Below are 121896 nucleotides of genomic sequence, written 5' to 3'. Positions count from 1 at the left end.
TGCTTCCCTAAACAATGAGAGAGGAAAATGTGACGTTCAGTCATTTTTACCCTGTGTGTTGTTTCAGTCTAAGACCTTTGCTTGATAATTTTTCCTCCAAAATACAAATAAATGTCACGCTGGTGAGAACATTGCCAAGCAGTAGTAGGAAATGATTTGGGGTTTAGCACAAAATATATTTTAATGGGAGTGTATCAAGCACCATTAAATTGCAGGAAGAAGCAGTCAAGAGCCATACAGACAACCTGAGCCTCCATACCGAGTTTTAAGGTGGGTAAAAAATTAGATTGCTCATATTCAATATGCAGTGTGTCAAACTAAATACATGCAAGAGCCGGTGACAGCGGCAGAAATGGTAGTTGATGGGATGCTGGGAGTGATTTCGTATCAAGTGCTAATCAGACTGTTTTTCCACTTAGCAGCGGTACCACTCAATAACTGACAACTTCTAGATTATCCTGAGAGTGCTTTCCAAGTGCCTCTGATGTTTGTGGGCTGCACAGAATCCAGAAAACTCCAGCAGCACCTTTCCACACAGCCTGCGCTGGCCACAACATTTCCATTTACCACAACAAGCAGCGGGTAGAATCCAGGTTTGGAGTACTGCAGCTTATTGTTTTTTTCTGAGTGGTGTAATGTATCATAAGCCTCGATGAAATGGTGAACAGTGAAAATGAATAGCAACCTTGTCTAAAACCAAAGTAATCTAATATCTAACGAGCTTCTTGGAAAGATGGAGGGAAAGTGCTTGCAGAGGTTAAAGAGGGGGCTCTTCTTTAAGTTTGGGATTGTTTTCTTGTTCCCTCTGTCATCCTTGACAGGTTGTCTGATCACTGCTACACTTCCTTATTTCTCCCTGAATGTGTGTGTTCCTTTTGCACTAACAATTATTAACATTTCACAAGTGTCTGGTGTTGGGGTGTGTTCGTAGCAAGGCTGATATTGATCCTGAAGGGAGGTTAATTACGAGTCATTAGTAAATCAATAAACTCCTTCAATCCTGATTTGGTTTAAACTACTGCAGGAACAGATCAGTTTTTCCCTGTGACATATCAAGAAGATAATACTTAAACAATAAGATAATACTTAAACAGATAATACTTAAACAAACTACTTTTCAGAAATTTAAATATTTTAGTATTACTATGGAGTCTCTGCCAAAAATGTGTTTTGAAAGTATACATTGGAAACCTGTTGGGGTTTTTTTGCAAATTCAAAATTTTTATTTTTGGATAGTTACAAAGCACTTGCAAGATCTTGTTAATACTCAGAAAAATTAGAAACTCTGAGATGTAAAAATATGACTTGCATCTTAAAAAAAAAAAATAAAGGAAAAAGCAATGTTAAAAAAGCTACCACATCAAAACATTCCAGCTGTCAAATTTCATAGTTCCACAACGAATCTTATATCTTGGCTTATTGTCTGGAGTTTGGAGTTTTTTAATGAGACTTTGAGATCTAAGAAGATGAAGATATGTTTTTCTTTTTTTTAACAGAAAATTGGTTTTCAGGCCATTAGCATATTTACATAAGTAATATTGAAAGCGACCCTTAGTTAAAAATTCACAGTAAATTAATTTTTGCCTTACTATAAATGATGTTTTAGAGCCACTTTAATTATCTATAACAGAACACAACATTAGTCTGAGAGAAACTCTCACGGGAAAAATACGATATGTTTGTATCAATAAATTTGGCTGTGTCGATTTGACTTGAAAGGAACACTTAAGCCTAGAATTCGGTTCATGAAAAGTTTGAGCATTAAACTCCCATCAGGGGGATGGCAAGATACTAAGAAAAGTAGAATATTTTTTCTCTGTATAGCTAGATTCTGAGAGTTTATAAATGTGTCCAATATCTCCATGGTTAGATACATAAAGTTTTATTTTTAATTAGGTAGGCTTATGTTACAATACATTAGGAAACCAAATACAGCCGATGTACATTTTTGTTCTGCGAGCACAGAGATATTCACTTGAAAAAAATAATTTATAAAATGCATTTCCACTCCAAGTGGCACATCATAATGTCAAAGAAATGAATACAAATGCTGACGTTTCCAAGAATTAAGTAGGATTTTGGCTTTAGCTCTCCATCTCTTTCCCCACTAACCAAAATGAATATGTAATGCTGCAAAGAAAGTACTTTCATATTGTAATCTTTGATACCAGCGTGATTAAGAAAAGCATTAAGAAAGGTTGATTGGTACATGGGGCTGAAAAATCAGTACTGCCTGCGAGAATGATAAATAATGGAAGCTGCTATTAAAATAGGAGTAATTACTGATATATCTATATACTTATAGTGCTGTTTTTCATTTGGCTTTTTTTCCTCTCATTGCACATTGTGGAGGCTTCATAAAAATTCCAGATGGAATTAGTATGAGGAAAATTTTAGAAGAGTAACCGTTAAAACCAATCGTAGCTGGACCTAACTCGGAAATATTTTTTGTATTATTAAAAAAACCTAAAATGATATGAGGTCAGTATAATTCAGAATTTGCTTTAGTGAGGCAAAACTCATCATTTCAAAGTTTTTTCTTAGTTAGCATGAATTAAACCATGATAAGCTGATCATCTTCTCTCCATCCCAGTGTCTGAAGGGAACATTGCACAGGTTGGATGGTTTATGGATCTTTAAATCCACTGCAAGCCCATGTGCAGGAGAAGATAGTGGCTCACTCAGACAGGACACAGAGATGCAAAACTGAGTTCGAGGCCTTATTTTACTTTCTGGCCACATCTGGGAAGAGAAAGCCCATTCCTTGAGGGCTTTGCACACTAAAAGGTGAGATTAAAAGGAGGGGAAAAATCAATGCACTCCTGCGGGACAAGGAGCAGAAGAGCCAGATGGGGTCTGTGTGTCCTCCTCCCTGGGACTCTGAACAGGAGGGATAACTTGAGTAGGAAAAAAGGAAAAAAAATCCCCTGGAATGGCCATCTCATATTGTGCCTGCTGACCTAGATTCTTGCTCTGATGGAGTTATGATGATGAAAAAAAGCCATTACATATTCCTTGGGCGTGTACTGGAGAAGGACCATAAGCTAGAAGCAGTCATTAGGTTTAGACGTGGATGTGGGTTGCTTAAAGACTTGGAGAGCTGTTTAATCTTGAAGTGGGACATGTTATAGATTGTGTTTCCATGTGTACTAATACAGGGATTAAAGCTGCTAAAGCCTCACAACCTAAAATGCTACTCGAGTCTCTATTAAGGTCCGGGCAGATCAACTTGTTTGGTCTCTGCAGGGAGAGGGGGGAACAACCAGAGCTGCTTGAGCTCAAGGTGACATAAAAACAATAACACTGTGGATGCATATAAATTTGTTGGCCTAGCTGTAAATAATTGCCTCTCTTTACAGGAAGATTTCATCCCTGCACATGTACCAAAAGAGGACAAGAAATGATTTTCCCAGGTAATAAATATTTTTGGGAAGTGTTAAAAGTTTCTTAGTTTGTCTAAGGAGGAAATGAAGCTTTTGTGAACTTTATCACCTAATAATTTGGGCATTGACTTACTTAAAGTTTGCTTCCTGGACCCTGACAGTTACCTTGCCCTGAGTAGGAATAAACAAATAACTGGAGGAGGGTAGGAAGAACTGGGTCAGCATTTGGGGTGAGAATTTTCTAAGTCACATTTCAATTTAAGAAAGCCTTTATGGAAAAGATTAAATTGAGAAATTATTTCGAACATGCTTCTGATAAAGGGATTGATAAAAGTACAAATGAAATAATAATAAAAGTTAAACATATTTGCTGCATGGTTTAAAATATTCACTAAATCACATAAGCCAAGTTTTTGCTTAACAAACTGAGATAAGATGGTAGTGCCACTGCACTGTTATCTGCACTGCACTGATACTTCTGCTTGTTTCAGAAATATGAAATTTGGGTTCAACTCCTCCATCAGCCTGAGGGCATTTGAGTCCTATCCAGGAACTTGCTCAAAACTTGATGAAGTATCTCATTTAAAAAATTTGTATTTTTCTATGAAATGTTCCTTATCAGCCTTTTTCTCATTGTGGAACACAGTGAAGGGAATCTGTAAGGTTTTTTTTCTGGTTCAAGGAGTATACTATCTTCATTTTCCAAGAGAACTCAGCATATTTTAATATTAAACAAAAATCTTGACTTAAATAATTTCCCCGTGTATTAAGCTCGTTAAGAAGTATCAGGCTCTCCAAGCCATTAATTTAATATGAGTAGTGTCGCCTGCAGTGATGCTGCTGAATTTATTGCCCAAAGATAACATTTAGATAAAGAGACCATTCCTTTCCAAATGACTTCTGAAAAAAACCCACTGCCCTTATAGAACCTAATTTAATTAATCTTCTAGATGAAGGCAGCAGTCAGTAGGAAGAATCTGATGTTGTTTAGCCCCACTCTTATGAATATTAATATTCAGGAAAATGATTCTTCTCTTCATGAATACTATAAATGTGCATTAGGGTTGGAGCTCTGAAAAGTAACCAGGAGTTATTTTTTGTTCCTCTCTTCTTGTAAGCAAAGAGTCTCGCATTCCTTCATCTGATTTATACAAAATTTTGACAATGGAACTGTGGTGGAACTCTTGTGTAAGGGAGAAAATGATTAATGGATGTGGACCATGCCTGCCCTGAGCTGCACTTGGAGAACCCTGTGTGTCTGTATGTATGATCTGGGAATTAACATTTACAGCACCTGACATTTTAAATTGTATAATTATGCTAGGATACATAAATAGAAGTACAGGGTTTGGGTCCCTGTGTGAACAGAATCTAATTTCACTATAAAAATCATGTAAGAAGCCTTTCTTTAAAAGACCAGAATGAACCAACCTTTCTCTTTTCATGCACAATGAAAAAATGCATTAAAAAAAAAAAAATCCATTAAAACAGTGTTAACCTGGGTACAACAGCCAGGCAGACAAGTTCAGCCTCGAAGTTGGACCTATCCTCTACCCACACAAACAACTTGCCATTTCTGTGCAAGACTTCCACCTTGGGGTCCAGCAAGAGCAATAGGAAATGTATTTCCCAACAATGTGGTGTTTGCACTCTCTTAAGATGAAGCAACGTTTTGAAAACTGAATTAATTCTCTTCAAATCACATTAATAAATATGAGAAGGAGATGGGGCATTCATGTGACCCTTTTATAGAGCAACATCCCTCAAGCAAAAGGTTCATTAGGTTTTTGAGACTTAATTCAGCGTTTCCTGGAAATGTAGAGAGTTGTAGGATTCATTGACCAGCATTTTCCTCCTTTCACTTGTAAAGTACTTTGCAAAAAATTAAATTAAACCAAGCCTTTTGCTTGAAAGTGCTCTCAAAAGGCATAAAGATGTTTAAAGCTGGATCTGAAATGGTTCTAGGAAAGAAAGGAAAAGGAAATAGCTGAGAGAGTTTGCGCTCAAATCTAAATGTTCTCTGCCATTTTATCTTCTTTGTACAGTTCTCAAACAGCAGCTTGCACTTCATAATTACATACTTGCCTCCAAGAGGGAGCAACTTTGTTGTGCTCTGGCTGTACAAGAGCTCTACAGGTAACTCAGCCCACTGTGGGCTGGATCTCTATCTCCTTCCACGTGCCATTGCATTTCAGGGCATTTGGCTGGGAATATTTCAGGGAATATTTTCATTTTCTGTAATCATTCAGATAAATCAGGTTTTAGACAAGTTTAGACCGTGTTGTTGCAGTGTGGGTGAACAAAGGGAATTCACTTGATCTCTTTGCTAATTGCATCCCAGCAAATTGGTTCCAAAGACTTTACAATCACTCCCTTAGTAACACCAATAAGCATACAGGGAGGAAATGTCAGTGGGGTAGTATGACAGATATAGCACTAAACCACTTTTCCTAAACCTCTGGAGATAATTACTTCAAGCTCAATAAAGAGTCCTTGGTACATATCCTCTTCACTTTGGTACCAGTATTTTAGATGATTTTTTGCTTTGTTATGGATTTAATGTTTTCCCTCAGAAATGCTGTATAATACTGCGTCTCTATATAGAATAGTGGAATATTCTTTTATTAAAATGTATGTTCATCTGCTTCATTTAAACATAATTGATTTTTGGAGGAGGAAATGCCATTTTTTGCGGTACCCTGTTTACATATAAGAATTCTCTGAAGCTTGGCAAGTTAATAATTTGTGCCAGCAGACCTGTAACTGAGCTCTAAAACTTCTAGGAGGATGTTAAGTTCAACTATTATCTTTTAAATATTATGTACCAAAATATATTAAATAGTATATATTAAAATATCCACTTGGATATGTTGGAAGATAAAACTGTTATGCTGCGAGCGTAGCAGGTACCTGTGTTTCTGTGTTGTTGATTAACACAAAATATGTTAAGTCTGACCTAGAACAATACTGCAGCTTAATTCTGTGTTTGTAGAGATTACAGTTTTTATGTCAAGACACTGTTCATGTGATGGGGATATTTTCCAAAAGGTAGGAAATAACGAAAAATTATTTTATTAATCCGTTACAACTGTGGCGAGCGGTGCAACAGCTGCTGATCTGCCATTCAGCGAGAGATGAACAAAACTGGTCTATTCACCTGCACAGCATAAATTAAAAATAACCAGGAAGTGCGAAGTTAAATAATGAATGAACATTCAAAGGTGAGAAGGTGAAAGATGAGCAGCAACACGTTCTGGTGTTACGAGTTAAGTTAGAAATTCTAATCAGTCATTAAAATAAAAGGTAAAGATGGGAGGGTTTGCTCAGAGCAGAGGGTTAGTAAAACTTGAGCAGTGACTTTAAATACTAATAGAGGAACTGCAAGCCTACACTTCCCAGGTATGTTGCTTGCAGACTCACTTCAGAGTATAGCTATTTGCAGATAAAAGCTTTTCTAAAATAACAGTATGGAAATATAGACTGTGAATTCATCTTTTAGAACAGAAGTCATACACATTTAGGCAGACAGAGATGGAATAAAGCACACACACTTGAAGCCAGACACAAAAGCAGGGATTCTGCTATTCACCTGGAATTTTCCAGAGCAAGGGGCTTCCACACAGACCCTGAGCTGGCTGGGGCAATTAGGCTAAAAACTTCCCACTCCAAACCAGAACCCAGGGCGCTGGTAAAACACACACTGAGGAAAAAAAGGATTATTTTCAAAAAGCATCAGTGTGCCCTTTTATCTCAGATGTGAACCTTAAAGAGCACTTGTGTTGCTGTTCACATGGGAGTTTTATATCTTGAACTGTAGCTGAGTTCTCCTACTCTGCAATGGGCTGTGCAGAGCCCAGACGGGTCAGCTGGGGCACTTCCCAGAGTCCCTGTTGAAGCCATTTCCTCTGCCACACAGCAAAGGCTGCCAGGGCAAATCTTGGCTGCCATTGTACCAAAAGACACCACAACTCCCCAAACTATTTTTACCCTACTTTTCCTAACACAAAAAAAAAAAAAAAAAAAAAAGAAGGACTGTAATACCCCATCTCGCGTGGCAAGGGAAGGTTGCTTGAGGCACTCTGGGCTGCGTGGAGGAGGTATGACAAAATTCTCAGGAGGTTCAACAAACTTTTACTTGCGGACTTTAAAACGTTGAGGTAGAATAAGGTACTTGGCAAATTTTAAAACAATGTCCCGACAAAGTAAGGCACTTCACAAACAGGCCATACAGTCGGCCAGCGCCATTCTGTGTCAGGCTAGGGGTCAGCCCGCCATTTTGAGACGGGCCATGGCGCCACTCTGCCATTTTGTGTGAGGCCATGAAATCGGTCCTCCATTTTGTGACAGGCCGCGGGGTCGCTCACCGCCATTTTGTGGCAGGCCATAGGATCACTCCGCCATTTTGGGGCAGGCCCTGGGCTCAGTCCACCATTTTGTGTCAGGCCGGACTCACTCCACCGTTTTATGGCAGGCCATGGGGTCAGTTGTCACAACCTGTGAGGAACAAAGTGACAAGTACTCCGGGTTCTTGGAGGAAGTGGGTCTCCCTTTATTTAACATGGCTCTCCTTACATATGAGAAGGATAGAATTCACCAGAACAAGGGACATTAACATTCCACTAAAGGACAGTAAAGGAGGGGACAATCTATATTAGGAAAAGTATAGGAGGGATTATAGAATATGTAAGGTAAAGAGGGGTGGAACACAACCGAATAAGGTAACTCTGCACTATGACAGCAACTGACGAATCAGAAATAGGGAATAAAACATGAGGGGAATCATGAGGTGAAATAACTGCAAGTAAAGAAGAACAACATAGGAAACATATATTATCGTTAAAACGTTAAAAATTCTGAGGTAACGGTAAGAGTCCAGTGAATTCACATCACACGAAGCTTTCTTCCATCCTGCTTTCATCTAAATTGTCTTCTACTTTCTTTCTCCAGCATTCAAACTTCTACTTCTCCTCGTCCCCAGCTCCCAGAGTCAGTCACGGCCATTTTGTGTCAAGCCATGTGCCAGTCTGCCATTTTGGAGCACGTGTGTTTTTCAAGAGTTCCATGTCTGCTTGTGTTTTCTCATGAGGTGAGTCAGTTATAGCTTCCCATGTGGATTATATAACAACAAAAGCAGCAATTTATCTACTTGTAAAAGTGAAAGACTTGTATTTCATGGACTTATTTTATTTATCTATGATTATGGTTTTATTTATTTATTTTCAATATTTTTATTTTTATTAATTTATTTATATTTATTTTTAAAATTATACTTAATTAATATAATTATAATTAATTAATATAAATATATACATTAATATTTAAATTTTTGTTTATTATATATTTTATCATTAGTAGGTGATTATTCATATTAGCATATAAAATACCATTCTTAAAAGGACCAGTATTTTGTGCCTTGACAACATTTTCGTCAGGCTAGAAAACTTTCCTATTACATTCACTTTGAAAAGAGAACTGCACAAAGACTGGATTTATTACTCAACAGATGCTCATCACATTGCTTAATGCTCTATTTCATGGTCCATATTCATCATCCTTTTTTGATTCTTAAATTTATACCCAATTCCTTTTGAACATCTGGTGTTCTTCCTCTTCTATGTTTGAGACAGAATAATTTGTTTGGACAAAGCATTTCTTCTTGTAATGCTCTAATCCTCATGGATGTTTGGAACATAGGCAGGAGAAGAGGACTTCTGCGATTAAATGTAAAGATGTTTGCAAGATTGTTTCATTTTCTGATAAATATAAATTTATTCCTCTAACAACTTCATCTGTTGGCAGCCTTTGACATAAATCTGCTGTTGCTGGGAACTGGGAAGAATGTCCTTGCAAAGGAAATTGTTCTGCGAACCATTGATCTGTGCACAGACTTCAAGGTAAATTAAAAAATAAACAAACTTAGATTTCTTTTTAAGAATAGGTATTAAACTTGGGAATATATTTTATTAGAAATTCAGAAATTGTTCAGTGTATTTTTACGTTTGTGCCAAAGCATATTGATTTGCTTTTTGGTAAGCACATGTTTCAGTGGGAACTGTGGACGTAATGTCACCTGAATAGCTAATGCACCAGCACTGTTGCATTCTTGACATCTTAGTAGAAGGCTTGAAACTCTTTTTTCTTATTTCAAGTCATGGATATTTCCTGAGAAAAGCAAAAACACGAATATGAAAATTTCAGTAGTTCACCATGGTGCCATACACCATGTCTGAAATCTCATTCTGGTCCTGTCAGCCGCTGCACGCTCCACTCATTTCCACGGAGCTGCTAATACATTCTAGCCAGTGACACGTGTGACATTTGAACAAAGGCTGAGAAACAGTTTTAATACATCAGAAAAATACTGTGACCCTTTGTTTAGTTGTTGCTTCTGCCTGTCAGCAGAACAACTTGGGCATCGGGGTTGTACCGGGGGATCTCTCTCTGTGCCCCTCTGCCCCTCATTCACATCACCAGCAGTTGTCTGGGAGCTTCATTTTGTGTAATACCATGAAGCATCACGAGGATCTTCTCTTAAAAACTGGCAAAGCATTTGATCTGCTGTGTTTAGCCTGCAGAACACGGAACCCGTGGCGCTGCAAGTCACACGTTGGCAGAGATCATGATGAAGGCCTTTCAGCTTGAAAGGAGGACTGAAAAGGTGCCAGCCTTTTTAGACCAGCCCTGATCTTGGGAAAACACCAACTGCAACTTTTATTAATATCAAACTTATCACATGGAAAGCCTGACTTTTTTTTCAAAAATAGATACTGTTGAATTATGTTAATTTTTAATTTTTTACTGTCATATTTGATGAAGCACCAGTGAAGTCTTCTTTACAATTTTTCATCTTGCCAGTGCCTTGTCAGCCTGAAATACATAGAGATTTACATATATTTTCCCAAGAGGTTGGCGTTTCTCAGACAAGTGTTGAAATAGTAGTTGACATCTTTAATAAGAAAATGGAGCCAGGGAACAGAATGAGTAAATTAAAACAGCCATTAATTTGATTCTAGATTTGATCTTAAGAAAAAAAAAAAAAGGGAAAAAATGTATATCTATGAATTAGTTTTGAAAGAAATGTCATAATTATAGAATTAATCCTTGTCTGGAATCAGATATATTAGAAATTACTTATGATCAGCCAGCACAAGTTCGGAGTTCCACAACTAAAAGTTGCCATAAATAATTGGAAATTGGGAAGCAAATAAAATAGCTGAATGGTAGACGCACTGGTTTATGAAACAATTTCAGGGTACAGTTGTTTTTTCCTCTGCAGAGACTGGCGAATCTTTTTTACATATAAAATAAGATTAGACTTTAAAGTATTTTTATTTTTTTTTCTGAGTTGATATTTTTATTTGCTTCTTAAGTGGGTTAAATTTAGTAATTGCTTATTGATTGTTCATATGCAGTGGCTCATATGCAATGCTCACATTCTTTGATTGTTGATATGCTCATGTTTTCTGCCTTGTTAGATCACTATGGATTTATTCAAAATCCTTTCCAATCTTGAGCTACCTGAAAAAATTTGGGTCATCTGTAAATTTTGTCAGGTCACTGCACTACTTCTATTTCAGAATAATTGAAAGAAATAGTAGGAACAGTATCTATTTGTGTGTCTTGACATAAAATTAACATTTAAAGTATCCATGTAGGCTTCATCACTTTGACATAGGACATCTTTTCCAAAAAAATCATGGTTTAAAATGAGAAAATGGTCATCTGTAATGATTCATCAGCTTACACTGAGAAATGGGAAAAGGTATTGACAATTTGTAAATATTTATGCATGCTTTTTGTGCCCCCAGTGCCTCTGGGTTGATCTGTGCCTAAAACAGGGATAATGATGCAGCTTTTCCTCACGATTGTAATAAAAAAAGCAAAGTATTTGGAGAAGGTGAATATGACAGACATTGTGCTTCTTCTCAATGTTGTTATGGGAAATCTAATCCTTGGGAATTCAGAGAAAGGTTTGGATGTGCCAGGACTGGTTTTGAAAGTTTGCAAAACAGGGAGAAATGCTGAGGTGTGAGTAACATGTGGGACAAGTGATGCCTAAATGATTATTTCAATGACAGTTGATGACTGTCATCCCATAATTTCTTGTACTTGGTGCTTCAGATAGAGTCTTTGTACAGTATTGCACAAGTTTCTAGCAAAAACCAGCCAGGGTTTTAGAACCACAGCTAGTGAATATTGTGGCTCATTGCACTTATTTTTTAAATGATGTAAATTAAGTAAGTGTATGACAGTGTTTCTGAATGACAAATGGAACCATAACCTGGCACCTTTCCAGAAGACCACTGAGGGGCAGCATGTATATCACTGAGCAACTTTAGTTAATTACAGGTTTTAGTTCTATTCAAGATTACTCTGCATTTTTAAACTTCTCATGTCCTTGCTCTGGTCTGATCCTTTCATTCTTAAATTATCCCCGAGCAGTACATTTTACTAATAACAATACAAACAATGGTATCATGACAGCACTGCTTTATGGGGTTTGCCACATGGAGTTTTCTTTTTTTGCCCTCTAATAAAAGCCTATGTGCTACTTCTGCTTGACCTGCTACACCTGTGTGACCACAGCAGCTGCAAAATATGATCTAGTTATGACTGAGAATCTGCCTGACCCTGCTGGGGTAGCTGACTTTTTCCGACTCTGCCCTCTCCAAGTTACTGTTCTTGGTGCAAAAGTCAAGAAAAAGAAGAAATCTGGAGGTCCCTGATGCTACCAGCACAGGTATAATTTTGAATTGAAATTGTAAGCCTTTTCACTGGTATGGCCTCTGTTCTGTCCCTTTGGGTACAGGTATCTTGGTTTTGTATAGCTGTTCTATATTCCACTGGATGTAAATGATTAAAACTTGTATAATTATGAGAATGCTAACTTTTTTCAGAACATCAGACTCTGCTTTTGCTTCCTTTTCTCCATTCTCTTTGGTGAAATCTGTAGGCAGACTGGGATATGGTATTCATTGTGGAATATTCATCGTGGAATATTGAGAAATGTCACATAATTTAAACCAAAGCATTTCCTTGAGCTAAAGGTACCTAAGCTAACCAAAATATGTAAGTGAGGAATCTGCTAGGATGCTTTGTATCAGATCCAGCTTGGCCCTGCTCCGAAACAATAACCATAAAGGTGAAAAGCAAGACCCATTAACCATCAGGAAATGAAATCTCACAGATTGCGGCTAAAATTTTTTAATGTTTACAAAAACATTGAAATTTATAAAATGCTCTGTCAGATGGCACAGCACAAAGATCCATTAGAAGCCATAATAAATTTTCTCTTCAATGAATTTCAAATTTTGGAGTCCTGTGTTAACACATCATTTATCCCTCCGTATAACATTGCAACCCAGAATGTCTTCCTGGTGAGACAGTTGTGAACTTTGTCCTTTTTTTGTCTGTCTAGTAAGCTCATGATACTAGAGTCTCATGGAATAGCTGTAAACTAATTCCTAATACAATTTGCCTAAATTATTCATTTGCTGTGTGATTGCAATGATTTCAGGGCAAAGGTGATAATGCTTAGCTGTATTTCTAGCAGTTCTTAAAAATAATTGGATTAGAAATCATGCACAGAGATGCTACTTATTATTCTTAACAGTTCAGGACTTATTTAAGTGTTTTAATCAAGCAGTAAATGATGTATATCTCAGACTACTTTCTTTCCTGGTTTTTGAGTCACAGTTTGTAAGCACTTGAGCACAAGCCTTTTCATCAGGCAAAACAAATTCTTGTAGCATTTTGCCTTTCTGGTTCCTTGCAGTAGGAAATAAACCCCAGCCAGTCATGTTAGAGGCAAAGCCACACTATACTGCCTAAATAAATACCCAGAATTAGCACGTCAGCGAACTAATGCCATCAGAATTAATCTAATACACCCGCAGAATGTCTTGCCCAAATCACTCTTAATTGCTTGCCATTGGTATTTGTCTGCATTGCTAATGGAAATCCAGTTTTTAGCGAGGCAAACAGTCTGCTGTGTGTTTTCATTAGACTTCCCGTGCCTGTATTGTGCTGCACCTGCCTGCTCCCAAAATGCTGCTTATGGCTGTCATATACTTTTATGAGGATGGGAGCAATGTTCTGGCAAGCTAACTTGACTCAAATTGTGTTGGGATATAAAACATGAAGGCCCACTTGTGATTGCAAAGGTAGTAAGTCTAATTTGATTAGGGCTCCGGTGACACGGCACATTATGGACCTCATTTGTCATTTCTCCTAAGTGCTCGTGAAAGGATCGTTTCTGAGAGGAGGAGGAACTGGAACCCAGGAACACATTCAGCACCTTTCGTGCTCAGGGGAAGAGCAGGGAAATGGCAGCAGAGCCTGATCAATATTGGCTTCAAAATAAAAAGAAATGGGAAAGGCAACAACCAGGAATTCCTGCCTTTTGGAACGAGGGAAAAGTTTTCAGTGGGAGAATGATTTTCTCTTTTAGGATTGGTGTTACTGACTCTCAGCCATTAAAAACCCCACAGTTTCAAGGCTTAAAACTCTGTTGTTAAACAACTGGGCCTTATTTTCTAAAAATGTTCTGAAAAACCCCTCCATGAGTTGCTAAGCAACTGGGTTTGGAGGAAAAGGCCAGATCCTCAGTTTATGTGAAGAAGATTTCTAGGTATATGTGTGAATATAATATTCCCTCCATTCTTCAAAGCTGTGGATCAGGCTAGGGGCTGTCAGGCAGATTTGGTTGTGTACAGAGAATGCAGCTGATTAAATGGTTTTACAGAGATGGCAAACATTAAACGTTTTGACAACATCAGTCCGATAACAAAAATATCTCCCATGGAAAATTGCGAAGGTTTAAAATTTTTCTATCTCTGTTTTCCAGAATCCTGCTGGAATATGTGTTTGAAATTGCTTGGTCTCTGCTTTTTAGTTTTTATGTGTCTTAGTATATAAATATTGCTGAAAGGAATCATTAGAAGGCTATGAATACTGGGAGGAAGGAGCAGAGCTGGACTTTGCAAAAGGGAATTGGACACCAAAACTATCTTTGAACTCCAAACTATCTTGAGGTTCACTACTGAAACAGTTGGAATATCTGCCACCAAACTTGTGTGAAAATATGAATTTTTCCAGGAAATCTGGGCTCTGATTCAGTTTCCAAATGGGATTTTCATAATAATTTAAAGTTATTTTAACTGTTACAAAAATATATCATGTATAAATACATTTTTCTTCATCATGGTAAAAATGGACACTGGTATTTAGATTTCTGTGTTTTGGCATAACCTAGTGATTTAAATATATACAGTGAGGTCATTGTATTCCTTTTTGTCTGAATATTTTCCAAGCATTTTTACCTAGAAAATGCTCTTGCACAAATAACTGGGCTGATAGATAAGTGTTTGGAAATGCCAAAAAGGGCTCCCTGGGCCTGGCAGCTCTAAACTGGGTGAAGAACTAATTCAAGGGAGGGAATGAGAAAAGGTCTCCAGTCATTTTCAGTGTAATAAATATTGCTTGGTGAATTCCTCCTACAGGCAATATATGTAAATATAATGCACAGTGCTGCTGAATTAGAGTTGCTTTGAGAAACAACTTGTAGGATACATGAATGGAAAAATAAAACTGTGGTATGTAGTGCTTGGGTAATAACATGGCATTTGGGCTATCTCCAGCAGCTTCGTGTTCCCTCACTAGGAGCTCTCCTCTGTCTGTTCAGTCCTTCTGTCCTGCTTCCAGTAGATCTCTTGCAAGGATCATGCTTAAAAGTTAAGGGAACAAGTAGACTTTGGTGAAGAAAAAGCAGAAGACAGTATTATCAGTATGAGGTAAGTGTTCAGTTCATCTTTCAGTAGCTGCTGATAGAAAAACAACCTTAATCCTTCAAAAGCTAATAGAGGTATATATTTTTTTTTAATAATTAGGTTATACTGGATATTTTCAGGAGACTATTACACTTTTTGAAGCCTTGTGACATGCATTTTAATTATCACCTACCATCTAGCGTGTTGAATGTTTTTAGGCTTGTTCAGTGCATTAAAGCAGCAACTGTGTTAATAAATTCTTGTCACTGATTGATATTAAATGACACGTAGCAAACAGTCCATCTGTCTCTGTTCTATCGTTCCACGCCTTCTTTCATGTTCCCATTACAAATTCTGTAATAAATAGTCTGATCATTTTGAGTGACATTTGGGATCTTTATTGGACAAGACATTTCAAGTACATCTGTCTTCTGGCTGGTTTATAGCTGACAGTTCTAACAACAGCTATTACCTTCCAAAAGGCTGCATTCAAAGGATTCTAAGTGATCTCCATATTCCCCTTCCTGATTTTCTTTCTGGTTTCAGGGTGCATATTGCTGACATTTCTACCCCGCGTACTTTTTAAATTCAGACACTTCTTTTCCTCTGTGGTGATGATGATTTTATCACTGTTATGCTGAGTCAGGCTGTATCTGTCTCTCACTGTGAATCTTCCTGCTGGTCTCTTTTGTCCGATCACGTTGCTGTCCTCTGTTAACCTTATCACTCGGCCCCTTTATGTCTTGGTGGGTGTAGGCTTTCTAAGTACTCCAGCTTTACAACTTCTATAATGTACAAAGTCCCTGGAAGCCCAGAGCAGAACAATTGAAACCACCAACTCAGCAAAAGAGTCTTTGACGTGTCTAATTCCCAAGTTATTACTGGGAGCCACATGGTGCTCTAGTTGCTCTTATCTCAAGTCGCTGTGAAATTTCTGTGGAATTATTGTCAAATCTGATGGCTAAACTACCAAGAGGTTGTTTTTTTCTTATCCTTTTAGATCTTATTACATAAGACATTCAAGGCAGAAACTTTTCTTCCTTTGGTTACTATCCCATTCTTCTTCACTATTTTTGATAAATCTTGTTTGGGTGGCCACAGCACTTGCCTTTGTCTTATCTTCTCATTCCCTGGTGCTGGGAGGTGGCAACTTTCAAGGAGTCGTACTGCTGAGATAAGTCTGACACATAAAACTATTTAACTTGACAGTAATCCTCTCTTATGTGCAAACCAAACCTTAATACTCTTGTGAGGATCCGCTGGATTAATTTGCTCTATCTGCATGAGCAGAGGCACCGGCCTGTGCACAGCAAAGCCGGAGAAACGCCTCCAGCTCCGATGCCTCTCACCAGAGCTCTGTGCCCTGTCACTCCTCCCTGGGCTTTTGCTACATATAAACCATGTAGAAACTCTTCAGTGAAGAGATAACGGGTTCAGGTGAGGAGGTATCTCTTGAAATCCTGTGAATTCCACATTAAATGCAACAGCACGTGAAGATCTTTCTACAGCATCCAGACCTCCTTTCTTGCTTACTTTATTTTAAAAGTTTCTTTGAGCTTGCTTTAAAGATGAACAGTAATCATTAAAAAACATAGACCAAGTTTGGCTAAAATTAATTTTATTTTGGATATGTGGAAGTAAAAATAAGAGTCCTTACCTGTTTCCCTACTGTACCTCAGCACGTTTGGTCCAAAAGTGCAGAATAGTAATTGTTAGTGACTCAACTGTAGCGTGATATATTATGTTCTGAGGTTGTACTTCTCTACTTTAAATATGAATATTTCATCATTACTACACTTTATTTTCAACTCTTCTGGAGAATGCAACATCATACATTTTTAATTGTTCAGCCAGACGCTTTCCACATACACACAAGTTTTAATGGCATGTCTTCTTGTTTCAGAGGCGTCCTGGGCTGGAGGATTGGGTTGTTTGATGGACCAGTCAGCAACTTGAGAACTTTTCACCTGAGCCCCCCATCCTGGTTCCACTGGAAGCTGTTGCTGCTGGCAGGCTGGAAGGAGCCAGGACTCCAGGTCTGTCCCTGGGAGGTCACAGGTGAAACCCTTTGGCAGCACTGAAACGTTCACAGCTCAGACTTTGGGTTGAACCAGTCTCGTACAAGCAAACATTTTATTTTCTGGTCTTTCTCCCCTCACACGTGGTCATTGTCATACACACGCTTTGGTGGGTATGAAGTGACTTGCAGGGGCACCATGGGATGTTGTTGTTGCTGCTGTTATTCTAAAATTTTAACTGTCTTTAGTCAAAACAACGGATTTGCTTAAAAATGCAGCCATGGGCCATTGAGTTCTCTCAGAGTGGCTCACTCTTTATGGGAATAAGCACGTCAGCAGCACAATTGTCAGACTCCTACTTTGAATAGCTTAAGTGTCTGCAGGCACCTCTGTGGAATTGGGAAAGCATTAAAAAAATCAGGCTGAAATGTCTGGGTCCCATCTCAAACTGATAACAGAAAGTGCTGAAAGTTTTCAGCTTCAATCACGATGTGACCCTTCCCTCAAAAGACAGGGGAAGTCATGTGTTTAGAAGTTAAAATATATGCTTTTGTAAATAATATATAAAATAGGGCTGAATTATGTTGCATTTTAAACCCAAGGAGCTCTAGTTCAGGGTCACATAGTTTACTTAGTTTTAACCATAAATCTCCAGATCAATAACAGAGGTTGAACCTGATAAGAAATATTTAACCTTTGACAAATGCCTTTATTTATTTTTTATAGAACTTGAAAACACAAAATCCCAGCTCTCTGTGTATGCAGTCACATATGCCTGCAGTTATTAACCATGGAAGAAACAGAAATTATGTTTATATTAGGCAAAACATAAAAGATGGAATGAACATATTTGCCAAAACATTATGTTATGCAAAATTCTCAGTTTATTTGTGTGTTCTTAAAACTTGCAGCTATGGTTAAAAGAAAAATAAAATTAAATACTATTTTTTTTTAAACAAAAAAGTATATACATACATTTTAAAGCATATGCAAAAAAAAAATTATTTATTGCTGTCCCTCCTAAATAAAGAACTTTAGGCCCAAAATGACTGGGTATGACCCTGGAAGGAGTGTTTAGAAGTGCACGAGGAGCTCTTTCAGGCATCATATCCTGAAATTTCAGCCCAGTAAAGGCAAATTCAGACAAGAGAAGGGTGGGCTGGAAAAAGCAAAGTAAAGTTTACAGAATAAGCATGTTTATCCCTTCCCAAAGCTTCCAGGAGAAGAGAAAGGAGAGCAACATTACACCATTGCAATAAAATTTTGTTTGGAATGAAAGTATGGAGAATTGCAAGAAAGTCCCCTGTAGACTAACCCAGAAAGGGTGTTGCCTTTCCATGCATGACTCCCACCTTTTCTATTTTTGAGAATCTGAATGTTAAGAATTCATTTTGGCATCTTTAGTGAGAGTATTTTCAGGCCAATAAAGCCTTACTGACTTCAACTTGAGAAAAACAGTCCTTATGATGAGAGGAGAAGCTACGTAGGATATCAGTGTCCCAAACATAAAAAGAAATAAAGATTCTGGCTCTCATCTATCATATCCAAGCAGGCAGGACTCATTTTGGACACAGATGCATATTTAATAGCTTTGGAAGTGTTATTAACACAGGTGCAAAGCAGGCAGGAGCGTGTAATTGCTTGTTACTGCAAAGCCCTGGCCCCACAATGTAAAATACATAGTTACCTGTATCTACCACTGATAAATCACATTTATGTGGGCAGCAGCAGCATCCAAAATAACCCCCCACACGTCCCATTAATTTTTAAAGTGTGAGGGCAATTAACTTATTCACTGGGAAAGCTAAAAACCATTTTCTGTGAGCAACTCGCGGCTTGTGCAACTTGTGCATTTTGGCTTTGGAAGAGGCAAAGAAATACGGTGGCATCTCCATCCCTGGGGAATGGGACTTATAGAAAGGTCTGCTTCTGTCTGCTCTGCTTATGTATGTATATATATGTCTAATGCTTAGCTTGAATCCTTTAACTTTTCCTAGTAACTTGGAGCAGCAAAGGTCATAAATGCATTCCTTAATCTGTCTTACTTTCATCCCTCAGCAGTTCAGGATCGTCAGGTTCTCTCACTCTTCTACCAAACATCACGGTGTGAACCACTGAGAGAGATCTGATGAACTGAAAAAGAAACAAAATAGAGAAAATTTTGATTCTTAGAACTGATTGGATGTCAAAAGAAACTCAATTTAGGCAATTCTTTGGAAAAAAAACCAAACCAAACCCCACTTCTAAATCAGTAAGGAATTAAGCTAAACTGTCTTTTGCTATGATCACACGAGTACCTGAAGGGAAAAAGCCAGAGCACATCAAATGCAATTTGCAACACATCCTGGGTACAGCTTGTTCTGCCATCCAGTGCAATCAATAACAACCTTTCACTGATGTTAATGGTTTGGGATTGAGGCCTCTGAGTGAACAGCTGTATCCTGGGAATGCAGTTGTGCACTCTTGCACCAAGATTGGCAGATATTTTGAGCCCAGACAGCAAGAGCTACCACACAACTGATTGGCGAAAGGGTAGAACAATAGAAATCAATCTGTGAAAAACTGTAACGTATTTTTAGGTTGGCTTTAAGTTGATCACGGAAGATCAGTTTAAAAATATGTATTCCTCAAGTCTAAAAACTGTGCTTGTGTTAAATATATTTTGCCAGGAGTAATGTATGACTCTGTGTAGGTGGATTAGAGTCAATACTTATGGAAATTCAGTGACATAAACCCATCTATTTGCCTAACAAAATTCTTGCAAAAATTGATGTTTGATCAAAGAAGCCCATTTTTTCTAACTAATGTTTAAGCTTTTGACCTAAGCATTTTGCTCAAACTCATAACTTTTTCAAAAAAATAATAATAAGAACAAAGTGAATACTTATGATTTCTCAAGAGGGCTATGGACATGCTTGTGAAATATTCTTTTTTTCCACTGTTTACTGGTTTTGAGTTCTTCTGTCACGTCCTGAGTGACAAATCTCGAGCACTCACAAAACTGACGTATCAGTTACAACTAAGCAAAGATTTTTTTGGAAATAGTGTTTCACATGGAGTTTTGTGACTGCCTCGAAAGATAAGAACGGCAAAATCTATTTTTAGCCTAAGGTGAAGTATGAGAAAGAAAACCACAACATCTGATGCTTTGATTTTTCCCCTCTAAGAAAACATTCAGGTCACTGAGTAACTGAACAACCAAGCACTGAGCTGGTGTCCAGTTTAGAGTCCAGTGGTTTGGATTGCCAAGGCTTCAGCACTACAAGGACTTGTGAATAAAGAAATATTCCTAGAGCTCCTATTAAATATGTCTTTTCACTGCTAAGCACCTGCTTTATGTAAACCTCATGAAAAATGTTAGTCATGGCTTGTCTGCAAGTCTGTTCGTTTCCATTCATTCGAGGTTTGCAGGAAGCAATCGCTGAGGAAAGAACTATCAATAATATTTATGAAAAATGGAGCCTAATGCTTGTCAGATGCCATTTCATAACACTTGCAGGTAGAAAATCACAGTGCACACTGTGCAGGCTCCTTGAAGAAGGTGCTTATTCTGATCCCAAATACTTGGTGTGATTGTGTAGCTCCCCAGATAAATCAAATCCAGCTCAGTGCATCTGTTGCTGGTTGCTCAGCACATTCTCTCCCTTGCTCTGAGTGCAGATTTGAGAGTTCTGTAGGAGAACAATTTGCTTTCTCACAATACAGCAACAATAACAACATCAAAACTTTATGGGAATTTTATATTCAAATGTCTAATTGCATTTTCCTCGGTTGTCTATTTAAATTGGGAACTTACTTTGACACTACCTCTACATTCAGTTACTCCTTACAAAGGGACAGGAGCAGGATGATATAACTTTTTAAATATTTGGAGGTTTTTTCTCTTTAAATGGTAGTCAGTAACTTTTGAAACAAAGGGTGTATTTATGTTTTCTTTCTTTTCACAGCAGTAAAAGTAGTAAGCACTAAAATAAAATTTATTTAGTGAGTAGTGAAAGTAAAGCAGCCTCACCCCCCTAATTGAATTATGGATTATAATGAACAATATTATATATTTTTAAAGATGCTTCCATTGCTATTTACTCATTTCAGGATAACTCAGGACTTCCTTTGCAGAAGCTCTGTCGTAAATATTGATAGTAAAATCTGTGTTAAAAATTGTATCAGTCAAAATCCTTAGATCATTTCCAAAAATTTTCCAGTGTTCGTGTCAGATTCTGTTTTGCAAAAAAAGTCACAGAACAAAACTTTAGTCCCAGTCTCCCAAAGACTGAAACCCATACAGAACTCTGAAGAGTAGTTTTATTTACTGTGTTTTCTTGTGTGTGTGAAGAATATTTGTACTGATCACTTTTGGGCAGTTATCATTTGTAAATGCTCATGGAATGTTTTAGATAGTTCTATGATTTCTGCTTTTGACCTGTTGTAGCAGTAGTTGTTTGCTTTAAGTGGCTGCTAATTTATGTGATGACATGCAAAAACTGGGAAACTGGTGACTTTCTTATACCTCTTATGAAAGACCGATTGTTTGCCCAAATGTTACCCCTTGGAAAAAATAATATTAATATTAGGTATAAAACACAGCTAAAACCAGTTTTTAACTAATTTAAAGCTTCTGTTGTAGAGCTACCAGCATGGTTCTCTCTTGTACTGTAATTGTAAAACACTGATATAATAAAAATCTAAAAATTGACAATATAAAACTCTAAACCATTGATATTTAGGTACATGTGTATTTAACTCACATATGTCTGTGCCCACAGTTTGCATTTAATGAAATCTCCGAATCACATGATATAAATGACAAAATAAATGTTAAATACAACCTGTAAAAATTATCTTGTTCATAAATTTGCCTGGTCTTGTGGAAATCTATAATAGTATAATGTATGCAGCACGATGCTGTAATCTGCTCCCAGTGATATCTCTTCAAAACATTGAGGAATGAATATTTTCATCACTGATGATAAATTTTTTCCATTGATTAGGGGAGATTTGATGTTACCATAAGTATCAAAATAACATCTTGATGGACTCTTATATACTTCTATATCTCAGAAATAGCAAATATTGACAAGATTGAGGATTAAAACATGAATAAACTCTTTTTCTTTTCATGTAGCTAAAGAGGAGCTGTAATACCTTTAGAATTCTTTGCTGCTCAATGCCTGCTCACAAATCCATGATGTGGTTGATACAGTTCTCGGTCAGAACTTTACACAGGAGAATTCTGTTTTTTATTCCTTATGTTTATATTAATCCTGGACAGTTTTGAAAGTGTTCATTTGCTTTCTACCATTCTAGTGTCTGAAGCCTTCCTAGAATGTTGTTATGCCTGTTTTGAGACATTATTTAGCAGAAAAATGCAAATGGACTTGCATGGAAGAGTTTGGCAGAGAACTTGCAATTGAATAGTAATATTGAAGATTTAAATGAAAAAGCCTTTTTTTTTTTTTGTTTTTAGCAAAGCTTTCTTGGTTTCTAGAATTTCTTACCAAAATACTTCTGGAGCCAGGATTTTGTCTGTCTCATAGAAGCAGGGAGGAGTTCCCAGGCATGGTCTGACTGTGCTGGAAGCTGGATTCCCCTCAGTGCAGGATGTACAGTTGTTTCAGAAAGAACCTGGTCTAAAGGTAAGACTGAAGTGATGTTTTCTATTAGCTCATGAACAACTTGAGAGACAAAAATGGTCCTTTTAAACCATACAAAGCATAGTATATATTAATATTTAGTGTGCAAAGGGAATCAGAGATAGAGTTCTAGTCACTTTCTGGTAAATCAATAAATGGGACTGTTTGCATGTTAGGTGGGCTTTGGCTTTTCTTAGTCACCATGCGTCATTTGGTGTGGTAATTGCAATACTTTAAAGCATAAACCCCACATGTCAAAAAAACCCTAGCCCTTTGACATGTTCCAGTGCTTTAAATCAAGTATCCATATAACCTGGATCTTGACATAACCCAAGTTTGGGGTCTTTGAGGGTTAATCCTCTGTATTTTGAGAAGAACAGCACACAGATGTGATCTGGAAACCTGTATGGTGATGGAGGTGCAAACCACAAAATATGCAGTTAGCTGGCCTCTTTGTAAAAAGAGTTTTAAGCTCTAACCTCTACAGAAAACTCATTTCCAGGGTTGATGTGTGTTAACACCCCTATAGTAGTTCAGCCTGTCACATCCGCAATTGAGTCTGTTCCAGTGTTTGTGATATATAAATTCAGCAAAAGTTCATGAACACCAGTCAGAACATTTAATAGACCGTTTAGAGTGAATCTTTATTAAGGAAGTTGAGGGCACTTGATTTCTATACAAATATCTTTCTTTACAGGCTACCACAGACCAACTCATTTGAAATATCAAAGTCCCTAAAAGATGACAGACATATGAGGAGTGTAAGCAGATTGATTTCTGAAGGTCTAACAACAAGGTTTGTTGGGGTTTTTTTGGTTGGTTTTGGCTTTTTAATCATATTTTAGTATTAGTAGGTTTGCAGAATACATGAGATGATGCTGCTGCTTTTTTTTTTCCCCTGAAAAGTGGAGAATGATGTGGTTGATTTTGTTTTGTTGATGCCATCTATTTACTTACTGACAGTCCCAGAGGCAACTGGACAAATTTTTTTGTGCCAGAGGATTCACATGTAAATTTACGTGATATTAAAAGGGTTTTTTTTAATTTTATTTTAAAAAAATATAATAAAACTTTACAATATGAGGATGAAAGCTCTCAGGTACCATTTGAGATACTAACATTGTCATTATATAACCCTGTTAGACTCTGCAAGATGGCAAAAACTGAAAATGGACCTGAGGGCGAGAACAAAAGAAAATGCAATATGGTGCATCCAAAAGCAACCATCAGGAGAGAATTATTGCAAACCTGGGCCCTTAATGGGAGCAAACTGCACAGAAGGCAGAAATGACTGAAATGACCTAGAGATGCCAGTGCCTGTAAAAATACGGTGAGTGCTAACGATGCAGGACAGAGGGGGAAATGCAAACACGCCACGTTATGGATCAACAAATGGACAGGCCCTGTTTATGGGGCACCACTGAGACCAGCTCAAAGTGCCTCGTTGGCAGATACCAGTGGGAAAGAGAAAGGTAATAGCATAGAGTGTTCAGAAGAGGGGAAAAAAAAACCAAAACACCACAACAGTAAAAAGATTAAAAATTTTAGAACAATTATTTTTGATTTGGTAGTAGTATTAAAATTCTTCCTGCTTGTAGAATGCACTGAATTACATGTCTTGGTAAATATTTTTATCCAAAAATTATGTGTTTAACTCAAGACGAATCTTTACATTCTCACATAAAGTATGTGTGTGTTACGTTATTTTTCATTTTAATTTAACATTTTTCCAATTGCTACATTACTGATGTGCTGTTAATCACAGTGCCTCAGGATGTGGCAATATTTGCCTATATATAAAATTAAATACCTAAATGGCACCTCAACAGGGCAACTCTGGTTCCCTCCAGCCACAGAGTATTCTGAGGCAAAAAAGAGCCTTATAATAGGTGTAATTGTAGGTTAAAAACCCACAAACAAACAAACAAACAAACTCGTCTTTCTTCAGAGCGTGTTTTTTAAAGTTTTCCATGTCACAAAGGTGCTGCAGTTTGGGACTGCATGCTCAGACATGAGAGGCACACACAAAAGCACTTCAGGCCCCTTGGGCACAGGTAAAATATTGAAGAAAAATGCAAAGGAGTTACATTTTCCTTTAAGGTTTAGTCTCTTCGTATAGTCTCACTGCAATCTTATTATTTACTTACCAAGATTCTCTATTCAGTTTTCATAGGGTTTCAAAAATCCACCCCTGCTGACTGGGCTGAAATTACGAAGAAAACTGCAGACAAAGAGATGGATTTTTCGTCAGTGATTGCTCACAATCTGGATATTGCAGCAATTTCAGAGTCACCTGGAGAAGTCTGAACCCATTCTGTCCACCTTTGGCAAGGAAAGATTGTGTCACAGACCTTGAACTAGAAGCTCTTCCAAAGGTACCAGTGTCAGTCATACAAATATTGGGGCAAATACTGGGATGCAGCTGAATGTCATTGAGAGGCAAGGTATTGTATGTTAGACCTACATAATGGATGCAAATTGTTTTTTTAGGATCCAAATGGGAAAGCATAAAAGGCTACAAAAGCCTTAATTTATGATTTGTTCATTTAGAGCTTCAGACCATTAAGTACCCATTAAATCACTATTTTATATGCTGCTAAGTGCATCTCTATCACCAGAATAAAAAGATTGTTTAAATCCACCCTGTATCAAATAAAACACTCTTAATTGAGAGCATTTGCGATAACAAATTGGCTGGAATCGAAAAGTAAATTAATGCTGAGCTTTGATGACAGGACATCTTTGTGATTTTGCTTTTAGTGCCTTGTAGGTGCACGAACAGTTACATTACACATATGTTTGTTTGTATTTAGATTTCAATCACAAACATCCTACCCCAAATAAAACTTTCATTGCACTGGCAGGATTCCTAGACTCATGTCTGTCATACTAACTTTTACCGTGGAGCTCAGATTATATCTTTTTAACCATCTGAACCTTTTAGCCTCCATTGTTTAGGCTGTGTCCTAAAATGGGGAGCAGACACCAGCAGATGAGAAAAAAATTGCACATTTTCCTCCCTTTGGATATTTCAATGTTTGCTTTTGTTTCCAGAGAAGGCAAAGTTGTAAGAACATTGTTCTGCCTTCAAAGAACATTGTTTTGGAAACATTGACATTTTTTGGGAGGTCATTTTTGATTGCACTAAAACACTGCATTCCTGCAACTGAATTGGTTCCTTTTCTTTTGGTCATGAGCTGATCAGCCTCTCTATTGCCATTATTGCCTGACCTCCAGTTTTCTCTGTGGGGCTGAGAACTGCTCCTCCCAGGATGAAATAATTGGAATATGTGTAGCTAGATAATGACATACACAACTCTGCAGCAAATTGAAGGTCTTGCTCACTTATGCTAAGGATGTCTGAATTCCCAGAAGGAAGTATTCTAAAAAAAATGCAGTTGACAATCATTGATTTTAGAGCAAAATGTGTTGTCCTGTTTAATACAATAAATTGCTTCAATTTGGTTAAAACAAACCCAATGCTCAATTTTCTGAAGAATATTTTGGCATTAAGGAAATATTTCCAGACATAGTTCTTAGGTAAAATGATGTGCTAATAGCTCAGAAATTGAATTCTCTGTCAATATATATGCATCTGGAAAGGTCACCCTCTGTCTCCCAGGAACTGCTGGATGGCTCCTGTAATGACTGTTTTCTCAATAATGGGGAGATTCTCAGTGTGGGAAGGAGGAGCAGAAGAGCAGAAGGGCTGAAGAGAAGATACCTGTGGCAATGTGCAGCCTGGAAAGACAAGTAAAGGGCGATCCTGCAGCTCCTGGCTCAGACATGCTCACCAGTTAAGCAATTATATTACCTTGGGCTTCTCTGAGTAGTGTTTTCTGCCAGCCCATCTGGCCTCCTCCTTAACTTCTCCTGCAAGTTTTCTATTTGCAGCTCTTCCACCTTCCCCAGAGTTGCTTCCCCATCACGTGTTCCTGCTTTCTGGCTCTGCCTTTCCCCCAGCTTCTTCCCTATTAGTGATCCAACCACAGCAATCACTGAGAGCTGCTAGACAAGATCATGCATTTTAGTGTCTGTTTTACGGGATTATTCGGGATGTTGTTAAAATCTGCCTTTAAAATATGTTTAGTTTTAATCTGGTTTTAGTGGCCCTCCTGCTTATCCATATGTGAGTAATTCCTCTAACAGTTTTCAAATTCAGTACCTTTTCAACCTAATTCAGAGTGGGAGGCAAATGTATGTACCTACTGGGAATTTAAAGAAGAATTATTGTTCATAGTGTGAAAGGGTAGTTTCAAGAAAACATTTGCTCATTCCATTTAGTTCCCATATTGTTCTTTTTCTGAGGATTCCATTAATCTGTATTTGTCATTTATACAGACAAGGAACAAAGAAAGTGAAGGCATTTTATCTGTTGCTGGAAAGTCACCTAGCACTATATTTCAGTTTACCTCAATTGTTTTATTGAAGTTGGAGATTTAGCTCAGACCTGGTTAATGAAACTACAAACATTGGAAAGCAGAGGGAGGGATATTGTTGTTGAAATGACAAATTGTGTTTTAATTCAATGTTAAGTTTATATTTTTTTTTCAATATCAAGTTAAAAAAAGGGATTTATTGATGAGTATTCTGTATTTTTTTTCTTTTAACAGCAGAGATGTGACCATCCCAGTCTGGTGATACCTGCAGTAAATGCCCTTTAAGAGGACTTGTGCATGTGGTTTTCAACAGCATCCCTCTGGCACTTTGTGGTGGTGTTCTCTTTTCTACCAGATCCTAATACTCAGTGACTGAAAAACAGATTTATGCATCCTTTTCAGGTATCATAGAAAAGACTTGACTCTAGTTGGGGTTTTTTTTGTGTGTGTGGCTTTTGGTTTATTTTTTTCCCCTTTAGCTGACCTTTTGTTTCTGCCCATGGAAAATCAATCTTATATAATGCATTGGGAAACTCTCTCTCTTAAGACTCCCTGCCTTTCACTTTGGGTTATCCTCTCAGCCAAATCCTGCAAGATTATAATTGATTTTAAAAGTCAGCAGCAAAAGTATGTGATCCTTAGGTGACAAACAGTCAGAGAGGAGCCCTCAGGATCAGTGTTAAATGTCAATGAAATGAGATTCATGCTAGGATAGGCAGGTTACAAAAATTTAAATCCTGCTGTAATAGTGACAGTAATAAATGGAAACTCAGCAAAATGAGGCTATTAGTCAACAATGTGTAATGTCATAAACTTGAACAAATGATTACAGAGCAGCTCAGGCCTGAATTAAAACCAAACAAGCTGAAACAAGCAATATCATTGAGATGGATAAATAAATTTATTGGAGTGGATATAATGACACCTACATTCGAATAAAAGCCAAAGTTTTCGCTGATCTGTTTAAGCAAATCTGGACATCATCACTCAAAATGAGCAACAGCACCTGCATGCACTGCTACTAAAATCAGAATTTTGAATGCTGAGCCCTGTTGTTGGTGGTTTTTTTTTCTTTTGTGGTGCTTAAAGAATCTCGACAGAAAACCATAGAGAGCTTCACAGTGTCCTCGTGAAAATATGCAACTCTTTAGCATGAAGAACACCTAAAACAATAGTGGCACACAGAGTGGCAAGGCAACCTTAGCAAAGAGCAAGGCTGAATTCAATTGACCTGGCGTTAAAGAGCACAATGCAGCCTGGAGGCACTTGGCCATAGGAAGGGTGTACAGGACAAAACAACCAGAAAACTGCTTCCAAGGAGGTGACCTTTCAGGGCACGTAATCTGCATCCTGAGCCATAAGAAACACAAATAATGAGAGAAAAAAATAAATGGTTTTGGGGGAAAAAAATAATAATTAAATGGTGCAGCACACTGTTATGCAGCACTCTTACATGCAGCTTGTTTTCAAACAATGCCAAATATTGCGTTGAGGGATTTTAACAATGACTCTATTGATGCTACAACAAGCTGCAATTTTTCTTGTAAGGTCAAGTGTTCCAAATTACACCTTTAACGTCTTCAGCAAATGCAGCAAAGGGTGCAATGATGATTTTTCAGCAGCAAGAAAATATTGTAATAGTCCAACTATAATATCCAAATAGAGTAAGAGATACTTGATGCTGAAATAACAAATCTTAAATTGTGCATACAAATTGATGCTACCACTGAAGTCATGCAAAGTTTCGCTATTTTTGCACATATGTTAGCAGAAAATATGCAATAATCATTTTCTTTCTTACAGGTTTCGACCAGCAGGTGACCTGTTGGCAGACCCAAGGTGCTTCTGGAAACAAAGCAGTGGTTCTGCATGACTCATCGTACCTTTTGGATCACCATGCTGTAGGTTGAAAACATTTGTAAAAACAGCCTGTATTATTTCTTTGTAATTTGTGAGCCGCTGAAAATCTGGCTTCTTCAAAATTCCTGGGTTTTAAGTGAAAAAATTGAGGTTTATTTCTCACCCAAAACCTACTTAATCGGGGTAGAGCAAATTTCAACCAATTTCATTAATTTTTTTTCCCTGGCAGTAGGAAACTGCATGCAGATCTTGCATATAGGTCCACTTCTTTTAGCAAGGTCTCCCAAAATATAAATACAGATATAAAACTCAATCCAACGTGTTCAGATGACAAGGGAAATAGAGGAGGACCAGCTGTGTAATACAGGAGTACAAAATCAAGTGTGGATTTCATTTGCATTCGAGGCTCAAATATTTAATCACCTCAGATGAAAAGTAGTGCACTCATGAGCCATGGATGCCCATGACCATTGACTTCTCAAAGATAATTCCCTGCTCTCTCAAGACTGGAAAAAAGACTGTTAGGGAAGGGCTTGGAATTGCACTGAAGCCGCTTTGTGGATAAAGGCTGAGCCCTTCAACACCCAGAGTGGAGATCAAGTACCTCACGGACACCCACTGAGTGAAGCACACGAGTGGACTAAATTGAGTGCACTATTTTTCATCTGAGGTGATTAAACACACTACAGCTCCAAGCTCACATTATTCACATTGGTGGAAAGCCTTCTACTGCCGCTCAGAATGAGATGATTTTTCAGTCTTTTATCAGCGCTCTGAAATCTCGACCTCCTCAGCCTTCTTTCTCCAAAGCCAGTGGAAGATGGTTTTTTGACTGGAGGAAAGCTGGCTGGAATCAATGGCTTGAATGTCTGTCCACCCTCACTCCTCCTTTCCTTCCTTCCAGTTTCCATTCGTGGCGTGGCTGTCCTATCTGTACCTCCAGGCAGCACAGGGAGGTAGGCACTCAACTCAGACACAAGCCAAAATAAACCAAACAATTCCCATCCTCTTATCTAACATTTTCAAGCTTGTGAGACGTTTTGGAGGGCACCTTGGTGACTTTGAGCCAGCTGGTGCCCTTGTAGCACTCTGTCTTGGCCGTGTTTTCAGTCTGTTTCCAAGGGCTTTCTGTTGTTTTTCCCCTGGCTGTGCTAAAACCTGCTTGTTGCCTGGACAAATATTTGTTTCTGTTTCTGTGTAAGTAAACATCTGACATAAAATTGTCTCAGGATTCTGTATGCAGATGACTGCTCTGCTACTGTTTACCAGAGTTCAAAACCTGGGCAAACAGCAATTTGTTTGGGCTGAATAAGTAATACTTTATTTTAGAGGGCACAAATAGCCATGTAATTATTTTGAATTAAGAAATTACCATATCATTTCAGGCTCATTACATGGGTATTTATTCTCAGCAGATTATATGCAGGCTGTTACAATAGTAACCACTGTAACTTTTGTTTTGAAAGAGAAATAGGGTGGTAATGAAAGGAGGAACGTGCCTCTGGTGAGCTTGCAATCCTTAAAATGGGAGTGCCACCACGAAAGTGTGGAGCTCCATTTTGAAGGGGAAAATAATTACTGTTCTTGCATAGCATTTTAGTGAAGAAGCAACTAGCAATAATGCACTTATTTATTTTTATTTATATATTTCACAGAAGGAAACCCAGGAGCTTTGGGAACCGTAACTCAGGCAGAGGCTCTGAGAACAACTTGCTGATTGCTGGCTCAGCTTGTTACTCATTCCTCCCTGGAAGTCAGGAATCTCAGCAGAGCCTCAGGGCTTGATTTTGGGGCTCAAGCTCAGAGAACCACTCCCTGAATTGTACAAATTGGTGTTTTTATGGAGTTAGTGTGAGCCACAAGATTTGGGAATGATATGCGTAGTTCCATCCATGGTTTCCACGTGAGGGATGGATTTTTTAGTGGTGGTGGGCCAGCTGTGCAGTCCAGGCATTGCCACAGAGCTTTTCAGGTGCCCGAGAAAGCAGCAGGAGGTGCTGACAAAAATGACAGCTCTGGACAACCCATGTTGCCAAAGTACTGCAATAGTGCAGGCAAAAAAAACTGGGTAATGATATGTATGACTCGTGTAATCCTAGCAGAGAATAGGTAGCTGTAATTCCCTGAGGACCAGTCCTGGCATGGGTTAGGATATCCACGTGTTTTAGCATCTCTAACAGAGCAGCAAGCTGGTTGTTAATGCGAATTCCCTCCCATTTTCTCAGTGTCCATCAAGCTTCTGTGCTGAGCTGCAGTGCCAGGGTGTTGCATGCAGCCACCCTTCTGCCACTAACCTCCCACCTTACATTCATCCCAGAGAGCCTGACCGTGGATAACGGGATCAACAACCTCTGAAGAGCCTGATCCAGTGGACACGAGGAGTCTTCAGGCCTCCATTACCTTCCAGCTTGGGCTGTAGGACACTCGGCTGGCCCGAGTCCTCCACTTCTCCAGTTCAGCTTCCCCTAACAAGAGTAAGATTGCTCTGGCTTTCCTTTCATGATTCTAAATGCTTCTTTAATCTCTCTAATCTTCTTAGCACCAGCTGAAAAGACTAGCACACAAAAACGTGAGAAATATTTGTTGTGAGGTAGAAATTCACCTAGTCATAAAATAATTGCTTCTCAACTGTTAGTCATTCATGGCATGATTCTAATTGCATTATGCTTAGGGGATCATAATGAAACAGACTTCCAAATTTACCCTGGAGCACTTTTTCTGCAGTATTGGATTGGAAAGCTGTAATTTGAATAAATGAAATGAGTAACTGAAGACAGAATTTCCCTCTCCCCAATATGTCTCATATAAAAAAAAAAAGAAGAAGAAAAAAAGAAGAAAACTGTCTTGTTTAAGTAATTAGCAAGATGCTGACAAAATGCAGGCAGTGTGCAGTGGATATTTTGTATCTCAGACGAGAACAAATTAATGAAGACGATTTCTGTATAGACAAGCTAAGCTTGTTTTCAGAAGAGACAAATTCTTATTTTTCTATGATCAACTAAAGACAAAAGAGGCAGTGAGAGAAGAAATGTTCAAGAAGGCCTGACAATAACCTTGTTGTTCATTTGGGAAAGGGAGGGCCATAACATTCAGAAAGCCCTTAGGTGTGTCGTACAGCTGTCAGACCTTGGGTCTGAGGCTGGAGGAGATAATGACTGTGTTTGCTGCTCAGCACAAGAGAAACCAATAGAAGGGTGGAGGGATGGCAGTTTTTTGCTGTGATATGCAATAACAAGAAATTGCTAGATTCTACCTCAGCCCCTTCCCTGTTTTCCCCTCCATTCCCATGAGGTCACTCTGCCTGAGCTGCTTTCCTCAGCCAGAGCTGCAGTTCCCTCAAGTTCACACTTTGCTCCCTATCACAGAGCCAGGGCTTTGCTGGAAGTCACAACTCACTTCTTCTTCCAATTCAGTGCACCTCCTTCTTTGGTCTGGATCCTTTGAAAAACTGGCTTGATTTCAGTTAATTAATTCAGGTCAGTGCATTCCTTCCACAGATGGTTGAAAACAGGCTCTTTTCCAAGGGTTTGGAGAATGAGCATGTCCAGTGAGACTGGGCTGATGTTAAAAAGCAGAATGTTGGCCGGCTCACCTTGATGTGAGCTAATGAGGATAACACAACTACAGATCTCAGATTGGTTTTTAGATAAAAGTCTTTTAGTGACAGGTCACCCCTATACATCTGAATACTGCCCTAGTGTTGGAAAATTTACCTCTGAAACAAAAACTGCTTATACGTTTACCTCACACTTACTCTGATATTTTCTTCCTTTCTCTAATGCCTCTTTTTCACTGCTGGGAAGGAGAACCATTCTTTCTGTGTCCTTTTCTCACCCCTGATAATTTACGTTATTCTTAGAAAAGGCACTGCAAAGATGAGCACTTCCAGAGTGACCCTTCACAATATATATCAATAGATGGCAGTAGCTGAATCTCATTGGAAAGAACACACCTGCAAAAATGTCATAATTGGCTTTTTCCATAAGACAAAAATGAATGCCCTCTTTATGGATTAAAAGGAATGCAAACTATTTCATAAATCAGGGTCAAAGCACAATTTCCCTTTTTCATTCTCGAAGGTACTGATAGCAAAAGTCGCTTTAAGCAGCACCAAGTTTGCTGGAAACCATAAATTGAAAGACTCCACAGGTTCAAAAACGGGATCAGAAACATGGATCTGTTCAGGTCCATGAATCTTTCCTTGGAACTGGGTTGGAGACTTGTTATTGATGATGTGGCCATGACATTCACTTACAAAACAGACTGTCAATACCTGCACCATAATTTGGAGCCAGAAAGTCCTGCATCCCAGGTGGTTTAGCTTGATTTTGAAATTTCCCCCAATGTTTTCCTAATGCCAATCCAAATATTCTATAGCACCCTTGTAAATACAATCTAATCTCATTAATTCATAGAATCCTGCATTTGAACACATCTATTTTAATATCTTCAGTTTACATGAAAGCAAAATTTCAAAGTAGTCTGTAATCACCATTGTTGTAATGGAGTAAGTCCAAAAAGCTAGTCTGTTAATCAGTAACTCAAGTATTTGCAACACATTTTCAAAATATTCACGTTTTTGATTTAATTTTCAAAAATTCGGAAGTCCCAGTCTCCTTCAGTGACAATTTATTCTTCCTCCTTTCATGTCTCCCACTTATTTTCCTGCAGTACAGAATTTACAATTCGTTATTGTATTGCTGGAAAAGTTTTGACAAAATCCAAATCTGTTTGCACATATGTATTATACATCTTAAGTGAAAACTCATTTTGAAGCATCACATTTTAGATTTTTAGATCACTTAGATTTTTCTCATCAGAAGCAAAATGTCACCGAAATTAGCATAAACCAGTAAATTAAAGCATATGGCTGCTGATGTATCAAAACTTCTTGAAGGGAAAAACAGAGCCCTCTGGCAGAACATTTCTGAGCACTGTATCATCTGAATTCCCGGGTCTGTGGAAATATTTTGTGCTTATTTGCAAGCACAGGTTTTTTTAAGTCTTGATCATGATTATTTAAATTCCTTTGTTTATAATTCAAAGTTTTCTTGCTTCTCCCTTTCTGCAAGTGTTTAAGTGATGCTCCAGTAAGAAACACTCCAAACAGATATATTTTTGTGACATTTATTCTGTGGGCAGTCAGGGGAAATGCACTGCCTGGTAATTGGCAAACCAATATTTTCGGATTTCTAGTTGAGTTCAGAGGATGGTAAAATGCTGGAAGCTTTTACCCTCAGTATTATCAAAGTTCTGTGAGCCTTGCATTAGCAAAACCATGTTGCAGTCTGAAAGAACCAATTTTTCCATGAAATGTAAAGTACATTTTCTCTGGATAGAAAATGTGTTAGGGTAATTATTTTTTGTGTGCTGTTATGAAACTGCTTACTTGTTGCTGTATTGGTTTAAAATGGTAACTTGATAATGATCAATCATTTTTATTTCAGGCTTTGACCACATGTCCTTGTCCACTCCAGTCTCCAGATAAGCCAGAATGCACCTGTATTTCGTATATATCTAATTACACAATGATTTTTGCACTTCTTATTCTGGTCCCTCTCTCTTTTACAAGCTAAAGCTACTAAGATAGATGGCTTCGTGCTTCTGCATGCAAGCTAAATAGATGTAATTTTAATCCAAACGTGAATTTTACCTGCACATCTACAAGATGACACGGTGCATTCAGTTTGAGCGAGATGCATTTTTGATGATGAAAGGGAACTTGGAATGGGTGAAGAATGTTATCCATCATTTTCCCCAAATCATCATACATGATTTCCCTCAAACATCTGTCAACCACGCAGCAGTTCATTTTCCTGAATCAAACGGTAGAGAAGCCGAGGAACAATAATGTTGCTCAAAGAAAATGGAGCACCCGCTGGGCAAATGACATTATTGTTCTCAGCAGCGTGGGAACCTAAATTCTCAACTGTTTTGAGTGGAACAGTGAACTGTTCCCAGAGGTGGGTGCCAGTGGCCCTTCCTCTGCTCACACAGTGGCACAGGCCACGGTTTGTATTCCCAGATAAAAGAGGCGTTGGAAGCGACAGGAGTGCTTTTCTCAGTTCTTTGAGAGTCCAAAGCTCAGATAGATAAGATCTTTCTCGAAGTCACATTCAACCTGTACTGAAGTCTAAGGGTGGAAATGAAGAGATTTTAGCTTAATAAGATTCATCTTTATCTGCTTGAGGTATCTGTCTCAAGCAGAGCCAGACCTGTAAGCTGCAGAGTCACTCGATGCGAGTTTGCCCTCAAAGATCTGCTGTGAAGAATTAAGCGGGATTTTTTTTTTCCCACAGACATTCCATGTAAGTAACAAAATCTATCTTTACTTAATATAAAGAGAAAGAATCCCCAAGCTGCTAGAGGAAAAGGCGGATTTCCAGGGATTAAAAAAACCCCAAACACACTTCATAATGGTGCTGAGCTTTAAAGAAAATTGCCTGATCCTTTTTTCCAAGATAACTGTTTTTATAGTCATGGGGTTTTAGAAACCTTTTCCTATAGTAAGAAATTCCCATCCACAGTCAGGACCTTTCTCAAAAGTGCATATTACATTATTCTGGTATGAATTTCTTCATTATTGCCAGTAAAAATAGGACTTCCTTTTCATCAGGTGAATAATATTAATTGTACTGGCTAAGACTGTGGGGTGTAATGCTGCATGCAGGTGTTTAAAAATGAAAACTATCATTTCATTCCAAAATGCATATTATTTCACATCATCAAGACTCAAAAAGATTGCTTCTTTAAAGGTAAATGTAAGTGTATGTAGTTCAAGGGTCAAGGTGCTGCTGTAAGAGACACAGACACAGTAATGTACATTTTATAAAAGTTTAAAGTTTAAACTGTAAAAAAAAACCAAACCCCAAAATAAATGTCAATCCGTTTCTCTCTTTTCATTGCTCACTTCACCCCTAGAAAATTAAATAGACAAAGACAAGGGGGTAAACTTATAATACTTATAATGAGTTATCTTTCCTTCATATCATCTATTTCCAATCCTGCTGTTCCTTTAGCTGTGGAGCTACAGATGGTGGTTGCATTGTGGGGCTCCTGAAAGCACCATGTAGGTTCAAGCACCAGACCATCAGAATCCCAGCTGCTAGCTAACAATCGAGTCTTAATTCAATTTAATCTAATTTTTTCCTCTTTCTAATTATTTTTCCTTCCACTAGAGTGGAGACAAGTTTAAAAAAAAAAAAAAAAGAGTATAAAAATACAGAAGAAATTATTATTACCAGGTTTATTACCAAAGTCTTTTTTATTCTCTTTGACCTTCTAGTCTGCTGAAGATTCACAGCTTCTATTTAGTGAGGATTATTGGGATGATGAATAAATGCTATGAAGTTTATTTTGCAGTCTTCAGGTCTTCTGTCATAGTCATTTGGATTTGCAAACTTTCACAGCACTTTGGCAGCACTCCTTGATGTTTTTCTCCAAGACAGATACCTTTCCACAGCAGCATTATTTCAGTCTTTCCTTACACTCACGAGGGGTCACAAGGACAAAAACCTCTGTAAGATCTATTGAGTTTGTCCTTATCCACTCAGTGCATTATTTGACTCATGAGAACAGAGGATGGAGACCAGCCATTCTTGTACTCTCATCCCTGTTAAAACACTTGACCAAATTTCTGATGACTCTAAGATTTTGAAGCAGTGGACCAGGTCCACACACACCTGCTCCTACTAGAAATCTCCACAGAGTAAATGCAATCTGAATTAGAAAGCTTGGAATAAATACGCCAGGATCCATGGGAGCACTGAGTTTATCTCCTCCTTTCTTTCTCAAAATGCAGGTGGTCCCTGAGAATTCTCCCTGATTTCTGTGGGTACTTCTGCACCATCCAGATCCAGAGGGCCCCTGAATCCAGAGATCCCAGGTGCAACCAGCTCTTTATTAAGGTGAGATGTCATTTCCTCTCACTTCCCAGTTGTCCTTGGATGGGTGACAACAGATCAAAGTCTGCTTCAAGCATTTTCCTGATGTGGGACAGGATCCTGGAGCACATGGAGGGGGTTTCTGCCACTGAAGTCCTGACACCTCTTTTATATTTCCTAGAATAAATTAGACCACTGGCTCAAAGATGACTTCTAGCAGTGCTTTAAACAATTTTAGCCAGACAGGTGATGTGAATATGTTTTATTTACTAACGTTTTTTTCCAGCTCAGTTTTTTGACCTCTCCCCAGATTGACCCACTGTCGTGCTTAATAACATCAATAAGCTTATTTTGCCTTCTGAAAATACGTTTTCTTCATAATGCAGATTCACAGAGATCCTGTTTTAGCACTGGGAGAGTTTTGCTATAGTGCTAGTTGTGTGCTGGGATACCCAGAGGCTGTGGAAGCAGTCTAACATTATTGTTTCAATCCAAACAAATAGGGTAAGGACAGAAAGAAACCTTGAAAACACATTCATGTACACGCTTTCTGCTCGAGCCATGAAATGGCAGCAAATCTAAAAAAAAATGTATCAGATGATGATTTTCTCTTGTGATTACTTCAAATATCAGAAGAAACCTGTGGCTTTTCAGCCCTCAATTAAACCATAGGTGCTTCTTTGTTTCTCCTTCCTACATATGTTTTGCTTTTAACAAGGGTGGAAAGCCTAAAATGGTGCAGGGTTGTGCTTTGTCTCAGAAATGCCTCTGACCTGGCACTCTGAGGATGATGTGGAGCCCGTGGTTTGCTGTGACTTAGCTTGGTGCACTTGCCAGGACTGGGAATCACGTACTGTAACTACGTTGATGGACCATTGCTGGGTTTCATTCCGTGAGGCTCAGGGAGCCTCCTGCAAAGGGCTTGCTTTTAGTGCCTTTTGGAGGACTTCAAAGAACACCAGGTTTGTGGGGGCCAAAAAACAGAGCAAAAGGACCCAACTCCTAATGCAAATGCATCGTTTGCTGTCAGCTTTGCTAAGCGGGCACAGCGTTGTCCAGCTCGTTGCTGAAGAGAAAAACTCAGCTTTTCAGCAATACCCCTTGTACTTTTTTTCCAGGCAGGGAAAGGATCTGTTTTCTGTTTCAGCTTTCAAAATATGATATGTAAGAGGGACTGCATTTCTTTTCTCAGGCTGCAAGAGTAAGTACTATATGTTACATCTAACTACTATTTATGAAGAGTCTAATGAATTTGCTGGATTCACCAGTATATTAAAAACGTAAAAATATTTATTTCTGAGATTAGTTTAAAAAAATAATAATAATAAAATTTTTTTAAAAAGCATCCTGGAAGAGTTTTTGAGGCATGAGGCTTCTCCCTTGCATTTCAGGTAGGGATGCTTCCTGGAGCTGTGAGCATAAGCTTGGCTCATTCCTTCAGATCCATGCTTGGATGGTAGCCCACATGGAGCAGAGTTTAGCTATCTCTGCCACACAGTCCTTCACACCAGGAGGCTTTTCTGAGGGATTTGAGAGGGTAGTGAAGTGAGCAACACCAGCAGAAGAGTTTGGCAGGCTGGGGAGAAACACACACTCCAGCTGGGAGGCCGTAAGCACAAATAGCTGATTCCTCAGCTTTTCTTTTTACCTCTGCTTCTAAAGAGCAGCACGTGGTGTTTCAGGAAGCCTGTGGTGCAGACCACTCTGGTGGACTCTGTAGTGTTTTATTCATCTTCAGGAAAACAACACCCAAATGCCAGACAGAGTCTTTTTGGGAGGGAATCCTATGTGGCATCGCAGGATGCACAGCTCAGGTCACAGGTGAAAAATCCACACTCTCCAAGTGTGTGGTTATCTCTCATTCTGTTCTCTCTTAAGTGGAACCTTCCAAGACTTACAGCTGATTTGTCCTTGGTTTTGTTCATTATTTTCCCTCTCAGTTACAAACTCATCTAGAGGCTAATCTAGAGTGTAACGCGATCGAGGATTTTGCTTATTCATAACAATTTATTAAGCTGTGCAAAGATAGTGCTATTTTAAAAGTGTTTAGATTGTATCTCTTCCTGAAGAGTAGAAAATGCAAATGGCTTAATACAATCAGCTGTATCTGCTTAGACTTGCTAAATCATGAGGAGTTGTGGTACAAAACAACACAGCTCTCTTCCAAACACTCTAAATTTATGGTACAATGATGCCAGATGACAATGGAATTGCAAAGGAAGTGCTTAGTACATCAAAAATTAATACCTAGAGAGTCCATTTTTTTATGGTGATGATTATAAGTATTCACTCTGTGTTTGAACATAATCCTCTCAGAACAGCAGTTTACTAAATGTACTGGAGATTATTGAACAAAATATGAGTTGAGGTCACGTTTGGGTTTTCATTGGGCAAATAACTATCATTTTAGTCTCAATCAAAAATAAAATTGCAGTGTTGCAGGAGGTACTCAGATTTGGTGGATGCAAATGGGAAGTTGATACCTGTGCACTGAGAAATTCAGAGCTCTGCAGAGGAAAACAAGCACGTCACACTTCTTAGTTATGAGAATTAGTGTATTATTTGACTTCAGGAGCTGTTACTTGAATATTAAAACACTGACCAAACACTCTAAGAGGTCTGAGTCCCACTCAGGGATGGACACCTGCCTTTGTGTAAATACTCACAGATGTACAGAGATGATAAACAGGAGGGAGGGAGGGAGGAATTCAGCCTCTCCCAAACCTTTCCACTGTTCACTTCAAGTAGAAGTTTCACAACCTGTGTTTTATGATCCGTTTGTTATATTATGTACCTGTTTTATTTGGAGTAACAAATTAGTTATAAACATTTATTTTTAGCACTGAATCACGCTTCTGGGCACACTTAAGCAGAGCTTGTGTATGGTCTGTCCAGTGCTCTTTGTACAGCTTTTTGCATCAGATGAAAAATGTACAGCTGAATCAGTTGTAACTGTAGCTATATACCAGGAGGGCTGTTTGATCCTAAATCTGAAGAAATCATCATGACTTTGTTTATTATTTCCAATTTCACGGTCTCGTGCAAAATGCAAGCGTTTATTTTAGCAGCAATCATAAAATTGAATAATTTGTTTCTAGACATACTCTTTGCTAATTCGTGATGCAGTAAATTTTTTTTTGCAGTCAATTTCGTGTCTTTTGCCACAGCTCCTCATATTTACATACAGACCAAGGGAAGCAGCTATTAGAACCGATAAAACAGTGGCAGAATTGTGGATGGCATATAGTGTACTTGGATTAATTAGGATGAAGTGCAATTTATTCCAAGTGCAAGGGAAGGATGGAGAGGGTCACTAGCTGCGTTTGTGCTAAACTATGAATTTCACTCCTCACATTTACCCCTTCTAAAGTGGAATTTCTCCTGCCCGTGTTACTCCGGAGGTGATGTCAATGCAGTGTAGGACATTAACGAGAATCTTAGCTTTGAGGTTTGACTTTTACCCCCCGCCCCCAGCCTCCTGTTAATGATGTGACAGTTTGTTGCTGCAGGACAGAGACAGAGCTGCATGTCTGGTAAGCAAAGGTCAGACACCCAGGGCTGCACAGGCTGCTGTGCTGACCAGAGCCGGGGAGAAAAGAGAGGAGTGATGGCTTCTCAGTGCTAAGAGTGGCCTCACAGAAGAAATGTATTTGAAATAACAATGGTTTGAAGCAGCATGTCACTAACCTCCAGTTCTTGATTTGAAAAAAAAAAAATCAAAAAATCAAAAAATCCCAAGCCCTTGAATATTTGATGATGTCTGAACAAACTTGGAGTGACCCGAGGAAGATGGAAAGTCACAGAAGTTAATGCTCCCAAAATACAGCAGAGCTCAGTAGTCCTTTAAAGCCATTAAAGAGCTTTTACCATCTGTTAAGTAATTACCCATCATCATCAGTTATTAGAAGTAGGAAATGATGTAAAGGGCACCAACACGACAGAAAAAGAACAGCCAGATTCTTGTGGGTTTCTTGAATGAGGTCATTAAAATGTGGTTATTAATACTGAGATAAAAATGAAAAACATTTATAGGCCATGTTGTAGCTGCTCTGTTCCAGAAAAGAAAGCATTGCATTTTTCCTGACGGTAAATATTTAGCTCAAGTCTTGCACTTGTTACTAGTCTGAGACAAAATGTATCATAATATTCGTCTCCAAAAAACAACGTAAGATGATGAAGATTTAAGGTTTCTGAATTCAATGCATTATAGCTCAGCTAAAACCAATTACAGAAAACTCAATTTGAGGATCATGACTTGGAACAGATTAAAACCAAGTAACCAAAAACCCCCAAAGCTGTGTATGCTTTTAAGCTGCATGATTCTACATGCAAACATATGCACACATTCTTACTTATGCACCAATATGGGCTCTGATTTCCCTAATTCTAATTTCTTTTTTTCACCCTTCTCAGTCAAAGTAGGTTCCCTAAAATGTGTTTCTTTCTAGGCATTAGCTGCATATCTTTGAGCATTCTGCAGGAATTTAAGTCTACAGGTCTGAGGTTGCACAGGGATCCTCGGGCACATGCTTTGCAATTTTTTGGTCTTATTTCCTTCAGCAAGTTGGTATAGCTCACTGCAAGTTCATAATATACATTAGAGTTATACAAATGCATAAAAACTTTGTTCTGGATGTTCTTTAAAATGTGCTCTCAGTTGTTTTTCCTAGAGCGGTTCAAAGTAACTTCCAAAAACGATGTGGTTTTCTAGTAAAGGAGGAGAATTCTGTGTCAGCCAAGAAAACTCAGGAGGGTGAAAGCTGGTTTTAATGTATTTAAATTTGAATTTTGATAATTGTACCTGTTTCTTCTCAGGTTCTTTGCTGGAGAAGTCCTTGCAGACACATTATTGGGCCTCCCATAAAACTAAAAATGGTTTCAGTGAGTGAAGTTGTTCTGGGGGCAGCTTGTGGGGGCTGAGTTGGCCTATACTGCAACAGAGTGAGTGTTGAGAAAATAACTTTTCCTTGGCCAAAGTGCTTGGCTGTTTGTGAGAAACCAAAAAAGCCCATAAGTGGCAGAGGATGAGCTGTGCCTGTGTCGAGGAACATAAAGGGCCTGTCCTGAATGTGTGCTTTGACACCTCAGTGTTGAAAAACTGCCGGTGTCCAAATCAAATCAACTAGTGCCCAAGAAAGTGGCCTACCCTGGTCATGTAGATGCACAAACAGAATAGAAATAAAAGAAACTGTTGAACCATCTAGGAATCAAAGAGAAAGTCATGTCCAGGCTGCCCAGGCTAACCCTGGTTTATGGCTGTAATAACAAGACAACTGTGTGAGAAATGGGCAAATCTCGTAAATTGAAAAATGGGGAGTTTGGAAATTGCTATGGTGGATGATCAAGAAAGAAGTACAGTAAATACCAAAAAAAGGGGAATTAGGAGAGCAAAACCAGGGCCACTGGGGTAAGAGACCACAGGGCAAGCTATGTAATGGGGGGATAAGGGGGATAAGGTAATAAAAGGAGTAAAAACTTGTGCTGCTCCAGGGCTCCTTTCAACAGCTCCATGCCTGATCAATGCAGTCATTCCTCCCATAACCCTGTCTGACTTTCTTTTCCATCCAGAAGGGAGGTGGTGCATCTTCCCTGGGATCCCCATGAGCTCATGCCAGCATCGAGCATGGATGGGAGCAACTCGGGGAGCAACAGCATCACCTGCCCTTCCCGACCCTCTGCTTGAGGCTGCTGGATCTGTGGCTGCAGATGCTGAAGGACTGCAGTGTCTCTCTGTGTATGTATGGCCTTCTTTCTTTCTAGGGGTCTATTGTGGAGTCTAGTGAATAATATTGAATTACCTTGCTTCTTGGAATAATTTTTCCCTGTGCAATTTCTTTTTAATATGTGAAGTATGCTATATATAAAACGCACCACATATTAAAAGGAAACAAAAACAAAAAACAATTTTAGTTTGGTTTTGGCAGCTGCAAGTCTAAACATTTAGGTAAAGAACAGAGGCATTAGGTTTGTGCTGCCAAAAACTTACTCATAAGGTACCCTATCCCATTATTTTTTCCATCTGTTTTGTCTCTTAGAGATTATTGCAGCAGCTTAAGAGTTTGATTTATTTCCACCAAGGCATAGGAAGAGAATGCGTGAAGAGTCAGAACTGCTTAAAACCACAGTCTTAACTGCTGAAATATTCTATTTATGAAAATACTTTCTGAATTTATGTTCAAAATCCTCTGCCTGGTTTGCTGAATGAGGAGGAAGAGAGAGCAGGGGATTTTTCTCTGTCAGGTCTCCACGAGCACGGCTGTGTTGAATATTTAAATACAGTGTTTGCTGGCGGTGCATATTGTTATACGCTTTTTCTGGGGAACAACAATCTGTGGAAGATTATGTTTGCCTTTTCATTAGAGCAAAAACAAAAATATCAAACAAGCACTGAATTGTGTTTTACTGTAAGCTGATGTTATGTTCTATCTTAATGAAAAACTGTTGTGAGTGTCTCTTCCCTTTGTTGCTTCAAACCCGAGCAGCAGTTTTGGTAGGGACATTGTGTTGTCTGGAGGGTGGTGGTGGTGGTAAAGAAACTTGGAACAAAGACAGTGCTTGCAAAAGTGAGCAAATCTGTATTCAGACACTTGACTAAGAGCTGGACCGCACAGTCCTTGAGTACCCAAGGCCCTCCTGTAGGAGCAGCTTCATCCTGCAGAATTGTTCTGTCTGTGTGGACAGCTTCATCTGCTCTCAGACTCCCCCTGCACCTCAAACCTGTCTCCAGTCCATAAATAACAGTGTCTTGCTGGCACCAAGCCTCAGTCCTGGAGGCTGATTTATGGACCTTCAGGAAGAGAGGGCCAGCCCTTGAGGCCAGAGACTCACCCCTCCATATTTTAATATCCAGGAGGATGTGAGAGTGGCAAAGCTGAAACACCGACCTTATCGTGCACTGCAATATACCATATATCAGGTACTGCAATCCTTGGGTTGATGCTGGGAAATCAGCTACCAGTAGAAGGTTTACTGTGAAATAAGCAGAAATTTAACATGCCTGAAAATGGAAAGGGAGCTCAAGAACTGTGTGTCACAGCCTTTGTTCGCTGTGATGTGAAAAAATGTGTAAAAATTATTTTGGTTTGGGGTTTTGTTTGGCTATTTTTTTTGCCCCCTAGAAGAATGAAGACAGGTTACCTGAGCAATGGTTAAAGAGAGGACTGCAACCAGGGCATCTCAATGGCATTTGAAGGTAATAACATATCTATGGGATGAGTGAATCTGTGTATTGGTACCAGCACCTAATCCCCTGATGCATTCTCAGTAAGTTAGAAGTTGCAGCATGTTGAGAGCTGTGACAAAGAAGGTGTGACAGTTAAAAAGCAAATATCAAAAATAAAGTAAAATAAATCTTTGAACAAACTGAACTCTAAATAATTAAAACTCGCAAAAAGTGTAAGAAGTGAAGCAGAAATAATTGTTGGTGCTAATATTTAAAAGCTATGAAATGCCTGCGTGTGTCCAGGCATCATTTTTTTTTTTCTAAGATGTCAGATTTCACATGACAGAAAGTTATCACCCCCAGACTGATATTTTTGGAGCTGCTCAGTGCCTAATCAGTTAGTGAGAGCAGTTGGCAATTGCAAGCCTGATGCCTGGAAATAAAATCAATGTGAGTGTTCCCACTGTCCGCTGAGTTGGACTGGGGGTGCGACCTTCAGTACCCAGCAGATGCCCACTTTACCCACTCCGATATGCTTTTAATCATAACTTGATTTCTGTCCCTACTAGCAAGGATTTGGGTGGGTCAGTGGGAACACAGAAACCCAAACAGTAAGTGGTACCCTGGATTTTAACCTAGAGGCATAACAGCCATTTCACTCTCTAAATCTATAAGCATTGCTACAAGCCTTTTGTTGTAACATTGCTGGAAAAGCTTTTATTTTCATATTGCAAAAAAATAGGAAGAAAGCGTTGGGTTAAGATCACGGTGTAGCCAACGGGAATGAGGGGGAGTAGAGGCGCTCTGTGACAGCAGAAATAAAAGCACGAGCAGGGAACCACTCTGCAAACCATACCCACCAGAAACAACTGAAAATCAGGAGCTGCCCCATGCAGACTGGAGAGCTGCCACCCGTGGAGAGAGAGAACCCTGGAGCTGCACAGGGCACAGCTGTGGAGGCCAAGCTGGGGAGTCACGCTGTGCTTGTGAGGGAAGGAGAGCTAGGGGAGCGGGGGATGAAGTTTCTAAGCATTGCAGTTTTGCTGTGATTTGTTCAGGGTGGGCTGCTCACCCCTGAAGCAGGAGGTAGCTGCTTTTTTCCTGCTTTTTATTGCTTTTCTTCCTTTTTTTTTTTTTTCTTTTCTATTGCTGCAGAGCTTTTGTCAAGTCAGGGAGTTGAAACATCCTCCAGCAGGGTCGGACAGGAGATGCAGGCAGCCCAAAAAGGGCTTCTCAGAGAGGCACATGGGAGAGGCATGAAGAGGGAACAGGGAATGGGAGAAGCTGCGAGTCTGGTGTGTCCCAGCTTGTGCCCCTTCCTCCTGAGCCTGGTGGTGCAGAGGCTGTGGGGGTGGTCTTGGAGCTGAGGCCTCCAGGTCCTGCTGTGGGTGTCGATGGCCTCAGAGCTGTCTAAGTTGGGAGCTTGGCAGGTCCACTTGGCATCCACAGCTCCCATCCCAAATAGGTGTGCTCGAACACTTCCCAGCCAACTGTTAAGAGAGGGCCGGTGGAGACACGGCGTGCAGTATTTACCATGATTGCAGTGACTGCTCTGCTAGCTGTGTATTCCTCTGCTTGTTAATCCCCACTGTCCTCACTGTTGATTTAAATACCTTTATGTGACATTTGCAGACTAATGGAGCACGGGGACCCGGAAGGAGGCTCTGAAAGGTTGTCTGATATGATCCGCATAAATCAGAGCCTATTCATTCTTGCACATGATCCCCCTGCCTGCTTAGACGTGGCTTCTGCAGCAAAAAAATTGAGATAAGTAGCAAAAGCTGCTCAAGGAGAAGCCTCATTGTATGTGTTACAACAGTCAGGAGAGGGATTAATCCTGGCAGTGTTCCCCTCATATTTTTCAAGGCGGGTGATGCACAGTGACAATGGCAGCTGCTCCTTTCCATAGCCCTGCTGAGGAAACCTTACCTGCATGTTCCTTCAGAGGTGCGTAATTGCATCATTCCTCGCTCACGGGGGTCAGCAAACCCACAGGTGACAAACGCTCCTGTGGCACCACACATCAACGTAGCACCTTGTTAGCTCACGTTTCCAAGAGCCTTCTCTGGAGGAGTGTAAAGGCTGTGAGTGTCGTGGTCCCTCTGAGAGCAGCACAGACACATCCCCTTCCACGTTCATGGATCAACAGCCTTTCCTGGAGTACCTAGCTAAACCCTTTCTCTATACTTTTGTTTTCATAATCTGCAGAGAAAGAGCAAGGCTTTTTTCCCGCCTCACTGAGTGTGTTGCTTTAGTGCTTGTGTGTAGCTTAGCTAAGGCAGAAGAGAGTTGTACCATTCAGAACAGCACTCGAGTCATTGGGCTGCTTGAGAAAAAAGTGTTTCTCAATCACTCCTTTTGAACCCACTGCATTTAACATAGAAGTGCTAAACATGAGTGGAACGAGTGGAAGAGAATAAAGAGCTTTGATTTCTCAGCGCTGGTGATGAACGATGGTGGCGATGGGAATTCTGGGCTAATTGTATCTATGCTGGGGATTTTTTTTTTCCCCTTCCTTTTTTTTTTTTTTCTTTCTTTCTTTCATCCCATAATTGAACAAGCTGCTAAAAGAACCTTAGGGTTAAATATTGAACAAAATGGTCCCTGAGTAACTGTTGCAGCTAACGCACCAGAGAGTTGTCCAAATTTTGCCTGTTCTTGTGGTGTTTAGGGAGTGGTCTTGGTAGGGATTTGACTCTCCTACCTGTAAACACACAGCTGTGAGCAACAGTTGGAAGGATGGAGTGGCACTTCACCTGCTAGTAACCCTTTCTGGATTGCACAGATCCCCTCTGGGAGCAGAGAGTGAAGCTGTTTAGTTCTCTCTGCAGAGGGGATTCCCAGGGAACAGGTAGTCCTACAGAATTCACTACCTAAAGCTGACTTACCATCAGCAAAGGCTAAGAGAGGAAAATATGCATAGTAAGTATCTAAAGAGACAGCCATGCTGTGATGGAAAAAGCCTTTAAAAGTAGTAACATAAAAAACATGAGCTTCTATGCAGAGTTAGGGTCCCTGAACGGAGCAATTAGAAAGGAGCATTCATTTGCTGTTAGGAATCTATCAGAAGTAAAATCAAAATGTAATCAGATTCAGTGTTTTAGATGAAAGCTTTTTTTCACTCCACAGAACAACTAAAAGAAGGTGAATAAGAAACACCACCAATTCCCCTCACCGTCATCAATATTGAAGTACTTTGCTGAAGCAAAAGGTTAAGAAGGAATTTGGAATGGACTTTTAAAGACTTGAAATTTACTGAATTTTCTCTCCAACTTGATTGTAAGTAACCATACCCTCATTAAGTGAAGCACATGAAGTGTCTGAGCAGCCCAAGGAGCGGGACAGCGCTTCAAACACAGGCTGTGCTGCTCCAGCTACTGCCAAGGGAAGGCGTTGGGCTTGTCATAGTAGTTTGTACGTAAACTAAGGGAGGTTATTTGTGTTCCAGTGTTACTTAGAAGTTAAACAGCCCTTTTAGAAGGAAATTTTAGTCAAATCAACACATGCATTCCACCCTCCTCCCAATGGGGAAGCAATTAGAAAAGCGAGGAGAGCATTCCCAAACAGCACTGCTTAACAAATGAGTCTGAAGTGTTTGCTTATTTTTAATCTAATAATGATACTGACTTGATGACTCTTTTGTCTTTGTGTTTCACTCCCTCATGGTTTAAGCATAGACAATCGCTTATGAATCTCCTGTTTTGTAACAGTTTATGATAGTTTTGCTATTGTTATTTTTTTTCCTGTTGCATAGTGGGAAAAGATGCAGAAGATAACTTCCTTGCCTGCTCATGTCTTACATATTCTCAAGAGCTCAATAAGAAATTAAAAGCTCCAGAAATACAAATGTAAAATTGGAGGCATTGCTTGGCAGGATCTTTCCTACCTAATTTTCTGAATATCCAATCTGATCACAACTTGCAAGGTGAGGGCTGTTATAGGTTCAGAAATGTTGGATTTTGTTAGTTCAGTCAGACCATGTTCTGTCTGGATACTGAAATGCCTGGTTGAATTTCTGTGAGTTATGTTATACAGGAAGGCAGGAGAGCAAATCTTAACCATTCCCTAAGCTCCTGAGATGCATTTTTGAGGATCTGTCAGTCAGATTGGGAGTCAGGCTCCCAGAGGATGAGAACACAAACAGTTGTCTTTTTTGATTTTTTTTTTCCTTGATGTGTAATTTAGCATCACGTGAGAGATCTGTTGCAGAGCATGAATCTCCAGGGCAGCTGTGATTGTCTCTCTTCAATTCCCTCCTCTATGCACTTTGGAACTCTTTTGTGTAAGAGGTGAGCTCTTCTAGATGTCAATGGTTCTTATGAGGGAAGATAACTTCTACCCAGGATTGATATTCCATTGAAACACTACCTATGATAAGAAAAGAAAGCTAAACTCCATAAGTCTAATGAAACTTATAAAAAAATTATGTCTGCTTTATTCTAAGGTATGGTTTGAAAAATCACTGTGTAAGTCAAATGAGTCACACCTGGAATTTCAGTTGAGGTTTTCAGGGGAATCCTTACTTAATGTTTTCATATGCTGTGAAGTTGTCATGTGGTAATAAGTGAATTTATCATCATATTAGCTACCATGGTTGTTACACTAACCATTACTTCCACCTTACCCTTTCTCTCCAGTTCCCAAAAGAAATGCCAATATCTAATGCCCTTTTTTCTCCAGCTAAGTTGGTGAAGTTCAACACCGAGTTCTGCAGGATTTGGCTTGGAAATGCTTCCTTTTGACTTTGATGCCTGGTTTCTTGGAGAGCCCATCAACAGCGTGGATTTCAGAGTCTGCCTTGGTAAGTACCTTTGGCTGTCACTGTTACTAAGATGCTCTAACTTGGATGATTTCGTTTGTGTCCCTTTGTAAAAACAGATTTGTTTTTCAGGCCTTTTGCCCCTTGAGACCTCAGTGATGTAAATGTGAGCAGTGCTCTGTGCATCAATGCATGCTCGTGTCCCCGAGCCTAGAAGCACAATTTCCCGTAAACATTTCCAAGTTTGGAACAAAAACAGGTTTTCACATTAAAAGCTCCTTTTTATGTTTGCAAGAAAGCTGTGTGTGAGCTGGATGTGCTCAGGCAAGTTCACTTCATTAGGTAATTCTGCTCTCAGCTGTGTGCTCATGAACCATTCCCCGTTTAACCTTAGAGAAGGATGTGCATGTGTGAAGTCAATGAGCTCTTGCAGTCCTAGGAGTAATCCTTTTGGAAGGTATTAACAACTGCAATAACAGAGATAATATTTTTAAAGCTGCTTCCTGGGGTTAACAGCTAAAGGCCATCTGAGATCCCTGCTCCACTTTCCATGATATCATATTTAAAAGAGTGGTGTGGTATCCAGCCCCCGTGGAGAGATGTGTGCCAGCCACAATAACCACAGCTGTGAAGGTTGTCAGGGAACTTTTTGTCAGGAATGAATATCAGGAAAGGCATCATGTGGGTACCCAGTACAGATGCTCAGTGTAGGTAAGTGTGTAGTCATAACAACACAATAATAAACCGATAGTAAATTGTTGTTCCTCCTCCTCTCTTCCACTCCCCACCCCTCAATAATTAAAACCCAAAACCAGTCCTCAACTTTTCTTAGGTTTTCTACTTTTTTCCTATTTTCAGTGTTGGCCTGTGCCATGACTTGAGTTCAGCAAGAACTACCTGCTTGTGCTACTTGTATTCAGGAAGGATTGGCTGGCTCAGTTATCCTGCTTTATGTGACTGCTTAAGAGAACACTACAACCAGTCTCATGTGCAAAAAGGAGCTCAAATCCTGGATTTATTCCAGCCCTGTATTGACTGCAGGTATGGCTTTGTTTGCAGCCTGGCACTTGGAAGTGGTGTTGCAGTTTCCTGGCTTCACATCATCAGTTTTAAGCTTTCATCCTGCCTGGAATAGAAATGTTATCTATATTTTAGCAGTAAATAACAGAAAGGAAAGACATCCTGGCTATCCCTTCCACTGTTTTTCAGACCAGTGTTCAGCACACCAAAGGCAGGGGTCATTGTGTGAGCTTCCCTCCAGCTCCGGTGTTTAGGCCAGGTAGGCTGGGCTAATGGTTTACAGCAAATAGCAGCACGTTTCTAGACTAAGGGAGCAAAACAACAGGTAGATTGTGTGTCATTGGAAATTGTGTCACTGCTGGAGGGTGGCCAGCCAGTCTGCTTTCATTTTTATATGCTCATGGTGCTGTAGACCAATTTACAATGCCAATGATTTGGCTTTTGTCTATTTAAAAGATGGATGAAATCTAAAGAACAACCAATTCCAGTGACCTTTTAAAACTGCAGGGTATCTTTAGGCTGCTGAAAATAAGTCCACTCTTTGAAAATCCAGAGCTATTGTCTTCACACAGAACAGAAAACATAAGGGCATAAAAAAATCCTACCCCATATTCCTCATCTTATTCTGTGGGAGTTATTCTTGAGCGTGCAAGACCCCACACATTATTCCTGTGGGTGCTTACATCTGACAGTCTCTTTTGTAATATGTCTGGTGTTCAAATTCTTCTCTTTTTAATAATGACCTGCTTTTATTCAGAAAAAGTTGAGCTACAGCAGCCCAGTCTATTTTAGATAACAAAGACTGCTTTTTGAAACTGAACTGCGTGAATGCTTTTTAAACCCCTCCTTTATAATGAGAAATCTGATATTCTTAAAAACTTTAGGTTGTACATTCACTGTAACAAACCCCTTGCTGCTACTGTGCTGGGGGTTTCTTGTTTTTTTAATAAATTGTTTTCCAAATAAATAGCAAAATTCCCCATGGACACTAGGGTAGTGCTAAACATCTGGCTTGTCTCTGTAGACTGCACCATGTGGAACCCGAAATATCTGGTTCAGTGCTGTGCCTGTCTCCCAGTTATATTAAAAACATCAGCTTTTCTTGGAGAACATTTGGTAAAAGCTTCCTTCATTGCTTTAAGCCAATTCCCATGTGGATATTACTCCTTCAGACCGATGTGAAATTATTCAGATTACAAAAAAGTTGTCAACATTTGTTTACAGAACAAAACACTACATTGCAATAACAAGTGTGGGACAAGGAAAATTCCAACAGCATGTAATACATTGTAGTTCTAATTTTCCCCCCACATTTCTAGCTTTAATAGAATATTCTCTGGTCTGGAAGACTAATTGTTTTTTAATAAGAAAAAGTTTTTATGTTACTGAATTCAATGAACAGTTCTCTCCTACCTAAGCAGACAAATGCCTGTCATGTAAGTACAAAACACAAGCCTATATGTAACTAAGATCTTGATTTTTGTCCACATTTCAACAGCTTTTTGCCAATAGGACTTGGTATAGAAAAGTGAGAGAACAGAGTTTGTGATGATAAGGTGGAGCTATGTGGTAGGGGAAGCCCAACTACTACCTTTTTTCTTATGTTTGCAATTTTTGTTGTTAATGTTAGAAGGTTAAAGTTTTTTCATGGCCACATTCCTCACACAATCTCCTTTGTGCCTTCGGGATGTTTTGACCCTACTCCAGAGCTAGAGACTCTTCCATGGACATCATTCCAACACCTACCAAAATCCAGCTGGATGTGCTTCTGGGGTGGGGAGGGTTTCTGAAATCAGCTGTACCATTGATCCAAGACACGATGCTTTTTTTTTTTTGCTCTATCAGATTAATTGCAATGGCACTAAATTGCCACTGACGCTGACCCGGTTAACAAGTGCCAGGGATGTCTCGTTTCATCTGTGGTTGAAAGGAAGCTCGTGTGTCATTTTATAGAAAACATGCATTCTGTAAATTACAAACCCAACAGAAAACATTATCTGCAGCAATAGGACCTTTCAAAACCTTCTGAAAGAGACTCACTGAATCACAAATTCTCTGCAGTTGCATTGTCTCTGGTTCAATCACACAGATTAATGTGATCCATTGCTCTTATCTGCACCAATTTTATTGCATTATATGTATGTCATGAACATGGTTTGTGGTTGAAAAGGGAATTGTACTGCCACAGTATGAGAGTGAAAAAGCATAATTAAGAGACAAGTCATGAACATCCTTTATTATGGTCTAACAGCCATGCTAATAGTCTCGCTTTACATTTATGTGTAAAAGGTACTTCAAGAGGCAATGCCTTATGAAATAAATTTAATTTTGACATTAGGATGCTGTTATAACTTACAGAGCCTGTAGATGACTTAAAAAGGTTGTCTGCCATATACTTCTACTTAGAGACACAAATAGAACCTTGACTGGTATCTTGACTGGGGTCTAACTTTTAGTACCTGGTGAAACAAAATTTTTCCATTAAAAGAGCTTTTCACCGTTGTTTGCAGTGGGGGTATTATCAGTATATAAATTGTGACAAGAGGATTTCACCCAGATTATTCATTTACAGAAAAACCCATACATTAAGCTAGAACATCCTTTTCCTGGAAATATGGCACAATAGAAGGGAGAGAACTGGTGTAGGTATGAGCCCCACACCTGCATTTTAGAAAGGCACATTCTACCTTTCCTTCCACCCATCTGTTCGTCACCCAAGGACTCCTGAGAGCTTTTTTTTTGCTCTGCTTCCTGTGCCTATGGAAACAGAAAAACAAAAGAAAAATGAATGACTTCTGCGTGAAATTTCCTTCCAGGGAACTAACTGCAAATTACAGTGGTTATTAATACTAGTAATTCAAGTCTAATCAGGGAAAAGTAAGTAAAAACATTTACTTTGCATCCTACAATCTATGTTGGGGCTGGAAAACAAGGACTCTTTTTCTTTTTTTGGCACTTGTTTTCATTTTCTTGACTTGTTGTTTGTTTAAGAAAATAATGGAAAAAGGGAAGCCATCTCAGGAAAGAGAAAAACTTTCTTGTCACCTGGGATGCAGAGAATCAAAGGTGAGGTCCAGGGTGAGAAAAGGACAGAGAAAGGTCTCCCATGTCTGAGATAGGTGCATCTACAGGGGATGTATGGGATGTGGGCAGTTGCTGGCTTAGGTTTTTAGCTGGGAGTTCCCCTTGTGGGCAGAGCTTTACTCCTGACCACTCGTGGTTCCTGATGTTCAGTGTCAAATTGGCCAGTGTACTCCATTTCCTATGCTATTGTAAGTCTTCTCTTTGCTTAAATCATGCCTTATGCCAGTGGGAGAAATTGAATGTACAGTTACAAAGTCATCCAAAATGGTTTTGGGCAACCAGGTTCAGTGCTTTCATTTAAGCAGCAATTTTATTTAACAGATGGAAAGTCAAATGAGGAAAGTACAATTTCCAGTAAGATTCTGGTGAACTTTGAACAGGAATGAAAGGACAAATGGTAATAATCTTATTCTTGCCAGAAGTTACCTTGCTCCACACCATAAGATGATACTATTTAGTGCAAGTAGAGCTTCGTGTTCTGATCCAGCACCGATTGACCTGTTCTGTTTGGAAGTCAGATTGAGAAAACTTATGTACTGATCCTACCAAGAAATACTTCATTACTTTCTACTAGGCAATATATTCACTCTGTTGTTTTCTGTAGAACAGATACATATTTTAAATAGCATTCACCCTCAGCTTGTATTTTGCTAATTTTGTGTCCTTCTATATTTTCTATACCTTTCTTGCTGACTGACCAAGATTAGCAGTGCAGATATTTAGCAAGCTTCCCTTCCAACAGTGTTTTATTTTTATTTAGGAGTTTTTACTTTGTATCCACTCAGTCTATGATTCTCATGAGCTGCGTCAAAGGCTCACCACGCCAGATCCTGTCTTCGTGACATTTTTGGAACTGGTGCACTCCAGAAATAATAGTGAGGAGTTAAAAATGCTATCCAAGAAGACTCTGTAACAGGCAGCTGCCTAGAGAGGCTGCAATCTTCATTAATACAAAAAGGAATAGCATTTCTTAAATATCAGAAAAACTAGGCGGTGACTATCCTTTGTATCCCATGCAAGCCATTACGTATATTATTTTGATGGAGCAGCTTTGACAAGCTCCTCAGATGGTTTAAACACAATCGTTATGCGCACATCTGACTCTGTTACTGTTAAGAGGCTCAGTTGATTTATTAGTGCAGTATTGCCTTACACTTGGTTTATTCTTTGGACATGTTTCCGGAGGGTTTAGTTTCACAGTCTCTTGGGCATGGCATTTTGTTGACTAGCCATCATCTAAACTTGGCCAAGAGCAATCAGATGAGCTTTCCGCCCAAGCTCTGTAAGCTACATCTGTTCTCAATAATTGACAACACAGTAATCCTCCCCCAAAGCTCCTCCTTGGGGCATGTTGTATCCTCACTTGCCCTGCAAATTCATCAGTTGCTTGGCTCTGCAGATCAGTCACCTGCCTTGTGCATTATTGCAGCAAAACTTCCAATGTTGTGGACGAGGAGATGTGGTTGGAGAGAGAGAGGTGGCATCATGAGCAGCAGGAAAGCAAGGCTGTGAATATCAGGGAGCATTTGGCAGTACTGAGAGGGTGCAGCTCAGACAGCACAGGCCCACAGCAGTTGCCCTGTTTTTCCCATTAAAGTGGAAGCATCTGGATTTCAGCTGGTCACATTTTCTGTACAGTTTTTGCACCATGGTAGAGTTCACGTCTCTCAAGAGGACATTAGAAGAAACTGCAGAGATTCAGTCATATTTTCTGGTTTTTACTGCCATGAGACTTAACCTAAGGAAGAAAAAAGAAGTGGGTCACAGGGGAGCAGAAAAGGCTGTGACTTTGCTGAGCACTGCTCAGCAATAATGAAAACATCCCCAAATTATCAGCACTGTTTCCAGCACAAATCCAAACCACAACCCCACAGCAGCTACTGGGAAAGAAACGAAGGACCCCAGCCCAAACTGAGGTGTTTGCATTGTCTCTTTCTACTTTTATTAATGGAATTTTATGTGACAGTGAGATGGCTGAAAAGCAACCTGATGCAGTGGCTACATAAATTTGGAAAACTCTTCTTGAAATCTCTGGTATAACCCGTGTACTATAGTGTGTCCAAATGGATTTAGTGTATCATAACGCTCCTAGAAAAACAAAGGGACAAAGAAGATGGGATTGCTAAGGGAGACATTAGATTTCATTTCACACTGGTAATAGTTTAGAGATGTGTGCTGAGCAAAATGTGATTCAATTCTGCGGCACTTTTCTTTTTTATTGCTGCTAAGTGATTTCAATATCCAGTCTAAAGTGATATTGAGAGTGTTCGATAGAAGGGGGATGAAATCAGGGAGCGCTGGAGGCTCAGAGGAGGCCACAAATCTTAGGTTGACTCGCCAAAGCCTTTCGGAGCCATCCCACCTGACCTTAACCCATCTTATTTAACCTGGAGGCTGCTGGTAAGTACCTTGCAATGTAAGATATGGTCTGGTGTTAAAGGGAACTATGTGGCTAGATTGCATTTTGGACGTCAATTGATGCTACGTAGTTATGGCTTTGGCCGTGAACTTACCGCTTTCAGAAACATTCATGGCTTAAAAGTTTATTGCCCAGCTGTTGCTGCCTGATGGACATATCATAACTAGGAAATGGTTTAAACCCTGTAACCTTTCAATTTATGGCAGCTGAAAGCAGATGAAGATTGCTACACAAACAGGGAGGAATACCTGTAGTCGGTGGTCACAAACATGGTACTTGGGCGCCGCTTCTCAAAGCTAAGGAGCTCCTCTCTGCTTCTGATGAACACGTGGCGAGAAAAGGTGAGTGTTGTTATTTGTTCTGCATATTTTACATTGCCCATGATTGGAGTGATTTCTCAGTTTCTTGAATTTTAAGTCAGCTGTTAAAAATGTGCTTTGTATAACAGTGTACAGTGTGGGATCCTAAATCAGGTGATAATGGTAGGAGCCTGAGGGGCACAGGAGGAACCATTGAGAATCTGTATTTTGGCTTCTGCAGTTTTTGGGCATAGAACTGAGGAAGTGTGAAATGAGGGCAATGCAGAAAAATACGTCAGGCAAAGGCAGTTGCTCAGTAGGTGCCCACATTAGTGAGAGTTTCACAAATCTTTTTGTTTTCAATGTAACAGGGTTACACAGAAAAACAAGTTTATTTTCTGCAAGAAAAGGACTCAGGAGCTACACTGCATTGTCCCCGCTATGCTTTTGGAATCCTTTATATTTCTAGGCGTCATCTCATTTTCTCTAACAAAATACTGAGTCGCTGATAAAGTGCCATGAAATTTAAAAAACAAAACAAAACAAAAGCAACCAACCTTTGAGAGGATTTTAAATTCATGTCTTGCGGTTAAAGAACCTTGGCTTTTTTTCTGGAATGGCTCCTGACTGATGTGTTAGCATAGAGTATTTTCTACAGTTTCTGTGGGGCTCTTTGAGAGCAAACTTCTGCTTTTGGTCTTTAGCTGCGTAAATATTTTGGTTTAAAACTGGTTAGAGTAAATAACGCCCAAAGCCAGCTGTGGTTTGGCAAAACCTTCCTAGGGCTTAATTTAGTCCATGTGCTGCGTTTCCATTTGAATGCGTAAATTGTGCTGCCACCTGACCGGATCTGCAAGGCCGTGCGAGAAGGAAAAGTGAGCTCTCAGCACTTCCTCCATTAAAAATGCCCTCAGCAGCACGGTGTCATTTTGGCTAGACAGCCACTCAGCTTCCAACAAGTCTGCTTTTCAGAACCTCGACAGAGGAGGCAGCCGTGCCCTGGTGTCCGTCGGTGGCGCTCCTGAAAGGCGTGTCGGGGGCTGGCAGGGGAGCAGGGCATCCCCTCTCATCCTGCCTTCCCCACCAAACAGCTCCTGGGCACCGAGGAGCGGGGGCCATCTCTCTTGGTTTCCCACTAGGCCTTTATGTAACCTGACAGCTCTGGCAGCAGACATGGCTTCTGCACAGTCATCAATGATTGCTTCTAAAGCTTCATTAAAAGTGCAGAGCACACCGACAGCGCTGTGCTCAGATTTGAAGTGGCACGCTTTCATTTTTTTATATGTGAGCAGCTACTCTGCCTAGCGCCGAGATACTTTGCATACAGCCTGTGCAATAATTTATTGGCTTCCATAGCATCCAGGGACCTTATTTTTCATGAAGCGGGATGCATTTGTAAAATGCGTGTTGCTAGTATTATTATTTTTAATTTTCTCTTGGCAACTGAATTTTCTGCTGCAGAGAATAATGAAACGAGATGCATTTGCTGGATTCTAGTTTACTTTAAAAAAATCACAATGGCAATTTACATATGTTTCACCCTCACATCCAGACTTTCACTATTTACCATAACTGGATTAGATTCTAGTTATGTGCAGAACTGACTGGAAAATAAACTGGCATCCTGATTTGCATTCATTCTGCACCAGTGGTTCCCCTGTCAAATTTGTTCAGTGTGGCAGATTTGGCCAAGAGCTGGGTTTGTGTATTACCTGTTACTGCAGGCAAAAGCCTCAAGTATGTGTTGGCCCAAATCCCTGACGTATATAAGGAACGACATGTTGTTACCCAGAGAATAGGAATATTGGAATTAAACTGCACTTAGTGCTCGGAGTAGAAGGAGGCTGGGGGGAAGGTTTGTGCCCAATAGCCAGGAGCCCTCATTTACAGAGTGTCAAAATGGCTGCTGAATGCAGGGTGACCTCAGCCTGTGATTTCCAGGTGGCTTCCTTATAACTATTCCTGCCCTCCAAGGCAGACAGGTCGGGTTTGGGGGATGCCAACTGCTTGTGCTTTGTCACTCCACTCCCACTTGACCAGGCAACAAAAGAGTGGGTGTGTTAAAATCTTCCCTTCCAATTGAAGGTGTGTGATTTCGGGGACAAACCTTTTAATTTATCTGTCTTTTCATGCTGTTTTCTCCTCATGGATTTTGTTCATAGGTGTAGCTTACTATGGACAACAGCACTCAGTGAAAGTTAAGAGACAACCGCTGGTACGTGCTTATAAAATATGCAGTAATGCTCAATGTTCTATGCAAGGAAAAGATTGTCTTTCTGGACTTATTTTCCACCCTTATTTTCCAGGTTTGATGCAAAACCTCTCCTCTCAGGCCTAATGCCAGACTCCCATTCTGGAGTGTCTTTTATTCTTTGCTGACTCCTAAGCAGAACCCAGTCCTGTTCAATACAGGACAGGAGTTTTCATCATGTACTGCAGAACGTACTGCTTGGACAACTTAACTCTTCAGGAGTTAAATATTTGTTTCACCAGCCCTTGCTGACCCTGATGTGGAGAAGTTTAACTCACCCTTTACTCTTCTATTCACTGTTGCATCCATGAGCTGTCACAATCAAACCCCATGCCTAGGCCAACACTATTATCTCATCAACAGATTGGTGTTGATATAATTGCAACTTATATTTATAATAATAATTATTCCTCTTTCCATCTAATAGAGATAGAAAAGGACTCAGAGGTCCATTTCTGAAAAATCTGGGTAGATTTCTGAAAAGCCAGAACTAATAAAATAGGATATAAAGCTGTGCTAACAAAAATATCAAGTTTTTGAGAAGTAAGGTAAATATAAAAGTGACCTGATCTGGGCTGACCTGAAGGGAGAGATACAGGAGGTTTTGCTTCCATGCAGATTTATACAGAAGATAACACAGCAATCAAAACAGTAGCAGCAGAGAAGAGAGGTAGAGGTTTAAATGGGATTTGAGTGTCCCTGGTGGCTTCAGAGGAAAGTGAAGCACTTCACTTGTGTTTCAAAATATAAATAAACTTGCTGAGTGTGTCGCTCCTCCAACTGCTCATTCTAAAGGCTGCAAGAGGCACGTGGGTGCTGTGCATCGCATCTGCTGGCTCAAGCAACAGCGGGGCTGGCGCATCCGTCTGTCCCTGTATCTGCCAAGCAGGGTTTCCCACAGGCTCTGTAATGCCTTTTGGAGGGCTGGAGCCTGTGGAAATTTATAAGTGCCTGAGGATAATAGTGCAGCTAGTGCCATGAGGTGTGCACAGCTCTGGGCTGTGATTCCCAGGGAAGCCTTCGATGGACTTACTAAAAAATCCCTTGACTTTTGCATTATTCTCTCACTAGAGGTGCTTAGTAAGTGACATTGGAGATTAAGATAAGAGGAAAAAAAAAGGCGTGAGAAGCTCCTAGTACTTACCTCACAAAGTTTGTACAAGATAGTATTGAGCTATGGCCCTCTAAGGGTCAAAAGCAGGAAAGTTATGAAGTAAACATTAGAAAATGTTTAGAAGAAAGAAGGCAGATGTGCAAAGAGGCTGTTTGGGATAACAGCACTCTATTCCATGAATTAACACTCAACTCTTTCTGTCCATCCCACACGGGCAGTCCAGCACCTCTACTCCTTTCCCCAGTGAAAGGTTTCCAAGGCCACACAGCAAGGCCCCAGCTCTCTCATGTGTCCATGGCTGGTAACGTGCAGCAGTAGATTGGTTTGTGCTCTTGTCACACTCCTCAAGGAAATGATGGCTTTGGTACACTCACTTATAGATTTAGTATAAACCTGCTTGTGTCATCCACTCAGGCTGCTCTGAGAGACAGGACACAACTCAGGGCTGATGCCAAATAATAACTGATGTCTGTCTCTACAGAGCTTTCACAGGCATTAGGGACAGAGGGGCACTCATTAAACTCCAGAGGATGCCCAGGTTTTCACCTGTTCAGATGCATCTATCTTGATGAAGGGTTGAAAAAATATTTAAATTAATCATTCAGAAAGATCTTTTATCAAGAGGCAAAATAGATCTAAATTTACTTTAAAAGTCAGCTTGTTATGTTTCAGTTCCTAGGAGCAGCAATTGTTTGCATACAGCCCCTGAGCAGTTGCACATCTTTTTAACACATTATTTAATTATCGTTTGTATAGGAGCTCCTGGCCAGCTCCAAGCAGATACAAAAATGGTATTAATTGTGTAGGTAGTGCACAGGCAGAGTATGATATAATTAGCAAAAAAATGAATATGTTGTATTCATAAACATCCAGAAGACTCAGGAGATGAACACATTAGTAAAAGCTAAAAAAGCCAACCTGATAAATGGTGTGGTAATGATGTTTTGATATTATCTCTTGGCCAAGTGACCGCTTTAAGAGAACCTGAAGATCTCCTGAGTTCCTAATTGACAGTGACAGATTGATGCTAATTAGATAATCATGATACCAGTGGAAAATGAATTGATGGGGACACACAAAACCGGTGACATGCAAAAGGACACCAGGATAGGCTTCCTTAAGCAGGAGGACGCTTCAGTGAGTTGAAAAAATACCTCTTATTGTTCTCATTTCTGCTCTCTGGGTTTTGGTTTTGTGGCTTCTTTTAAGTATATGGTAATTCTCTTATCCTTTTTATGTTTTATTTAATCTCACGGTCTCAGTGTTCCAGCAGGTTTAAACAGAGAACATTCCTGTGACCTGTGTCAGAGAGAAAGTGTTTTAAATTTTCTAAACCTTTCCTATTATAAAATTTCCCTTTAAATACCTGACATTATGCAGATAACCTGTACCCAGATTAGTCTCCTATCAGGGCTTTTTGTTGCTACTGCTTTTATGCAATAAGCTGTGCATGAGCAAAATTTTACTTAGCCATGAAGATCCTCTTAATGTTTCCAGCATAGCAGAATATTGCAAAGAAATAAAACTTCCAAATCGCTCATTTCGCTAGACTGTGCCTTCACTTGAGGCCAGCTACTAGAATATAACCTTCCTGGGGATGTGCCATGGCCAAGAGGTACCTGGTGTATGAATGTACCCAATAAAAGCTGTTGCTAAGGTGTTCCCATGGTCTAGAAGTTTGGCCTAATTTTCTCTGGATGCAGCACAATTTCGTGTTTCTTTAATTACGTTTCAGTCACATGTATAAAACCAGTCCTTCAGAGTTGAAATCACTGCTGCTTTTGATTCATCGCACAGGGGCACGTTTTAATTCTCCAGGAAGGTTAATAGCTTCATACATTCATTGTTTAAGTAATTCCTTAAATCCTCAATGCTTACATGAGCAACTTTACTGGCTTATACTTTCTTTTATTGAAATATATTAAAGGAAATACCTTCAAGCCTACTTCATTAAGTTTCCTTGTAAAATGCTGTATGCTTCAGAAAGAAAGAATACTAATCTGTAATACTTGTTTTTAAAGGGAGACCTCAACTCTTTGCTCAAAAAAATTGCAGTAAGTATCTCTCAACCTCACTAAAACCAGCAATAGGTGCTCCTGTTCTGATGCTGCTGAAGCCACTGAAAAAAAGACTTCCCTTCCTCAAAGATCAGTGTAAGACCAGGACTAGAATAAACTTAATAAAGAAAATGTTGATTCACCAGCCTTTTCCCCTCAAGTTACGATAATGTTACTCATTGCTTGGGAAAAACAACAATCCCCATAATTCCCAAGAATTAGATTTTTTTAATTATTATTGTTATTTTGAGTATACAGAGATGGAACTGCAGCCTGGTAGAGCTGAGATTGCAGTGGGACTCTCCCTGGAGCTGCAGAGCTGCTCGTGGAAAGCTGCATCGTTTGAAATGGTCCTGTGGGTTCCTAATGAATATAATTGCTTTCCGTGGTGGTGCTTGGGTTTGATTCTCTTGCTACAGCTGGTTTAGTAAAATTCATTCACTGATGATGCTGGGCAATCTACCTCAGTGAAAATGTATTGATTTCCTGTAAGGTCCGTTTTTGGAAATGTTCTTACACTGTGTTTTTACATACGTTTGCTCATAATTTAATTGCTGTACCTTTAAGCTACCACTCGTGCTGACACAGCTTAAAGTGCCATATAAAGCTGTGAAAAGGTCCTTCTGCAGAGAATTGGAGTAAAGATGGAATTAAGGCTTTTTAAAAGCTAAATTCTTTAGGATTTATGTCAGCTTGTTGCCTACACACTGTTGACATTTTATCTAAACGAAGTGTTGACTTCATATTTAAGGGTTTATGCCACTAAATTATTAGGCTCAGTAGGTCAAATGGTGCATATTCAGGAGTTTTAAAGGCATTTTCACAGCTGAAAAAAACACACAAGAAAGAGCAGCTTAATGTCTGTTTTAAAACTGTTAAACCTACAGAAATTCCTAAAGCATAAAGTGGCAAGCATTGCTGCTCGCTGTGCTTGGTCTGCACCGAGGGAAACGGTGTGATGGAACACTTCCGATGAGGAAGGGAGGGAAGACAGTCTGAGCAGAGGAGAACACAGCAGTGATGGTCACTGTATGAAAGATGATTAAAGCAATTACTAATGCACTCTGTGCTCAATGGATATCTGACTGTGACTGTCTCCCATTGATTCTCCCAGACAGTGGCAGTCAGAAGCAATGCCAAGCACCTCCTTTTCTGTGGAATTTATTTCAACCTCATTATTTATTTCACTTCGTGAAATATGCTTCATATTTTACTGCTTAGAGAAAATGAAGAGGGTAATAAAAAGCTGGGGGTGAACAGCAGTGGCTTCCTCTACTGAAGAAAGATCTGTTGGAAGTGGATATTGGACAAACCTCCTTAGCAATAAGGGCGGGTAGATCAATTTTTAGAAGGCTGGCAGTGAACACTCCATATCTCTAAATCTTGGAAGCTGGGTCTGGATACCTTAGCTGAATATATACTCTTCTGTAGCCTAAAACTCCTTAGATGTGATGTAAAAATCACTGCATGACATTTTCTGATCTCTGTTATATGGAAGATCAAATCTGTCGATCACACTGATCCCTTTGGGTCTTAAAATCTTCCAATTTATTGCAAGAAAATTTACTGCCGTTTAACTGCTATGCTTGGGGTACAGGTCCTGAGAGCTTCACACACCTCTATTGGTTTACCTTCAATTCCTGCAAGAAGTTGAGAATGATGTTTAGTTGCTTCCCAACTGTATGGCTTTCATTTAATTCATAGTTTTTCATTACAATTTCTGGGTCTGTAGTTTTTGTCCTAATTATTTGCTGTAAGACTTTATTTCAATTCTGTATCCTCTCACCTTAGAGGGTAGCAAACAAGGCCTGTGGACACTCATGCTCAACTCATTCCCAGGGATTAGGATAAAACCCACGTGAAGTTACTTTGTTTATTTGTATTTTTAATCCGCATTGGGTACTACCTTTAATGCTCAGGTTTGTTTATTTCCCTTGTGGGGTTTCTGCTTGTTTATTTGTTTGTTTTCTGGTGTCTTTAGTACACCACACGAGCCATTGTTGAACCCCTTCATAGTTCCTTAGTGCAGCACAGCTCCCTGCTGAATTGGGATGAGCTGGCTGAGTTAGCTGAGAGAAGGAAGAGAGAAGGAAGAGAGGAATCGCGTTTGGCAGCAGCACACACTTACTTTGGCTTAAGGTGAGAATGACCTAACGTTTGTCATCAGTTGTTTATTCTCTTGGCCTCTGCTGTGTGAGGAGATCGAGTTGTGGATGGCTCCACTGGAGCTTTTCTTGTTAGTGCCACTGTGTACTTATGGATTTGTTTGGCACTTGGTGGGGAAGGAGGAGAGGTTTATGCAATGATCCTGGGAGATTTTGTGTCTTCAGCGAGGAGGAGGTTTGCACAGGAGGAAGTGCCCAGGGAGTGCTCACTCTCTGGAGCAGCACAGACTCTTCTCACGGTCACGAGACCAAATGCAAGTCTCAGGACAAACATTACTTTGCTGCTTTACCAACCATACAATATGTACAGGTCATTACAGGCCAGTGAATTACATAAACAAGCACCTGGGTGGAACCTCTTTGTTTTGCAGGTATTTTGTGATAAACTGGTCAGTCTGCAATACCAAACTTGACGAGGAGTTGGGTCAGATCATAAGGTAAGAGAGAAACTTCTCTTGAAGAAGCAGCTGGAATCTTTTTTTGGTCGAAAGTACAAAACAAGATAAATACCATGTTACCTTTAGGGTCAACTGCCTGTGTGGACCCCTGTCAGGAGTGTTTGTAACATTTATGCATCCTGCACAATTTAGGATCAGAGGGTTTTTTTTTTGCTTCCCCCCCCCCCCCCCTTAATCTTGCTGTCAAAGATAAACTGTAGCAAAATTGGGCAGCATTTTGATTGCTGTAATCATACCTACCACACTTAAACGTTCTGAAGTGTTCTTCATCTCCTAATTTTCAACTATCAGTAGCGTTTAGGACCCACTTTGCTTCCTCTTGAAATCACAGCTTCTGAAACAAAGCACCACGAGAGGTTGTCAGCAGCCTTTTCAACTCTGAACTCCTGGTTTTCAGCACCTCAGTAATATTTTTTGTCTCTTCCTTTGGGGGAGAAGAGGACAGGAAGCTCTTTTGGATCATGATGACTCCTTGTTCTTCTCTGATTATGCTAAAATTTCAAGGATAACATTAAGAAAGATGCCCTAGAAAATTACTGTGCTGATTCCTTTTCTAGTTTAATGGGCACTAACTACTAATTGCCTTTGTAAAACCTAGCCTAAACTATTTTTCCCTCCACCTTTATTTTATCAACAGATTTAATTAAACTGACCACAAAAGAACCCAGAAATATGAGTACAAAAGATATTGGATTTTTTGACAGATATGAATTTGTTAATTAACCTTCAATTCAGCCACATTATAAAAATGGAGTCTTTAGTACACATCTCTATTGCTTTTTATTAAAACTAAGGAATTAGAAAAATACCAAGTGTCAAAGAATAGATAATAAAGCTTTCCGCATATTGAAACAATATTGGTAAATGTTACTGATATGCTGTTTATAAAAAAAAAGGAAATATAGGGCTGAAATTCTAATGAGAATCTGCACTGCTGAATCTCTTTCTGATTGTGGGAACAAAGCAATTTATACTCTTTTCTGGAGCTATTAAAATTGTTTCTTTTCTGTCGTATGGTTTTGCACTTAGGGTTTTTTCAAGTTCTGCTCCTGTGGGTCTGCTTTCTCCTTGTTTCTTATTGGAGTGATGAGGATCATTCGAGTCAAACCCATTAACTTTCACATGGTTTTCAATCAAGACCTTTGCAAAATGCCCAATTTCACAATGGCTTTAATGGAAAATATAGATTGCTTCATATTTGATTTAGACCTCACCCCTCTGCTTGTTTTCTGGTTTTTTTCCCCTCAGGCTATGCAGCTTTGCATGATTTTACTCAGTCTTTTCTTGGTATAAGCATGAATGTTGGACAATTGCTCTGCCTCTAATTATTTTAGCACTGCACTGAAAGTCATTAATGTTATTTCTAGTGATGCACTTGCAGTTGATATCCTGGAAATTAAAACATTCAGTGGGAAATCCTGGCTCTGCTGGAGTTAAGGAAAAATCTCCATTGAGTGAACATATTTTCCTATCTGTCTAGGCATGCAGGTCTAAATAGAATTAGATCCTGGTTTGTCTCCAGCTCATCTTTAGTAGAGATATTAACAATCTTTAATAGAAATAGTAACTGTAATTGTTATGGGTGACACATTACAAACTGTTAGTTTACTCTTACCAGGGAAATTCTCCTACAAGGGATTCTCTCCTGAGCCAGTCCAGTTGAAGTGGAAGTGACAGTCCTGCCTAGTGATCTTATTTAAGGAATTGGGCTGTCCTTTCTCACTGGTGTCAGAGCCAATTTCTGCCGAGGCAGTAATAGCACCTGCAGCCAGGAGAGTTTGATAGGGCCTGGCTTTCCTTAAAAGCATTTCCCAGGGTTATTACTGTCTTTTACTATTGAGTGCATTCTTCAAATACACTTTTCTGCAGGATCCAGACACTGCAGTATTTACCTAACTATTAAACCAAGAGTATACGATTCGTGAGCAAGTGACAGTGTGGTTCTGATGGATAAAGTGGGCTTTTACTGCAGAAGAGGTGATTTCTACTTGTGTCTCTTACAGGTGTTGTCGCTGCCTGAAAGGAAGAATAAACAGACAGGGAAGTGGCTCTATAGGTATGATTTTTCTTCTGAAGTGATTTTGTTGTTCTTTTGGGCTGCAGGTGGAAGAAAATGTTTGTTCTTTCCAAGTGACCTAAAAGCATCTGGAAAAGTGAAGATAATGGACTCCAGACAGTTTTTTCCAAAGGCTTATACTGAATGTGACAAATATTTATGATTGCATCACTCAGGCCTTATGAAAAAATGGAAACTCTATTTAATTTGTGTGATAGTTTTGCTCTCAGAGCTCTATTTCCAAGGAACCCTAACACAGTAATGGGCAGGGCTGGTGATGGGAGTGATTCCTCTCACCCATTGTGAGTTTTTGGAATGTAGTATTTGTGTGTAATTTATAAAAGTATGGTTTTCACTCACTAAAGATGTGTCTTCCAGCTTCAACAGGTCTAATACACAACTACACTTCTCAACCTGCCTACAACCAAACACAGAGTTTGTACATTGCAGAGATTCAAAAGAAGGGGAATAGGAATTATTGTCTAAATATAAGAGAAATAGATGAATTTAAAAAATAAAATAATTAAAAAAAAAAAAAAAAAAGAGAGAAAAAGAATCTAATATGGCCCAGTGATCCTTCTTAATTTACAGAAGGTTTCTTCCATGGGCTCTTTTTGTGATGCTTTTCCTTCATTTTGACCTTCTAAATTTTGGCCTGAGAGCATCCTCAGTGCACAGTTGATGAAGTCATGCTCAGAGGAATGGTAGCTGGAGGCAGCCTCAGTAGGAAAGCCCTTTTTCACTCACTTCCCAGTTTGTACTGGATGTTTTAAGAACATGATAGGCATTTCTTCCTTTTTTTTTTTTTTTTTTTTTTTTTCCCCAGTCATACCATGTTTCAAAAAGGCCAGCTTGGTTTCTTGGGTTTTCATAAATGTGGGTTGTTGGGTTTGTTGTCTTTCTTCATTTCCCCGGTGAAAATCTGATGTCACAAATGCATTCCGAGTGTACACAAACCCTGCGAGAAAAGAGCAGATTTGTTTATTGAAAATCATCACCGTGTTACTTTTTGTGGCAGGGAAGGTGTAAAGGCAGAAAATTATTCAAACCCCATGTGTCCTGACTGCAGAGTGAATTTGGAGGAATGCAGAGCATAATAAACCAATCCACTCGCTAGACAGTATTTTTAGTCTTTTGCTGGTTTATTTCATTATTTTCTTTTAATCCCATTTCCAAGTCTCTCCAGCCTCTCGAAGGGAGCATATGGGCAGTATCCAGATATCACAACGATGTCTTAATATCCAGCTGCTATTTGTGTGCAAATGGGGACTGGCTGCATGGCTGGCTGGAGTACCCTGAGCGAACCCGCTGCTTCCATAGAAATATTGCCGGATAATTTCAGTCAATCGCCTTTTAATTGGGATAGTTGCTGATCCTTAACATAGATAGCTGAGAAGTCAGGCTAGCAGAGAGAAAGCAGATTGAATTAATGGAAGTCTGGAAACTGTTTAGAGGGGAGGAAAGGGAGCTCACCCTTTCTTGTCTGCCTTTACAGATAGAGGATCGAGGTCACAAAAACTCTGTGTGGGTTTAGCATCCTTGAAAACGCCAGGAACGGAGTAATTGGATGACTGGTACAGGCTGTGGGTGCAGCTCTTTCATCACTGCCCTCAGTGAATGGAATTCTTTCCCTTCTACATTTAAATCTAATCCAGACCTTCAGATTTCACTGTGGATGGTTTCACCTCTGAGCTGAGCAGCAGCCCGAGAGGTAAGGTTTGGATAATTGGAGCAAATCATTCAAAACCCTTTTCAAAGCAGTGCATTATGCATGCACCGGTTTTAAAAATGGACAATTATAAAGACACATCTTTTTAAAAAAGTGCTTTTGTAGTGAGTAAAACAAAATGATTTCTTCACGCTCCTGTGCAAAATGGGTGGCTACAAAGCATGTGCATAGATTTCTGGAGATAGAATACAAAGGGGGTGATAATAATAACCTTTTTCTGTTGCCAGAGAGTCTGCACAAAGATTCCATCAGCATTTTGCACAGTGTGATAAAAAATGTGTTAAATCCTCAGCATCAATGGAGGTTCAAAGTGAAACAGAATCAAGCAGAATAAGGTGCCCATAAAGAAAAGAAATAGCTAAATGATATTAAGGAAGCCAAGATAACTGAAAAAATTAACAGCACAATAGCTTATAGAGTCTGCTTCTGCTAACAAAAGGCAATCTTTAGTGCCCAGTGTCTCCATTCAGTCTGAAAAAGACAGGTAGTTACATTCTGGAATGAACAAAATAGGAAAGGCAAGATACAGTCAGGGACTCCAAACTGCCTTGGGCATCATTCCACATCATGGTGTTGACAGAGACAGGGAGTCCCTCTTTTCACTAAGAAGTCAGAGTTCAAGTATCTTAACTTCAAACTTTAAATTATCAGTGTAAAACCATGCTTTTCCTATTTTGTTCATCTCTTGCTTCTCCATGGGAATCATATTTTGGAGACTTTTTCCCATGAAGTCTCCTGCTTTGTATTTGTGGTTAAAACCAGCTGAGACAAAAGTATTTTGGGGGTTGCTTTTTGTTATTTTGCTGTTTACAGCTACAAATTTGTCTTCAAAAGCAAAGGTCAGAGGGTTGTATTAATTAGAAATACTTCATAAACTGGTATCTCAGAGCTCCTCAAGAGCCAGAATAATAAAGAACAGACTTGCAGAAAAGAAGGTTAAGGGGAAGATGAGAAAAAACTTAATATACCTTTTTCAGACTTATTCTCTTATGTACAGAGAGGCTTTAAACCAAGCAAATTAAACCTTAACATGGTTCACCTTCGAGCGCAGGGCATAGGGAGAGACACCTCCTGAGGTCACTGCGCTACTGCAGCAGCCCAGTTAGAGCCAAAGTAATTTTGTTTAAATTCAAAACATGTGCCAGCAACACATGCCCATCTGCCAACCCTCTGGCTGAGAGTCAGGTCTGCAAAAGTAATATAAAGATGCAACTCCTTGCTTCTAGTCTGCTTCTTTTTTTGCCCCTTCAGGTACCTCTAAGAGCTTTTCAGCTGCCTGGATTAAGTTCTCCAACAACACGAGAAAATAGGTAATGAATGCAGGGGGACAGAGAGGCAGATTAAAAGAAAGAGGGAAAAAGGCAGCGGTTTGTTGTTGGAGAAGAGATGGAGATGGATGGAGGCTCTTGTGGAAAGGCCTGGGGAAGGAGGAGGATGTTACTGAGCTGGGGGCTGAAAGACACTAGTACTGATTATTTTATCAGTATAGAGTTAGACACAGTTAAATATCCTGATGGACCTTCAAATGTTTTTGGCAGTTCCGCAGCGTTTGCATCTGTCATGAAAATAACCACGCATTCCTAGGAACTGGTAAACGTGCCAAAAAAAGAGGCAGTCTCCTTCATTTCTCCTTGTTTTGGGGCTTGTTGTAACTCATGTTCCAAGATGATGAATTAATTGTGTCTTCCAATGCTACAGGTTGACTGCATCAGGTTGGATGAGTGTAAAATATCTCAGTGCGGTAATTACCATATGCTTCAAAGAGGCTTTTCTGCATATGATGTGATGTATATATGGCCATAAGTAAACAAGAAAAAGTACTAACACGTGACTTTTTTCAGGAGAAAAACTTGCATGGGAAGCAGAATTAACTGTTCTGATGGACAGGGAAAATATGGGACAAAAAATACGGAGTCAGAAGTGAGTGCTGGGAAGTGAGAGAGGCAGAGAGGACGTAGCAAAGGCCTTGCAGATGCTGACTAATGGATGGTGAAAATTGAACCAGGTGTATCTTCCAGGAGAAAGAAGCAAGTGTAGGTGTAAATATGCAATTTTCGAATTTTTGAAGCAATTAGAGTTTTAAGTTAAAACTGAATAAAATCGCTGTGGAACGTTTAGCAGGCATTGGTGCACATACAAGTTCAGCCTTGCATGGACAGAAATAGGTGGAATAAGGAATAAAGAAGACTTGTCTTTTTTAATCATTTGGGTTGCACTTAGTGGTGCTGGAGAATACAAATAAGGAAGGGATTTCAAAGAATCATTATGATTAAATGAATGAAAATAGTATGCTAGGATTCAGATTGGCAACTTAAATAATTTTAGAAATGAAACAAGAAGTGTGAAACTGTGAAGGCGGGGGAGGTTTTTTGTAGGGGTTTTTTGTTTGGTTTAGAAAGGATAACTTTTTTTCCACAGTTTGGGCTACAGATGGGTCTCATGGGATTTGCTTTCCAACATAAGGGAGATATTCAGGCTTTCAGATTTCATTACCACTTTCTTCATTATTGTGCCTTGAGGAGCTATAAATAACACATGGCTAATTTGTGAATATGGCACATTCCAGGGGATGTGTGTATTTTAATCAGGGCACCTTCTGACATTTGGTAATTGGTTTACAAATTTGTTATATAATTTCATGAGTATTAAGTTGCTAGGAGGGAAAAAAAAAATCTAAATTTATGTGGTCTAAAATCTACCCTCATTGGGCCCCCACAGCAGCTGTGCTCCTGCTGTGTCAACAAGTACATAAACTGGCATCCATTTCTTTATTTCTTATAGTTTTAGTAAAGTAATCGGTAGCTACATTCTTCATTACATCTTTTTTTTAATTAAAGCTTTTTTGTCTATGTGTGCATATATCGCTAAACTGCTTTTAAGATGCAGGTAAATTTTGTCTGGTGAGAAATTGGGTTTTGTGTTGGAAGGTGGATGTTTGTTATTGGAGTGTGTTTTTTAGGCCTGTTTGTAGGAACAAGTGTTCAAATTGTGAGTTTGGATGCTGCCAAAGTCAGTTCTGAGGCTGTTTTGTGTAATATTGTTCTCCTTCAGGTGGTGCATCCAGTCCCTGGAAATGGGCTGGGTTATGTCTGAAATAATAGAGATAAGACATGGATTAATACGGAATATTATCACCCATTTTTGGTATTATTGCAATCAAAGTACAGACAGACTGAAAAGTCATCTCATTTAAAATCTCAGTTGTTGACTCTTAGTTTTCTCTCTGACTGCATTTCCAAAGTGTCCTTACTTCTCTGGCTGTACTTATTGCCACACAGCATTTAGTGTGTTAATTAACTGCTAACGAACGGATATTTGAGCTATAGACTACAGTGCTGTGCTTGTTCATTTATATTATTACTCATCAGATAACGGCAATATGTGCCAAACAGCAGGATCCGATGGGAACATCTGCTAGTGAACAGCCACGGGCAGAAGAGCAGCTCACAGGAAGAAATTCATGCCAGTAATTCACTGAATTTTAATTTTAATTACTCGTTTTGGGGCAGGCCGTGGGTCATTCCACCATTTCGTGAAAGGCCATGGGGTCAGTCCGCCATTTTGGGTAAGGGTGTGGGGTCGGTCCGACATTTTGTGACAGTCCGTGGGGTCAGTCCACCATTTTGTGACAGGCCATGGGTCACTCCACCATTTTGTGACAGGCCATGGGGGCAGTCCGTCCCATTTTGTGACAGGCCATGGGGCCACTCCGCCATTTTGTGACAGGCCATGGGGTCACTCCGCCATTTTGTGACAGGCCATGGTGTTGATCGCTGCCATTCCAGTGTGGACCAGAGGCTGAGGAAGGCTCAAGGGAACGGGGGAGGAGCAGTGGCCGTCCCATCTATGCAGAGTTTGCCCGGTTCCCCTCTACTTCCCACCTCATTTTTTTGAGCCAGTCAAGCATTCCTCCAGTCTCCTACAGATGTGGTGCAGGAAGCTATTCATGGATAGGTAATTTAATCTGACTGACAGGGGACTCCATGTTCTATCTCCCCGTGTCCCACTACTTTAGGGCAGAACTGACTTAAACCATAGCTACAAAACACTGAGGTGTCTCATAAGAGTTAGAACATCCCAGAAATGCTTCTCTGGCTTCCTTTGTCACTGAAGCCATGTTTTTCTTCCAAAGTAATCAAAAACATTATTTACAAGTGTGTTGTACTACAGCCCCCTTAAGTCTTTGGACTTGAATCCTGTCTTATTAGCAGCAAATAATGTTTCCTAGAAGCTGAAATAAGGTCCACAAGTTCTTGGAAGCTGCCTAGGAATGCATGGGCACTGGGGATTTGTACCCTTCATATTGTGAGCTGTGGGTAACTGATAAGATCAGACAATTGAGGGGGAAAAGAAGATCAGCCCTGAACTGGAATTCTGAGGACTTCTATGCTCGTCCTACACATAACCAATGCAACATTAGCATTTTTAGACGGATGATGAGTAAAAAAAGTAGTGTAAGAGTCCACTAAAAACCTTTCTGATTTCTTCTCCCCAGTTTTACTCCATTTTTGTTGCAGCAAGGATCCCATCAGCTCAAGCTGCAGCAGCGGGTATGAAGGTGAAATCTGTCTGGCCGGCCAAGTATCCCTGCTGTCCAATGCACAGCTGCAGACAGGGCACTTGCTGCCCCATATGCCAAGGAGCACAGCCACCTGTGGCATGTTTTAACGTTAAAAATGCCAAGCACCTGCGACAGGTTTTGGCATCTGTCGCTGCAGCATGAATTGAGGCAGCTTGGGCTGTGTGAGGCTGGCTCAGACCAGGCAAGGTACCAAAAGTTTTGCCTTTCTGTTCCAGACATTCACCTCTGCTGGCGTGTGGAAAACCCTGCGAGGCTCCAGGTGCTGTGGAACCTGTGTTTGCCTTCTGCACAGTGCTTCTGGAATTTTAGGACGTTTAACATCAATGGATCCCTCTGCCACTGCACCAGGAGGAATGATGAGGGTGCCTGAAACACTCGTGTTGCTGCAGGGACAAGGATGCAGGAGGAGCACACTCAGAAGCCAGGATGAGAGTCACTGCAAGCAAGGTGAGTGACTGCAATACCATGCCATGTTGCCCAAGAAAAGTCACAATTCTTTTATGGTGCTTGGAGGAGATTCTTGAATGTGACTGGAGCCTGTGGCTTGGGAACAAATGGGAAAGGGGTATTTCTGCAGGGTCTGGTGGGTGACAGCTCCTGCGCTCCTGCTGAGCCACAGTCCTGGCTTCTCTTGTTGAATTCTGGAACCAGCCCCTACCCCTTTGAACTCAAGTGTGGTACAGCCTTGCCAGCAGCCCTGGTGGTGCTCTTTGTCAGGGATCTGGATGTGGTTTTCCTTATTTTTTAATTTTTTTGTTGTTGTGGTTTTTGTGCATCACAAGGCTGCTTAAACAGATTGCTTTTGAGGATTATAATCTTCCTTACAAGAATTGCTTCGCTGTAGTGTATTTTAGACAACTCATTTAAGAAACCATAGTAATTTCTTATTTGTAAGAAGCAGCGTGTCCTCTCTTTGTTAGCTGTGCTATTTATTAGCTTGAGTTCCATACAGACTCCCTTCCTTCAGTCTAGGGTTTTCTGGAGAAAAGGGCAATACTGATAATAGTGTTTTGCAAATAGGTTTTGTCAGTTTGTGGGATCTTTGAGGTTGCCCAGGCAGCCACTGGTGGGTTGTACTGGGCTGGATTCAGCTACACAATACTGTAATTCCAAAGATTGTGAGGGTTTGGTTTTTTTCTTATTATATATGGCCATAAAATGGAGACTTGGTCATAAAACAGAGACTTTCCCATAAAGTAGATTAAGGAAGATCTTTGATGCTTTCATTCAAAGAAAGCTCTTCCAGAATGTGATCATTAACAAGATGGTGGTGTCACGTTCTCATGACGAGGTTCTGACTGAGCAGATCATTAGAGAGGAAAGGATCAAAGCCACTTCCACGTGTTACATTTCGGGTGGGCGTGAGTGTGTCACTGGCAAAAAAGCTTGAGTAGCAACCTTCACAGGAGGGGAAGCTCACTCCTCCTGCCTTTCTCTCCTTTGCAATTTCCTTCCAGTGAGTCAAAAACTGGAATTTCAAAGGCCTTAATCCAACTGCAAGGGCTTAATTATGATAAGAGCCTTAGACATCAGAAAAGTTGTTGGCACTCCTTCATTACTAGTGGACAAGACCCAAATACCATGTTAAATCATAAAGTGTTTATTTCTTACTGTCTTTCCAGTAATCTCCTTGGTCTTAAAATGTTTCTTTTTTTTTTTTTTTTTTTTTTGTAAGGGTGACTTATCTAACAAAAAACTGAATAAATTTACTTAGCACAGAACAAAAATTTCTAGCCAGTGCAGTAAACCAGGAACTTATACTTTCTAAATTTTACTAAATTAGTTTTCTAATTAATTTAATTCTAATTTATTAATTTAATTCAAATGTTTAAAGCTAATTTATCATGTAAACCCACAGTCTTTCTCTGCCCTCTATCTACTGGTAGGACATTCAGTGCTTTCTTCCAGGGGTATGGAATATGTAACCTAGAGCCCAGTGGCCCAGAGAACTGGTAGATACTGATCTCAGGGTCTTCTGCAGGCAAGAAAGGCCCTTCCACTGCTTGATAAAGTCTGGTGAATGTGTTGGATTGCCGTTAATTGCGTTCATTTCTAAGTGGGGCCCAGCTCCTCGTGTATCTCCAGCAAAGCAAGAGCTGCACCGAAGTTGCATTGTACAACAGCATTGTAAGACGTGTGGCCAAAGTGCTTCTCAAACTTTTTACAGATACTCCAGCACATTTGGAGCATTTGACAGAAAAGAATAGGCAAGGGCAACAATGATTGATCCGTGTTTTTAAGAAAAAAATTGGAGCCATATTTCCACCGGGGGCTTCAGAGGGACATTGATATATTTATCGTGAAAGAGCTGACGAGCGCCAGCCTTTGCATCACTAAAATTGTAGCCTGCTGCAAGAATTTACAGCTGGAAGGGAAGATTCATAGCCCCTCTCTTTATTTATTGGAAAAATCTCTCGCAGCTGAGTAAAGACATAAATATAAAATTAAATCACAAAAACTACTTTGAAGTAGCGCTAAGGTTACTTCTTGAACCTACAGGGCCAGGACAACATAAAACTAATGCTGAAACACAATTGAGATCAACATTATTTGCTCGTTCATTATGACAAACACCACTTTAGAGCTAATATGTAAAATCACAGATTATTTGAGAGTATTCTTGTATGCAGTGCTTAACAGGAGGACTCAAGGACAGCACGTTAGATAAAGGTACATCCATGAATTTCTGTCCTTATGATTTATAGCTTTCATGTCACTGTAAAATTATTTTTATAGTTCATTTTACCAGTGCATGGTGCAAGAGAGCTTTATATGCTTTTGAAAAATAGCTTCATAAACAACAACAGTCTTTGATATAAGTTCTTTGAGTGCATAGATATGGGTGTGAATGCCTGGATTAGGTTAATATTATTTGTCCTTTTTAGGTCACTGCAGATATTTTAAGTGGCCTCAGCTCCATGGGCCGAGGAGCATTGGAGCCAGAGCAGGTTCCTCCCTTAAGCAGCCAGGAGAAAGGAGGCAAAAGACAACCCACCCCCAAGAACAATTAGTGTTAATGTGTTATTTTGGGTAACGACAATCCATAGTCTCTACGTAGTGAGTTTTCATCTCTACATCTTCCAGCTCTTTATCTCAATTTTGCAGGTTGCAAAACTGATTAATTATACTAGCAACATCAGTATAATTAGTGCTGATTATTCTCCGAGCTTTTTCTTCTTTAATCATCTGTTTAATTTGAACTAAATCCCTATTTATCAAATAGTGTAGGTTTTAGCATCGGAAGACAGTGGATTTTGCTTAAGTCTTTCCACCTTGAACTCAGGCATTGTTATGAAAGCTTTGGGAATACTTCTGTGGGATTATACCAATTCTAACTAGATCAGGATTTGGCATTTTTAAAGTACCTGGTCATTTGTCAAATGTTTTGATGGTATAGCTAGCACTTTGTTTAAAAATCTAGGAAAAAGAGATGAAGAATAACATCCTGGAGACTCTCCTAAATTCCCTGTCATATTTACCCCGTTACTCCAGAACAGAATCTATGTTAAACACTGAGGGAGAATAGTTTGTTGGCCAGCCCGGAGAAGTTGGAATTGTCTTTAATCGAGAATTGTCAGGATAAAAGAAAATCCGTGGAAGCAATATGTGGCTGTTTTTCAAAGCATAAGTGAAACAAAATCTGAAGAAATAAGGACTGTACAACACACGTAGATGATGTGCTCTTTGTATTATCAAAGCCAGGTTATGCTGACATATTGTACCGTGACAGGAGAAAAGAAAAAATAAGTAAAACTTACAGTGGGGGTGGAATGACTTAAGAGAGGGAAGCAATACTTGCTTCACCTCAAATATTTCAGTAGGTCTGGAGCTGATAGTTCTCCTCCTTCATGAACACCTCTCTGTTGAGACTTCTCTCTCCTTTCCTGCCCCTCCTAAACCACTGCAAAAATAGTTACTAATGATGATGAATAGGTTTTTTCTATTTTCAGTTTCCTCTATATGAAAATCTTTCTCTTTTATCATCCTCTAACTACTTGAAAAGTCAATGTCATTCTCTGTAATTCACAAGCTCGGGGCATTTTGCCCATTAGGATCTTTTTTCCTTCATCATTTTGGTAGCTGCAGCACCTCTTCTCAAAGTGAAAAGAAGCATAAGGGAAAAAGTCATCTCTTGGTCCAATCATAAACCCCTGCTTAGGTAAGAGACTTGCTGCACCTCTTCTGTAATGGTTTGTCATACTTAATTGGAACAGGAAATACTGGGGCTGTGCCAGGAATATTTCTGTTTGGTGAAGTTATTCCCATGATTCTACCACTAAAGATGTGCTTAATCTTCCCTCTGTTTAAAAAAGGAATAATTTTTACATGGTGACTCATTTCCTTGTTTTAGCATTACCATATGCTGTTTATTGCTTATTTAAATTACATTAATGTAAATGCTGAAGTTTGGGTTCAGTGACATTGTTGAGTGGGGGGTGGTGCATCAATTGTAATATGTGATGTTTAACTGCACTCACTGCAGATTTAGCATGTATTGATTTTTATCAGAGGAGAAATACTTGCCTGGTGAACAGGTTTATGGTGAGAAGGAAGTGCTCATTTTCCAGTCATGATCTTGTGCTCTTTTCTTTCTAATTTTCCATGACTCTAAAACTTCGTTCTTTCTTTGGTATAAGTGCAGACTCAAAACCCAAGCAGCTTCTCCTGTGACTCTTTCCCATTGCAGTCCCAGTTCTGAAGTTCAAGTTCAGTTTGCAGACTAATGATCTCTCATCAGGTCACTGCAGAGAAAACAGAAAACAATGAAAGAGGAAAATAAACAAGAGTTGTAGCTGGGTTTTTTCCTCTCTTGACCTTCCACATCTAAGATGTTTGGTGTATTTTAAAGGACAAGCTGCAGGAGGCACCTAAAATGACATCATATATTCTATTAGCCTTTAATGTAATTTTTCTAATATTTCTAACCTTTCCAATTGCAGTAAATCTACCTGGGTTTTGTTGTGTTTTGGTTGTTTTGTTTTTGTTTTTTTTTATTAAATTGTACATACAACCATATTAACCTCTTTGGTTGTATTTGTTCTTCCTACAAATGCCCTTTTTTGGTTGCCTGTTTTTACTTATTCCCCCAGCTGGTGGCTCATGAAACACAGGCAATGCCCTCTGTAGGGAGTCTTAAAACACAAATATACTGGTCTTTAATAGGGTGTGCTTCAGTATCAGCTGTGAAGTGGAAGCACAGGAGGAAGAAAAAACAGTGATATTAATCTATCAGCCTAGGAAAGGCAAAAATAAGAAAAGTATTGATTTTTTTAACATCATTAGGATCAGCAATGCATCACTTCCTTGTGAGAAATGACCCATCCTCCTCCTTTCCAATGCTGTTGCTTTTGTAATGAGTTTTTATTAGGTAACCTATTTTCTGTAAATTATAGCCCAGACTTCTCAACAGACATCAAGCCATCTTCTCAGTAAGAATACTTGTTACATTATTTATTTCTACTTGGGAAAAATGTACTTCCCAGCAAAGTAAGAGTTGTGAGGGAAGTCATGTGCAAAATAGAATTTTAGGTATAAAAACGTTAATTGCAATCCTTGGTTAGGTTTTCTTCCTTGTCGTACAAAGAGTTTAACTTAAACCTATTCTTAAATTTTTTCCCATTTGGGACTTAAAGCCAAAGTCCACTGGTGAGGTAGTAAAGCCATTTCACTGGGTTTAATTCTATCTTTGAAGATTTAATTGGAAGGGAATTCTTTTTCTGTTTGTATTGTCATCAAAAAATCTCATCAGTTCATATTAAATACAGATATATTTAAAGAGAATAAATCCTTTTAGTTAAATGCCTTAAACTGTAAAGAATATAGATTTGTTTAACTGGTCTGTGTTATACAGTAAGGAGACTTTATGCCCTTTTCCTGCCTAAAATAACTTGGACATTGGTGTTTACATTTAATATCTTTGGCTATTTTTGGTAAAAAAATATGGTCAAATATTTGACTAAACCTCCATTTTCTAGTCTTTTTGGATAGAGCAGCATGAACTATTCTGCTCAAAATATTAACGTTAACAATGTCCAAGGAAAGGACAGCTTCTGAAAGAAGGACATCAGATGGATTTATTCTCAGCCCAGAGCTTTGAAACCATTTTTACTGCTCTCCAAATAATTCTGACATTATATGTAAGAAGAACCACAAAGCATGCCGTGTTTTATCAAAGGTGTGGGATCTTTTTATTATATTAATGCACTGTTTAAGGAGAGAACACTGAAATAGGATCAGTCCCATTAATTTTTAAAGCTGTATTCCATACACTGTCAGGTTTTGAAGAGAAGTGAAAGAGGTTTGTAGCTCATCTTTTGCCCCTACACCAGATCCCTTTTTATGGTTAGTTCTGGTGTAAATGACAAAACATTTGGGGTCTTTTAGGGATCTGTTTCAATTGACTATTCTGTACACACTGATTACAAGGACTATTTGGAATGGCATGTAAACCTATCACCTTCTCTCAATGACTTATAACTTGGTATTTAATAATTTTAGTTGTTTTTATTATCTGTGCAAAGAGAATCGCACAAATGATGAGTTCAGCTTTGATCCACGTTTGCTATGGCATCACAGTCTCCTTCCCTCCAGCTACTGAAAATCTGTTTATTCTTTAGCAGAGTCGAGAAACCAAAACACTGAATAACAGGCACAGTTTTCTTTCTACCTCTGCCCTGGGCTCAGATCTTTTGCACTGTTTTAATGTTTTATGGTGGTTTAATGTTTTATGGTGTTGAAACAATTTCTTTATCTGATGGGATTCCTGTAGGATATCCTGAAGGATAATAATTAGGCTGGATATTTCATTCCCAATACTGGAAGGCTAAAGAAGAAGATAAAAGGATGCAATTACTGACTGAGTGTGTACAACCTGGGCAAGGTTTGTTGATGGTTCCAGTAGCGTGGTAGGATTCAAGGGCCCATAGAGGCAAAAAATGAAGCATGGCACTTAACCCTTATTCCAGGTTTCTATAGGAACTTGGCACAGCTTTAATGTTTTTATTGGACCGAGATCATAACTGTGACCTAGGGAATTGCTGCTGCTGAATGGTCATATCAGCCAGAGGGCTCAACAAAGGACATGGAAAAGATACAGTGTCCTTGGAGAATATGAGCTAAGATAGCACAAATTTATTAAATGAAGGACCTATAATATTTTATGTAACAAACACAGTTTTGTGCTATTAGAATGTCCCAGCCTCTGTGTCCCTGCTTGCTGACCCAAAAATTCTCAATATGAGAGAAATTGTTGGGTTTGTATATTTGGGCCCTACTCCTGTGATCTGTCATATCAGGCATAGGAACAGTCATGTAAACAAATTTTTTAGTCCTGTCCTGTCCTTTTCTCTCCTCTGTCCTGTCTTCTGCTGTACTTACTGGAGTAACTGTCACTTTAAAAGATGTCTCTGTGGATTTGATCCTAAGGATCATTCATGCCTGAGAGCCAGAGAGGGAAGGGTTCAAGACTTGAATGAAGTCATGAGTAAACGACTGTGCAGGAGAACACTCTGTCATGATTTTAAAAGAAAACAGGATTGTTGAACATGAACTTTACAGAATGGACATGGAGGATCAGATTAAGGGGAAGTAATCTCCAGCTACAAAGGGCAGTGCAGCCCAAAGGGTGACCCCTGCCCATGGCTGAGGGAGGGGTCAGACAAGAGCTTGGTAGCGAGTAAAGCGGGGAGAATGTGATGTCAGAAGATTAGAAAGGTCAAAATAATACATAACTTCAATTCATGGCTGTTTATGCTGAATGTACCGTGACCAGGGATATTCACAGTATGGATTTGTGTGCAGCCCTTGGGAGAAGTGGAGATTTACCAGCTTGTTCTGCCTCACCAGACAGTTGGTCCTCACTCAGCTTTCCGGGATGGCTCCAAGTTCACATCTAAGGGCTGGAGTATTGTCCACTGCAGTCTGACAGGAGAGGAATAGCAAAAAAATCACACCCTTTACCTCCTTGTGCTCAGTGCCCGTTGATCCCCCTAACAAACAAGGCAGGATGGGGCCTTGTCCACGCAGGCTGTAGTGCCAGCTCTGCCACTGGGAATTTTCCTGCAATATGTCACACTTCTTCACTTCAAAGTAAACATAATGCAGTGCATCTGCTTTGCTGCTCTGTAGTTTTGGCTTGCACCACGTATTTTTCTATCCCTTCCTACCATGGTAAAAAATGGTACGGATGCGCAGAGAAAATGACATGTGCGCTTTTAAATAGGAGTTGTTAAAACTGGAAACTATAAATAATCATAGTTGCTTCTACTCCACAGACATTTGTAACATCTATTTTCAGCGTGTTCCTTATTACATTTAGAAATTTTCTGGGTTTGTGTCTTTCTTTCCCCCACCCTCTCTATTTTGTATGCCACAAAGCAACAAACACTCCCTCTCTCACTTGCCATTTATCTTTTCCTCTTTCTTTTTCTTATGGGATAGAAGAGAAAATGGAGAAAAGAAATATGAAAAGCATAACATCCTTTGAACATCATGCATTCCATTAAACCCACTAGAACAAAACCAGGGAAAGAAATGTGAAAAATTGTCAGTTCTGAGCTATCACACAGTCTTCCTTTTTGAATTAAAAGACGTACATAGACCCACTATCTCTTCTTTTAGCAGAGCTAAATCTTAGCAGAGTGTGTTTGGAACCATTAAGTTTCAGGGAAATCTCCAGATTTCAAAGGCCTCATCTTTCAGGGCTTTGTGCCTGAACCCATTACACAGTTTGCTCTTATTTTTGCAAGAGCGCTACAGAAATTTTAAATTATAAGCTCAGTGATCTGGATCCTGATCTTTTTTATTCAAACAGCATCAATTGCTTCAAGTCTCTGAACCTGACAGAACAACGGAGTCATTTATTTCCAACCACAGATAGGGAAAAGCTGGTTCTTAACATTTCTATTTTCTTGTCCATAAGGCATGTAAAATCAACACATCTGTAGGAATGCAAATAACTTACGTGTGAGGACAAGCTGAAATTTAACTTTCTCGAGCAGATTACATTTATTCATCAGCATTCACATATTGTCTTATCAACACATGTAGGCACTTCTATTTTTGAAACGCTTCCTTTATCATTTGTTGAATATTTGAGGCTGAACTGTTTCTTCTCAAAAAAACTGTTTCTTAGATTGACAGATTCTTATGATAACAACAAAAAAAAAATCAACAAAAAACCCTCACCCGCCTTTCTGTGCCAGCTGTGCAAGGAGCCACATGTCTGAAAACAGGCCTAGAACCAGCAGAGGGGTATATTTCAAATATTCAATAGTATATATGGGTCATTAGATACTGAAGTTGCATATAAAGTATATTAGGAATTAATATTGAAAGCTTCTTGTTTAGAAAAGATTATATAGTCATTCAACTTACACGTTTGGTTCCCTGTTGGTTTTATAATTAGCTGGTTTGTTCCGGGGAATAATTCCCTCTCCTTTCTTTTCACGAGTTCGTATATCTTCTTTAATCAGCCAAAGCACACATTTGTCTTACAGACAAATGCATTATATGCTACATATTTCATCACTGAGTGGCTGCCAGAAATGGATTTCCATATCTAGTATTCATGAATCAGCAGAACACCTCTATAAATCTTCACTCCATATAAAGCTGTTTTTAATAGAGGTGTATCCTCATTCTGATATTCTATAATCAGCTTTGTCAGAGACACTGTGGGTCCTTTTTCTTTAAAATATTGGCTTGCTAAAAATTTAAACCACTATTTATAAGCAAGAGAGAGAGAATCCACATATTCTATCTAAAATCATTAAAAGATTGATGAGCATTCATACCTGGAAAATTCTGGCAGAAGAATAATTTCTTTGCAGCAACCTGTGTAATTAAGGAGAGAATGAATATTGGTAAAAACATTACTCCTTACCCTCCTTTTCCACTCACCAGAGATGGATCACACCTTGCAAAACTGTGTTTCCCTCTCCTGTATGGCACAGACAGGTGTATGGGGAATAGAGAAAACACCCCCAGATCTTGTCCCCACTCATTGAGAGAAAAGGTGACAAACCCCTGTAAGACTGAAAAGGAATGTCTAAGCTCAGTTCTACCCATGAGGTGGGCATTATTCATAGCCAGCTGAATCTGGCTAAGTTGCTGTGACTGATGAAGCACAAAGTGACCTTAAAACTCCTAATGTATGCTTTTTTATGCAAGAAAAGCAATTCTTGTTAGACCATGATAGAAACTACAGGCATAGTGTTTCTGTAATTCATTGTTGCACACACAAGCAATGGCCATTCCCTTCAGCAAAACAGCTAAACCAGTTTAAGTCGTCGTTAAAACAAGCCTTATTGTTGTTTTCAGCAAGAGATTATGGTATCTGCACAAAAGTAGACATGCCTTTAGGTTTCTTCTTTAAGTACAGTTACTGGCATATGGAATAATAAAAGAAACATTCGATGGCTTAGGGCAAGACCGGCATCCAAAATAGACTTTAAATGACAAACAAATTGGAGCAGGCACTTATATCCACATGAGCCAAATGGTACTTACCTTTGACAGTAAATGCACAAAATTACATCTGGCTGAGAAAACCCCTCTGGGCTGGAAGGAATTGGCAGGTGGAATAGTGCTCACAGGAGTACCATGGTCTGGTCTTACTTGTCCTTTGACATCTGCTTGTGCCTACTGCAGGAGAGAATACTGGGATCTGTGATCAGGTGCTGCCAGTTGTGTATTTTTAGGTTATATCCAAGGAATCGCATCACCTGTTACCTTCTGCCATTCTTCTCTTTGATTCACTTCAGTGGCTATTCTAGAATAACTGTAATGACAATTCTGGGTTAAATCAAGTAGAAATGCTTTAAGTGTCTGCATTTGCCATGCTCATTTTACCTCAGCATCCTCAACTTTCTGTGGCTCTTTTCCAAGCAGGCCCCACACTTGCCTAGCTCTGTTTAGTCTGGGAAAGGTACAAGAAAAATAGCTGGAGGTCATCTGGCTGCTCTCCATGCATAACTAATCGTTTATCGGAACAGATGTGAGTTGCAAAGAAAGTCAGTGTCTGAATTTCCAAAAGGTTTGATGGAAATCTGTCTGGAAACTGCCAGAGCTGAGTGAAATATCTCCAGTGAACCTTTGCTAACTTCACTGAGAACTGGTGAAAGCACCAGGTGTATATATAATATATATATATATAATTTCAGTGGCATTTGTCTATTCAGTAATGAATTTGTTATATGCTGCAAAAAGAAAAACACCGTACTGATGGGAACCAAACCAATGGAGCCTTCCAGTCTTTTCAGCTACTAAGAAAAGGATAAACATAGTTTTCATGGGTGGGATAGGCAGTGGTGACACTTCATTTTCTTTAGTAAGCCTGAAGAGAAGTCTGACAAGTTTAAACCTTCTAACTAATACAAACTGTATAATTTCTTTGTAGCTTCATGAAAGGCTTACACTAATTGTAGATGTTGGTTTTGGTGATGACTAAATACTGTGGTGATAGGTTCTCCAGAAGTGCTGAGAGACAGATAAAGTTGGGATAAACTGATGTATTTCATATTATGAGCAGCTGGATGAGCCCTGAACACCATACCCAAGTGATTAATTTCTGAATGGTGGTGAAAAGAGAGGGGGGTGCTCAAATAAATCAATGGTGATTTTAATAAACTGGGAGCTTCTAGGTACTAAATCTGTCTGCATCTTGATCTGAATTGCAATTACCTGTCAAAAATTCATCCATCACTGCAAGTTCCGGACAAACTTTCTGGCAGCAGATGTTTCAGGCAAGCTATTTCATGCGGGAAATATATTGTTGGGTGTACAGCATTCCCAGGAACAAAGAGCAAAGTAGAAAACATTTCACCAGTAACAGCAATAACTTCTCTGTCATAGCTAAGCCTGGTTTATTGGGGAATATAATTTGTAAATGTGAATTTCCAGCATAAATCAGTCCATGAAATCCGACTCGTAATTCAGCCGATCTCCAATAGGTGTAGTAATTCAATATTTGTGTACTTGTGAAAGCAATGGTATTTCTAATAACTTTAAATTCAGCATTATTAAGGCCTATCTCTCAGACTAGAACACTGGTGACTGCTTTGCCAAAATAAATAAATGGTGTGCCTCCAGCAGCCAGGCTGTGGGAAGAACAGCTCTCGTGATGACTGAGATAATAAATACGAAATAATGAAAAAAACCCACACCAAACAACCAAAAACCCAAAACTCAGAAGAAATTGGGGAGAGAAAAATATTTGCCTGCCACTTAATATGGGTTCATTGACTTCCTGTCATAAGAGAAAGGGCTGAAAGTGAACTGTATGAAGGATTTAGATTCAGAATACCTAAACTCCAGTTTTTCATTGACACCTGTTCCCCCGTTTGATACATGGCTGGTCCCTCCTGTGGCAAGAAGGCAACGTAATGAACATTTCTTTGCAGCCATCAGTGAAATTGTCATATAACACCTCTATTTCTCATCTGGAAATGTACCTTGAAAATGACCTCTGAAGACAGGCTGGACATATGATTAGAAGATTGCTATCCCAGCCAAATACGGCCCCAAAAGCTGTTCTACTGCCATTTCTATCAAAACCCTCCCTTCTGTTTGCCAATTATAATGGCAGAATCTATCACTCTTCTCAATTTTCGCTGGATCAGGAATTTACTTTGCACATTTTCTTCCCCTCTGTAGTGCTTTCAAATCATGTTTCATTAAAAGCTGTTTCTGGCATAATTGGGAGCAATTCCCTCATAAAATAACTACTGACAGATGGATCCGTTTATATCTTATACATGATGTGCTGGGCTCCTTATCTTGTCACCTGTGCCTGGGGTTGGAGGATCCATCTTTTGTATTAGTGGCTTGCAAAGCCTTAGTTTGGTACACTGTGCCAGGTATGTTCATTTGAGCTCTGCTTTCTCACCCCTGGAAAACTGGGGGAGAAAACATCTGGGTTTGTCTTTTCCTTTTGCAAAATGTCGATTTTTAGAACTTCCCACACTGAAAGCAGTACAGGGACTCCTCTTGGCCAACATGGGGTAACATTTCCTGTAGAAAGGTGCAATTCAGAAAATATTTATATATTACATGTCCACTACTCTCCTTTTTTTTTTTTCCCTGTTATTTATTTCCCTCTATTATTTAGCTTGGAAGGAGTGGGGGGTACTTTGTGCAAATCACTTCTCAGGCCTGTGACAAGAGATTGTGTCCAACCCAAGGGGTTTTACTGCCTCGGCACTGGCTCCTGTGTCCGTTGCTGTGTTCCCATCTGTCCAGTCCCCTGTGCCAAGGACACAGAGGAGAAGCAGAGGACAGGGAATAAATGCTCAGCTGCATCTCACAGGTACTCCATGGGTGCCTGAAAGCAGCACTGGGCACTAACCAGAGAAGAAAGTCCATGTCTGGGTGAGAGGTAATAAGAAGGGAGTGAATTATAACGAATCTTGAAAGTGAGGATAAATAACTTTTATCTAACACAGCGGAGAAGCTGGAGCTGGCAAGGGGAAAAGCAAAGAGGTGAATGGCACGGAAAATGATCCTGGCAGGAAGCTTCATAATGAGCAGAGGGAAAGATCATTTATATCAAGACCTGGGCACAGCAGGAACTGCAAGGGGAGGGTGTGAACCCAAACTAGACCCTCTCCTCTCTTTACGTTTATTTTAGGAATATCAAGAGGAAAATTAACTTTTAGCCTCAGAAGTGGCTGAAGGAGCAAGTGCTTCAGGCTGGAGATGTTCTGGGATGAACATAACTTTGTGCTAAGGGTAAGGGTGCAATTCTGTCCTGTTTAGCTGTCAATTGGACCTGTGTTTCTCCAGAACGTTTGATGAAGCGTTGGGAGACAACAGAGGATTCAGTTCTTTGGGAATTCCTTACCCTGGAGAGGGAAAGGTGCCAGCACCAGTCAAACAATGTCCAGCTTCTTCATTAGAAGCAAATCGTTTGAAGCTGGAATCTCTCCTGACTGGTGTTTTTCACTTAATTTTCCTGCGGAAAGATTATTGAAAAAGCTATTCCAAGTACTGTGATCCTGCATTCCTACAGCCCTAAAAATTAAACTTATTGCAAGTGCAGCCCACATGTGTTTGAGGCCTATATGCATAATGTATTTTAACATTGCTGAGGCATCTGTGACCTCACCTCAGAAACACCATGAGAGGGAATGGCAAAAGGCAGACAGAGGAAGGACAGGGGGTGTAAAGCTTAAACCAGCCTCATTAAAATGTATTTTTCTAAGTTTGAAAAAATAATGAGAACCACCCCTTGATCCCTTTTCCTGAAAGCAGTGATCAAATGTTTGAGAGGCCAGTTTCATCCTTATTAATAATTTTTTTATTAGGAGGGATGGAAAATATCTAATGTGATAACTATGAAGGTAGGTGGGTCCTTTTTATTATGAACATTTATTTGTGGGATAAAATTACCCTTAAGCAGCAAAGTCCCCTACTGTACACATATACACCTGGTCCTTTTAGCTAGTGCTTATCTCTTCTGTAATGAAATACCTACTTCAGGTGCATCAAATAAAACAGAATAGCTCAGACCCAGCACTGTGTGACCACATTTCTGTCCTTTTTCAGTGTAAACTGGGAGCTTTCTTTCATTAAAGAGAATGAACCTGCTACTTGAATCATTCCAAGGAATCACAGCCCTCCCACCTTCTTAAACTATCTATTGACATCTACAGAAAGCACTTTAATCCATCTCTTCTTCCCACCCCACACAATGAAAAGGCAGAAGTCTCAGCTTGCTTTATTTTAGCCTTCAGGTCTTCTTAAAGATAAATAATGTTCCCTGCAGGTTTGCATTAGGGATTAAGGATCTGGAAACAAATGAAATGAAAGGAGGGCCCAGCTCTTAGCTCTGTTTCTGGGCCTTCTTTTCAGACTATGATTTTTATGTAGCACTTTTATTTCATCTGTTTGAGGACAAAATGTAAAATGTTTTCAGAAAACATCTTCCCTTGCCCTTCCTCTTTCCTGTCTCTCGCTCTAGACACGAACTTTTGTTTTCAGCTATCTTAGAGTGCTGAGGCTGACAGATGATGTTGCACGTGAACTTGGCTGCCTTGTGGCACAACGTGGCTCACTACTAAGAAACTGTCTCTGATCTACAACTTCTCTCTGTCATTTCTGAATTTCAGATATTTCACTCCCAGTTGGTTTTGACATGTCTTCTTTTTTTTCCCCCCTTGGCTTTCCTTGGGTTTAGATGTTCTGTTGGAATTATCACTGTTTGGCTTCACAGTATGGCTTAGTAGACTTTTAATATTAGCACCTGAGCACAAAAAAATCCAAATTAAGAAACTGTTCCACTAGACTTAAAGCATTATGGCTCTTGAAAAATCAGGGATACCTCAGCTGTAGAAATCAGATGCCGATAATTGTCAATCCCATAGAAGATTTCAAAACTAATTGTGCTTCTTCTGAGTCAGGGCTGTGTAGTGTTTGGCTGCCTGTTTGATTGAGCTTGGGCTGCTCTTATGGCTATACAGAAAAGAGTAGAGTAGCTAAAAAAAAAAGTAAAAGAAATAAGAAATACTTTGTGTGATTTAGCAGCCTACTTGGAAACAGAAAAGAGAATACTGTTTAGTTTTATGGCAGAGGAATAGAGTTGGTTTCTTGGTCTTTGAAAATATATACAGCTCTGATTTAGTATTCAAGGGAATAACTAGCTCTGACTGTAGAAATGAATATTTGTGTGCTATCTTTTCCTGGCTTTTTAAAATTGAACCCGAGTCACTTCTACTGGAAGGTATTTCCTTATCTAGTCTGTAGCCCATCCTTTTGCTTTCACTATTTGAAGTCCAGAGGCAAAACCCAGCAATGCTGGCTCTGTCCCTGCTGGGAGGGACTGACCCAAGCAGAAAGGGGAAAGGCACCAGTCCCTGTTCCTTTGCCTCGTATGCAGCACTCAGTGCACAAGTCTGTTTTCCTGGGAGCTGCATGGCTTTGGTTTTCCTGTCTGCGCACGAAAATGACTGTTCTGTAAGCTCAGAGTGAGATATTCCCTTCTCCTCATACTTATCCCTTCAGATTTTACAGTGACAGCATGCTAAGAGGGAACAGAAGGACTGAATAATGCAGAAATCAGTTTGGCACATCTGGAAAAAATGCCTGTGTGTTTCTTTCTGTAAATGTTGTAAACAGGTGGGAGCTGCAGCTGTCTGAAAAACTTCATCTTATTCCCATGAAGAACTTTGATTATTTTTTTAATCATCCCCAAAGCGAGATTTTTCAGTTTTGAGGCGATTCTGATTTGCAACAAATGCTGTTTAAAAGCCAGAGAGTGACAGACACCATAAAAAAAAAAGAGTTAAAAAATATGTGAGAACAAAACTTTCTAAAAAAACCCAGAATTAAGATGGAAGGATCTTACCATACCCTGACAGAGAGAGCCTTCTAGCAATAATTTCCAAGATCTTCATAGGCTGATATGCCACAGGAACTAAAAGTCTTGACATCTAGTCAGATTTTACCCTTCATTTCAAGGTCACAGCAACTTCAATGCACATGATTTTAATGGGATCAAGAGGGGACTGTCACCTGTCACCCCGTGGGTGGTGGCCTGTCTTGGGGCTGGTGCTTGGTGAGGATCTCTGTTCTGTCCTCTTAACCACAAACTGTGCATTAATATTGAAATAACCCCTAAAGTTCCTACAGCACTGCACCTGTATGGAGACAGATGATTTTAAATGTACCTTTAAGCCACTGCAGAAATTTCTATGCTGAGAACTTATTCATATGAAAGCGTTATTCATATGGAATTGTGATGAAGCTCGGCACATGAACCGGAATTTGAAAACCGTGGCTTTTGGCTGCCTTTCAAGAAGGGCATTTTATTTTCACCCTGCTCTTGGTAATCCAAAATGAAAATCTAAGTGAGATGGAAGGGTAACTGCTGTGTGCCATGTTGCATTGATTGTGGAAGTTGCTTTACATAGTTCTGGGAATGCACAAGTTGCCACAATCTTTTCGTGCTTTCATTTATAAAAATCTTGCACAATAAGGTGGCTGTGGGCAGATATTAATACTAATGCATGAGGCAACTGCTTACCTTGTATGTGCAGGAAAACAAGCTGGACTGGCAGGGCTGTTTTGTGTAGATGGTTTCCTCACATGGGTTCACTACTCCCCCTCCAATTCTGTCTTCATTCCCTCTCCTTTTACTGCCTGACTTCATCAAGTCTTTACTTTCCTGCTTGTCCTTGCAAACCTACAGGGATAAATAAATAGGATTAATGATTAATGCTTAATCAGTTATCTTGTAGTTCTTGGCCTCAGTATTGACTCTGTTGGCTTGTGCACAAACCAGCCCTGCAGGTGTGGGGAAGCCTCCAGTGTGGTGTCCCACACGATGGGTGTAGAGCAGCAGCTCGTGAGGATGTTTGTGGTGAGTTGCAGATGCATTTTTATATAAAAATTTGTAAAAAACCAAGGATTCCTTAGTAATCAGTTAAAGCAGTTGGCACTTTTCACGAATGTACAGAAAAGAAGTCTAATTGTTTTAGACTTCATTTAATGAAGCTTATGGCCAATCTTATCCTTTTCATAAGGAAACCTTGCTGTAATCCCACCTCTGCCCTCCTAAATTCCATTCCTCAGTTCAAATGTGGAGATAGCAGTTAAAATTAAATTCTACTTCATGGAAACCACCAGTTTTCTTATTCCTCTGGTGGCAAGTGAGTTTTCAACCCTAACCTACTTGTGCTGATGATAAATGTCTGATTCCTTACCTTCCCTGTGCTTTTTCTCCAAACAACAACAAAACACGGCTCCGTTAAATTCCAGCTTAAATTAATGGAAGTCTGGGGGAGAAGGAACAGACAAACAAACAAGGAAGTGTTTTATATTTGGGTTTTTCGTTTTGTCTCGTGGCAGATGGGCTTGGTGTTTTTTACAGCCACCTTTTGAAATCAGTATGTTATTTTGTCATTTCTTTGCAGGAGAGTAACAGCTCTGAATCTTTATCATATTGATCGTTTCGCAGCCTTTCGTCTGGGGCCCAAGATAATACACAGCATTGTTATTGCGTTATTATTTTTCATTTGTATCCTATTGATTTGCTGCCAGTAACTTACGGGTCAATTTGCAAAAAGATGGGCTATGATTTATTTTTTTTCTGAAGGATTATGCCACGATGGGAATGCTTTTATAAGGCTGTCAGGTCTTTAGGTTTGTTTCTCCTTCTCTCGGGAGCGCGGCACGTTCCTAGATTAGTGGCACGGTTCCACCTGGATTTACACCCGCAGCATCCATGACTCTCCCATAATTCATATGGATAAGTGGCTATACACAAACCTACCCTTAAATTGGAATTTTACTCCCGGGGAATGGTTCTTTTCTCACTCAGAAATAACACGCAAAGTCAATATAGTCACACTGATGTAAAAGAGAGGGGAGAGGGGACTTTTTATGTCTGAACACAACAAGCTACCAAGGTTTAACACCCCCAAACGGCAGGTGCTAAAAACAGACATGAAAAATTATTTTTGGTACCATATTTTTTGTTTGCCAGAGTAACAACAGTTTACTACCACGTAGTAGTAGTCTAGTTACTAACGAGTTTGTACTTTGACAGCCCACTTTTGAAATGAAATAAGGACTCTCAACCAAATGTTTTCCTTATTTATATTTGATTTGCCATCCTTAGAATGAAGCTACTAGGGAAGTATGTAAAATTGTACAAGTACTTTCAATTCCTTCAGTATAAAACTCCTCTACATAATTTACACAGGGTGAGTTTTTTAATTACTCGGTGCAAAATGTGTAAAATGCAGTAGCTGATGTATACATCCACCGTGATTTGTACTATTATTTTTCCCTGGAACCCGTCCAGGTAAATCAAACCCACAGTGAGGGACTTCCAGTTCATGTTCTGTTTACACTGTATTGAATTTTCCTGGCATCCTTTCAGCAGGAGCAATTTGACCAGAGAATTTTTTTTTGTACCGCTGAATACCTTTTCCTGCCAGTGAGTATTCTCACTTTTGGAATTGGTGTGATGTTTTATACTGGTTTGTGGCACAGAATTGGGTGCTGATGTTAAACCATCCTCTTACCAGCACAGGTCACTTTGAATAACCTTCCCAGTGTGGGAAATTTTATTCTAAATTGTAGATCATTGATGGAGCTCAAAGTAAGACACAGTCCAGTTAAATTTCTGATTCATAACGTGTCCCATGACAAGAAAATTATCAAGTAGCTGAACTGATGCCCTTATATTGTAGGAATATTCCAAAGAATGGTTTCGTTTGTTTTCTTCTCTTACTTGCCCAGCTTTTGCTTCACATTTTGACACCATCGGGTGTCCAATACAACTGTACTAGACAGGAGTGAGGTCAGATGAGATTTCTGCTTAAAACGGAGGCGTGAAATCACAAAATGTGCTGTGAGTGGCTGTTAAATGCAGCACAACATTTTATATATATATATATATATATTCATATGTATGTGCATGTGCAGCTAAATATTTTAGTATACATTTATGTTAATATTTGAGAAACAAAAATGACCGTGTTCCAAGACTGCTGGAAGTTTTCTTAAACAGTATTGAATGATATAGTGATACCTATAGACAGAGAAAAAAAAAATCATTTTCCTTCTTGGTAATATTCATGACTGTTTTAGTTAAGCTGAGATTTTTTTTTTAATTTAAAAAAGAATTTCCTTTAAAAATGTATTTAATTTATTTCTAAGGGACCTCTGAGTTTTTACAGATTTTTACATGAAAATGTTTCTGAGTATTATATTCAGAACATCTAAGTTGTAGTTTTCAAAGTTTGTCCTCCTTTGTAAGAATGAAAGATGTTTCAAAATGGTCAAAATCTGTTTCAGTAGCTCTGTCAGCTCTGTGTTTGTTAACACGAGTCAGCTTCTGTTAACAAACACAAGGCGTTTAATGCTTTAAAGTTAAACATTGTTTTATAAATCAAAACAACTGTTTTCCACCAAGCCTGACCTGCTTTATTTCAGAGTCCTGCAAAAGTGTCTGCCTTGGATCTGTCATAATTTGTGAAAACAGAGATGGTGCTTTCCTCGGGTCAGTTGTACTTCCCAAGGAAGGGAGATTTAGCAAGAGGTTCGAAGTTACCCAAACACTTAGAAAAGACCCCAAGCACTTTTTTACAATGACGAATGAGGATATTTATTCCTCAACTCAGATTTAGTGATTGACTGAGACATTCTGACTGCTGCAGTGACAGTGACGTTGGGATATTTGTAATGAATCAATGAGCAGAACTCGGAAGTGAAGCTATTGCTGATGTACTACCTGATGTCTGCACAAACCCCAGCATTTCTGATTTCCTCTTTTAAATCTGCCAGCTAAACCATATCTGTAGTAAGCCTTGCTTCACTCTTTGATTGTGAACAAGTAAAGAAGCAATGAAATATTAGTTACCCAAATGTCTATCTCTAAAAATTCTCCTCGGGTGATAAATAATTAATTGCTTTATTTACTTTTTTTTTTTCCCCCAGCAACAACAACAGTGCCTGAGTTACGAGGTGACTGTTATCACAGATACCAAGCTCTTCTGGAAGTTCTCTGTTTCCTGCACTGTTTCTGGTTTGGTGCAGCCCTGGACAATGGCAGGTGGGTCAGCTCCTGTCAGGGGAGGTGCATTCTCCCCCAGCCAGCAGGTCGCTGAAGGGTTACTCATGCACCATCTGTTGTCTTGGCTACTGGAATGGGAATAATTTGTGGCAGGATCCCAAATTATGAATTAACACTCAAATTTTTGTCGGGGATAAACATATTTATAAAGCTGCAACACAATTACTTAATGCTATTACCAGATAATAAGGGAACTCTTCTGGAATTTTTTTGTCTGTGAAGACATCCTTACTCTTTGCTAACTTAGGAAAGTACATTACAGAGCTTTGGCAAAATCCCCACCTTTTATACAGTGCTATTCCAGAAAAACTTCCCAAGCAAATCAAGTTATCCCTCTGCACATCAGAGCCTTAATCATCTGAGTTTTGCCCTTACATGCAGAAGCAAAGGTGACATTCACATTATAATAATCTCAACTCTAACTTCAGGTGGTGTTGCAGAACTGGGGTAATATATATCTATAAACTGTTTTCCTGGCCTAGAGAAGCCAAAATTTCGTGCCAGATCAAATCATGTGGATTAAATGTCAACAGCCACAACCTTCAAGCAGGACTTGGAAACTCAAACACTGGATTATGCTGGCCCAGTCTAATTCTTCATAAATCTCTTCTATGCCTTTTGATACCATCAGTGAATTTCTATGATAGTAAAATATGTGAGATAATATAAATATTAAAAAGGGACAGCAAATTAATCTTTTTAATATAATCTCTCTTAGGGAGCAAGTGCTTCCTTAATATGAAAATTCATCGGCAGAGCCTAGAAGTGATGACTGGGTGCACTCCTGTGAAGAGGACATCTGACTGTGAGCATCAAAGCAACTTCTGACTGTTGGGTTGTGTTTGTGTTCACACAGAAAATCTGTCATTCAGCAGCATCAGGGCATTTGGAGCTTGGAAACCTCAGGCTATACAGCCTCACAGTGTAGCAGCCTGTCTGTACAAATAACTCTCTCTTGATATTTCAAGTTTCCAAATTTTTGTTCTTCCGTGGTGATCTGGAATATGTTTACAAAATACACGTGGGTGTGTGCAGTTTATATTGCTAGGTTTGGGGGTTTTTTCCTCAACAAAATATAAACTGTGGCACGAGGCTACTCAAAGGCTACATTTTTTCTACACAGTAGATTTTATTCTGCAAATTGAACTGCTGAAGTTGCAGCTGAACTTAGTAGCCAGTGTCTGGTCTGTGATTCATGAACCTCCCTTTTTTTCAGCCAAAAGATTTCCTACTGTCTTGTTATTAGTCCTTTTAGAAATATATAATCATGATTTTCTTAAGATATTTACATGACTTCCAGGACCCATACTAAAAGAAACTCTTTTATTTTTTTCTCTCTTCCTAGGGATGAGGTGTCACCACTTGAAGAGTGATCTCAGGAAGGACAAGTCAATTTTGAAGTAAGTCCTGGTGCTTCTTTTTAACAATTAGCATTCCTGTTTCCCATGGTTCCTCATTTTTAATGTCAAGTCCTTCTGGCATATTCCCTGAAGTATTTTACTGCCTGAAGACAGCCATGGGGATATTCAAACATTCCTGCATTAATTCAGACTGAGGTAACAATCCATGTTTTATCCTGGAAGCACCACCCCAAAGGAAGTGTCAGGTTTTCCATTTGTGAGGGACTCTAGGCCAGGCCCTGGTGCCTTTTTGCATCTTTCACACAGGGTACCTGGCTGGATGCCAGGGCTACACAGTGAGGTTATTTACCACGTGTTGTACAGGTGGTGAGTCTCAGTGATCTTATGGCCAGAAAATCTCTCACTCTACATGATATTCTTGACCTTTTCCTCTGTCACTCATTTATCTGCACTCAGAAAAGGCTGGCACGTGGCTTCTTTTATTGATGGCTTGCTGCACGTCCCAGGATCACTATTAATGTCCTTTAATCTTTATACAGCCATTAAAGCACTGTTAGGGACCTCAGTCTTGGGCTTTATATGGTCGTTGGAAGAGTTTTACACAGGTTATTATCATGTCCCTCTGTCTGGAACTGTTCAGCAAACGCCAGGCAGCGATTACAGAAAGGGTTACTTACCATCAAACCTGTACACAGGGAGCTGCTGAGATATATTTCAGAGGTATAATTCACCCAGCCACCAGAGCACAATAAAACACCTTCTTTATTTCTGATTTTATTGGTTCTGTCTGCTCTCATCTGGTGCCTGAACATTTTATCTGTTCACGCTGCTGTTTTCTAATGCAATAAAAAGAGCAGACAGGATTTTGCCCTTTATTTAAAATGTTTTGCTGCATTTAGAGGTAAATAACAGCCACTTTTTGTGTTGTATATTTTGAGACTTATCTGAGACAGAAATGTTTTGATAGTAAGCAGGCTCTACAGGGTCCAACCATTGTTTCATATGAATAGTCTCTTCCTAACATCTTATTTTTCCTTTACTCTGGTATGAACCTGTCCCTCTCCCCTTCCATCAGCCCATGCCCACTGTGGGTGGTTTCCAAAGTGTAGTTGTGCTCAAACACAGCTCTCACCCCACAAACCAAGATGAGAGCTGGGTACTTGCCCTCAGGCTTAGTCAGGCACCTGAGTTCCTTCATTAATATTAAAAGATAAAAAGGGAGGAAGGCTCTGGCTCCCAGTTCTTACACCAATGGAGTTTAAATCATTTACATGAGGAATTCAGTGAGCAGAGATCCTCACTTTCAAGCAGATCTGTCTTTTCAGGAACAAGCTGACACTCTGAGCACCAAAACAGATCACAGGAACTCCAACAAAAAGCAGTGTTCTGCCAAAGCTAAAGGCAGGGGAGCCTGTCAGGGAGAATGATGGAGCAAGAGGAGTGGTATTATAACAGGCAGAGGGGGAAAAAGAAAGAATGGAAAGTATAAGAAACTGAAAAAGACTTTAAGGGACATAATGCTGTTTAATGGGGCAGAAACGGAGAGACAGGTGAACTACAGTGCAGTGATCAGCATTTTGTCCAGACGATTTGTAAAAGGTGACAAGTTGGAGATTAAACGCTTCAATTCACCTTTATGTCACTCTGCCTGTGCACTGGTGTCATTCTTTTAATGGAATAACCTCCACTAACACTTATAGGTTGCAGCGTAATTTTGTTGACCTTAAATTAAGGAAAAAAGATATGATTCTGAAATTTGAAGCCTGCAGTTGAGTGACATGTTTTCATGTCACGTGATGAATCCAGGCTCATGCATCATAGAAGGTCTAAACCAACTTGGTTCATGTAATTTCAGCCTCTGTCTCAATCCTAAAATTGGATTAAAATGAAAGCCTCAGTTTTTAGGTATTCTCATAATGACTTATGGGAATTGTTTTCTCTGCAAACATAGAATATCATAGAATGGGAAACAGCAGTAGTTTGGGGGGATCTTTCTGCCTTCTTTCCTTTCCTTTTTATTCCTTTCTATGCAACACTGCAGAAATGCAATCTATGAGAATAGAAGAAAGGCAACTACATTAAGTTAACAAGTGAGGGAAAAAAGTCAATCTTTCAGGCTTTAGAGGAGCTGATAAAGGAAAAAAACCTGTGCCTGCAATAGAAAGCCAAAAGCTATCAAACAGCCTGAGATGTGCTTTCACAAATCAACAAAGAACAGAAACTAGGGGAAAAAAATGCTTTCCTCTGGTCTGTGTCCCTAAGATGAGGAACCGAAAACCTGTGAGCATAAAGCAGGTACGGGATGGTTGTCAGTGGAATGTCAGCTTCCAGCAGAACGGGGATAACTCAGAGGTCTCAGGATGAGGTCTCTGCTGCCTCTCACGTTGTTCAGCCTTTTAATCAAACCCCAGAATGAACGGTTTGCAGCCACAAAACACACATCAGACCACGAGAACGAGGATTCAGCCCAAATGGTGCTTTAGCAGGATTTAAGCTCTAGAACTAGTACTAGACAGGGTTCAGCTTGAGTAATGACCTTAGTTCCTTCCTTTTCCCTTTCTCCTCAAATATATTTACCTTCATATATACATATTGCTTCAGCAGGCTTCTAGGGATCCTCAGAGGATCCAGCCTTGCAGCGCTTCCATCCTGGAAGTGCTCTGACCTTTGGATACTGACTGAGGAGCTGTGTATTCCCATGTTCTACGGTATGTATTGACAACAATGGCAGTTTTTCTGTTCCCTTTGTAAATAGTTTAATTTTTACATATTTCTATGACTTCATGATATAGTTGCCCTTCCATAATATATAATATTTCTGTTGATTCTTTTCATCTAGGGATGGCAATGCTGTACCACATATTGATAAACACATTATACTGTTTAACCAGAATACTGCAGTGTCACTCATCCAAAAGGAAAAATGCCCAATAATCTGTAATATGAGGCTATTAATTTATCCACGGAGGCAACACTACATGCACAGCTTGACTGATAAGCAGCTTCTGTCTCCTGTGGCCAGTGGTAATTCCTTTTCCATATTAACCATGTGTTGGACCTTGGTTTTGCACATTTTGTCACTGGTGCCAGAATACAGGTAACAGCTTTGGAATGTGGAGTATCTAACGAGGATACTCCACTACCAACATAATTTCGATTAGCACTCCAATTAACTGTAGAACTGAACTGCAGGGGTAGTAACCAGTGTCTTATCAATTTAATTGTTTGGTGCCCATGGATTTTTTTGTTTAGAATATTTTCAGGGAAGGATATGAGATATACCTTTTACCTCTCTGTTTTTCTCTCTTTCCATGGTATATCAATATATCACATCAGTCCCTTCAAAAGCTGAACTACAAGGTCTACACTGTCTGAAAAGAATCCAACAGAAAAATCTTCAGTCTCCTGGGCCCTTAAAAGAAACTTTTTACCCCAGTGTCTGGAGCAATACTTGTGAAAATATTTCTGTAAAATTCTCCTTTTAATTCTTGATCAGGCTCAGACACATTAGATTGATATAAAACCCCTTAACTAACTTCACCAGCCTCAGTGGAATAGCCAAAGTCTCTGCCAACTTTGCACTATCAAAGCGTAATTATATTACATTTATAAATGTAATTATCACAGGACGTTGGCTTCACAACCTGAACCTTCATGCTTAGGGCAGACAATAGCATTTGTCTAATGTTTTCTTGGCACAGGGATTGAGAACTCCAGGTTTTGTGACGGAGCAAATCCATGCTCTCCCAAGTTCCATGGAGCTGATGGTACTCACCCACACGGAGAGTTCAGTAAGTGACACTGGATTATGGTTCTTTTGGTAGGGCTGCTCCTATGAAATTCCTATTCCAATGCATTTCCATAGAAAGAGAAATACAGACAAAAAAAAAAGAGTTAAAAACTAGAAGGCAGCGTTTCTGTGCCAGTGTAGCAACCAAAGAGGTGAGTGAGTGAAATACCAGCAGAGAGGAGAGGAAGGTCACTGTCCCGAGGGAGAGCAACGCCAGATGGCCACAAGCACAAATTAACAATTCTGCAGATACGAATTTTACTCTCACCCTTTGATTTTTTTAGCATAATTTGCACTGCAGTTTATTTTCATGGCCACTGGGGGGTTGGTAAAGGGCCAGATTGCTCTAAAGGGAAAATATTTTAATGTCTACATACGGTGGGATATTCATATTGTCAGCATTAAACCTACTCAGATCAGTTCTGTCTCCTGAGATGACAGTGGCAATAAAAGAGCCACCTGAGGGTCTCTTACAGCTGAGATGTAAATGCCCTCTCCTTTTTCTCATAAAACAAAGCATGTGCACAGATCTCCTAGATGTGGTTGGACACCACTGAAACTTTGCCATGGAAAACTTCGATGAAGCGCAGAAATGCAGTTAAATCAAACTGAGACCATTTTGGCCTTGAATAGGAAGAGACATTTCTTAACAACTGCAACTAACTGCTTCAGAAATGAAACAAATATTGACTGCACATTCATCCTGGCAAAAATAAAAGAACTGACCTTAGCAATGATTAACAGGGAAAACGCCCAGATGTACATTTGAAACATTTGCATTTCAAGCAGCAGAGAATAGTTTTTCCTCCCTAACATTGCATAAAGAATAGTCAGTAAACTGCCATTCCTGTTTCTGTTAGATCTATATAACTGAGCAACCAGCTTTCCAGACTTTGTTTCACTTCACAACCTTTGGGGTTTTTCTTCTGCCGTATTGTGTTTATTTTCTGGACGTATTCAGTTTTGCTTTTACAGGAGATAATAAAAGAAATCTTATGGTAGAACAGCAGGAAGCAAATGACACTCGTGCATTTTTCATTGATCCTTGAAAAATGAGATGAGCCTCAGACTTACTTCTTGGATTTATCTATGCTGTGTTAGGGTGTTCCCAAAGAACCTTAAAGAAACCAGTTCTCTGTTTTGCCTCCTAGTTGTGATAGGGGCAGAGAAGAACAAAATGAAATATCAGACTCAGTGGCTTAAAAACCTGATAATCCTGTAGGAGAAAGATGTTTTCTGGTGCATCATTTGTCATAAATGAAGTTATTAAGATTTAGAAAAAACCCCTCAACCCTAGTAGCCTTTGCCAGAAATGGGATAGACACGGTAATCTTGAAATAGTTATTCCTTCAGTCTTTCTAACCTCTGAAGACAACTAAATTACCACAGAAATTGGAGCTCTCACACACCCTACAGCCAACAGCTCCCAAAATTATGAAAACCTTTATTGATTCAGTTTATTACAACTGCTGTCCTGAAGCAGGAAAAGTGACTCTGCACCGATTTATTTAATCCTTTTACCTTTTGACTGAGGGCATGCTTTGGCCTTGCACAGTCCCACTGAAGAGCAATGGAGAGCATAACAAGGATTACTTAATCATGGAATCATCAAGGCATCTGCAAAGAAAGACTTTTTGGTTGGCTTTTTCCCTTCCTACTGACTGCAGTGGTGGACAGTATTCTCAGACTGCAGTGTTCAGACTGCCTGGTCTGTTTACCTGGTCATTTTTTCTTCTGCACTGATGGATTTGTCAGTTATCACGTAGAACACAAGTATCAATATCGGTACTTTCTGCATGTTTGAAGCCTTTTATGGTTGTGGCTCCAGGGTTTTTGTATTTACAAGCAAACTTCAAGTCATATTTACACTGTGCATTTTGATCTATGAAACAGAGAAAAAAATCACTGAATCACTAAGGTTGGAAAAGCTCTCTAAAATCATCAGATCCAACCATTCCCCCAGCACTGCCAAAGCCACCACTAAACCACGTCCCTGAGTGCCCCTTAGGTGTCCCCCAGGGTGGGACTGACCCCACTGTAATGCACTTGTCCATCCCAGGAGGGCCTGCGAATCATAAACTAACATTTCTGGAATGTTATATCTCCACAGTGTTTCTAACAACATACTCCATCACTTCATGTCACTTTTTATTCAGTGCAAGTACGAAAATTTCTGAGATGGACAGTGAAAAGCAATACATAAAAATCCAAGACAAATGATCATAAATGGCCCTGCTGAGAAACCAGATCATATGTAATTTAATGGAGGTAGAAGGTCATTCTAAACACATTAAATATAACAGCACAAAGCAAACAGGCAAAACACATCCTTATGTCATTGTGATATTGAGGTTGAAAGATCACATGCTTAAAGTAACTTAAAAGGAAAATAAAAAGTGCTCAACGAGTGGAAAGCCAGATTCTTCTCTGCAAGTGCCATGGGTTTTGGGCACCCAGACCTGAAACACCAGTCAACCATCACCCTCAAGAGTCCTGCTTTCGTCCTGCTTTGGAGCGTACACCAACAGTTCAGATGGAGATTAAGGGCAGCATTTCATAGGGGTAAAGGAATGGGGGGCTGTCCCCTCCGCTAAATATTGGCAGTTAACACCAGGAAGTGATGGCTGTTTTATCTCCTTTAAGAGTTGAAAAAATACACATGCATGTTATCAGGAGTTTTCCTATAGAATACATGTGCACATTTTCAGGCACATAGGGTTTTGGGGGTTTGTCAGAGTATTATTGTTATTTTAATTATGAAGACAAATAAATGAATTGCTGACGGTGGTGTTTAATGTGGCAAGGGTGGCTCTGCAAGGGACTGGTGACTGCACTGACTCCCCAGGAGCTCCACAGGACCCGATCCAAACTCAGTGGGACACCTGCACGTGAGAATGGTTATTTGTACCTGCTTGCCCCACCATTCCACACATTCACTTGAAGCTGGGCACAAAGGTATTAAAAGAAATTTATCCCTGTGCAGAAAAGAAACCAAGTTTCTCCTGGTGCTCTGGACAGTCCCTAAATGGAAGAGCTGTAGTTTTTCTCCATTGCTGGTAGCGCAGCAAATCTCCTTACAGCAGTTAAAGAAATTCAGAAGTCCCTCCTACTGTTTTTCACGGGCAGCTGTGGCACTGTGAGAAATAGTATCATATTCCTTGGAAAACAGACAGGAAAGGAACCGGAGTGGGTCCCAGGTTGAGGGTGCCCTTCCAGATTGCACCTCTGTGTCCGCTCTGTTAGAATTCCTAATTCTTTAGGCACCTAATTGGCTCTGAGGAGTTCAGCCAAGTGCCTGGGGAGAGCTTTGATGGGCAGATCTGGAGGAACAGAAACCCAACTACAGCCCTGATCCCCAGGCCCCAGATCTGTCCAGCTCCTTGTACGCTTCCCTGGAGACCAGATGTTCCCCTTTAGAGCAGCTCCCCTGGGGCAAAGGCAGAGGTGTTTTTAAGGCATGCTCTGCCATCCCATCACGGCCATGCTCTGCCAGTCATATCCATGCCCTGGAGGCAGCAACTGCAGCAATCCCACAGCTGGGGCCACTCTGGCTGATGGGAAAGGACCCATACCTGGGCTGGGCTGGGCTGGGGGCGGAGAATAAAGGGTTTGGCATGGAATGGTGGAGCTGTTGGGCAGTTGTGGTGCAGGGAATGCCTCGGGTGCTGCTGAACTCTCCTGGCTCTGCTCTGGGGCTGCATCTGCCACCTGTGGCCCTGTGAGGAGCCTGGCTGTGGTGAGGAGCCCAGCCCAGGCCAGAGAGTTTGGGCCTGGCTTGGGGCTGTGTGTGTGCCCCGACAGCTCCGGGAGCATCCGCATTGTCCTCCAGGACCCCCTGGCAGCGAGGAGCTGCGGAACCAGGGACACGCGGGGCCCAGCTGGGTGGCCATCACTCGCCCTGCCAGGGTCCCCGCAGTGGGGGCTGCGGCTGCCGGGACTACACAGACGTCACCGCGGTTGGGATGGATCCATAGGGATGTAGATCTATATGGGACTGATGCCGGCGACCTGACTGCTGTACAGGATGTGCCACTCCCTGGCTTTGGGGCTCGGGGCTCTCTGCGATCCCGCGGCTCTGCCGGGGCCGGGCGGGGAGGGGCGAGGGGCGGGGCGGGGGCTCCGGAACGCGGGGCTGGGGCAGCGATCGATGTCACTGTGACTGCCTTCAGTATTATATGTTGTCATTAATATTACATTGTTATATTTGTCTTGGTGTCTATTATTAAACTGTTCTGATCTCACCCCGCGGGCTGTGTTTTTATCTCCCATTCCTCTCCCCATCCCACTGTATGGGCTGGGGATGAGCGAGCGGCTGCCGGTGCGGAGCTGCCGGCTGGAGTTCGACCACTACATCGGGTCAGTTTGGAGGCTCACAGAGAGAGATCCAGCGCTGCATTTGGGGGGCTCGGAACTCCGACCGAGTCCTGCGATTCTAGGCTCACAAGCAGAGACCCGCTACTGTGTTTTGGGGGCTCAAAATTCAGGCTCAGAGCTTAAAAACAGACTAAATCCTGCATTTTGGACTCCTGAAACTAGACTCATATGACCAGTTCTGGGGCTCAGAAACATCGACTAAGTCCTGTGTTTTCAGGGCTTAAGGAAGAGACCAAGTGCTGCATTTTGGTGGTTTAAGGCAGAGACTGAGTCTTGTATAGCATCTGGGCCTTGAAACCAGGCTATGTGGCCAGTGTTAAAGCTGAGAAATGGAGACTAAGTCCTCCCAGCCTTAGGTGGCCACATTTCAGGATGAGAAGCAGTGACCGATTCCTGCATTTTTCGGGGCCTGAGGAGAGACAACGTCTTGTGTGTTTGGGCTCAGAAATGGAGAACAAATGCTGAATTTGGGTGCTCAAAACAAGGCTAATTTGCACAAGTGCAGAAACGGAGGTTAACTGCCAGGTGTTTTGGGGGCTTGAAACCAGGGTCACTCAGACATTTGGACTCAAAATGAGAGAAAGTTCTGCGTTTTGGGGGACTTGAAGTAAAGCCCGAATCCCCTGTTTTGGTGCTCAGACCAGGTTCATTTGGCCAGCGAGTCCCTGTTTCTCAGCTCGCTGCATTTGGCACAGCCCGAACTCGGGTTCACCTGGCCCTATCGAGAGCTCAGGGACCGCACCTCAGCGCCGCGTTTGGGGCTGGAAGCAGAGCCCCTGTCCCGTGTTTTGGGACTCAAACCGGGCTCCGGGGACGGTTGTAGGGCACAGAACAGAGCCCAAGTCCCGCGTCTGAGGGCACTGGCAGATCCCAGCTCTGCGCACCGGGCTCACCACGAGATCCTGGGGTCTGCCCCGGCACCGGCACAGCCCCGGGTCCCCGCGACAGGAGTGGGACCGCGCCCGAAGCCCCCAACCCCGCGCCGGCCGCAAGTCGGAGCAGGAGCGGCAGCGCCGGACTCGGCGCTCCCGGAGCGGCTCCCCCCGCCCGCGGCGGTCCCGATCCGGGTCTCAGCCCGGCCTCGGTCCTCCGGCCCCGGGACCCCCACCCCGCCCGCTGGAGCAGAGGCGGCACCCCAGCGGACACAGGTAGAACCCGGGCACCACCTCCCTGCCCCAGCCCCGTCCCCGCCTCAGCCCCCGGGCTCCGTCCAGCCCCGGGAGCAGCCCCCGGTCCGGGCACCGTCCCCGAGCGCAGGCCCTGCCCCCCGGGAGGAGTGGCCGCGGTACCGGCAGGGGCGGGGCCGGGGCGGGGCACGGGGGGCGAGGCCGCACAGGTGAACGGGAGAACCGGCACAGGTGAGCGGGGCGGGGCCGCACAGGTGAGCGGGGCCCCAGAGCGGCTGCGCGGGGCGGTACCGAGGCGATTTTAGCCCCGGAAATCGCCCCCGCCGCCATTTGCTCGCGCAGTGCGCGGTCGGGGCGGCAGCAGCCGGGCCGGGCTCCCCCGGGGGAGCCCAGGTGAGGCGCAGGGGCTTCTGCCTGCTGTCCTCTACCCCTTCTTCTCAACCTTCTCCGCTATCCTCTCTCTCTTTCACCCTAGCGCCTCCTTTCCTCCCTTCCCGCCCCCCCTACGCACCCTGACCCCCCCCAGTCTACCCCTCCTTCCTCCTCGCTCCTTCCCCCGCTACCCAACCCAGCTTCCCTTCTATTCCCCCTCTACCTTCCCTTCCTCCACTTTGCCTGCCCCTTCTTCACCCGGCCTGCCCCTGCACCCACCTCCCTTACACACCCCGACCCCCCCCATACCTGTTCTGTCCCGCATACCCTTTTCTCCCCTATACTCCTCTCTTCCCTTCTCTCCTCTGTGTCTTTCTTTCCCCTATACTCTCTGTCTCCCCGTACCCCCATCCTTCTTTTCTCCCGCAGCCGCGGGATTCGGGGCGCCGGTTTAATAAAGCCGCCAAGGCCGGACCCGGCGCCCCTCTCTGCAGTCCCCACACGGGGCCGGACCCGCTCGGCGGGTCCCCCCTTCAGTTCACAAGCACGGCCCGACACCCGGGGCTCCGGCCCGTCCCGACATCACACTTGGGGCTCCGCGGGCGGGTTGGGGCTGGGGACAAGTCCTGCGAGTTTGGTCTCAGAAATAGACCGCGAGGTCTATTTCTGAGACCAAACCCAGGGGCCCGTTTGGGCCGCGTTTTGGGATGGGGGGAGGCGGGTGGGTAGGGGATGAGGGTCCCCTCCGGAGGAGGGGACCTGGGAGGGAGGGCCCCTCCGGAGGAGGGGGTCCTGGGAGGGGGTCAGGGTGGCCCCTCCGGAGGAGGGGGCCGGGGAGGGGGTGGAGGGGGAACCCCCCCCTCCAACCACCCTCCTCCCCGGGCCCTCCTCCGGACGGGGTCCAGCCCGGCCCTCCCTGGGCCCCCTCCCCGGACAGGGGCCCGGGGTGGAGTGGGGTGCAGCTGAAGGGTCAACGTCAGTCTGTGTTACGAACAGAAACTGGTGTTGACCATGCAGCTGTCCCCCTCCTTCCCGGGCCCCTGTCCGGGAGGGGCCCCAGGGAGGGGGCCGGGTGGACCTCCGTCCGGAGGAGGGGCCCGGGGGAGGAGGTGGTTGGAGGGAGGATTCTCCCTCCACCCCCTCCCCGGGCCCCTCCTCCGGAGGGGCCCACCCTGACCCTCTCCCCAGGACCCTCCTCCGGAGGGGGCCCTCCTCCTCTCGGGTCCCTCCTCCGGAGGGGACCTCATCCCTACCCACCCGCCTCCCCATCCCAAAACGCGGCCCAAACGGGCCTCTGGTTTGGTCTCAGAAATAGACCTCGCGGTCTATTTCTGAGACCAAACTCGCAGGACTTGTCCCCAGCCCCAACCCGCCCGCGGAGCCCCAAGTGTGATGTCGGGACGGGCCGGAGCCCCGGGTGTCGGGCCGTGCTTGTGAACTGAAGGGGGGACCCGCCGAGCGGGTCCGGCCCCGTGTGGGGACTGCAGAGAGGGGCGCCGGGTCCGGCCTTGGCGGCTTTATTAAACCGGCGCCCCGAATCCCGCGGCTGCGGGAGAAAAGAAGGATGGGGGTACGGGGAGACAGAGAGTATAGGGGAAAGAAAGACACAGAGGAGAGAAGGGGAGTGGGGAGGAAGGCAGGGGAAAGCCAGGTGAGAACAGACAGGTAGGGCAGAGGAAGAAAGAAGGAGTAGAGGGGTAAGGGTCGGGATGTGTAGGGGGACAGGGGTAGAGAGAGGGAGGGTAAAGGGGTAGAAGGTGACAGAGTAGAGGCGGAACAGACGAGGGGTTGGTTTTGGGTAGCGAGGGAGGACAAGGCAGGAAGGGTAGAGTGGGTTGGGATGCGGGAGGGCAGAAGAGGGCAGTAGGGGTAGGCGGGTGGAATGGGGAGGGCAGGCAGGGTGGAGGGAGGGTAGGGGTGGGTGGGGACCGGAGGCTGGCAGGGAGTGGGGCAGGGGGTACAGCGAGTTTGGGGGAGGGAGGGGAGGGCTAGGGGAGAGGGGGTTAGGGGTGTAGGGGTGGGGAGGGGAGGAAGAGGGGGGAAGAAACGAGAGGTATAGAAGAATATAGAAGAATAGACGTGGGAAGCCGAAGCCCCCGCGCCTCACCTGGGCTCCCCCGGGGGAGCCCGGCCCGGCTGCTGCCGCCCCGACCGCTCACTGCGCGAGCAAATGGCGGCGGGGGCGATTTCCGGGGCTCAAATACCCTCGGTACCGCCCCGCGCAGCCGCCCTGGGGCCCCGCTCACCTGTGCGGCCCCGCCCCGCTCACCTGTGCGCCCCCGCCCCCTGGGCCCCGCGCCGCGCAGGCGCTCTGTGGCCCCGCACACCTGTCCTGGCCCCGCCCCCCGCCCACCTGTGCCGGCCGCGCCCCCTGGGCCCCGCCCCGCCCCCGTCCCGTACTTCCCGGCAGAGCCGCGCCCGCCCCATCCCTGGTCACGCGTGCTGCTCCCGGGGGTGCGGCGGTACTAGCGCTAGGAGCCGGAGCCCCGGCGCGGGGCTGCTCCCCATGCTGTGCGGAACACGCGAGCGGTGAGGATCGGTCGGGGTCGGGGTGGGAGCTGCGCCCGGGGCCGGGTCTCTCGGGCTATGGGGCTGGCCGGGGGGACCCGGCTGGTGCCGCTACTCCCCGCGGGTCCCAGGGCTCCCAGCCCCGTGGAGCTGGTGCCTCGGCTCCGAGGTTTCCGTAGCTCCCGGTGCCCCGAGCCCTGACCTGATCTGTCCTGTCCTGAGCCCCCCGAACCCCGCCCCGGCGTCACCCTCCCGGTCCCGCCGCCGCGGTCAGGGAGAGCCCCGCTCCGGGACTGGGAGGAGGCTGGGAGCGGGACCCGGTGGCCCAGGTCCGGCGTTGCCTCCCCGCTCCTGTCCGGGGCTCCGACCACGGGCCCCACCGCGTCTCTGCCGGGCCCGGGGATGCTGAATGGGCGCGGCGGCTCCGCGCAGCTACTGAGTAAAGGGTGGAAACCACTGCCCGTGCTGGGGCTGCCCCGGCGCTGTCCACCCGGTCCTGCAGTCGCCTGCATCGGAGTCCCAGCCCCTGAGCAGCCCCAGCGGGGAACAGCCTAGGAATCGTCATCTCGGCTCCCGAACCGCCGCATGCCCCAGGACCACCGTGGAGGGGCGCTGCCTATCTCAGGAACAGCCGTGGGGGCTCCATGGCCTGAAACCGCGACGGGGACTTGCTTGGATCTTCCACACACTGGCCACGTGAGCCTCCCGATGCTGTGGCTGGGCTGCAGAACCCAGCAAGGTAAGGCTTGACCTGTGTTCTGAGCTCTGAACCTGCCCTGATAAGCCTGAGGACGGCCAAACTCTGGCAGTGCAGGGCCAGGGCTCTGTGTTCCAAGCACACACAAAGGATTTGGGTTCTGTTCCTGAGCCCTCAAAACGTGGGCTTTGGGCTCGCTGTTCAGGGCCTTAAGCTGCTTGGGTGAGCCTTGTTTCGTACTCCTAAAACACAGGGCTGAAGCCTCTTTCGCAGCCTTAGGATTGGTGTGGCAGGACTGGTTCTAAGTGCCAGCAACACAGAACTTTATCCCTGAGCCCCCCAAACCCTCACCTCCACCAAAAAAACCCACCGGATTTCATCTCCATTTTTGAGCCCAAAAAATACCTTTATTAGTCTGAGTTTCATAAGGTCACAGAATTGACAATGGACATCCCCACAGATGGTGACAGGGCAATGTACTTCTTGCACATTTGATTCTTTTCTAAGAATTTTAACCTACCAAGAAATACATGTTTAGGATAAAAAAGTAGGAAGCTCCTCTATAAGCAGGTACAGATTGTTATTCGCCTGTATTCCCGCTATTTTACTCTGGTAGTTCAAGCTGATTATTGGAAAAAGTTGGAGTAAGCACAGGTAAGGTATGTTTTGGAAATCCCTCTGCACAGAAATGAACAGGTTTGCTGTGGCGGGGCTGGGTCGTTGGATCTCATTGTACCACAAGCACCAACAAATTCCAAGTAGTAACTAAACACTTCCCATCCCCACCCCCTGAAACGAAGCCATGTGACGTAGCTTATCTGCGTTATGTATTTATCCTAATAATGTAGTATCCTATTATCCAAATACTAGGTTTGCTGTGCTGCCTCCAGCTCGCCGACTGATGCCCATCAGCGCTCCAGGCACGTGGGAGGCACAGGGAACACCCCTGGGTTGGCTCTGTCTGACCCCAGCAAAAGGGAGACAGCGCTGAGCAGTCACCAGCAGGTGATGATCCGGGCGTTCCATGCCATGTCCCTTTAGCTCAGGATGAGGTGGTTCCCACCTGCTGCTGCCAGGAAGAGCCCGCTTCCCAAGGGCAACCCCCATGGGCTCCCCAAGGATGACTGTGTTCCCATTCCAGTGCCAGCTGCCCTGCTCTTCTGAGGTAAGCATATATTTGGAAAGAATAGCTGAACTCCAGGCAGTCAAGGGCTTGAACAGCATCCAGTGCACGGAATGGTTCCTGATCCTGTAAGTCGCATCCTGCCCACGGACTCCACGTCACGGCGTTTCTCCTCAGGCACAGTGGGCTTTGCAAAGGGAAGCAGGAAGGTCTGAGTGCCCAAGGGGAGCCTGGCACTTGGCTGTGTTGAGCAGAACCACACGGGCAGCTGGCAGGGCTGGTAGTGAGGGGAAGAACCTGCTCTGTGTTCCTTGAGCAGTATTAAGAGACTATCCATAAGCATTTAATATTTATTTTAGGTTTAAAAACAACTCCCGTTAACTGATAACAATATGCAAAGTAGCCACAATATCTGCAGGCTTCAAAACAAAGATAAACAATGTTGTTTTCCTTTACTTCTTTTATGCAATTATATATAAGCAAGATTAATAACGCCTGATGACATTTTCTTCCTTAAATCTCTAGGCCAGTATTATGCTACTTAACTAGATTTCAAAAGCAGAAAGAGATGAAAGTGATAAATTAGAACTGATGCCCAATCTTTGCATATTCAGCTTTCCATTACAGAAATCCCTGTATCGATCCACGTGGTCTTCTGCTTGTATTATCTTCTATTTTGCCTCCCTCTAATCTCATTATGAAACCCTAAATCTGCCCTGTTCTGCCTTTTGTGCTGAAGACTGCTGTCATCTCTTCTCCTGACATTAGCATGGGACATGTTTTTATCAAATAGATAATGGCAAACCAAATTGCATTTTGTTCCTTCTGCAATAAATAGCATAATTTGGGGAGCTGAGGCTCTGAAATGAGGTGGTACAACTCATGAGTAGCTTTCAATGTGATGAATACCGAGTCAGAGGTAAGTTGTGGCTCCAGCCTCGTGACTTTTCAGAATTCATGGTCAGTAAATGGCTGTGTCCTTAAAGAAAGGTTATCTTGTCGGTCCTTCTATTTTTGTGAGCCAAAATTATAGCTAGTGAGGGGCAACAAAGTAAACCACATGTTTGAGGTGCTGTCTGTGATCCTCATTTCTCTGGAGTCTGACTACTTTTGTTAAGGGAAAGTCACATTACAGCAGGGAAAAGAGAAAACCAAAAGAAATCTCTTCATCCATGTAAAGATCAACTGATTATTAAATATATATTTTTTAAAATTTCTAGAGCTTCCTCCATCCATAAGTGTCTGATAACCATTGCATTAGATATTCTGAGTAGGTCACACTCAGCCATCCCCAGAAGCTGTAAAAGCCCCTGAATTTCCCCAGTGTGCAGGCTTATCCTGGCCAATTGCTTATCTAAGGAACTGACTGCTAATTGCTTTGGTCTTTATCAGATCTAAAAGTGGAGCTGCTCCTTCTCAAGTCTTCACCTGTAGAAAATACACATATTGTTGTAAAACGTCACCAAACCAAAAATTACTGCTTAAGCTTTCTTTGCCCTTTCTTAGCACACAAGGAGAGAACACTCCATGGGGGTTAAAGTGCTTTATTCCTGATTTTCGTTGTTCTTGGATCAACCTGTGTGTTCATTTAGATCTTTTTTTAGTGGAATCAGAGCCAAGTGAAGTTAGAGTAAAGCAGAGGTGAGCCAAACCCTAGCTGTCTGTATGATCTTTGACTGTGCATCTCACTGGGAATTGCCTGTTCCGTCTGATACGAGATCAGATGGGATTCAGAGGGTGTTTAAAGGTTGGTGGAACAATTTAGACAGGTTGCCCAGACAATCATTCAACATGTGCAAGGCAAGGACTGTAAGATTTGCTTGGCAAGATGCTGACCTAAATAGAGATGGAAGGAGAGGAGCAAAAGGCTGGTTTTCATCCTGATTTCTAGGTGCCAGTGATGCAAAGCCTGCGGCCGTGGAGCCTGTTGGAATCCCTGTCCATAAGCAAACCCTGCTCCTGGGAAACTGTGCTCCCATTACACACAGCAATCTCATGGCTGTCACATCTTTAGTAGAAGCCATCGAATGATATCCTGGAGGCTCAGTTTGAGCCTTGCTGTGACTCAGATGTGCCGATTTCTAATTAGCCAGCAGCACTGGGATGTACTTTTAGGTCTGAAGTCTTCCCTCAATAAGTAATGTAAGCCAGCTGAGCACCTGCGTAGCCTTTTGAAGTCAATGAAAGATTAATTCTGACTGATTTTGGTTTGGAGTCCACTCTTGCATGGCTGTGTAGCTGTAGCTGACTCATACTGCACTGAGGAATAGGTCCTCTGTGCAAACCTATAGTATGAGCTTTCATATTTCATATTTATTTCTCATCCACAGTGTTGATAACTGAAACGTGTTCAGAGCAATGCAGATTTTAAGGTAAGTGATGTTCCAGCCTGGCTGCTGGATTTGTTAGGCAGATTATCTCCATCTTTAAGTAATTACTTACGTCTGAACCATGACAGTTATCAGGAACAATGAACTGGAAGAAGTGAGAATAGAAACATTGTTCGGACACCGTTTCACCAAGCGCTGCAATAGCCTGATCTCACAAGAACAAACAGTTGTGATTTAAGTGAGGATTTTTAGTCTGACAGGAACTGGCTGTATGAATCACCATGTCCTGTGACCCCTCCAGAGGGAGGAGTGGGGACACTTCCCCCAGCTCCATTAGCTCACCTAACCTAAGGTGAGCTCCAGCAGTATTCTGATTTGGCCCAAAACCTTTCAAATAGTCCAGGAGGAGGACAGATAAGCTCAGGGATAAACAAAGGTCTCTTGGAAGACCAAGTATGTATTTCATTATGACAAGGGACATTAAATAATCTTTTTATCTTCATGGTTTATGTTTGCTTTTGCTTGCTTGGATTTCTGCTCTTTGACTTTTGCCAGTCTTGGCACATGTAACTTTCAATAGTTTCATCCTCTGCCTTTTCCAGGCTGCATCTGCTTCAGCTCACCTAACAGTTGTTAGTTTTATCATGATCTATTTTGCTTTAGACAGTGTCCCTTTCCATTTGCCATCATTCACCTGCATGAAGGTGAATTGCCACCTGTAAGCCAGCGAGGATTTCTGTCCTGGCCAAGAGAAGCAATCACCTGTGCGTGCATTTGCAAGTGTCAGCTGATAGTTTATAAACCTCTGTTTTCCCAGAGCTCACAGATCACTTGCAGTGCAACATTTGGGGAGCTGGAAGCCTGTCTTAATGATCGTTACTCATGCACATGGTTACTGGAAAATCAGTCATGAATATTGAATCCAATTATTATGAACAGGTGCAACCAAGTAACTACATTTCATGCTCACTGAGATATCACAAACACTTAAATTTGATAAAGTTAATACACAAATATATCCTCTGGTACACAACAATAACTTCATGTACATTCATGAGAATGCAAATATAATGATCGTGGTTCTCAGTTTTGAGGTTGTGATCAAGATTCATTTTCAGTAATTTAAAACAATTATTTCACCTCGTTGCTTAATTCTTTCTACAGCTGGGAATCCAGTAAGGGGAGAACAGAGTTTATTGTAACCCCTTTCCTGCTAAAAACTGAGGCTCATTTAGGTCCCTGAGAGAAAGCACAGAAAGTGATTTGCTGCCCCTGCTCTGCTGGGATTGCACATTGCATTCACGAGGGAAAGATGTCTTTATGAAAATTGATCTAATTATTTTTATGCTTCATAGCTCCCACTAAAATTATTTTGACCAGAAATAAGACTGTTGAGCATCGCTGAGCAGAAAAGGAAACATTCAGCAATCCTGATAACCTTGTAGAAATTGTTGTTGTTGCTGACCTGAGCCCTGGGGTGAAAGTTATAATGGTAACAGCAGTAATAGTAATATTAGAAAATGCTTCTTCCTAGTTTAGGGAAAATGCCTCTGGTGAATCTCCCAAGTTACACCCTCAACACTCACTTGGTTTCTATAGATAATAATTCCTCACACCTTCCTCACAAGGCATCTTCATCATTTCCATCGTCTACCTGTTGGGCACTGTTCCCCCTCATTATTTCAAAGGTGAGAGCGAGGAACTTTGCAATTGACCTTCACTGAGCTCCACTCACAATATCTCTCACTCTTTTCATTTCTTTGCCAGCAAGGGGAAAGATTAAAGGAAAAAAAAAAAGTGCGTTATGATCTATGCAAGGCCAGAGAGTGGCCTGGAGAGACGTATTTTGGATTAACTCTGGTTATGTAAAACCAAAGTCAATTAGGATTTGCTCAAGAAAAAAAAAAAAAAGGATGAGATTATTAAAGTTATTTAAATAGTCTTATTAAGGTCTGCTCATCCTGCTTCTCAAGGTTTAGCTTTGGCACTTCTCTGAGCAATGTGAAACGCAGACTGTAAGTAATTGTGATGGACTGCACAGAAGAGGACTTGGAGAATGATTTCATTCCCCCCTCCAAATCAATTGGAATTGACTTAGACAAGGACAGGAATTCGCTTTAGACTGTCAATCCTGCCCGATTAGCAGGAGGGTGACTTGGACTACCACCATTTGCACTTCTAATGCTTAGTGGGCACCTGCTGGAGAGCTGTTAGATCACACTAAACTCTCACCTTTGAAATTAAGCTTTGTGGGATTGCTTAGAAGATGCTCTTCCTTATTTTACATTTGACTCTATCTCCCATGGGACATTATGCTGTGGGCCGTGTGCCACCTGCTCACTGTCCTGGCTAAGGCAGAGCAGAGGACTGACTCCCCACCGTGGTGCTTCACATCCCCACTGCTGGAATATTGCATGACATCACTTGAAAATTGGAGTAATACGGTGGTGAATGAAACTACTCAGACGTTGCTGCAGCTTTCAGCACAGCTTTTCTAGCAGCACAGAGAAGCCAAGTCACAGATGGTTTTCACACTGCTATAATTAATAATCATGGTACCGTGTTAGTGTCATCTTAGCATAAAAATGAATCTATAAATTGCATTCAGCATTTTTAGAGCATCTACACTGACTGTTTTTTGCAACAGAAGGATACTGCTTTGACAGTAAGTCTTTTGGAACTGCATTTGTAAAGAATAATTTCAATTTACTGTTTGTTTTCTTTAACATTATTTATGAAGAGGCATAGTTAATTTTTTCTGTATTTCAGTTTTAGGTGGAGCCTTCACAGAGTTAGATTACTCTTCTTATTTTACAGCATGATGTGTTACATCACTCCTGAGCTGGCCTAAACTTTGAACAGCCTGAAGAGTACAGCGCTCCCAAGACAATATTGTGGGCAGCCCAAAACCCATTAATTGTTTAGTGATTGGACCTGAGGATCTTAAGGGTCTTTTCCAACCTAAATGATTCTGTGATTCCCTATTCCCAAACTCTTTGGCTATTGAGGAGCCCAGACAGACACATTGTGTTAGGTAAATCACAATTTATGTTTTTCCCCCCGCAGATGGGCTATTTCCTACTCAGTATAAAAGGAATGTGTTTTTCTACCCAAAAGCTGTAATTTACCTGATGTCATTTGCCATCCTAACCCAGAACAATAAAATGCAGCCAACAAGAAGCAAAAAAAAACATGAAGCCCCACCAATAACTCTGCTTAGGCCGGTGACGAGTCCTTCACTGGCCCCTAAGAGATACCTGGAGAGTTTAAGGCTGCAACCACCTTATTGTGAGGACTGGCCTGGTCTCTCTCAGCCTACAACCCCTTTTTTGTGGGGAGCTTACTGGGTCATAGCAGAAAATTCTGTTTGGTGAGTGTTGATTTTTATTTTTTTTCCCCCCTTCCCCTGAGTGTCTGATGGATTGTTTTTGGAATTCATGGGAGCTTCCTGCATTAGCAGCAGCCTGTGGTGCTGCCTTCAGTGGGTTAAGTACCTCTCATTTTTCAAACTGTCACGTGATAATTTCATCTGGTGACCCCAAGTTCTGGAGCTGTGGGAATCAGGGAACCCTTGTTCCTAGAAATATTCCCCATCCAGAGCTGTGGGCCATTTAGTTTTCCTGTTCCTTATCCCAGTCAACCTTGTTCTCAGTTTTGTATCCATATTAGTTTCATATACCAAACACACCAGCTAAACTTGCAGTGCCACTGTGGACATAGATGTAACATACTGACTTTGTCCAGGTTTTTTCAGAGTATTTTAAAATTCCTTTTTTTCTGTTATTCAGCTCCAAAAACACATATTACAGAAACACGATGTACTTTTTCTGGAGCTCTTTTGACAGTAAGGTCCTTTCAAAAGTGTTCTGCCTGGAGGGCACCTCTGCAGGTTTAGTTATGCGCTCAAGTTCATTGATAGAGTAATCCTAAGTGACTGGAAAACTTGACATCTGCCTGGATCCACTGATATTTTTCAGATATGACATCGATCAGTTTTACAGCCCGTTATGGCGGAAGCTTAAGCTGAGCTTTTCACAGACTCAGAAATGCTCCTGGTGAATATCCCCAATCACTTTTCAAGAGCATCCTATCAAGTTGGGTTGATAAAGATGAGATTAACCTATTATGGATGTCATTTTTCTCAAACACCGATATTCTCATTTGTCAGTTGTCCCTGGCAAGAAGCAGGTTTGACCTTTAAGGCAGGAATATGTAAGATGATGTCAAAATGAATCAGAAACTCAAATAAAATAGGGGTGATACAGCATTTCCAAGACTGCAGAGTGACAGTTCACTCCCTATGCCCCCCCCAGAAGACCCCATTCTAGAAACAGCAGTGCCAAGCACTGACAAATGCCTGCTTAAGTATATTTTGGTGAATTTTAACATGCTTGCAAAGAAAAAGTGAACAATAAGACAAGGACTTGTGCAGACAAAGCTCTCTCCACTGGCAGAGTGGCCTGACCTTCCACAATTTTGTCACTTTAACCTTGGAAGATTTCAGCTTTGGGGCTGCAGATTGCTGTGTGCCTTGTTTAGCAAGTTTGTAAAGGAAGTTAAGTGAGCTGACATGGAAAAACTCTGCCTGCTATGGATATTACTGAGTTAATTACACCCTTCAGGTTTCTGTGGATATCATCTATTTCCTCCTTGAATTGAAAGATTGAACTCTTTTTTTTTATACAGCACTCACTATTAGCTTATTATGTGGTACTTGGTAAGTGCATGGTTTTGAAAATGGTCTTACAGAATGTTTCTAGAAAAGAATCTATGAGAGATTGAAATACTAGCGATGAGCTTTCATTTCATGACATCACCCATCATGATCGAATGGAACAATATAAGGCCTGCCTTTGTCTATCTGAGTAATTGCACCCATCTTCCAGATTAGCTCAATGATCATTTACTGTTTCCTACTTCGGATGATCAAGCATTATATCGATAAAGCTCATACAGAACTGGCTCAGAGTAACGCTGAGATTCAATGACAAATCTGAAAATTGAAGGCCTGTGTCACAAGCACCAATCACACACCTCCTCATCCAACCAAACTGTGCCCTAAAGACAATCCCCTGCCCAGGATTAAAATATGAGCCCCAGTCCTGGAGAAAGTCAGCCCTCAGCTCAGGCCTAGCTATGAATTCCTGTAACGCTAAAGACACGAGGATTGATTTTCCACCTATACCCAAATTCATATCCCTGGTGAAGGCCTGAGCTGCTGACAAATAATTTCAACAATTCAGCAATTTCTGCCACTGGTTACTCTCCTTGGTGAGTGTTGCATCACAAAAGCCCATAACCCCTGCCCGTGTCTCTGCCTGCCGCCCCTGCTCTGGGCTGTGCCCAGCACAGAAGATGTGGGAGCAGGAAATGCCCCTCAAACAGAGGAGGTGCCTCCACCCTCAGTGTGTCACAGTGGTGAGATGAAGATCATCACTGCAGCAGGATGGTGCTTATTTACAGACAGGTAACCTTTGCCCCCTCAAACTGCTTCAGTCACATCACCATGCAAAATCTGGCACCAGAATTCCCAACAGCTGGAAGAATGACCTGCCCATTTCCTATTTAGTTCCCATATTCCCATATGTTCCCATATACCACTGCAACAAGCAGTGTCCTAGGCCCCTGCTTTTTAATTCTATGCTAACTGCAGCTTTTTTAAAAATAATTTAGAACAGAGCATTATTTCCCTTCCAAATCTGAATCTAGAAAACATTTCTTTTGTAGGAAGTATTAGCACCAAACGAAAATATTGACAAAGCAGCCACTGGATTTAAGAGGAAAATTATTACAACATGAAGGAAAAACTCACACCAGGGCCTGCCCAGCCTCACCCAGAACAAAACCAGCCAGAGTTTGACCGCGATTATTTACAAATAAAAACTTGAGTGCTATGAGTTTTCTTTTTTTATAAGCTAAAGAATAATCTGCTCTGGTAAAATGTAAGACCTAAAGTCATCACACTCCTGTCTGTTTACCTCTTCATTACTCAGTCAAAAAAGATAAGTATTTATGATTGCAGCTTTCAAAGTGAGTTTCCTTCTTCAAGTTGTTTCTTCCCATTTCCCACAAAATCCCTCAACATAATAAATAATTCAAATTAGCTTACTAGCAAAGGATTTAGTCTTTTCCTAATAAATCCAAATAGTTTCAGTAGAACAAGTTCACAGTCATTTTTCTTTCCTATCCCTTGCTTCAAGACTTGCCTCTTCACTTTTTTATACTCAGTGTTATATTTCAGACTTTTAAGCTGAAGAAAAATCCTTCTCTCTGAAGAAGATTTTCTCATCAAGTGAGCCATATATATTTTTTAATAGGAATATCAAACCCAGCCTGACGGAACAAACACCCTAAGACATCTTCTGGACATGAATGTCTCTTTAAAAATATTAAAGCTCTAAAGGCTGAATTGTTTGCAGGTTTAACTGAACTGAAAGAATAAGAGACATTGCAATAAGACAAAATGACAACTCAGGTCTGCAGCATACAATCAATATTATAGGATTTCTTCAGTAGCCCATGCCCTGTTCACCAATTTAACGTATAAAATATGTACACTTTAAAAATGGTTCCTGAAATGTTGCCCTCCAGTCTATTAACAAAAGTTGACTGAGTAGGTACTTGAGAAAATCCTAATGCAAAGAAACATGTAGATTTTAGCATTTACTTTTGTATAAGGCCTTATTTTTTTAGCCAGATTTTGAAACTTTCAGTTAGTGTGGTGGAATCTGGCCTTTAATAGATACTTTAATGTAGTGTAATGGTACGAGTGGACCTTTGTTTCCAAATGCTTATGTTTGTTTCTCTTGACCCTGTATTGACAGCAAATAAATATGGTGCTAGGTTTACATATAAATTAATGTAGTATAAAGATGACTATTATTTCTTCAGAAAGAGTCCCCTACAACAACATAAAATTTCTTCTCAAGCCAGGGAAAGTTTATTTCACCTCTGGTAATTTTCTTGTGGGTGTGCTAGGTGGAAAGACAGAACTGTGAAAAGGCTCATTTTAGCAGGGATAACAACTCACCAAAGTTATTCTGAGGAATGGGGTGGAATGAATCATATTCATACGTGTGTGTGCTGGATGGCAAAAATCAATGCTTTCCCTTAGCAAAGACACTCTCGGGGATAGAGAAATCAGAGCCGCGAAAAACCCAACAAATTTTGCCTGACAGATTTTCCAGGCAAACTACAGCGCTGGTGCACTGGGAGTGCGCTGGGGATGTCAGGCCCTGCACGGGAGGAGCTGCCCCGTTTCACTGCGGCTCCTTTGGGATCCCTGGGGATGCCCAGAACCCACCCCCGGATACACCACCTGGGCTGGGAAGCGGTCGAGATGTTGGGATGGCAGGGAGCAGGAGTCCAGAGGGGGATGCAGCACAGAGGCTGCAGAAACGGGCAGGTACTATCACATGCAAATCCGAAAATGGGGAGAAAAATATGAAAAGCAGATTTGAAGGGAAAGAAAAATGAAGCACAGTGTTCCAAGGTGAACAAAGCCCGCTCGCTGATGTCCCCATCCTATTAAGATTTATCCCTGTTTCCCAGTTCAGCCCTGTTCCCTGTTTGATGCCAGTGCTGTTGCAGGCATTCCCTGTAGGCTCACCACCATTAAGCCGGTGTAATGGTGTGCAGGCTGAGGAAGTCCAATTAATGGTGGTGTTTAATGGGCCCCTTTTAAAACATCCCTACCTCACTGAGTCCAACAGTGCCCTGTTAAACAATAATCATGGCCAGAGTGGTGTATATTCCTGCAGGCCTCAGCCACAAAACCTGCCCTTTGTGTCTGCCTCTCCAGCCTTCAATGGTCCCGGGAGAACAGGGAGAATTTGTATTTCTGTCCGGGAAATGCTCTCTCCCGGGAAGGAGAAAAGATGCCTTTTCTTGCCCACCATTACCAACAGTTATAGCCCTGCCTCTTTGTTTGTCAGCACTAATAATGTGGCTCAGGAAAGAGCAGAACAGATGATGAAAGGTGCTGCACTAGTGTGGTGCTGACAGCTACTGAACTACCTTTGGTCCTTGTTAGTAAAAATTATGTGATCTAAATGTCAGTGCCTAATGCAACCCCATCGGACTGCACAGGAGTGGAGCATGTACAGCAAAAATAAGGGAAAATTGCTGCTAATACCAGCAGTAAGAAAAGAACTACATGGAATTGAAAAATTACATATTTAACAAGTAGATGGATGGTAATAGTTATTTTAGACCAGTACTGAATTCTGTCTGGGGCCATTCATTACATGAGTCAGTCTGTTGATCTGAGTGGGAGTGAGGGGTTTACAAACCCCTCAAACCCATGATAAAAGGATCCCTCCCATCAGCACTTTATTAAGGTGCCCTTGTAGGGTGTTTTCCCAGAAAATACACCGTGGAGCAAGGCTGAAGGCAGCAGGTAACCACCCAGCTTTTATCCAGTCAGCCTCTTCTATTTTCTGTGCTGTGCACCAGGAAGCAATACTGCTTTATGTTAAAAGGAAAAAAAGAAGCAACCTAAAGACCAGGAGTTGCTCTAAACACAAGAAAGGCCACACTTCCAAAGGCAAACCTGCCTTGTTTTCACTCTTCAGAATAAAAGGGCAAGTCTCTGCTTCATCCTCATCAGAAAAGCTAACCCTTGTTCTGCCAAACAGGATCAAGCCGGTATTGATTCTACTCTGAGAATAACGTAGCTGAAAATTAGATGTTTTACACACACCCCAAAACAAGTAGCAATAATGAAGTTGGAATAGCAAAGCTGAGCCATGAAATCATCGGGTTTTATGAGCTCAGGAGGGCTGCACCTCTTCATTATCTGGATGGAAGACTTCATAAAAAGCCTCAGGAGCTGAAGGAGCGATGGAGGTACTTCAGCTCAAGATCAATAAACTGTCATGCTGTTCAGTGCCTGGGTGCACTTTGTTGCCAGAGATGAGTTTTGGAAGGGCTCAAACACTTACTGCCACTGCCAGCCCCGCAGCAAGAGTGTCCCTGCATCCCACCAATGCTCAAGCCTACTTTGTAAAGAAGATTCTAGAGTTAAAGGACATGATGAGGACAGTGACGAAATACCTGGGCCTGTGCCTGCCCACACGTTGTCACACCAAGCTCTGGCTCTCATCAAGACCAGAAGGTCACTGCTCAAAGGGATGGCAGCAGTAACAGCCCTGTCTGTGGCTGTGTCCCTCTGCTACTCAGATACTGGTACAATTTTAATTTGATGCCTCCTTGGTTCATGGAACCAAAGACAGACAAAAAGTAGGCCTGGTTACATTTCTGGGGCAGAACTGTAGAAATCCATTACAGCCCCTCTCCCCCCACCACTCCTACATGTATCTCCCATATATCCCTTTTTGCAGACTTAAAACATCTTGGCCTATTTACACAGAGGTTTACCACACTTTTGGCTACCCTGTCACACCTATCTATACCATGTTGCCTCAAAATGGTAAAGCTGTAAGACTACAGCTGTACACAGAACTCATCATTTATCAGCACCAGTTTTGTCTGCTACTTTCTTACTCTTCCTGCCCTTCAAGCAGGTGAGGAGAGTTCAAGTGGTTTAAATGATCATGGACATGTCTCCAAAATACTTATTGCTGCTGAAGTCTAAAAACACGCACTTTTAGATGAGATCCCACATTACATTTCTTTCTCCTTACTAAAGAAATCATTAGAAAGCCAATTGAGGAGTGAACTTCCATCATTTATAACTTTTTCTATGTAAAGCCAAGGTGCTGGATTGCAGTGAAGTACCTGAGCGCTCACTGCGGGCACTAATGCTGTTTATCTGCTCTGTGCAGGCTGTGCTGTGCTCAAGGTGACTGTCACAGATACCTGTGTGCATAAATACCACTGTAACCACATCCCCCAAGATGTACATAATGCATTACTTAGTCAAAGCAGCAGCGTGAGGCAATGCATCACACAAGTTACTGACACCCAGAGGGGCCCGAGGTTCTTCCCAGCACTGAGTGCTTAGCTGGAGCTTGCTCTCATTCCAGCTTTCCTGGTTCTTTTTGCCAGTACTGTGTGGTGAGCAGCAATCACCCAGCATTTCCAAAAAAAAAAAAGAAAAGCCCTTTACTGTGTTGCTAAGTGCAGCTTGACACCACTCAGTGACCCTGTTAGAAAAGCTCAGTCTTTGAAAATATATCCCTCAGTAGTGTTGTAGACAAATCACAGTGAATATAAGCAGCTTTGAACTCTGAAGTCATCATAATCCACAGTCATAATTATGTGAAATGAATAAATGAAGCTGGATTAAGTGATGATCTCTGACCAGGTTCCAAAGAATGGCACTGGCTGCACCAACAGTTAGCAAAAGGAATTGGAAATGAGGCCAACTAGTCAAGAAAATACTGCTCATCTTAACTTACATTGCCTGTGGTTTTGTGCTATTTTTTCATCTACCAGCCTGTTGATGAGTGCCTCAAAACTGCATATGAATTTTCCATGGTGCAACCTGCTATCTATCCCATGCTCAGGGCTCCTCTTGACCCGCTGAGGAGGAGGGAGGAGGCCCAGGAGCTTCCTTCTGCTCAATGAGCCTGATGGCTCAGGAGGGACTTTTACATGGTGAATAAAGAGGGAAAAGGGACTGGACTTTGGCAGAGCACTTTAGTGGATGCACATGGCATTAAGGCATTGCTGCAGTTGGGGTCAGGTGTGGAAGGCCAGAGAGTTCTTCAGAAGTCATAAATAACAGCATAATAAATAAATAAGCCTCTCAGAATTGCAGAAAGAGACAGACCTTAAACATGCGTCGTGGTTTAACCCCAGCCACCAACTGAATCTCACACTCATTCATTCCCCCCCAGGGGGATGGGGGAAAGAATCAAAGAGTAAAAGTGAGTGTACTGCTCAGCAATAACAAAAACCTCCCTGATCTATCAACAGCTTCCAGCACAAATCCAAACCACAGCTACTGTGAAGAAAGTCAACTCTTTCCTAGCCAAATATATCAAAAGCTCATATATCAAAACCAGCACATCTTCACCCAGAATAGCAGATTTGGTGTGTCCAAACTATGTATTTTGATTTTATGTTGACTTAGAGAAAAATATTGCCCAAGAAATCTTTGGCTTCACAAATATCCTTCCCCCACCTCCCTCTGAAGGCAGGGGGGGGATGTATTAGATGTGAATTTAGCTATAGATATTATACTTGTTAAGATTTTAGCTCCCACTACAGCTCTTACTATAATGTTAACTTTAGCATAATGCTTCAGCTTCAATATATTTTTAAAATCTTAAAGGGAAGTCTTAACACAAGGTTTACCACAAGGACTGACTCTTAGATTATTTGTACACTGCAAATTCTCTCATCAGAAGTCAAATTGTCTGGTGAAATGTGTATTCCTGAAATGTCCACATGGAGTTGTAGGTGGGATTCAACTGCTAAACCACACTTAGTGTAAGACACACTTAAAAACACTGGAATAATTACGTGCCAAGAGCAACAAAAAACGTCAGTGGACAACCCCTACCAGTTATTTCAAGCATCAGAGACAGTGACAGATCTTCAGGATTTCCATATGAAGGCTCTGCACACGTCACAGCAGGGTTTTTCATCTCTG

General features: G+C 41.3%; 1 long non-coding RNA gene across 1 annotated transcript; it reads left to right on the top strand.

Annotated features, from left to right (window-relative positions):
• Positions 1-232: 232 nt before the first annotated feature.
• On the top strand, positions 233-63554 carry LOC126642638 (uncharacterized). Its single transcript, XR_007629492.1, has 26 exons — positions 233-270; positions 423-593; positions 3360-3413; positions 4502-4643; positions 8331-8469; positions 9183-9277; positions 15023-15175; positions 17055-17187; positions 22634-22802; positions 23497-23595; positions 23943-24129; positions 24964-25174; positions 26422-26595; positions 27416-27580; positions 28982-29079; positions 31356-35346; positions 36840-36945; positions 42490-42655; positions 44040-44113; positions 47213-47362; positions 48269-48372; positions 48764-48884; positions 49701-49883; positions 55572-55706; positions 57827-57879; positions 57971-63554. It is a non-coding gene; the product is annotated as an uncharacterized LOC126642638 (long non-coding RNA).
• Positions 63555-121896: the final 58342 nt, after the last annotated feature.

This window comes from Myiozetetes cayanensis, unplaced genomic scaffold (genome assembly GCF_022539395.1).
Source record: "Myiozetetes cayanensis isolate MyiCay16 unplaced genomic scaffold, myiCay2020 scf24, whole genome shotgun sequence".
NCBI classification, from domain to species: domain Eukaryota; kingdom Metazoa; phylum Chordata; class Aves; order Passeriformes; family Tyrannidae; genus Myiozetetes; species Myiozetetes cayanensis.
Note: the sequence above shows the minus strand (reverse complement) of the source record. Positions and strands in the feature narration are given on the sequence as shown.